General features: G+C 39.1%; 3 protein-coding genes across 3 annotated transcripts; 2 read left to right on the top strand and 1 right to left on the bottom strand.

Annotated features, from left to right (window-relative positions):
- Positions 1 to 15,901: 15,901 nt before the first annotated feature.
- Positions 15,902 to 19,707, bottom strand: LOC139720408 (uncharacterized). Its single transcript, XM_071631769.1, has 2 exons — positions 19,495 to 19,707; positions 15,902 to 17,158 (listed from the first exon to the last, which is right to left on the bottom strand). Exon 2 carries the CDS (start codon positions 17,120 to 17,122, stop codon positions 16,727 to 16,729), a length of 396 nt encoding a protein of 131 aa, XP_071487870.1. The 5' UTR covers positions 17,123 to 17,158; positions 19,495 to 19,707; the 3' UTR covers positions 15,902 to 16,726.
- Positions 19,708 to 41,214: 21,507 nt separating this feature from the next.
- Positions 41,215 to 72,022, top strand: LOC139720409 (integrin beta-1-binding protein 1-like). Its single transcript, XM_071631770.1, has 6 exons — positions 41,215 to 41,419; positions 57,948 to 58,065; positions 62,984 to 63,114; positions 66,731 to 66,865; positions 67,515 to 67,658; positions 71,908 to 72,022. The coding sequence occupies exons 1-6, from the start codon at positions 41,249 to 41,251 to the stop codon at positions 71,977 to 71,979; spliced, it is 771 nt and encodes a 256-aa protein (XP_071487871.1). The 5' UTR covers positions 41,215 to 41,248; the 3' UTR covers positions 71,980 to 72,022.
- A 7,478-nt stretch (positions 72,023 to 79,500) lies between these two features.
- On the top strand, positions 79,501 to 114,200 carry LOC139720481 (uncharacterized). Its single transcript, XM_071631835.1, has 22 exons — positions 79,501 to 79,726; positions 80,911 to 81,291; positions 89,337 to 89,657; positions 93,848 to 94,047; positions 94,726 to 94,876; positions 97,827 to 97,988; positions 98,839 to 98,948; positions 99,790 to 99,912; positions 100,886 to 100,977; positions 101,514 to 101,640; positions 102,607 to 102,684; positions 103,846 to 103,985; positions 104,451 to 104,626; positions 105,795 to 105,878; positions 106,572 to 106,699; positions 108,384 to 108,499; positions 109,311 to 109,512; positions 110,472 to 110,715; positions 111,529 to 111,679; positions 112,491 to 112,553; positions 113,068 to 113,249; positions 114,196 to 114,200. The coding sequence occupies exons 1-22, from the start codon at positions 79,501 to 79,503 to the stop codon at positions 114,198 to 114,200; spliced, it is 3,462 nt and encodes a 1,153-aa protein (XP_071487936.1).
- The last annotated feature ends 3,107 nt before the right edge of the window (positions 114,201 to 117,307 follow it).

Consider the following 117,307-nt stretch of genomic DNA (forward strand, 5'->3'; position numbering starts at 1 on the left):
AAATACTGCACAGTTTATAGCATGGTTAGTGATAAGGTTAGAGTAAATATCAGGGTTAGGGTTAGATTTTGTTTAGTGTAAGGGTTAGGTTCAGGACTAGGGTTAGGGTCAGGGGAAAGGTGTGGGGTAACTGTCCAGGGGGTAATTACTCTAGAACCTAAAGGTGAATATGCAACTTCTCCTGTAGAGTTAACTAACAAATTCAAGTTTGTCAGCATTTCCATCCATTTTTAATTCATTTGAAATTATCACATAAGTTGCCCAATTCGCATTATGATGGCGACCAACCTCATTTGCGTGCAAATTTTTGTCTGATTAATAAGATTATAGAAACTTGTAACATTTCATTATTTTGTTTTGAATTTAGTTGTGAGACAACTTGTTACATGGAATTGAATTGCGCTTTGATTAAAATTGGCGATTAATTTGACCAAACCATGGATATAACGGGCGATTTTTATCAAGTCGCTTTCTCGTCTTGGGTCAGGCGCCTCGACGAGAGTTGTAGCTAAGGACGTCACCTTTTCGTTGATTCGTCCTATACACATTGCAACAAGTTGCCTTTCCTCATCACTCAAGTCGAAGGGTTAGAATAGTAGCAGCATTCATCTCGTGATTCCAAGCACCACTAAGATATAATCATGGACCTACAAACTTCCTCGCTCTTAACAATTTTAACCTATACTTTGTTCATGCCTATACATAAAAATTCATACACAGACGACACGAGCCCACACACACTACACACATTCAAGAACAAACTTTAAATGCAGGGCATGCCCTCTTACATGTATTAACTATCATGAAGGATTATATGAAATGATATGTTATATAATATATTAATATATTACATGTTATATATATCATATATATTGTATATCATATAATAATTATGATATTGTATTATATATCATACATTGTATATCTTATATCGTATATTGTACCTGACACAATTTCCTTTCGTGGTTTTTGACATAATGGTGTTTATTGTCATTATCGTACAGATATGCTACTTTTTGCTTATGGCTGTCTGTCGTAATAGTACCCTGTAGACTATGTTAGAATTCGACTGGTGAAATTGTGAATCATACCAAGAACCCGTAGCATCAACTCATACAATATGCCTATACGGGAACCTGGTATAACATGTTCCAAAATGTAGGCAAGAGTGTCTGCCACTCGTGGCCTTCGTGGATTTGGGATTAATTTAACGCGATGCTCTTACCTCAGTATGAGAGTTGTTAAATGTGCAAGAGACGGAGAGATGTAAGACCATATCTCGTTGGAGCAAAGAGTGACGTAACCTTTCGCAGATGAGACTGAATCGCCCCATCCGCTGAGTTGAGTAAGTGTTGTCTCCCAGCATCCACAACGTGTAATCAAATGACAGGAGGACAGAGGGGATATGCGGCACACTCTGGCAGACTATAACCATAGAGCCGCTCTTCCCATCGTCTTTTTTATCATACCCTGCCATCAAGAAGATATGACAAACATCATTACTGCATGTAGTTACATTTTTACAGTAAATTTATTGTTGACAGTTTATTTCATTTCGTATCTTTCATTTCCAACAAACATTACATACGAATACACATAGAAACCCAACAATGTACTGAAGCAATCTGTGAACTGATGTTGAAAAGTTTTATTGGAAATACCGAAAGAAAGTTGTTGGAATGGATATGGAGGGGACTACTAAAAAGCATGGCTTGTAGTTTGCAGTCCCGTCATCATAAAAAGAAAGAATATAATTACAAAACTTACAATTAGGCAAATTGATTGGGGAACAAATAACTTTTCAGTTTGCACCAGGTGAAGGAATGCATAAATCAGACAGGAAGAGAATAAAACAGTGAATGTGCAATCCATCCTTTGGTCTTGTTTACCTTCGAGAGTCCATTCTCCATCTAGGGTAGATTCGCATATTTCCCGATCCCACGAGTCGATAGACTCTGCAATGATTCCAACATTTCAGGAACACAAAAAAAAATGATCTCGGGATTCACTACGTGTGGTATGGAAATTCCTCATTTTCCTTCACATTGGAACAAAAGACCATTCTCTTTTTCGTCAGTCGGTTTTCAGAGCGACATAATGCATAAGCTTTAAGTAACAATATGTGGGATTCATCAATCTTGTTGAAACAAAGAATAAACATGCGTAGACCAGATGATCAGAATGATACGTCAATTAACACTTGGAAAAGCATCAATTATATTATTTTGCATGAATGTATCGACAACCTTTTTTTTTTCTATTGACATTGCCAAATCCACTTTTGCTGACAGGTGGATGTGCTGGCAAGCACTCTTTAGAAGGATTACATGAATAATCATGGCATCACAGATACTTATCCCAGTGAATTTAAGTGCCAACATGCCAGTTGGTTGATGTCCTTTTTATTCTGCTTATGTACAAATCGGAACTGCGAACTGGCCAATTAATTGTATAGTATCTTGGGAAAGAATTGACACTGATCCAGAACACTTTTGTTTTCCATAAGGGCCGGGCGTATGATGATGAGTGATGTATCTAGAGCTTTCTTTAATTACTTTGTTAACTCTAAAAGAAAAACACAAAATATAATGTTTAAGCTATCATTGTCCGGTAAAAAGATAGTTTTGTACTTGCAAGGAGGTATCACACACCTATTAAAGTGCGTTATCGAAGCTGGAGGTTTCTAGTTACATCCTATCCAATGTACTAAGTAATCATTGCAGTACGCGCACATATACAATTTTATATTGAAGCACGCGGCAGCTCTATTCATGACATAATCTGTCGCAAATGATGGAAAACGCAATTCCAAAGATCTCTATATACTAAGAGTGCATGTAGTAATATCTCAAAGGAATGTTTCTTATTTTTGTTGTTGTGCGGGGTCCTTCCAGAACGGGCTTCCCAAATGCACTGACGTTTGTATATTACCCTTTAAGCATGTGCTATATCTATCGATAAAGAACATTAAAAAAGTTAAAGATTGATTTATGATCTCACCTACAACTTGAACTGGAGTAGCGTAAACTGAGAAATTCCCGTGTTCACCCATCATGATTTCTGTTTTCAGCTCAACAGAAAAGAGAGGCGATAGAAAACGTCCCGAGCCCCTGAAAGGTCGGTTTCCATTGGATTCGTATATGGCTTCCTTTACTCCGTTAGCATCATCATCGTTTTCAATTACGATTTCGGACTCTCCTGGATTGTCGCTGACTCGAATGAGCACTTGCCAATCCTTGGGCGCATTGATAAACCAAATGTACTCTGCGGAGTCCTGGTTGTTCCAAGAGCAGCTGATCGTTGAGGTGACTCCAAGGGTTAGGTTGATGGCTGAATGAAATATTGGAGAGTTAGTTGGTTTCCCTTGTCTTTGTAATTAATTACAGCCCCGTGCACATCACTTCACCGATATCTTGTTTGTACACAAGTTAAAAGCATCATAATGTTAATTTCTTTGCAAATTAATCATTATAACGATGATTACATTAACGTTAACCTATATGAAGTATTCAGATGTTTGCAAATATACAACATTCTGTACATTTCATATCTTTATCATATTGTTATATTCTCTCATCTATAATCATTAGTTACACCATAGCCCTTGCAAGCTAGTGCTATTTCAACTCAAAGTGATTTCATAAACATCAATAAAATATGTAATTTCTAATCATATATTCCTACATGTTTGTTAGGTGCAGCTATTAGACATTTTATACTATATTGCTTGTATCAAGACTAGTATGTGCTTTAAGACATTTCACCTTCGAGTACAGATCGTTAATGCTATACTTTGCAATAATTTTGTATTATGTTGATATGGAAATAAATGAAATGAAATGAAATGAAAAATAATACATGATATTATCTTACATCACTTTATTTTATTCCTGCCATTGTATTGTATCAATTGTGACCGTGCACCTCAAAACGAACATAAAGTCGCACACACTGATTTTGCGTGAGGACTGAAAATAAAGTGAAATGGGTCAACCTAGCAGAACTTGACTTTTTCATATTTTCTGAAAGAGCGGGTCTTCTTTTACATTATGCTAAAATGTTGTATCATAAAACGGGCAGGAAAGTGTGTGTTTTTAGTAGTTTATCTCGAACATTTTTGGTAGAATAGTGTGATTAGGTGTGTCTTTAGAATCCCTTTTTCATTTCTGAAAAACCTTGTCCACATTCTTCACTTTCCACTCTAATAACTTTTGAAAGGATAGCGCTTCTGCTTTGAAAGGTGGCATTAATTATGGACAGAATAAGTTGATGAGGCATGCTTAATTTCAGTTTAATCTAATAATCCCTTCATTATTGTTACTCTGGTGGTTTACTTCCTGTTCTTTGTCCCATTCATCGCACTGCCAGCACGGTTTGGTAAAGATTAAGCGCTTGAATATAATTATAGACACTGTACTTCAGAGCCTCTTTTCTCAGTTCACACTTTTCCTGAGTTTGTGCTTTCCTTCCAATATTTAGATAGGTTAGGAGAGTCCATTTGATTTGAGTTATACATCATTCTAAAGCTTCAAGTCTACTCTTTCAGAATGTGGTCTTAACTAAAAATTCATGTCTGGCGACTTTTTGTTTGTTTTCAGGTGCAGGGTCACATTTATTATCATATTGCATCATTTATTACGAATTTTATTGATGCGCCATCGGAATAACGAACTTGAACCATATACCAACCTTTTGCAAAGGCAGCTCGCAGTGGACTCGCACACAGCGACACTCGCCACTGCGCGCTGTGCACGTCCACAAATTATTGCGAGCTGCATTTGCAAAATGTTAACCCGTCAAATACACGGTGTACTAGTAACTGGCAATACTCACTTGGACTACAGTCGTCGGAGAGGTATATCACCTGAATCAGCTGATCATTCATAGTTTCATTGCAGCATATCTGATAGTTGCAAGCGGAACTGGAGACTTGATCTATGTAGAACGATTGAAGATGGACATACAGGTCTTAATGAGTGTCACATATAAAGTCGACCTTTTGTAATACTCAGTAACAAGCCCCAAGTTAACGCCTAGAAGGTGTAAAGAAAAGAGTCTGGCCTTCGTAATGTGCATGTGTGGTTGATTTTGGTTTCTACCAACACTTCTCACAACACAACTATTCTTATTTTTGTTTTTGTCTTTACATATATGTATATATACATATATATTATGTATATAATTTATGTAATTTATATATATTATTTATATATATGTAGTCATATATATATATAGCAACTCGTGCTAGAATGACAATTGTCACAGTAACGAAAAGAATCCAGCTTCCTGAATGGCTGCTGCTATCGTGAGTTGCCATTCCAGCAAGAGTCGCTATCCTAACATCGTTTATGAAATGGGACCCAGCAATATCGAATTACGATCATGTAATAAGTACATTGATCACCCCACACCCACGGACTCCTACAGAGAAACGCAACACACGCACACACACACACACACACACACACACACACATGCACTCACACTGATGAATCTGATTGTAATTTTGATAACAGTCTTGCTATAACCCTACGAACGATCTGAGTAAGATTTGTTGTTTTCGAACCAGGAATTTCTACTGTTAAGAAAAGAAAATTGCATAGGGGTTCCTCCAAGGAGTCCAATCAAACTCTCTAAATCTTATCTCAAACAAATGAATTAGAACATTATTTGAGATTTTCATGTATCGAGGTTTCCAACGAAGAACAACATGTCCATTTTCTTTATGTATCGTTCGATGACAATGATGATTAATTATGAATGTAAAGAATAATGATAGTATAGGTATACCATCCCAATTCAGTGGAGATATCCTCAGCGAGACTGCTCTTTGAGAAAATATGACAGGGACAGGGAAAAATATATAGGAGCTTATTATAGTTTGAAAACTGCTTGCATACAAACACTGATTTTACACTATAGATGTCGGACTACGGCTAGCATGCCGTTTCCTACAGACTGATGTAAACTTCATACGAGTGCAAACATTGTGTCTACATATTTGATTGTTGACATCAATTCATCCTATAGCTACATTCAGGCACTAGCTCCTTTCATTGGTATACTGTGTCAATAGATCCAATGTTGGATCACTCAAAAAGAGGGAGAGAGAGAGAGAAAAAAAAGGAATGTAATTTCATACATGTACTATACAAGTTTAGTGGTCCACATTCATTTTTATTCACCAACACTTGTGTAGATTCTTATTATATGGCTGAGGAAATGCTGGCAACATCAACTTTTTCCTGTCATTGGAATACAGCCAGACGGGTATCCCAGAGGGTTCAATGTCGCATTATAAGTTCTGCCTCTTTGAAGTATAGGACATGGGCGAGCACATGGGGTCATCACACTAGACCGACACCCACAAGTCATACAGTCCACGAGTTCGACATTCAGAAAATAGCTCCATGAGTAATACAGCTCACGAGCCATGCAGCCCACGAGTTCGACACTAGGCAAATAAAGCCCATGAGCTTGACACGAATAGGTAAAAACAGCCTCGAGTTCGACAGATACAACACGGGGCTTGGTGTGTTGGTCTCGTGGGCCTTGTTAGCTTGGTGTCAAACTAATGGGCCGCATGACTTGTTTGCAGCTGTATATTTTAAACTCACAACTACGTTTGACATCAGATTCAGCTAATTTATCCCTTCGCGACAACTGTTTCAAGAGGGTTTTTTTTTGTTTGTTTGTTTGTTTGTTTGTTTATCCTTGAACTTAATAGCGTCAACGCAGAAAAGACAATTCATATTTTTCGGCTAAATAATTACATCTGGAAGAGACCCTTCTGGGATATTACATACTCCTACCAGGGAACAATACCGATGGCTTACTTTTGGCCATATATCAATATCATAGGACCATAAAATCTGTTGTATATAGGAACTATCCAATGGCGGATCCAGAGGGATTCACACCGGGCGAGCGCCCCCTCTTTATTTTTGGTTAGAACAAAAGAAATAAAAAGAAAAAATGGGGGGGGGGGGCTGCGTGCGATCCCTTTAATTCTGCAAAGGCGCCTCCCCTTTACGGAATTCCTGGATCCGTCCCTGCCTACCCATTCATTAAATAAGGTGATCACTTGTTTATTGTTTTTAACAGACGTACAATACATGTAAGTCATAGATGAGAAATAATACAGGCACCTGCTTTCCATCTGCGTTCATCTTTCAAGATTCAGCGATCGTGAAACAGGGGCGGATCCAGGAATTCCGTAAAGAGGGGGCGCGTTTACAAAAATTAAAGGGGGCGCACGCACCCCTCCCCCCATTTTTTCCTTTTATTGCTTTTGTTTCAACAAAAAATAAGGGGGGGGGGGCGTGCGCCGGTTGCGGTCCTCCCTGGATCCGCCCCTGGTGAAAAGCTACATGATGGGAGATAGCAAGATGACTACACCTGATCAGTTTTCTGCACTTTCGGATAAAAACACAATTTATTTTGCCGCTGATCAAACCAAATTTTAAACTTTTAATGACAAGATCTGTCGACAGAAGTGAGCGACTTCCCAAAGACTGCTTGGGCAAATTTGTATTAAGACTTCGTAATAATCCAAAACGATGAAAAGGATTTCACCATTTGAACCCGGAAATATGTAATAAAATTTAGCAGACTGACGCACAAGCATGGGGAAAAGGTACAAACATTCGCCTGGTCGCAATTCAATATTCTATGATGTGATATGATGTGTGTAGCGTCAAAATCCTCAGTTAAGAGTTTTGAGAAACGCGAAAAAACAAACACACACACATTTCATGGTCGTTGAAGAACTACATTGCAAGTCGAGTCTCCACGTTCCAATACCGTTTGATTACAACTTATTTTCATGTAACTACCTTTACAACTCTGCTCTTGGTAACTGCTCTTATAATTATGATAGGGTCTCTTATCTAAGGGTCCAGGCAATGAGTATTAGTTGATATCTTTATAAATACCGGGTGATATTCTAAACACACGTTTATCATACATTTCGATTTTCCCTCCCTAGGGTTTTCAATGACTACAATATTGAAAGTCTCCCGTAGAAGGTAGAGAATCATTAGTTTTCATGATTCCAGCGGGGAAAATCACCAAACTCATTTTGCGTGGTGATCTGCTTGCAGCAAATGGCATATCAACAATGGACATGTGTAAGAAAATTAGAGGTACTTCTTTGACAATGATAACCTCTTACCACTACATTGGTCAGCCTTTACGATGAACAGCAAACACATCAGCAAAAACTCCCCAACGCAAACGACCCACAGGGTGTACGGAAAAGGCATCGTGAAATCTGCCGATGCACGTCCACCTCAGAAGCCTGCACACCAGGTAACTTACCCCCTAAGCACTCTTATGTCTGTTCACCTGAGTGGGACAATCAATACAATCGCACTCGTTCAACTTCTGAAAAGGGTGAAAAAGAGATGCACAACAAACTTGTCGTGCGACAAAAATGTCCCCCTTTCTTGTGTAACTTCTTTGTGCGTTGAGGTCGTGTGCAGCCGACGGTATTAAGACAGTTGTATACCGGCCACTGTTATGAGCTCTGTGTACTTAACAAACCCTTCATACCTGCGACTTATTATGCCTCGTTTAAATGCGAAAGCGGAACTTCTACTGAAAAAAGATTCGATCTGTGGTTCAGGGCGCTCTGCGCACTGATATTTCATAGAATTGGATTTTAGAAAAGAAAAAAAAAACATCAATGTTAGTGTTATTGCAGGCAAAAGAACTGACGGCATAATTAGGGTAAGTTGAGTCAATGAAGCCATACAATTCCCAAGCGGAATGCTTGGTGCAAGGCCATATAGTTGCTTACCATGACAATCAATATGATCTTCACGTTTTGAATAATATCCCTTCTTCTAAATCTTCCACATACATGGCAAGTTAACATTGACTTGTTGTCTAAGTTTATCATGCCAAACGGACTGTGAAGAGGTTTTTATGGAGATAAGCTGAATGTATGTGATGACGAATGTCATGTTTGTTGTGAACGTTCAATTCAGGCCCTTTCTTGAATGATAGAAGTGAATTAAAGGCGTTTGATTTTGGAGAACCAAAACATGATATGCACGGACTTGCAGAAAAACAGCCAATGGCTGAGCAAGTTTCCTTTTATCACCATGTTGAAGTAAAATGAAAATGAAGTGAAATGAAATGAAGTGGTTGTGGTTGTGGTTGTGTGTGTGTGTGTGTGTGTGTGTGTGTGTGTGTGTGTATGTGTGTGTGTGTGTGTATGTGTTGCCATAAATGTCTGGTAGATATAAGATATATTTTATGGTTGTTTAAAATGTGTATACATGTATACAACTTGACCAGATTAGTGGAGAACCTTCTATTTGGTATAGCTACAGTACATGCATGTGAAAGGATAGCTCACCCAATCTAGAATGTTGTAGGAAGTGCCTGTAATACATATTACACTTTTGGTTGAGTGGTGCATTATCACACGCATTTTTCTTGTAGCCCAACATGATTGGTGATGTAATGGATGATGTAATGCAATCTATACGCTGTCCCTGTAGCCAGATGTGATCGGTAATTATTTTACATTTTTTTTTTCACTTTTCTATTAATTTTTCACTTAATCTGTTTGACGTGTTTTGAAATCTTACTTAGAGTTATTGATATTAACGACCACGCTTATAATGGAGAGTTAGTGTAGAAGTTCGATTTTGAATGCAAATTTTATCATCAAACTAGGAATGACGTTATGGTCAATAGTAAAGTATGTATCTTGATTTGAACAGTAACAGCATTGGCAGAGATTTATTTCTTAGGAATGATTATGAAATGTATCATTTTGCAGGTGCAAGTGGTGAATTAAGTATAATAGAGATGGGATTTTCCTTAAATGGGATTTAATCAAGAAACAGTAAAATTCATGAAATATTTTTTTTTGTAATATGATAAAAGCAGACATTAAGAATAGAACTGAATATACGGAAGATAACAAAATAAAATTCATGAAATAACGGAAGGAAACATTAAGAATAGCCCTATAACCTATGCACAGTAGAATAATGATACAAATCATGTTTACTTTAATCTTGGGAAGACATCTCAGCCAACTTGATGGGAGTAATGATATAAACATTTAATACATACTGTCAAAACATGTATATCATAAACACTCATTAGGAAAAAGACTGCGTGTACAACTCAATAGAAATGGATATCAAATTGATATTTCTTACTCTTTGGAAGTTTACTTTATGTCGATAGTAAGTTACATGCGTTTTCTTTGATGTAATGCACATTTATACGAAGGATAACTTTTTGGTTTTATGCAGGAGACAATCGATGTATAGATTTTGTCACTCGCATGCTGAGACCTGTTCACCTTTGTGTTTTGATAGTGGAAAAGTTAATCATCTGTTCAAGTTATGCAGTCAAGGTTTTCCTTAAGCCTCAGACCTGAATAATAAATTGGCATTTCATTCACGTGGGCATAATGCAGGAACCTGAAAGTTGGCAACTCATAACCACATGATGTCGCTAATCGGCGTTTACCAAACGACAATACTATAATTATTTTAAAAAAAGTATAAAGGGTTTTGCCAAATCAGAAAAACTTGAGGAAAGCGTCGACATTAAAACAGAATCCAAGGTCTGGTAAATCAAACAATTTCCTCAACTCTTACTGAGTACAATAAACATGATAGAATGAGAATGAAAATGCAAGATAATCCGATGATTCAACTTAAGTCGATATCTGTAAAAGCTGGGTTTTCAAAGGTCTGCGAAGTAGCGCCAACTACGTCGCATGTCGTGCTAGTGGACACTTCGGCATTCCCATCGCCAGGAGTAGTTCCGTCAGGGTTCTCGGGATCTTCCTTCCTTGCCCGCGGCGCGGTGGTACTCTCCCCGTTGTCCTGCTTTGAGGCGGGTTTCTTGCGTTGAATCCTGCCTCGATCTGAAGAGTCTGCATCGGGCTGGACCCCTTCCCCGTGAGCGCTGCTGACTGCAGACGATCCATCGTTGGTGTCTTGGTTGTGCTTCGCACCCCCGTCAATGCAGGACTCTCCTTTCGAACCGGTGTCGGCTCCACTCGACCCCTGCTCGTGGCGTTTTTTCTCTCCAGCTACTTTCTCCTTATCGTTCTGAGGGTCGATGCTCACCGTGTACAAGCTCTCCGCCATCGTACAGTTGATGTAGCATAAGATGATGACGATGATGAGTAGGACTCCAACCACGACCGAAGCGGCGATGACTGCCACTTCGATGTCGGAGAATCCCCCCGGAGAATCAAGAGGAGGAACCGTTGTCCATAACGTGGCTTCCTGCGCCATATTGATGACTCTGTATTCCTTTTAATACACGACTCTAAAATAAAGACAACAGATAAAGGCATATAAATGTTAAACAAGCCAAATTACGGTCACTTATCATGAGTTGTTGTTATCTGAGTGCTATATCGATGAGAGAATTAAAGACAGAAACTCAACTTAAACTCAAAACAAACAACGGATAGTCATTCATATCTTCTTTCTTGAACACTTTCGAACTACAGAAAATGATATGACAACAGCTATATAGGTCCAGACAACGAGGAACAGCAATGGAAGGTAGGACGCACACAGAAAGGAGCTTGAAAAAAAAAATGAAACCCTATTTATGAGCAATGATAAAAAAAGGTACGAAATATAGGATGTGATGACTACGCATAGGAAAAGAGGAATAGAATGTAGAACGGCTTCAATAACAAAACTGACATCATAATTAATACAAATGAAAGAAGGGAAAGAAAACATGCAAAGATTAAGAAAAAATATTGCGAAAGATGTTCCAAAAAAAAAAACCATATCTGGTAATACTTGAGTCTATCCATACAAAATCTTGTATTTGCTATACTTATTTCTGTTTAACATTTTTGCATGTCCATGCTGATTGTATAGTTGTCTTACACTTGCTGCACGAGAAATGGTTCCATTCTGTTAAAGCACTTAAATCAACGTCTTTAACATGATGATCTTTCATCATCGTATTATCATCGTCATAATCATGATACTTAGTGTTATTACAATGATTACAATTATAGTTATCATTACAATAATAACTGTAATGAACATCATAATTTTTATCACTATCATTATCTTTACTACATGCATATGATATAACATTATGCATGTAGTAATCTTTATAATTGAGTTTGATGAGATAAACTATATACGTATAGACTTACCTTCACAAGCTGGGAAAACAGTAATACTTTGGTGTTGAAAACGACATCGATTGATGCAGTACCCGGCGGACAGAGTGAAGAAAATTCTTCCTGCGGATAACTACGATAATCCTTTAGTCTTATCTGGATTCCATCCCTTTTTTGATGCGGTAAAAGGATAAAGTATTTTCACAATTCTTGTGAGCAAAGCAAAAATATTTCGGATGGCAGTCAACACGACGGAGACCTGACCTTCTATTACATGAATGCTTGTATTAGTATTTCCGAGTGAATTTTGAGCACTTGTGCTTCATGAACATGCAATGACTTGTTTGGAGACCGTTAGCATTTCTGCTCGTTTCTTATATCCGTCATAAACCATCGCGTACACAGCGTTAACTACACTTAAAAATCGAAATATTTAGAGGACGTCAGATTTATGGTATGTTTGTTTTTATTGTTAAGAGAAGTCAAAGTGCACATTTAATGTTCGGTGCAGGAACATGACGGTATACCAGGGATTTCTGATTATAATATGGTGAAATGAATATTGTAATCTGAGAGTTTAGACAAATGAACCATGGAATTAGGTGGCAAATATACCTTATGCATTATCATATTGGTACAGCATCAATGTCGGAAAGATGGTGCATTGTACTATCCGGTCTCTCCCGCTTCCCTCTCTCTCTCTCTCTCTTTCGCTATCTCTTTTCTTTCCCTGTGACTCCTTCTCTTCCTCATTCTCTAATCTCATCCATCCACCCTACGATTTATGGAATTTGTTTCGAAATTGAAGAAATCGCAGAACAGGTGCACCTTTCTATTTTTTTCCTTGATATTAATTTTTTTGTAGAATTTTGGCGATTTCCTTTTCTTTTTGAGACAACTAAACATTCAGCAGATGTCATGATTTAATTAGTTGGTGTTGCTGTCATCGTGACATGTGTATTAAAACAGATTCATGAACTTACACGAAGCCTCACCACTGCACAAAATGCCTCGCTTAATCGGGAATGTTTGAAATATTACTAATGTTTCGATAGGCATAATCGACTGGTTATTCAAACATTACTGTTTTTCGTTCACCATCAATAGGCCTATATACTGTACCTTGTACAACGGCTGCAAAAGTAGATTTGAAATTTAATACGCGTCTTTAAAACGGATAAAGATTGTGTCGAGTGTACAAATGTTTGAGAATCGTGGGTTTGATTGGAATCATTAAAAATGATAATAAATATTATAGGGGTGTAAGGAATGCACACGTTGAAACGAAAGTAGCATTTTGTATAATGACCCAACATCACTATATTGGTTGATACGTGTACAACGACCTCGTTAAGCAGTGTATGTATACGGTGAGCACTACGTGTACACGTGATAATAATGTTGCAGATGCGTCATTATGTAGTAAACTGTAAGAATGGCAATCTGACGATGAAAAATAATAGACCTACATTTCGGCATTGTTAATTTTCTAATTGATGCTATGGTTTTGATAAATAGAACGCAATCAAATAAGTCGGTATACCCAGGGCTGCTAACTCTCACTTATTGAGAGTGATACTAACTCATTTTGGTCCTTTCTCACTCTAAAACTTTATTGCATTTGCATGCATTTCTACTGATCTCACTCATTTTGACTCCTAAATTATAGCATTGGCCTATGGGAGTCTCACCTTCAACTAGTTTCCAATGTTGGCAGCCCTGCGGTACCACAGTTGAATCTTGTTGAGTTAGGGCGTTCAGTAATTATTAGTTACCCATGTCATAGTGTCTGTACTCACGCTTTTAGTAGAACATAGCAATCATTTTCAAGAAGTAGCCTGCAACAATGAAAATGGTACACGTCATATACCCCTTGGAAGAAAAAAAAAGTTTATTTTCACACCCGGCATTTCCGACTTTAAAAAAGAAGACACATTAATTTTTATACATAAACAAATTGCAGCAACATGCACATCTGTAAAAATTTATTTGACACGGGATACTTAAAATAAGTATACACGGAGAGACTTGCATTTCTCCTTTAGAGCGACAAAAATAAACTCACACACACACACAGATACACACACACTCACACTCACCATTTACCTTGAGTTTGCCCAGGCAAATATGATACTATCAGGGTGAGTGCATCAGTATTATATTCAATTCGTTCATTCATTCATTCAATTCATTTATTCTTCATTTGCATTTTTCTTCCAAAAAAAAAAAATAACACAGAATAAATCAGGAATCATATCAGATGGAAAGGGGCATATGGTTATAACTCACCATCCCAACTTTGAATCTATCTGTCTGTCTCTTTCTATTTCTCCCTTTCTCCCTCATTAAAGCACATACCAGTTAACTATCTTTGGCATAATACATTCGCTTTTGTTTTTCAATAATATTTTATTGATTTCATTCAAATCAATCATAAATCAACCCATTCTGGGTGTAACATGAACATAAAAACGGTATAAATGCCATTCAAAAGACAAATCCATTACCAACTTATATGTATACTGCCAATCATCTCCCTTCAACATAACAACTCGATTATAAATCAATCCTTGATCTACTCGATTATAAATCAATCACACACACGCGCGCACACACATACGCACACACACACAACACATACGCACACACACACACAACACACATAATGCAAAGTGCATCGACAGGTGCGTACTTTACGTTCTCTTTAGATGTTCATATAATCATTCACCTTGTAAGAATAAAAGGCGTATAATATTCTTTTATATCAATGATGCCTGTCGGATCAAATGAACTATAAACCTTTTGACAGCCAGCCCTTATAGTACTACGGATGTATTTCAGTTCTCTGTGGGAAAGAATGAAATAAATATTCCTTGAATTATGATGTAACCTGAATACGGATGTCACTAATATTAACGGAAAAAGGCATATATATTTTTTTTTTCAAAAGAACAGAGTAATATCTCTCTTCAGCCTGAAGCAGTGAATTCACAAAAATTTGAGAATAAATGTTTGAATTTGTCTCATCATCCAGTAAAGGAGACCTCCGGATGACTTTCAGATTTTTACATCTGAACAACGATAAATTACTTATACTTAGTACAGAGGTTCAGAATTTATGGTGATTGGGATGAGGGATAAGAATGTTTTCAAAATTCATAACATTTTGCAATGAACAATGATGATGACATGCAGCTCACCGTAAGAATGCATGAGTTGGGGCTTAAGGAAACAGAACAAAATAAGAAGGAATGCATACATTCTACACACCTGGTGAACTTGTCAATCAAGCAGTATTGTGATGGAATTACACGGCTACATTTCTGAAATAATTGTGTGAGGCTCCTATGTCATCAACACTGTTCAGTGTAATATGCTTAAGATTTTTTTTTTTTTTTTGAGGGGGGTGGGGGGTATTGGTTTCTGTGCTCAAAAACCAGGAACAATATATTCCAAATCCAAATATATACCTGGAGCTGTTGATTTATGTGCTACATGATGTGAAAATGTGAAAATTGTCTGGAATGCTCCTTTTATGGTTGGGACGTATAAAACATGAACGAAGGAGTGCAGGCAGACTATTAACCTCACTCTCTAGATTTTAGATTTAATCTAAAATCGAGAGGGTGAGGTTATTTGTGTTTGTGTGTCTTAAATTCTCTTTCCTCTGGGTGCATGATTTAAAATAACATGCATAACTTCAAATTGGTGATCTAGCAGCAGTGTAATTATACATGTATTTATTTTGTATCATGTATACTTTCTTATACTAGCCACTCTCTTGACGAACACATTTGATTTCATTCATTGTTTATAGCAAAGGATTCACGAATGACCTACATGCCACTGTATTAGTTCTCCTGTGTATTTTGGCCACAAATTTTGGGTGTTTGTAAAATTAATTAACTTGGTAAATCGGAAGAGATCAAGGTACAATGTATATAGCCACACATCATACTGCTTTTCCAAAGTATCGACTCGGGAGGAAACATTCTCCATACCATGCATACAATTTTTACCTCGCTCGACATCAGCTATCGCAGCATAATCGCAAGAAGACAATAGTCAAGAGTGGGATGTGTCGATGAGAAAAGCACGCCACCTATTGAGCATTGCAGTGCCATGGAACTAATCGATGCATTTTCGTTGATGTTGATAACATATTTCTTGTGATGGGATCGAATTGCATTGCATGTTTTTCTACCGCTCTTCTTTTGAGAAAAAAAAAGTGTAGATCGTGTAAGATGTCAGTCCATCTTTCACTTGAGGGAGCACTTTTATCACAAGCAAGAAATTGGAACAGACTTCATGTCTGTTCTATCAGCTTGTCTGTGATGTTTCCCCTTGATCAAATAACCCAAAATGCAGTTTCATGACACGCTGTTCTCAGGGTCTCTTCACAAATGAAGCTTTGTCGGATGGATGTTAAATTTTGATCAGTTGGCGCCACACCGAGAGAGGGCGTATATTCTCAACTTGCCCAGCGGAGCAAAATTCTGACATCCTTTGTTTTGGCAAAGCGCGTTGGAGTATAGTAATAGTGATGAGTTAAAAATGAAGATGAATAGAATGATCATTGCCTGCATGGTGTCACCCGACTGCAGTTTCCCTGTCTTTGGCGTCCATGCACATATTGCTTGCGCGTTCTGATCGTCCACTGCTTGGCTCGTGGGTGGATGGCAGATTCACTGCTCCCTGCGTAATCGCAAAGAGCTCGCCTCCCAGCACGTTGGAGGGATAATTCTGCGAATTCCCCTTCATCAGTCTCCGTCGATGGTTCTCCATCTCAAACCTCCTCCTCTCCCTCTCTTTCTCCAGCTCCTTGCGCAAACGCTCCGTATGTCTGTGCGACGACCGACGGATGTAGAACAATACGAGGCCGAGTACGACGAGGCAAACGACGGCGATCGACGTGAAGATGATGGCGATTTTGTCGTCTCTTGTGAGACCACCCGTAGGGTCGTCCGGAGCGGAAGGGGTGGTCATGATGCTATTGTGAAGAGCACCGTTTTATTGTTCCTCCTGGGAAATCAAGATAAGATAGCAAGAATGTGACGGAAAAGTGCGCTGATAAAAAAAAAAATAATAATAATAATCGCATTTAGATGTATTAATACTTATTCCTTGGTTGCTCAAGCGTCCTTGCATGGTATCTATTTTTTTTTGTAGCTTACATGGTGATAAATCATACTCCCTTTTGGAATTCTTTGCAATATTTATTTCAAAAATATTTGTTATGATTCTTTTGTCATGTCCCTGTGTAAATTCATAAATATTCATTCACCTCTACCTTGCATAACACTGGTTTTGCAGCACGAACTACAGTGCACTCCCGTTATAACGAGCACGGTTTTAACGGATTTTTGGATACAACGAAGTAGAATCCATGACCCGAAATTTTCAATTACATAATAATGAAGAGTTTGTTCGCAAAAACTGATAAGTCCACATTTGCCAAATGGAGATATTTGCGATTAAAGGTCAAGAAAAATAAAGAGAATAATAAGAAAATGTTCGCTTCTTTTGACCATAACTTCAAAAATGTACCTTTATAATTATGTAGTGACCAATATATCATTTAAAAGGTATTATTTCGTACTTTATGACAGAGACCATACTTCAAAATCTTTAAAAATGGACTTATCGGTTTTTGCGAACAAACTCTTCATTATGTTTTTACATTTTATTTGTTCGGATATAACGCAATTTCGATAGTATAACGAAAGAAAACCATCGGTCCTTAGGACTTCGTTATAACGCAAGTTTGCCTTTAACCTTTAAACGGCCATTGGGTGACGTTCGTAGAACAACGATATAAAGTGAATGATTGAATTATTAATGAAGTAAATCACCAATCACTCTGCTCCCAGGTCATCTCTCTTTTTGTTCTATCTCTCTCTCCCTCTTCTTCTTTTTCTCCTTCTCCTCCTGCAAGATCATTCCTTCTTCTTTTAGGGCACGGATATCTCCCATTCTCTCGTTGCTCCTATTATACATTTTCATGGCAATGATAGAAAGGCAGGCAAGCTGTTATTATTTGATATGAACGACTATCAATCTTACCCTCTCAATTTCTACCAATCTTACCTAAGTCAGGGAGATGTTTTCGTGTCACCTCCCTGCCTAAACTTACGTAATGTATACTTTTAATATTGCTATGTTCACCGAATCCACATATTTATTCGTGGTCATATCAAATACAAGATAATGATTGGAACAGGTCTAGCCTATTCCGTCTGCAATGCAGTCATTTGCTGTTGTATTACTCTGCCCTATAATCTTGCGTTTGTCTTGATAACGTATCCTTATCCAGTTGTAGATTTATATTGTGCTGATTCTTTTTTTTTTAACCAGCATTGACAGGTACCCATGACCTGGTCCAAAGGAGCATCATCGGGGACCAGGATGACTTCAGATTCGGTTGCAGGGTCTTTAGCTTAAAATCTAAATCGTTCAATTCTTCACAGTGACATTAAAAAAAAAACAAAAACAAAAACAAAACACGATGCTCCCACGCCATCATTTTGAATACGGCATACTGTAGCTTTTTGTTGTTAGCATTACCATTATCTTCCTCACAAGCTAAATGTTAGCGTACATGTTGTATCACTGGCGTTTTGTGTTCATTATCAGTATCAGCCTAAATTCTATGATTCATATCATCATCACCATCATCATCATGCATAGTCATCATCAGTATACACTCCGCATGGGAGACGATACGATCCTTCGAATACATTGTAACTACACTCTATAATACCACACCACTAGACTACATAACTCTCAACGCATTCTCAAGTTCAACCCCTCTCAAACCAACACTTTGTTGAACAAATCAAAATCAGAATCATTCACATAATTTAGGCCTAAAGAAGATTATAATTCATGTACTGTACAAACACTGTACAAACAAACATGCAGTAATCATGGTTATGATGATTAAAACAAAAACAACATCGATTGTCGTGTAACTTCAGGTCACTGTGCCTGTTGTGGTGTTTAAATTTGTATTGTGTAAACTGTGTTTGGCGTACAAAATGCATATTAAGCTACTTATACAGCGCTTTATAAGCATGAAAATAATGGATATAAGCTAGATTATACCACATACATTTCCCTGCTAACATTGTGTCTGCATCCAATAACAGTGTGACGCCATCAGCTGGTCTTATGCTTACTTCGACTGATAAAATATATAAGAGTCTCTTATGTATATAGGTCCCGATATAATGCGCCTTGCCATTGTACCCCATGGCTAAACGTACCAGGGAGGTGTACCTCCTGCAAGGACTATCTCTAGTATAGAACTCTTACCTCTTTGGTGCAATACTGATGCATGAACGTTGTTGTATACATACCTGTCATCTCACTTGTGTTCCGCGGCCTTGGCACGATGTGACACGTCGTCCACTTTTTATGTTCCTCTCATTCCAATGAACATTCGTATAAAGGAGAAATTAAGCATTGCCATTATCCCTGTGAGCAATCACATCCAGGATTTGCAAGTCTACCTCTATGGGTATTATCTCTCAGATCCATACCGCCATTTAGGGCCTACAGCATTGCACTTTAAACCCTGGCTCTATTTGTACGGCTGAGGTGTGTGTTAATGTGCAAAAGACATGCAGCATTCCGTGCGTTGCAGCTGTAGCGAGCTACTATTGTCTTCTATCTATTGTTGCGAGTTCGCTCAACCTTTGCACTCTCCTCAAATCTCATTCAGAAATAATAAGCTGGTGCAGTTAACACGAGGAGATTTAGTGTGTTGTTGGTTTAGGATACAGTATTATGCCACTGAAACCACAGAACTCTTGCAAGAGTTCTGTGACTGAAACAGGTGCTACAAAACAACATCCTTCTGACGACGAATGATTTCCCTATATTATTGGCGCGGCATTCTATACAATGGCCCCTCACGTTGACGACTATAATAATAATAATAATAATGATAATAATAATAATAATAATAATAATAATAATAATAATAATAATAATAATAATAATTATTATTATTATTATTATTATTATGATATATAATAATTCATCATTATCATTATTATTATTATTATCATCATCATCATCATCACCACCACCATCATTATCATCGTTATCATAAGAATATGACGAGTAGAAAAAGATACGCACTAAACACTCGGCTTTCAGCACTCCAAGTTCAAGTTGTCATCATGTATATATGCGTAATGTCAATCAAGTAAATAACTTGGTAGATAAATGAAAGAATTTGTAGAGGGAGACAGACTGAAGAATCTCACACCTAAAGTTGGTATACTTTGACAAAATCATGCACAATACTACTTTAAAATAAAATTTTGACCTGTTCAATAACACTGTCTTCCTTTGGAGTCGTTCTGAACACAACATCAATTCATAGTTATTTTCCTATTCTTAAAAAAAAAAAACCCACACAACATAGCAAGAGTTAGCAACGCACCAGTGAGAATTACAGCATAATACAATTGCTTTCAAATTCAAGTTTAAAGTGACCGGCCTATACCTCAGTTTGGAGCTAGAAATGCTTGTAAGTTTGCTTGTATGAAAGAATAAAGAGGAATATATGAGATCTATACGATCTCGGTATTATTCTGATTCTCCGGGTGAAGGGGGGGGGGGGATATGCCATCTTCTGTCACATGATACGCATTATTTTTTTTGTATTGTTTTTTTTTTCCTGTGCCCTATTAATGCAGGAGTGCAAAGCAGACCCCTGGAGCCCCTACCCTATGTAACTCCAATCATCCCCCTAAACAGCATTCCACAAAGCCTCAAAGAGTCCATCAATCGTTACAAGTCGAGTTTCAAACATTGCATACTCCCTCCCTTTTTTTCTTTACTTAAATTCCGACGTCTTTCTTCGTAATTCAGTCCAGTAAAATTCAAACTTCATTTTCACCTTTTTTAACAGTATGCTCAGAGAAATGTGAAATCTGACATGCATGGACTTCGAATGATACACAGGCAGCTCACAAAGAATAACAACTATGTGAGGAATACGGTATGTACAAGAAGAAGCATAATAATTAACATATCATATTACTTGTATAACATTCTGCCCTTCTAGCAGTCTATAGGCCTCTAATGATCACAAAATCGTGTCTAAAAAAGCCAGTAGGTAATCACCGAATTGATCAATAAGAGTTTAGAAATATCACTTTTGTAAGTAGACAATTTATTTGTCGATGAAAGGAATAGGTCTATTCCGTCACAATATCCATTGGTGCTTGCCTTTTCCTACTTATTATAGGCCTGAGCAATATACAGTCATCGTCATTATCGTCGTTTTTTCTTATTATGGCCATTATTATAATACTTGTTGCTATAGTATACTGTAATTTTCATCGATATAAGTATTTAGTTATAATCATGTTTAAACAGTCCCTTAGCTCTTCATAACAACATTTTTATGATCAATATCGGTACAAGAAGAAGCATGCTAATTATACAAACATTATATATATATATGAAGAGTTTGTTTGCAAAAACCGATAAGTTCATATTTGCCAAATGGAGATATTTGCGATTAAAGGTCAGGAAAAATAAAGAGAATAATAAGAAAATTTTTGCTTCTTTTGACCATAACTTAAAAAAATAATATACCTTTATATGTAGTGACCAATATATCATTTAAAAGGTATTATTTTGTACTTTATGACAGAGATCGTACTTCAAAATCTTCAAAAATGGACTTATCGGTTTTTGCAAACAAACCCTTCATATGAGTATATGAATATAAGAACGACCCAAGTCCAATTTTTGGCTAAATTTAGTTTGACATGGGAAATTGTAGCTTATGCATGGACTCATCTTGTGTGTAAATGATAAATCCTAGTTACCCCCGGAAGTGCCTGAAATGAATGAGTTAAATCTTATAATGTAAGAATGAAGGACTTGGGTCATTCGTACATTCATATAATAGCGCCCTCTCTCATCCTTCTCCCATCTCTATAGCAGAATATCATGTATAATTATGAATCAAAGAACGACCCAAGTCCACCACACAAAATGGCCTCTCCACAATTAATGTAAATGTTAATTGTCATAATAATATATGTTCTAATTTGTATATACAATGTTGCCTTCCCATCACAGTTAAATAGAATATTATTGGACAAATAAAAAAGATATGAAGTTTTTTTTTTTAGTTTACTCGAAATGATCTTCCATGGACTTGGGTCGTTCTTATATTCATATACTCATATCTTTCTGCCCTTCTAGGCGTCTAATACAATGTATCACAAAAATTAATCGAGTTTATAAAAGGCCGTTTATTAGGTAGGGCCTACCTATGACCGAAATGAGAGCTAGAAATCACTTTTGTGAGTAGACGAGTGTTCGATGAAAGGATTGGGCCTATTACTCCACAAATTCCATTCTTGCAGCGGCTGCCCTATCTCCAGCTTATCAGCAATACGCAGTCAGTCATTTTTTCTAATCATAGTAATTATTGTTACAATCAGTTGCTTCTGTTATTTTCATTGATATCATGTGAAGACCTTAGAAGGATTTAGGCCCAATTATATCACATACAGTCCCAACTCTTGATAATTGTCATCGTCGTCCTTGTCAGCTAATCAGATGCAAGGATTTCAGTAGCTTTTAACAGTTTGTCAAACAAAAACAAAAAATATCTGACAAAACACTTCATGATGCCCCCTGATCGTTCACGAAACCATCATTGAGGAGCCGTTGTGCAGCTGGTGAAGATTTAGTGATACTCTTTGGTGTGAAAAAAAAAATTTAAAAAAAAATGTATTTTGTACGTCTGGCTGGTTGTACCAAAAAGTGATGAGCTCACACCTGTAAATAAAATGCAATGTCCCAGATAACACTAATGAAGAAAAAAATAACTAAAAAACAATAATGCAACTTGGCATAAAACTGAATAGCTGCAGATATTGAGTATGAATTCCTCTACAAACTGCACTTTGGTTTGAAGATGAAAGCTTTTCTCATGGAATTTGAAGGGACTATATTTTCATGGGTGCATGTACAGAAAATAGGCGATTTTTTGAGTGAAAAGAACTCGTAGTCTGGCTTTGCGGACCCTTGGACTGAGTTTGAGTTGAAGAAGCAAACCGCCTTGGAAATTTGATGGATGACAGTGTACAGCTCACTTATCCAGGTTAGTGAAGATGAAACACCTCATTTCTCCCAGCTATTTTAGAGATTTTTTTTTTTTAAATTTTGAATTAGTTTAACACACGTCCCTGTGGGGAATTTCACCCGTGTGAGCCCCAATACCTGCGGCTCTGATGTGATCTGCATGCTGCCCTCTATCGATTTAGGCCGCGTAAATATATCACACAGCAAAACACACTCCACCTGCCTTTAGAAAAAGTTCTTCGAACTTCTGTGCGTACACCATTCCGAATACCGCTGTAAGTTACCATTGTTTTAATTAACCTTCGCATTCTCTATGTCCAGATACTTCACAGAATTCAGAGCGCCAAAGTTTATGAGTTGTTGATGTTAGCAATCCGAACAGTTGATTCCTAACTCCAAGATCCTATTACAGATTCTTCCACGTAGTGTACGTGTAGTGATACATGGTGTAGTATGGTAGTAAGCCTACACTACAGTATGAACGATAGGGCTGTGTATGTGTTAATTGTATTCTCATCGTCATACCCGTGTACTTTTACCGAAACCGCAATGCCAATGGCCTATAAAAATAGAATTCACTAAAAACCAAAGGACTTGTCACTTAGGAATGGTGGGGTTCGTGCGCTAACATACTTCCGCACGAAGCATCTGTAATATTGCGCCGACACCAACGGGACCGTTATACTTCAGCATATTCAGTACAGTGCAGTGGTCAGTGGCAGTGCCTGCCAGTCCATCACGAACTGCTAGGCACCTGCTACTTATTTGTACTACAACGTACAACTATGTCCTAACAGTAACACGGGTTACGTTACTCAGTTAGATTTAACACTGCAACACACAGTTAGGCCTAGGTCCTACTGGTATTAAAAAGTGCTACTGCTCTGTGTCGACACCTTGCAAAACTTGTATTTGGCCATATTGAGTTTTAGGGGTGTCAGCCCAATTAATTGCACAGTGCAAAAGGAAATTCAATTTTGTGGAACTTTATTCTCAACGTACCGGTAGAACTCTAACCTTGGAGTCTAGTGAATTTTATTTAAAATTATCATTATTAATATTATTATTATTTTTTTTTAAAGCCAAGGACGAGGAGTGTATTTTTCATTCATTCATTCCTTTTTTTTCCTGCATAAGGTAGGGTGCAGATTGATCTCGATCTGTAAGTTCAAATCTTATTGTACAGACAATGTTTAACTTTAAAGTTGTGTGTCCTGTCTGCAAACCTGTGGCTGTAACTGTAAAATGACAGATTGCTTTCATACAATCATAAGCCGATATTTTAGAGATTGTAATTTGGACCTTTCCTCTTGAATTATAAAATGGGGAGGGGGGGGGGGGTATATTTCCAGCAAATATTTGTTTAATGCTCACTAAGCAAACCTTCGTAACTTCCATGCTTTGCAGACTATACATTTTTCAAAAGTCCTTATAATTTGCTTGTTAAACCACCATTGTTATTTTTAAAGGTGAAATTTCTTCAAGCTATGTTTTTATCTTCATATTATGATACTGTAGAACTTATTGTGTTGTATACTCCAGTTTCCTAGAGTATTACAGTTTGCTAATTAAAATTTTGTTTGAATTTTCTAAGAACTTAAGTTTTACCTTGCTTATACCTGTATGTAACTAACTTTAAATTGTCACTAAGCACATCTTTCCAATTTCAAAATCGATCGCAGGGTGGTCCTATGTTGTTATTATGATGATGATGATGATGATGATGATGATTATTATCATCATTATTCATTCGACCAAGAGAAGAATTACGTATTGTAGTCTACATGTCTTAAGCATTATAAACATGAAACATGAAACAAAAAACAATAAACATTATATACAGTATCTGTCACAATAAAGTTTCACCTAACGTTTCACCTAACGTTGGTGTCGTGAAAATTGTCCTGGCTAACGTTAGCTAACGAAAGCTAACGTTAGCGATCGATACCTAACGTTAGCTATCGATACTGTAGCTAACGTTAGCTGCCAAGCTGGCAGCTAACGTTAGATGCCAGCTAACGTTAGCTAGCTGGCAGCTAACTCGTTTGTGTGTTGGCTCGATGGAAACTCGTGCACCGGACTCGAGTACTAACGTTAGAGTTTTCTCGGTTCCGAAAAGCGAATTCGCGATCGTGATTTTTTTCTTCTTTGCTTTCGGAACGGAAAACTCGGAAGCGCGGCGGCGGTGCCGCACGCTTCCACCACCTGCAGGTCGCGTCACAGAGGTAACTTCTTCCAGATACTGCACTAGATCTAGGTCTCGTAAAATCTCAGACCTACGTTGCATCATGCATAACTATAAGAAATACAATTAATCTTCGATAAGCTCACTCGATATCTCGGTCCTGAAGGCATCGGGAATTCGTAGTGCTCACTCGATTGAGCGTAACTTTGCTAGTGGACAGTTTATCATGTAAATTAACGCTCCTGTGGTGCATGGATCGAGCTGCGAGCATGATCGTGCCTCGTATCATTCCTAACGTTACAGGCAATACAGCGTACACTGTTACAGGCAGTCTGATTGATGCCTTCTCATTCACGTTCTTACTGTTACTATGTCACTGCATTCGACTGTGTAGCTGTAACTGTTAGTACATTCGGCCTTCCTAACATTAACGTTAGACTTCTTCGTTGGATAGCTGTGTACCGTGCGTTTTATATAGCGAGCTCGCGAGTTGAGTATGGACACAATACCACGCCACAGCACATTAATGTCTCTGCATACAATAACTGGTAGCGAACACGTGTTGATGTCGATCAGTCTGTGAGCTGAGATTTCATTGCGCAATTGAGTAGCACGCGGCGCATGGCACTGCTGGGCCCGCGTGGCAACCTGTAGTGCAGGTGTGTGTACCTTGACCCAGGGAGGTGAGAGCAATAGAGTAAAAAGATAAATAAAATAATAATTATAATAAATGAAAAAAATAGAAAGAATTAATGGATAAATAAAGAAAAGAAGACTCCGGACAGACGGATCTTTTTATTCCTATGATGCAATTATTTGGGCTGACGTTAGCTTTAGTCCTATTCAACTACAGCCTTACAAACGTTATTTGGTTTTTTTTTTTTTTAATATACATTACATATTTTAACCACGCTCAAACACACACACACACACACATACACACACACATCCATCCACAAATCTCATTTGGTGTGCATTGCAGAGAAATATCTTTCCTTTCTCCCGTCCCTACCTTTTGTCAGATAACAATGAATATTAAATTACTAGCTAACGGCAGAATTGAGGAGACAGTATTGAACAGGACAGACCAACCCTCTCTTTTCAGTCCAATAATTAGTGTCAGTAAACGCATAAGTGATGAAAGCTAGGCCTATATTCAGTCAAAAATATTTTTTTTTAATGAATTCGCAAAGAATTGTGTCTTGTGTAACTACAATGGAGCGTGAGTCGTAACGTTAGCTAACGTTAGCTATCGTTAGTCTGTATAATTCTTTACAGACACGCTCTCTCTCTCTCTCACATTATGTACAGCCACCTAAAGCTCATTAGATGTACACTCTGAGAAATTTCTATCCCTCTCCTGCATCTAACGTTAGCTAACGGAAGTTTGTTGGTTACCCTGTGTCAGATATCAGCGAGCTCGCAGAAACGTTTTTTTTTTTTTTTTTTTAATGAGTATATTGGACAGAGCACTTCTTTTTATCATTGTTCATTAAGTATTGTCAATAAAACGCTTTAGCGATGAAGACTAGGCCTATGTTTAGTCAAAAAAGGGGAACTTCTAATATGCATTCGCAAAGAAAAAAATAAGTAAAAAAAAAGGATTTTCCGATTTCACGTTGAATATTCAAGATCATGAATAATCGGAAAGAAAAAAAATCGGCAATATCTCGCTAAATCAGTTCACGATCCTCGGTGTTACACTATCATAAATACTGTAATTATAAATTCACAAACCTATAAATATAACCCTATTATTATGTAACATAATAATAGTAGCGTAGTACAATCACTCGGGTTAACGTTAGCTCAGACTAGTCCTCAGAATACGTTTGTGTATACAGTGGATCGTTAGCCCTAACAAAATACTTTGAACGAAGTTTTATCCAGCTTGATCTTTGTAGCGTTTGTGTTGTTGTCGGGAAGGTTCTTGGTACTTTGTTATGTGATTTGTTTGCTTCGGTGTGTTTCTCGAGTGATGATGGTGGTCGTGTTTCTGAATGAAAAAAGGCTAAGGATCGAAGTGATGGTGATGATTGTGATGCTGGTGTACAACATACGTGGCATACTTATTTCATTTCTCCCTCTTTTACTCTTCTTTCCCCTCCCATGAATGATTAAAAGAAAATACAAACAACCCAACAAAAAGAAGCACACAAACACAACACAAAGAACCAAAGAATAAGGGGAAAACGCAAAGAGATTGTATGCGGTCTCTTCAGATAGAAGAAACTTGACACCCCTCCCCCAACCCTTGTGAATTTTTTTTTTTTTTCACAAAAGCAGGTGCCGGACCATCAGGTGCCAGACGAAAGAATGCACGCACTGGAGTTCTGGTAATATACAGCGTGTAATTAGCCTGGAAATGTCGATCCAAGAATTAGCTAAGCGAGTTGAGTTAAAAGAATCATTGCAAAAATCACAATTTTAAGCAACATAATGATTTTACTTTTAGAGCCTTTCTTTTGGCTCATAGTCGAAATATCAGTCGATTATTATAGTGTACTTAATCGAGTATGCCATAACCGTGATCTGCCATAACCATGTTCGCTAAATGCCACGTTGTATTTATCGATCAGATTTATGGTAGACTTTCTGATTTCAGTGAGGTGGAGGGCGGGGGAGAGAACTGGAATACTTAAAGAAAACGATGTTTAAAATCCATGAAATTGAAAAATGAAACAGCCTGAAAATAACGCATGACTATAGCAAACAATTGAAAACAACCCCGCCCCAAAAAGTTTTGCATTCGCTTACACAAAAGCTCTCGTGAAAGATGAAAGCGTACTTTGGCATAAATTATGTCGTAATGTGTTTAGAGCATCTACGCCTTATACGTGGGTGAGTTTACTTAAAGTTTTGAAATGGTAAATATAAAGAAGATTGAAAGTAAGACAGTTAAAAGTAAGTTTCCGCGTCGACAGTAAACCTTTCTAACTTATACAGAATATACCTCAATGTACATGTTGTATACTTTTTTTAAGTGGAGACGTAGCAAATAATCAGATGGTGAATGGATATTTCGTATCTGTTAAATCACGCGAGCGTTGGTAAACGAATTGCAGTTACTTGAGCTAGTATAATTTCTGTCTCTTCATAATCCAGAAATGAGCTATCAAGTCATGTAACTCATGCCTTACTTTCGAAGCAAAATCTAGTTGTCAACGACCTGTGTGAGGATGTCTCTTTCAGTCCGACTTCTGCTGTCTTTTGTCTATGCTGGACCATTGTCCGATGTTGAAGCGATGCGTGAAAATTCTCCTTTGAAATCGGCAGACCTTTTTTGTGCAAGGGCTTTTGTTTTGTTTCTTTTAACGTCCGAACGTAATTAGCTGGCCCAGTTAATGCAGGTAGTTATGACTCTTTCGACTCTGAAATGTCTTTTTGGAGCGCAGAAAATTCTTTTTGTTCAGACAATAACTACTTTTGCGGATGTGCATCATCCGTCGTTCGTACGATGATTATTTTTTTTTCCACACGTTGCGCCTGTGTAATACTAGTAAACTCAACGAGAAGTGGCCTATAGGCGGAGGATGCAGCTATTATTTGCTGCTACGCTATGTACATCTAATACGGCGAGACTTATCTTTGCTGAGCCACACGTCTGATGCGGCGAGACTACGAAGTACGAACAGTGAAAGTGGATCAGGATGCTTCGCTCGCGTCTACTGTTCGTAGTCTCGCCGCATCAGAATTATTGCTCTGCAAAGACAGTCTCGCCACATCAGCTGGTCAGAGTTATAAACAGCATAGACAATATAGCAGAGGTGGCCATGTCTTTAAAATGTAAAACGTTATATTTTGGGGTAACGTGTAAACAATGTGGACGTGTGAGTGTGTGTGTGGGGGGGGGGGGTGGGTCAATAAATAACAGTGCAATCTTCTTTCTTCATCATGATAGGTATAACAAAAATATGCAGTGTAATGTACATTATGACTGTGATAACGCATTTCTTCGCTTCATCTCCGCAACGCTTGCAACAACACGAGATTGAACCATCAATGTTGTGCGTGTGATAAACGATGAAACTCTAAATCTTTTCGTGATATTCAAGGGGGGGGGGGGGACGACGCTTTTAGACATGTTCATCAGCGAGAATATAAGGCGCGCGGAATGTCAAAACAGGGAGGTAGTTTCTATATTAGTTTGGCAAAGTTGTATTGTCTTCATGTCTTTTCTTAAATTCATAAACATTTACATGTAGTTTGTCGTGATGTTCAATTACTTTTTAAATGAACAAGCACAGCAGAAATCAAACTTAAATGTACAATGTATTTCCGTATTGCCTTTCTTGTAATTCATTTAATTACTGCATGTAATGGCATGATTTGGCGAGATTCAAAGGTGTCTTTCCTTGTCAATCAACGCTGATATCGCGTACCAAGATCATCCAAAGTCAAAAATCTTAGTTGCGAGCCGTGATAAAGGCCTACCTCCTTAATTGGATTTCCATTAAAAGAAGACGCTAAATCTTGCACATTGATTAAAGGTCTGCCGATTTCAAAAGAGTCACATATAGCTGGTAACTCCCTGCATCAACTGGGCCAGCTAATTACGTTCGGACTTTAACAGAAACAAAACCAAAGTCCTTGTATACAAGAAACAAAAACAACAACAAAAGCCTGCCGGTTTCAAAGGAGAATTTTCTCGCATCGCCCGATCAACGATAATGGTTTAGCATTTTCGACAAAAACACACGACAAAAGACGGATTGAAAGCACATTCCTCACACAGGTCCTTGACAACTACTGTATACGAACTAGATTTTGCTTCGAAAGTACAATTGTATAGGTATGGGTTACAGGACTTGATACCTCATTTCTGGAAATGAACTATGGACAGACAGAAATTATACTCGTTGTAAATTGTAATCTGTTCGCTCACGCTCGCGTTATTCAACAGATAAAGATGAAAATCCATCTCCGTATATTTTATTAGGCCTACTGTTATCATTAATTCCCATGAAATATCTTAGACTAATCCAATCAAAATTCTACCTACAAACATTATATAACCCTAACCCAAGTCCAAATCATCATATCAAAATTAAATCTAAAGCCCTATAGTCTTAACATAATCCGGCGCAACTGTTGCAGGAGCAAATGTTGTGTCACCAACATCTAGAATAAGCTGAAAAGGTTTACGTGTCGATGCGCCAACTTACTTATGACTGTCTTAATACATTGTAACTTTCTCTTGGTTTTCTAAACTGAAGAGTATTCATATTAGACCACGCAAGATTAATTATGAATATATATATATAAAACATCCGAGTGAAAATATTTGCTCATTATATATATATATATATATCTAACCCTCTACTCCCGACCCAACACACCGCCCTGGGCTGGGGCTACCAGCGGCAGGGGATGGCTGGGCTCGCGCCCGGTCTGTAAGACGCGAGGGGATTTGGTTAGTGCACTCTTATAAATAGACACACCTGCCACATCATCAGCAATTCATTAAATTAACTTACGGACAAAAATTAAGAAAACGTTACATCTAATTCATAAAATTAATTGCCTTTTATTCAAGGGGAAAATCTCCTCTTGTTCAATCAATTTCTATCAATGATTACTTGACACTGGCGATTCAAACACTATTACACAATTTAACTGGGCATGCACATTACAATCTCATCTCGGTTATTGTACTTACATACAGCTTCGGGTGCAAGTGCAAAAAGGGGGGGGGGGGGGGTTAATTGGGAGGGGAAATTGTCCGTGGATTACTGCAGTCATTTACGGAAGTCCTTCCTTCGCTCAGTCCTTTTCGCTGGCGCTACATGTAACTCTGCTGATGGCTGCCTTCGTCGCCTTCGACCCGTACCGCTTCCGTCGCACCGGCGGCTCGTCGCAGCATCTCCCTGACGGCTGGTGTGCGGCTGCGTCGATCTGGCTGTCTGGGCTTCGCTTCACTTGCTCCTCGGCCTCATCGGGATATTAGTGGGCATCAGGGGTGGGGGTTGTGCACAATTCACAATCACTTTTTACACGGCAACTCGTCGGACAGTGGTACGGACAGGCGTTCCAATTCGAATCAGATTCCGATTGTTCCGCTAATTATATTGTCATTCGGAATTGCAAGCCGTTCCCCACATCAGAAATTAAAGTTCGGCCCACGGCACTACATCTTCTACGTTCAGAAAGAAATTATGCCAACGGGCTACATCTTCAAATCTGCTGCTCTGAGGACTTCATCTTTGCTAAACTTAAATATCTGACAGAGTTCTCTCTCGAGCCGGGCAAAAGTTCTCGCAAGAATTTGCTCGCAGAAGTCTCTCCCAAAATGTGTGCGGAAATCCGGGCGAAATTTCCCCCAAAAGTGGGTGCCGGAAATTGTCTTGAAATGTCTGCAGAAATCTATCTCGAAATGTGCAAAATTCTCCTGAAAATCTAAAATTCTTCTGAAATCTCCCTACAATGCATGCCCTTTTAAACTAACCCTTAAATCCCTCCTACAATTCCATTATCCAATCATTTTAATTAATTTCCCACACCTGAATTATTGACATCCCTCTTTCGACCAATCCGCTTACCTGTCCCCAACTTGACCCTCTCCTCTCACCTGCGTAACCTACCTGCGTTTCGAACCCAACCTGACACTCTCCCTTCCTCCTAATATTTATAAAACAAAACCTAGCTTCGCTACGAGCCCTTTAACTTACTCCTCCAGTAAAATTCCAAATTTAACTCGCACTACCACAATATTCTCGTTAAACACCTCAACTCCTCGTCAAACATCTACTCCTAACATCCTGCCGGTCCTATCTATTTCTTTATTCCCTTAAAAATCACCTGATGTCTATCAAATGTCCTTCTTCTTTATTCCCTTTGTCTGATTCCCTACACTGTCCTACCATGCCCTAAGCCCGCTGTCTGAACCTTATTCCCTTCCCTTTTATTCTCTTTACTCCTTCACCCTGTGCTTTGCCCTATCTTCTTCCTGACCTTCTAAATTTTTCTTATTCTCTTTATAATACCCATCCTATTCGGAAGCCCCCTATTTTCTGCTCGTTACATCTTCCCCCCTGTTCACAAAATGATGTCCTCATCATTTCCCTTCAGCCCGGTCTTGCTTTCCCTACCTTTTAACCAGGAATGCTTGTGGGGAACCTACACTGTCATGTCGCCAGCCACTGTCCGCGAAAATATTTACAACATATATGCATAACATCAAACCCTAACCACATGCCACATAAATTTCAACAACACAATGACTCCTAAACTGAACACTCATGACATTATACACTATTCAAACGGAGGCACAGCGTTCTGGCTAACGAAACCTCCCATAAAGAGGCAACCACATGCTTAACCAAAGCATTTTCCGAATTTCTTACTGCTACGACTATTTACATGCACTGGTTGATGCTCGCGAATACAATCAAATAAGCATATAATCATCGTAATATCATTCACAACATTAGATAACGTCAACCAAAACGAGGAATGGGTAGGCTAAATTCTGGCCCTCCTTCCTATATAATAACATCACATCAATTTTCCGAAGCACATCTCCTTAATTGTTGCTTCATTACAAAAAACTATCCTCCTTCACTACACCGTCAACTCGATGACCAATCGATTATGTGATATGGAACATTGGTGACCGCCCCTAAGGCACATATCCATTAACAAATTAACAATATTCCCTATGCGAACGTAAGGGCAGCAAACTGGTAGGCTAAAATTGGCCAATTTCCTATTCAGAATTGCCACATTGACTTGTCAGCACAAATCTCCTTAGTCCTTGCAAAGGTACAAAAAAATATATCCCTAATTCCAACTCCGTCAGCTTGATTACTAAATCGATTAAAAGAGATAGCACATCAACCGACCGCTCCGTAACACAAAACACAACATTATCCAAACATTACATTATAAAACACAAAGCATAAAACAGCAAAGCCAGCAGGCTGAATTTGGGCCATTCGCCTATTTTGAAATTACTGTATTGATTTATGAAAATCACAAATCTGCTTATTCTGAACTAGGGCGTCCCCTATGTGGAGACTCCGCATCTTCCTCCAATTGGAGCATAATGAAACGTAAACACTCTGCAATATAGCGCTTTGCAACTCTTCTCACATTATCATTACAAAGCAACACTAAAACCAATACAACAATACTTTCTGTTACAGATAAGAAAGCAAAAATACACTTCACTAGCAAGACTTTACACAAAACATGAACAATAGTGGACCTAATCAATGTCTCTACAGCTGGCTGTGCAATACCTCTCTTTAATTTGGAATATGCCAGCCTCTCGGGAGTGCGGGCGCACCTTTGTGATCTCCTTCAAAGGAGGATCTTCCTCTAACGAGGCGGCTTCTGGCTCGTCCCGAGGGGCAGGCACGTCCCCTGGGCTTCTACTTATTCCTCAACGTCTTCATTACACATTATATCTACTACCTCTTCATATTCCATAACGCACTCTTCCTTATCATCGCTATCTCCTTGGTATCTGCATCGTACCTCTTATTTTTTTCTTAAACCTACTGGTTGGTTTCCGACACCAGTGTTTGCGTAGCTTCAAGCCTCCTCTTGGGCGGGCAACATACTTATTGGAAAAAATCGCCTCCTCATATGAACCCATCCCCAATAATGCACCTAGGCCTACTGGTAATCTTGGGTGCTGCCCAAGCGTCATAAAAAAGGGGAAATACCCTATGGTGCCATGCTTAGCGCAGACATAAGCGTGAATGAAAATAATCCACCAATATTTGGCAATAAATTCTTTCCAAACTTCATTACCCATACTGCACAAGCGTCAGCCCACTCATCGTATCCCAAAATTCTTGATCATAACCCTACCTATATATGAATGCTGTGCCTCCTAACAATTTGCTTTCGCTATCCTAACCACTGTATATAAGCTGAAATTGAACAATCACTTCAACATCGCAATTCTCAACAATAAACAAATTGCAAACTACTATTAGACCAAGAGGAGATTTTTTTCTAATGCATCATTTTGCATTATTTATAATTAATTAAAATTAATTCAAAACATCGTGCTGATAACGCGAAGGTCGTGAGTTCTGTCTAACCCTCTACTCCCGACCCAACACACCGCCCTGGGCTGGGGCTACCAGCGGCAGGGGATGGCTGGGCTCGCGCCCGGTCTGTAAGACGCGAGGGGATTTGGTTAGTGCACTCTTATAAATAGACACACCTGCCACATCATCAGCAATTCATTAAATTAACTTACGGACAAAAATTAAGAAAACGTTACATCTAATTCATAAAATTAATTGCCTTTTATTCAAGGGGAAAATCTCCTCTTGTTCAATCAATTTCTATCAATGATTACTTGACACTGGCGATTCAAACACTATTACACAATTTAACTGGGCATGCACATTACAATCTCATCTCGGTTATTGTACTTACATACAGCTTCGGGTGCAAGTGCAAAAAGGGGGGGGGGGGGGTTAATTGGGAGGGGAAATTGTCCGTGGATTACTGCAGTCATTTACGGAAGTCCTTCCTTCGCTCAGTCCTTTTCGCTGGCGCTACATGTAACTCTGCTGATGGCTGCCTTCGTCGCCTTCGACCCGTACCGCTTCCGTCGCACCGGCGGCTCGTCGCAGCATCTCCCTGACGGCTGGTGTGCGGCTGCGTCGATCTGGCTGTCTGGGCTTCGCTTCACTTGCTCCTCGGCCTCATCGGGATATTAGTGGGCATCAGGGGTGGGGGTTGTGCACAATTCACAATCACTTTTTACACGGCAACTCGTCGGACAGTGGTACGGACAGGCGTTCCAATTCGAATCAGATTCCGATTGTTCCGCTAATTATATTGTCATTCGGAATTGCAAGCCGTTCCCCACATCAGAAATTAAAGTTCGGCCCACGGCACTACATCTTCTACGTTCAGAAAGAAATTATGCCAACGGGCTACATCTTCAAATCTGCTGCTCTGAGGACTTCATCTTTGCTAAACTTAAATATCTGACAGAGTTCTCTCTCGAGCCGGGCAAAAGTTCTCGCAAGAATTTGCTCGCAGAAGTCTCTCCCAAAATGTGTGCGGAAATCCGGGCGAAATTTCCCCCAAAAGTGGGTGCCGGAAATTGTCTTGAAATGTCTGCAGAAATCTATCTCGAAATGTGCAAAATTCTCCTGAAAATCTAAAATTCTTCTGAAATCTCCCTACAATGCATGCCCTTTTAAACTAACCCTTAAATCCCTCCTACAATTCCATTATCCAATCATTTTAATTAATTTCCCACACCTGAATTATTGACATCCCTCTTTCGACCAATCCGCTTACCTGTCCCCAACTTGACCCTCTCCTCTCACCTGCGTAACCTACCTGCGTTTCGAACCCAACCTGACACTCTCCCTTCCTCCTAATATTTATAAAACAAAACCTAGCTTCGCTACGAGCCCTTTAACTTACTCCTCCAGTAAAATTCCAAATTTAACTCGCACTACCACAATATTCTCGTTAAACACCTCAACTCCTCGTCAAACATCTACTCCTAACATCCTGCCGGTCCTATCTATTTCTTTATTCCCTTAAAAATCACCTGATGTCTATCAAATGTCCTTCTTCTTTATTCCCTTTGTCTGATTCCCTACACTGTCCTACCATGCCCTAAGCCCGCTGTCTGAACCTTATTCCCTTCCCTTTTATTCTCTTTACTCCTTCACCCTGTGCTTTGCCCTATCTTCTTCCTGACCTTCTAAATTTTTCTTATTCTCTTTATAATACCCATCCTATTCGGAAGCCCCCTATTTTCTGCTCGTTACATATATATATATATATATATATATATATATACTGTTATATATCAACATGACTGTAGTCTCAATGATGTCTATCATTACCGATTACCGATAAAAACGGTAACGTTTCATTCTCTCTATAATGTGTATCTCACTTTGCTATATACTATAAGCATATATACGTTCTAAAAACTTACATCCCATGTTCATCATCCCTGGATCGTAACAGGTGGCATCCATTGTCACACTCTCTTCCTGCCATTGAGAAGCTCTATAGCAAGTCATTAAGACAATCCTTTGTTCGTTGCCCCTCCCGCTTGCCGAGGTTTTTATTGTTCGTCAACAAACGATCGCCGCGATTCAAATTGTCTTCATCGTGCATCTCGAAGTGGCATCATCATTGCGTGATCGGAGACAATGAGGTCTTAATCTTTTACAGGCGGATGGTTTCAAGGGACGCCTTGAATTCTTTCGTGGATAGGAGATTGGTCCTGAATAGAACCTTCTCTATCTCAACGTTTCGGTAAGCATGTCCTTATTAACCTTCTTTTAAATTTGCCGAAACAACCTGTAACCGGGACAGACACTCAGTTCTGTCTCTCTACTTTAACGTTAGCTACAAACGTTATCTATTGTGGTTTTTGTTTTCCATACATGTCATTATGCTTAAGAAAAAAAAAAGGCGTAATGAAATGAAAGTGATGCTAATATATAATTCTGTTAGTGTGAATGAACTTTTGAACGTGTCTAAGTTGTTTTTTTTTTTATATGGTATATTCCAGACCAAAAATTCACAATGTTTACTCTTCATCTTCGTAACCAGCATGATACAGCGTATTCACGAGACCTCGCAAAAATTATAACGGCAACAGACCCCGTATTCTCTCATGTCATATCCCTATAACATTGAAGCGTGTCAACTTCTTCTGAGCATGCACAGTAACAAAATGATTTTTACAAGTATCATCGTTGGCATTTTGCGATTTTGTCTACTTTTATGCCTTAAACCAAAACCTCGTAAAGCGAATGTAATTGCAGAATAAAACCAATATAACAACAAGACTCGCTGTATACCCGGTACAGACAATGCAGTTCTGTCTCTTTAACGTTAGCTAACGTTAGCTAATGTTGTTTTTTTTTTATACATGCCATTAACTATAAAAGGCCAAAGGAAATGAAAGTGATGCTAAATGTGTGTTGGTTACATGTGCACACAAAAATCAGACCAAAGTTCACAATCTTTACGCTTCATCTCGTATTTAACACGATATTCACGAAATCTTGTTTTGTCTACTTTTATGCATGATACCAAAATCTTGTGAAGCGAATGTAGTTACAGAATACAGACCATTGATAACACAGAGAAAATTCGCTGGGTACCCGGTAGACGTGCATGCAGTTCTGTCTCACTAATCTAACGTTTATAGCTATAACGTTAGCTATTGTGGTTTTTGTTTATCATACGTTTTTCTATGTTTAGGAGAAAAGGCAATATGAAATTAAAAGGGATGCTGATTATGTGTGTACAAATATAAGACCAAAGTTCACAATCTTTACGCTTCATTTTCGTGTCCAACACGATATTCATGGAACCTCGCAAAAATAATGGCAACTCACCTCGTATACTCTCTACTCTCAAGCACTAACGTTAGCTAATGTTAATACTGATGCGTGTCAACTTGTTCTATAACAGCATGCATAAAAGTAAACAAAAATCGCAAAATGCCAATTTTGGTACTTGTAAAAATATTTCATTTTGCGTGCTCTCATAGAACAAGTTGGCACGATTCAGTATAACGTTAACATTAGCTAACGTTAGTGCTTGAGAGTAGAGAATACGGCTTGAGTTGCCATAATTTTTGCGAGGTTCCGTGAATATCGTGTTGGACACGAAGATGAAGCGTAAAGATTGTGAACTTTGGTCTTATATTAATTTTGTACACAAATATAAATTACTCACGTTCAAACGTTCATTAAGAGAATATTACGATCCCTTTAATTTCATTTTGTCTTTTCTCTTAAACATAGTTAATTGCATGTATGAAAAACAAAAACCACAATGGCTAACGTTAGTTAGCTAACGTCAGATTAGTGGGACCAGAACTGCACGTCTCTACCGGATACCCAGCGAATTTTCTCTTTGGTATCAATGGTCTGTATTCTGCAATTACATTTGCTTCAAAATGTTTTGGTATCATGCATAGAAGTAGACAAAATCGCAAAATGCGAATGTTGATACTTGTAAGAATATTTCATTATGTATATGCTCTAGAACGAATTGACATGCTTCAGTATCAAAATTAACGTTTGCTAACGTTAGTGCAGAACTGCCTGAGAGTAGAGAATAACGTTAGCTAACGTTAGCTAACGTTAGTTTTTGCTTTTCTTACATGGCATTGCCATTAACTGAGTTTAAGAGAAGAAGACAAAATGAAATTAAAGTGATGCTATAATGAATCATTATGTCGATGAAGGTTTGAACGTGTGGAGTTATAAGTAAGTACAAATATCAATCTAAGACCAATGTTCACAATCTTTGCACTTCATCCGCGTATCGAACGCGATGTGCACGGAACTTATAGAATCGAAAATAATGGCAACACAACCGTATTCTCCAGTCTCAAGCACGATGAAGCGTGTCAATTGCATGTAGCATGCATAATGAAATATTTTACAACTATCAACATTTGAATTTTGTTATTTTTCTACTTTAATGTCTGATACCAAAACCTCGTAGCGAATGCAATTGCAGAATAAAACCCACTGAATTCGGCCTACACAGAGAAAAACTCGCTGGCTACCCGGTAGACATGTAGTTTTGTCTCTCTAACGTTAGCTGATTTGGTTTTTGTATTTCATACATGCCGTTTACTGTTTAATAGAAAAAGGAAAATGAAAGTTTTTTTTTTTCTCGGTATAGGTATAAACATAACTATTTGCAATTAAAAGTGAGTCTTTATAATATTCAGTCATTCTACCGTAGCATATAAATAAACTGCAAGATTAACAGCGTATTGAACATGCTAGGCACGTTTACTGTCAAGTTACACCCGGTACCCGCGCGCATAAATAAATGTCATACTGTTATAATTATATTTCTTCGGAAAACCTGCAAATAATGTCCTGTAAATACTCAGTATAAACACTTTTAATAGCTTGGCGATCGTAAAGAGAGAAAAAAATAAAGTGTTGGTGCACATTGAGAGGTATAGAATTCATTTCAAAATTACGGGACCGACGCTCATCCACGCTTCGATATCTTCTCAGCAGAGAGAGAGAGAAAAAATGCCTTAGCTAAACATAAATACTTGCCGATCTCACAATGAAGATCGGAAACGACATCGAAATAAAAAAAAGACAGGGAAATGTCCAAAAAAAAAAATTAAATACTCGGATCACCTAATAAAATGGCGATACACTCGATCGGTCTGCCCGGCGAACCGCCGCTTTTCACCCCAAGTATCGGTTAGGCCTCACATTAGTTCTAACATTAGGCCTAACATTGTACTGTCATGCTGAAAGTACAGTTCGATTTGATTTTAACGAAAGTAAGTAAGCAGTGTATGATGTTTTCTTTCTCTGGTGCATTGTACATTCTTTACGAATGTACTGTTTCTGCTGAAAGTACAGCTTGGTTTGATTTCATTATAATTATGTCATGCTAAATCGTGGATTTTGTAATACATGTGATTTGATTTGTTGTGAAATTGTTTTGAATATGGAATCAATAACAGATTATGGGAAAAAATTAGTCATATACAAACGTTGATAATGTTTTTCAGTACACGGAACGCTACTTTATATCACGGAGGTCGCTGGGCTACCGAAATACATTGACATTGTATCAGTATTATTATCGTTGGGGATATTTTCCGTGGGCATCACTGGTACGTCTGGCTTCACGGAACCCCCTCCAAATTACATAATGATACAAACTGAAGGCTAAGTACATTGTACAACAGGTGGGATGCTCTAGCACGGAAACCGATTCGCCCGTAATCAGTTACTAGTTCAGAAGCGCCGCACGTGCGCGTGACTACACGACACACACATGCTGTTGGCAGAGCTAGTACTTGGTACAGGTAGGTGGAAGTATGTGGGAAGGGGATTTCCTGCACTCAACACGTTATACATTATGAACATTTCACTGTCAAGATAGATCGTTGAGTGTACGATTTATTGTACTGTATCTGTATGCATCGTGAGTTTGCAAACAGTGTCGACGAGCGCGAGCTGGTAGCTGTGTTTTCCATGAAAACTACACCCAAATCTTCGCTTTTTCGAACAGTCGATGAGCGTGACTGCCGATGTGTTTATGAGATAATACATACAATGTAATAAGATTAATTTTGCCGATCTATCACGTCCGTATAGTCAGTGTAGGGACAGTGGTGCATCCCGCTACGCAGCGTTGTAAATTATGTCGGCCTTCCGTGTGTCTCGATCTCCGGAGCTCGGAGGAGGACCGTAATATTGAACAGTAAAATAAAACTCCAAACAGACGAAATTCTCCGTCTAACGTTAGCCCTCACTACTCCTACATTATGAGCAAACGTTAGTTGATATCGATAGCTAACGTTAGCTATCGATAGCTAACGTTAGTCAGCTAACGTTAGTTATCGATAGCTAACGTTAGCTGACTTCCCGGCGGCTCCGTTAGCTAACGTTAGCTAACGATAATCTCCGTTAGCTAACGTTAGAAGTGAAACTTTATTGTGACGGATACTGTACAAGGGATACAGCATGTACTTTTCTGAAAACTGCAGATTCTCACATTTCATATTATGATATAAAAAAAAAAATACACCATGAAATATGTGTCAATAGGAAGATTTAGTCCTTGGAGTGAACACTGTTCTTGGCTCAGACCCTACACTGTACTGTACATGTATACACAAAATGAGTATTAATTAGAAAAAAAAAAATAAAAAAATGTTACATCCTTGTTTTTTATAGGTCACAACAGATGGTCCTTCCCTCGTGATATCAGCTGGTTTAACCCACCTCTCTTAGCCCACACATACATGTAACTGTGCTGAAAGCAGCACAGATCAACAGTGCCCCCATGTGTTCATGAGCTGCTGCGCTGGGTGCTCTATGTTCAAGAGGCGGCGCGACGGCGGCGTGACCAATCACCCGGTGGCGTCAGTAGACCAGAATGTGCTCCATCCCCGCCCTTCCTCGCTGCTCCAAGAGGATCCACATCTCAGCTACCCCAGCAGCAACAATTCAGCACAAGTGAGGGTGAGACTCGCCTCAACAAATAGTTTCCTTTTTTTTTCATAGACATCTTTTAGAACACTCGCACCTCTAATATCAGAATTGGTTTCTCTTTCTTACTGTAATCCACAAACTGCATCAATGGTTCAGACTGTGTTTCTTTGAAAGATATTGAACGAAAAGAAAAACAGGGGTTCATTTCAGTTGCTCCAAAACTACATTAGCTCGATGTTACAGTGTATGTTACAAGATTTCAGTTGCCTGTTTCTTGTACATTGCAGTTGCTCTAAGATTTCAAATACATGACAGACATAACTTATTTTACGGTGCACATGAAAAACAGATGGACACTAAACAAACATGCAAACAACCAAACAAAGTTTACAGTGTTTTCTCAGACATTAATGTGCATAATTTGTATTCAATTGATGACAAACATTACAATGTAGAACGTTAGAGCGTGTGACAAAATTGCAAACAAAAAAGAAACGAGAGAGAGAAAAATAAATACCAGAGAAAGCAAACAAAACATAAAATACTGAACATTTTTGTGACTGCTTCAATTTTACAATACATGTACAAAAATGGGTGTAGCAACAGATGCATGCAATGGGCAGTGGAGACTGCTATCTCATGTGTGATTCTCATTATCAATTCTGTATTATGACATGACAAAGCCATATTTTTGATTGCTTAAATTTGCGTCAAGTTTTCATAATCTGTCTCTGGAAGATATTGCATGGGAGCATCGACTCTTCGTATCTTGCTCAAGTCGATGAAAGCCCTTTCTTTATGTGAAGCATCCATGAAGTGATGCCTTTGGCTTTTCACCTACGGAGTGTATAATGGGAGAATACTGTACACGTGTAGTGTACTGGGAATACACATGTATGATAATAGATGAAATTGTTTTTGTTTCTATTGGGTCGTGAATTCTTCCCATCACAAAGCATGATAAAGATAATGGGATATTGCCTTTCTTTTAAAAGTATAGCATTATTTCATAATAGCATGAAGTCCTAAATTCATAACTTTTCATAATAGATGAATCTTTAATTTCATGTAATTCATTCACTACATTTATACATGATTACAGATGTACATTGCACATAACATATTGTGTATTGCCACATTTTTACTCCTCAAAGTGCATGCCAACTTTGTAATACACTTGGATGATGTCAACCTTGAAACCTGAGTAAAATATTTACACAGCATACCAGTTTGCATTGACACCTTTGTATTAAAGAAGAAGAAGAAGAAGAAGAAGAAGAAGAAGAAGAAGAAGAATGAAGAGAAAGATATACCCAACTGCATAGAGTACACTGTATATGTACGTAGATTGTACCTTAATACTATTTGTATACTTGGCCTGCATGAGGTCGAAACTCTAAAATTAATGTACTGTACCCTGTAGGTGCACATCAGTACACAGTACCATCAATTTTGATTTCTTAAAAGCTGCAATTAGCAGGCAAAACCTGTTGGGCTATTCAGAGAAACAAGCTAAAGAATGCATGGGTGCCTTTGAGTTTACAGACATGATAAAAGAAATCATTAGGGTGTGCAATGAAACTACGGTACATTTTCATGGTTTGATTGTGAGGTCATGTGTGTTATCTGATTATCATACATACAGCTTTGTACATGTAGTACAATATGTAACAAGAGTTTGAAGGGCCAGTCCTCTTTCCCACTATAACACATGAGATTATGTGTACACCGGTGTGAGACAAAACTCTTCTGTTTCAAGCATGTGTATTTCCTCTGAGTTTGAAATCAGAAGAAATCAGGGATCTGGGCTGCCTAAACTTCGATTCCGTCTGACCGGCCATTAATCCCCGCGGAAATGGACGGGAAATCCATCCCCCGAGCAATTCTTCTGACTTGCCAGCGCGCCTCTCTCGATCCATCCATTTCCTCCAGACGAGGCGCCTAATTGCCCGTGGTCAGTGAGATATCAGGGCCAGTGCTGATCTACTATATCTTGTTTCGCCATCCGGCCACATCTGAGTCTTGTTAGCAGGAATTGATTTACGATGGTGGTGTTGCTCAATTAGTCAGGTTTTTTTTTTTTTTTTTTTTTTTGTGGCGACCACAATTCGGTCATTCTTGAAGGTGAGCAGGAGTTCCGTTGCATTTCAGAAGAATTTGGATGACTCTAAGAGTTCCAACACTCATTTGTTAGCCTCGTATTCTACACACTGCCTACAGCTGTACACACGTATGTGTACATTTACCTGTCATTTCTTTACGTAAAATATGAAAATTTTCGTTGCCCTAGTAATGCAGAACATTTTGTACAGGAAGGATCTCCATTTTGATAGGCTACTCATACTACAGTGAAGAGATCTAAAGTGGTTATGTCTCTCAGCTATCAAAACCAAGCATTAATCTTTTTTTTTATGTTCCCCATTATACAAATTTTAGCTTTGTACTGCACATATTACAACTTGTATTTTAGTAAACATTTTTTGTCCGTGGACTTACTGTTATGCGCATGCATTGTAACAGTAAGTTCATGGACAAAAATGTTTTTTGTTTTGTTTTTGGTTGTACTTTGTTTGTTTTTCTTTTTTCCCCATCTGCAATAAAAGTCAAGTCAAATAAAATCTCATTGAATTATATCTTTCTTTTTTTTTTGGGGGGGGGGGGAGGGGGCTGGATGGACAGTTTGTACCTCAATTCTGATTCATTTAGCAAAAGCTGGCAGTGTGTTAAAAGTGATCTCAAAAGAATTATGGGAATTAGCTGAAGTAGCAAGATCTTGAAACAACAGGAGATACAGGTGTATGCATTGCATGATATCTTTACATTTTCCACAGTGCTTTTGTAACTTTGTAGTTCAATCATTGTTTTGGTTTTGTTTTTGTTGTCGTCGTCATTTTTTTTTTCCATTGCTTACCATAAGCTTGAATACCTGTAGGGATGTGCAGACTTATCAGGATATGATTTAGATTGCGCTGTAGCGCCCTCTTTTGCTCACTTGCTGGTATCACTGTGCATGCACTTTATTGATGTGACCCCTGATTCCTTGCCTGTCCTTTTGGCTACAGTACTAAACATTGTTGCTGGCATCGCATAATTTGTCTCAAGTAGTCTTAGAATTTCTCCAAGAGTGTGCCATGTCCAGAAGTTGTAAATAGAGTGATTATAGATTTTTTTTAAAACACACTTTGCAAGGACTATCACACACATTGAGGGTAATATTAAAAAGTTAAATTATCGTTGTAACAAACTCATTCTGATGTCTTTCTATACTTCTGTCTTCTGTATATATCAAACATTTTTTTTTCACAATATTTTGAATCAGTATTAAGTTAAGGGAAAACATTGAGGCTGTCCAAGTGAGCTATACATGTAGTTCATACAATCTTTGTAGTTCATATAAAATAGCTTTCCTAGTCCCATGATTATGAAATGACTCTCTCTGATAGTTCTTCCCCTTATTCCACTTATGATATTTTATCTGTGTCATAAATTCACTGTTACCTCTGCATCAATCCTGTAGTCTATTGAGTTCTCACACATCCTTCTAAGGCCAGGAAAGTTGTGGTAAAATAGTTTCAAATTTGTGACTAGTTTGAAGCAGTTACCAATCTGTTACATATGCTTAAAATCTAAGGGGTGAATGTCACTTCTGGTTCAAAATATTAGAGAAGTGTTTGGTAAAAAAAAAAAAAATAATAATACAAAATAACTGAATGAATGAATGAATGAATGAATAGATAGATAGATACATGTAGATAGATAAATAAATAAATAAATAGATAAATAAATAAATAAATAAATAAATAAATAAATAAATAAGTAAATGAATAAATAAATTAATAAATTAATTAAATGATAAAAAAAAGAAAGAAAGAAAGAAAGAATGAAGGAAATAAGTAACTAAATAAATTTGAAGTGAATAAATAAATAAAGAAATTGATTAGTTAGTAAATGAATAAATAAAAATGCAGCTCAACATCAACATCAGCCTTTTCAGTTTTAACTTTCCAGAAGGTCACTTTTTATCTTGTTTGCTTGAAGGTGTTTTGCAGGTTACATTTTTTTATTTTATTTATTTATTGATTGATTTTTATTGATTTTTTTTTTTTTTTTTTTGGGGGGGGGGGGGTATTAAACCCCTTCCCCACCCCTATAAAAAAACATCAACAACAAGAAATGAGCAATTACAAATACATGGGAGCTCAAGAAAATGCAGTCACATAAAAGATTAGGGGAATAGAGTCCCACTCTAAAAAGCAATATTCTGCAGTGCATTGGTTCTGATAAAAACCATTTGCACCAATCTTTACATTCTATCATATTTGCACTAATTGGTAAAGGAATTTGAGTGCCAATATTCAAACCTTATCTATTTATTTGCAAGTATTCATTTTTTATTTTTTGGAAGATCTATGCAGATTGTGTAGATGAAATTTTAGAACATATTTTAGAATGTTAGATCGAATACATTTTTATTTGTTTTCATACGTTCAGAATTGAGAATAGTCGTATTGATATTCATAGTATGGGTAGTACAATAAAGTAACATAGCCTATAGAAAATACATGTCTCAGGAAGAGATGGATATGAGAACAAATCTAATTTTCCCCTTCATATTTGTTTTACCCTCCCCCCGGTCAGCTTTATTCAAAGAGTCTGGAGCTAAGACTAATGGCACACTTCCCCCTTCCCTCCCCTCCCCTCCCCTCCCCCCCCCCCCCCCCCCCCCCCCTTGAGTACATCCACTGTAGCCATCCCGATCCATCCTAGCCGTCCCTCTGCAGTCTGAATTAGCATGTATGCGCGGAGCCGCATAGACACCTGTTCCCTTCAGCTTTGCCGGGAGGTGGAAATTCGAATCACTGTAGGGGAGTGCTAGGATTTCCTCCAGCCAACCCCTTGCGTTCCTTGGGGACCGGGGAGGCCTGGTTAGCTCTTGTCGCCCACCGTTGGATTGGCTAGGAGGCTGATAAGTGCGGTGACAAGATTTTTTAGCAGAGAGAAGAGAGAGATCAGAGAAGGGGGGAGGGGGGAGGGGATATTAACTGAGTTGATGAACTCTTATGCCAACACTGCCCCCTCGTGCTAGAGTCAAGAGTAGTTAGGGGTAAACGCTATGGGCACGCACATGATATGCACAGAGTTCTTCTTTGGTGCCCATGTACATGTACATGACCGTGTGTGTGTGTGTGTCCTAGTGGTCTGCCAAAATTTGAGAGCAAACTGCCAGCTGCAATGCTGCATTGGCTGTGATCAGTCAGCCTAGTCTACCATTCTAGCCTGGTCTTCCTACGACGTCAGATCCTACCATAGTCCAGGAGTGGAGTTCACGCTAGTACACCCTAGTCAATTGTCCAGGTGGTGTTAATTGTACAGTACGCCAGTTTAAAACCACCTCTGCTCTTTGGTTGCAAGACAAATGCAGCCACTGTTTTAAAATATGCATAGAAGTCTTGCATTGATCTGTGCACTGGTTATTGCTCTTTGTCATTTGATTGCGGACAACCAGAAATGATGCCTGTATCATTAGACTAACAAAGTCAAAGTGGATGCAGTTTTGGGGGAGAAAAAGGAATATTTTGGGACACCTGCCCTTGCGAGTCTCGGGGATCTAGAGAAGATAAAGTAAAGACTGGGATGAAATCTCGCGAAGTCACTGAACTCGAAGGAAAAGTGCAAGCAGCAAAGTCTCCTGCATCTTGTTTGTTTTTTTCCTTTGTTGAAGAAAAACCCAATTTCGATTTTTTTTTTCAAATTTAATTGTGACTTGTTTTATCAGAAAAAGGTGATGCTCATTTGCTGATCCTATTTTGCCATGGATGCACATTTTTCTGTGATATATCTGGAAAAGCGGCGTGACTCGGAATTTCCAGACGGATTAACCCCGGGCCACTGAGGCCGCACTTGGGGTTGTCAAGCTTCTTCCAGTGGCATCTGGCCACCCTTAACTGAGATACAAGCACTCTAGCACTGAGTTGCTGTGAGGGGGAGTGGGAGGGATAGAGTAAAGCCGCCGAGACTTGCAAGTCGTGTCGTCGAGCCAGCAGTGGCAGCAATCCCTATCACACAGTACATCAACCTCTCTTGTGCCTCCCGTGGCGGCGTTGTCGGGACCATCTGTGATGCGGACGTTGTGAAGGGGGACGATGTCTCAATCATGTGTCGTGGAGGTTGTTGCGTTCAACTTCAAGGCCCGTGGGGTCATCTTTGCGGTCCACCCAGGGGTAATTCATGACCAACTTTAGCATGCTTGCAGTATTTTGAACAGTTCTCAAGGAAACTACAATATTGAGGGAGACACTGTTCCACTGTTGTACCATCTGAGCCTTTTTTAAGATCTACTGTTTGTGTATTCAGTGATATAGAATTTGAGGAATTCGAAACAAAATTGATTTGTCCTTTTCTTTATCTGCTTTTTGTGCCTCCTTCATTTTAATACAAACGTTGATCTTTGCGTCAAATATAGCCATTTGTATACTGTCTCAATTTCTTGATTTTTATTCAGTTTTGCACATTTTATCCAGGGCTGCCAACTCTCACGCATTTTGGTCCTTTCTCACTCTAAAACTTTATTTCATTCGCATGCATTTCTATTGATCTCACTCATTTTGACTCCTAAATTATAGCATTGGCATATGGGAGTCTCACTCTCAACTAGTTTCCAGTGTTGGCAGCCCTGTTTTATCTCAATGCATTGTATCTTCAAGATCAGTATAAAAGCATGCACACATGTATTCTGAACTTGCACTCATTTGCTACTTAGCAAATGAGTGCAAGTTCAAAATGTGTGCATGCTTTATCCCGACAACCTAGCCCATATTTTTGCTCCACCTGCTTTTAGAGCAGTAACATTTTCTTGTCTCAAGCCACTAGAGGGCATGGTGCCAAAATATGATGTTGCTACAATTTGTAATTAAGTCAGACAAGGCTCTAGGAAGCTGCACAGTTGTCATGAATAACCTTTCTTGTAAAGAGTTCATGTACATACTCTGTAGAATCCGAATTCATTATCAAATGAGACTATTTACAGTGTAGACTTCTTCGCTGTGAATTAAGTGTACACACTCTGATGATTAATGATCATAAATACATGTTTGTGCATTGCTGATGTCCAGTCGCTGTATCAACAGTGAGAGGAGAATTAAAGGGAAGATAAACCCCAAGAGCAATGTGGATTGAGTGAAAGCAGCAACATTAGTAGAACACATCAGTGAAAGTTTGAGGAAAATCGGACAATCGATGCAAAAGTTATAAATTTTTAAAGTTTTGGTGTTGGAACCGCTGGATGAGGAGACTACTAGAGGATATGACGTATGAGTGGACAACGATACAAAGAAAATATAAAGGAAATTCAACAAAAATTCACTTTTCTAGAATTATGAAAGAGCAATGGACCAACCGCTTTCAGAAAGCAGGGGGAATAATTGCTACCCTTAACATATGTCAATATCAAGTTGGTGGAATTTGTAATTTTCATGAAAAATTGATTTTTGTAGTATTTTCTTTATATTTTCTTTGTATTGTTGTCCACTCATACGTCATAACCTCTAGTAGTCTCCTCATCCAGCGGTTCCAACACCAGAACTTTAAAAATTCATAACTTTTGCATCGATTGTCCGATTTTCTTCAAACTTTCAATGATGTGTTCTACTAATGTTGCTGCTTTCACTCAATCCACATTGCTCTTGGGGTTTATCTTCCCTTTAAGTGATAATGAGGTTTTGAATATTGACTGACAGCTGCATTTTTTTGTGTGTGTTTACACACACTGTATAGCAAGATCGTTTATCTTTTTTTTTTTGGGGGGGGGGAGGGGTGATTATTTGTTAAATGATGGAGTGGCATTCAACTTATACTGTTGCTTTATACATCTTCAAGCAAAGTTTTGCAGCAAAACAAGCATGCAGGTACACATGTTCGTTGGAAAAGGTAAATTAGATTTAGAAGTGCCAAAAGTACCCACAATTATGAGGCAGAAAAAGCACAAAAGTTGATGGCAGTATTAGCTGAAATCTGTTGATGGAAATAATTTTCAACTCTGTATGATACTAACAAAATCTAAATTTATGTCCCAGAATGCAGACACTGATTGTGTATCTAGTTTTGGGAACCTGGTTCACATGTACAAACTGTATGTATACTGGTGTACTAGGTTCCCTTGAGGAATGAGTTACAACATGCAAGACCAAGCAGTGTCCTACATGGATATTATGTGGTGTACATGCACAGTGTTATTACAAACTGTATACATAGTCATCTAGGGATTTATGTTCACAAACCACAGTCAGCCACAGGGACCTTGGATTTTATTCACAAGACTCTCAGCATGAAGAGTGAGAGAGCTATACAAAGTTCTGTACATGATACAGTATGTAGAAAGAGGAGAGAGAGGGGGAGAGAGAGGTGGAGATGGCAGGAAATTTGCCAAAATTAATGAGAAGTTCCAACAAGCCAGTAGAGCAGCGACTCATCCTGTGCCGCCGATTGAGATGCCCTTCGCTTTTGCCTGTAGCAGAAAGAAGGGGTATTGGAGTGTGTTTTTTGGCAAAACAGTTGTCTTGAGGATACCATTACAATGGCATCAACAATGATGTCAAAATATATTCTGGCATTCATATGGTCATAATATAGACTGCATTGTAGGCTTATTTGTAATTTCCTTTTCTTCTTGAACTTCTTCTTCTTCGTCTTCTTCAATGGTACAAGGTTTGTAATTATTTTCAACTGTTGCTTTGAATGATAAACAGTGCTTTACTCTTTTAGAGGGATACATTGTACTTCCCCTGGCAATTTCCTTTATATTATTCAGAGATGCCACACTGCAAAACTTCATTTGTCACAACTTTTGAAGGGATTGTAAAGTTTTAGTTACCTGAAACTTTTACTATAATATTTTACAGTTCTGTTTGTACTTTTAAATTGAATTTATGCGGATCTTTAGGTACAATTGTAATCTTCTCCTTGTAAAAGGAGCAGCCTCGCACCATTCATGTTATATATACAGTCATACCCTGACAGATTTACAATGAAACATGACTTGCCCAATTTTACTTCCAAAAATACCACAGTCATGATACAAAAGAGAGTTGGGGCCCACTTCATGAAAGTCTTTATGAGGAACTGTGAAATGGGTAATTCCATTAAAAAGGGTCCCACTAGTTAACGGGATAGTACAGTATTGGTGGACATGAGAATTGGGCTTTTAACTTTTTGCGAGATACAAAGAAAACATGTGTGAAATACAATCAGTACAGAGCATACCATTTTAAGAGGAATTCAAAGTTTATTTGATGAAAATCGGGTTTGGAATGACTGAATCATCCAAAAACAAAGTAAAACAAAACGATCACAATAAAGTGTGGGTCCCACTCTTTATTAGAGTCGCTCTTTTTTGGATATCTCAGCCATTTCAAAATCAATTTTCATCAAATAAACGTTGAATTCCTCATAGAATTACATGCTCTTTCATATTTCATAAGAGGCTACTCATTATCTCACAAAAAAATTTTAGAAACCTGAAATTAGGTCTCGACCAAAACTGTACGATCCTTTTAAATGCCCCTTCTATTTGCTTCATATTGTCATTGCTTAAAAATTACATACCCTAAATCAATTTTACTTCTGAATACTCTTATTCAGGTAAGTATCTTCCTTTTCATAGTAAGATAGAAATTGCTTCTTCAAAGTTCCACATGAATTTTGACAAAAAGTGCAAAATCACAACGTTTTTGGGCAAAATTGTGTGACATTTTACTGTAACACCAGTTAGACAGATTTACAGCTTGTTTGTGGATTAAACTCTCTTTTAAGGGGTCAAAAATGATAAAAGACGAGCAAACACTATAAATATAATTCATGCATCAATTGATACACATTTGCGCACGTAAATCTCAAGAAAGAAGTTTCACGTGTAAGTTTTGGTGTCCCCATAACTGCTTACACGAGAAACCTATAATTTATGAGTGTGGAATCCATATTAAGGACCAGTGTTGAACTGTTTGTTGTTATTTTGGTAGCAATCACATAATTTAAAAGATTTCAAGAGAAAATTGGGGTAATATAGATAAATTTGAAAAAAAAAAGACCAAATTATAATTTTCACTCACGTGGCTTTGGTGTCCCTCTAAATATTACGTCAGGGCACAGTGATAGCTAATTTTTTTGTGTCTTATCACAACAATAATTGCTCCTCATTGGCATATTTTACAATGTAGCTGTGGTTTCTTTGTAACAGGTATAAAAAATTGACCACACTATTAATTTGAAAAAAAAAAGCAAAAATGATATTTGGTGTCCCCCTTATACACAAGAAACATGGAAGAATCTTTCTCCTGGCAAAAAATAGGGGTTGTGTAATTTTTTCAATAGTATACTAGTAGTTAATTTCTTACTTCAAAATAATCACGTCTATTGAAACAAACATGGAACTAGTTTGAAATATGTGGTAAGATGCCAAAATAGATGGTTCACCGTGTAAGGACACCAATGGTGTCCCCTTTACATGGTGAACCAGTTTTTCCCCATACACTGCAATTTGGTATGCTGACTTCCTTCAATTTCAATTCAGAATGTTAATTTTCAGTCAGTTTTCAAGGGACTTACTCAATATGAATGTTTTTTAAAGTTATGTTGAACAAAAATCTGATTTTCTGATTTTATTGGCAAAATAGGCATGTCACAAAGTGGGTCCCTATTTTATGGAATTACCCAAATGGATTTTACTTCTCTCTGAAAGTCTCTTGTATGGTTACTACTATGAGTGACTTTGGCCATTCTGAGATTTACTAAATTCTGTCTGTGATGACTATCATGTGATGACTTCATGAAATGGACCCCTGGTCAACAGATTAAAGAGGAAATCCGCTCCTAAAATAAATAAACTTCAAAAGAAAGAGAAAAATGTTCCCTACAGAATGATACGAAAATGATGAAAATCAAATTTAAGAGACATAACAAGGAAGATGTGACATTGTGAAATTTCACATTTTTTTTTGAAAAACATTTCTTGACCAGTCCCTGTGAATATTCGAATTAGCAAGTTGATGATGTCATGCTCTCACAATTTCTTAAATTCATTTCATGTGTAGAAATGACAAAAATCTCACATTTCAGAGTTCTGTGTAGAAAACTTGTCTTAAAACCACCCAAAATTAAAAAACAAAAAACAAATGTTAACTCTGATATATCTTGGTACAAAGTATATGAGAACATGCTTTTACTTGTATTAGCTAAACTAAATAAAAGAAAAAAAAATCCAAATTTCATATAACATACATGAAAAATTGAGAGGGTATGACATCATCAACTTGCTAAGTAATATTTATCATATTTATTTGTACAGCTTGTATGTGTATTTTTTATGATTAATATCATACAATGTAATATATATATATTATAATTTATTTATTTTTTTTTTGGGGGGGGACATTTGCATCGATTTGTATAGGCAGCAATATAAAGTGGTTTTACTGGAGATGTGTTGTGGCATTTGGCCAGTATTACACAAGAGTGCTTGTCCTGTTTAAAAATTGGTGGACTTTGAGTCTAAGATGTATTAGCATTCCCCTTTCTGCTTCCTACAGTATTTGCCCCTTTGTTCACGAAAGCTCTTGGTGTATATAAAGACTTGAGAAGTCGGGATTGGGGCTCTTCAAACAGATCAAGTCTTGCATACTAAAAGAAAGAATGAAAGGAGGGGGGGAGGATGCTCTCTGTATACAGAGCGATGTGTCAGAAGGTCCTATCTTTCAATCGTAGAAAGACTTTCATAGTTCACTATCAGCCCAGCAGCATTGATGGAGGCACTTCCGTGGGACGACGAGAAATAACATGCAAAGCCCAAATGTCAAAGTAAGTGTGATATCAAACTGTCGTTGCGCTTTCGCCTTATGACTGATTGGACGAGTAAGACCCAGTGTGGAGTGATGGGTTTCCTCTCTGGCTTTTTAGGCCCCTTCTTGAGTTGGCAAGTTCCCCCCTTCTCTCTTGCTCTCTCTCGGCTTTACCAGAACCAAGGGTACATGTAGCTCAGAACCCCCTGTACATGGTCCGTTCGTCCGTGTGGAATTGGCCACCATGGCAGTGTTGACTCGCGATGAAAAGAGTCGCATAGAAAGGGGAAGCTGTGCCATGTAAGAACAGTGTTGCGGGACCTTGTAGCATGATTTTTATCGCGGCCAAAACTGAAACATGCACAGAATATGTGCTTTGCCCCCCCCCCCCCCCCCCCCCCCCCCCCCCCCATCTGCGTGTTTTCAGATCAGGGAAATGTGATTTATTTCAGGGCTAATGTGGCATTGCCCCATCTCTTGAACTATAATACATACACCTGATCTTTGTCTGAGATAAACTGTACCGCGGATTTCAACCCCGTCAAAGTTGTCAATATTAGATTCTCTTTATTACAAGCAGAATGCATACAAGTCATTTACGTGTTTACATTAAACTAGTTGATAGAAACTGCCAAGTGGCTTTTCCTTTTGTGACACATTCTGCGATGAAAGAAAGATAAAAAAGTTAGAAGCCTTATATAATGCTTTAAACTATAATTACTTACATGATTTTACTGTGAACCATCTGAAGTACATGAACACTGTGTATTTCAATGATACGGTTGTACCGCATTGTTACATATGAAGAGTTTGTTCGCAAAAACCGGTATGTCCATTTTTGAAGATTTTGAAGTACTGTACGGTCTCTGTCATAAAGTACAAAATAATACCTTTTAAATGATATACAGCTGTATTGGTCACTACATTATAAAGGTATATTTTTGAAGTTATGGTCAAAAGAAGCAAAAATGTTCTTATTATTCTCCTTATTTTTCTTGACCTTTAATCACAAATATCTCCATTTGGCAAATATGGACTCATCGGTTTTTGCGAACAAACTCTTCAATATACCCGGTAATGTTATTAATGTATATGATGTTCAGGATAAAATGCCTGTGAAGCCATTTGAAAAAAGTAATGTAAATGCAGGCTTTATGAATGAATGTGCCATACATTATGTGGTTGACAGTACAGGGAAGCACATACAATTGTACCTATTTTAGTCATGTGTTCATCTTCGTGCCAGTACTGATGAAGAGAACTTTCCAACTTTCCTACTTGGAGGGAGAATGAACCTTGTGGGTCGACAGCCCGACTGAAACTCTCACTCTCGTCTTCTCCACCACGACCCTCACTGACCCCGTAAGCAATTTGTACCCATCCTGTTATGATTCAATTCAAAACTGGAAGCTTGCGCCCCTCCAGGGGTGGATTTTCACCACCTTGGCGTTTCCGTGCTGGAAGAGGGGGGAAACGGAACACCAATCAAAGGGGACATACCAATGGAGGGGTGGGAATTATTTTTATCATAATTTCAGCTCTCTGAAGTTGTCTATGCTCTGTTTGTTTTGCCTTTTGTGGTTAATTCATCAGAGAGAACTTTGGGATACTGAATTAGGAAGTGTGAATATTTTTTCCTTCTTCTATTTAAAGAAGTACATTATGATCCACAGATGATTTCTCTATCCTGTGAGATAATGAAATAGAAAAAGAAACAGAAACTAGAATCTTTTCAGGGGTACAGTTAGCTGTAGTATTGAATCAATTCTTTTGTCGAATATCGTTAACGTACACACGTATACAATGTACAATTTGTACATGTCCTCTGAGACCAGGCAGTTTGTAATGATTTGAAGTATTTTTTCTCTCATGCATCAAATGAAACTATTACTTAACCTGAAAAAGTGCACAATCATACACTGTACAATATTTAAAGGGTTTGGGTGTTCAATTTGTAGCATTTTCCCCACAGGATTATTAAAGGCAGAAATCATCATTACTTGAATGACACTTCACATTACTGCATGTTTGTAACAATAGCATTGGAATTATAATACCCGTAATCCTCCTTGGTACATCGTATGAGAAATATGCAACAACTACATAATTGTATAAAGAGAGGGATACATGTTGTAGTTCCGCTACAGAGAGAGAAACAGAAAAAGGGATGGAGAGAGAGGGGGGGGGGGGATTACAACAATAAACATGTGGTAGATGGAATTGTAAATTCCTTTGTTGTTGTTGTTGTTGTTGTTGTTGTTCAGAACCTTATTATGTGAAAGCCATTGTCAGTTATCCAGTGATGTAAAATACAAATTGTACAGTAGTTATGACTTAATAGATGAATGTGCATGGGATCAAATGACAATACACGTATTAGTATGGTCATGTATTGGGTTCATTGTGTTTGGCAGTATCCATATGTAGCGCTTTTCCACCATGTTTTGGGTACAAAAAGCTCCCTTATTCAAAGATAAACAACACTTTACTTTGACCTTCCCTAAAGTAAAGTCCCACACAATATTGAGATGAATGAGAGTGCAATCACATGAATATGATAGTCCAAGTTTCACCAATTTTATATCGAAGACCTAGAAAGTTATGAAATTTAGTAATATCACTCAAATGTTTCGCGAATTGCATGAAAATTATGGAAGTTGGTGATGTCATCACCTTCAAATCTCCCTTAATAGTGGCTTTGTACACAAATATTAGATTCAAATCATGGTCTGGGGCACTGAGTCATCAAAATCCAACTTGTAGCAGCTTACAGCTCACTCACCATTACATACAAAGTCATCAGTGCTGGGTTTAATATTACAGTTGTACATGATCACAATACAAATTTGATCTATCCATACATGTGTGTCTTTCATACTATTTTCTTCATTTGAACCCGTTGAAGATGAGTCCCAAGTATACTCCCGCAGGTGTCAGATGGGAAATGCATGCTCTTACAGTAAAATTACAGTAGTCCATCCTCAACAGGTTAATAATTAAATGCCAAAAAAGGGACATTTCATAAGATTGGTGTACACTTCAGTGAAGTCAGAGGGCAAGGACTTTATCACCAAGTCTACCACTTGTTTGCGACTATTAGGTAAAATACTGGTGCTTTTTATCAGGTGCTACAACCTCACAACAGACAGGATAACTCACTTGATGTAGACTCTCAATAGGCCTTGTGAGACCCCCAAATAAGCCTTTTTCTTCAAAAATGTCAGACTTCTCACAAAAAATGCAAAATAATACGTTGTATATAAAACCTATTAAAGTAGTAATATTCTTTTCATCTCATTCTGCTCTTTAATATGTTAATAATGGCAGCTATGAAAAACATGATAATAATTGAGATTATAACACATCTTAATGTGCAAGCAGTTTTTCAAACTTCGTTCATCAACCGTAAAGAAGTATGAAGACGGTACCTTGTTATCTCAGGGCCTCACAAAGTGCCGAGCGACCCTTGATTGACCTGCACGTAGGTGGGATTATGGGAAGAGCTAAATTTGCAACTGCATTAGCATCACGATGAAGCGCAGTGTAATCTGAAAAATGTTGAATCTGATCTCGCTGGATGCTAAGGAAGTCATTGACAGAGCCAGGTGCGAGTCGATCGACTTCGATTTGTGGAATCAACAATGGCTAATTTTGGAGTCTCAGAAGACCTCCTCCATGTCAAATGATTAGTTGTTGTTTTTTTGTTCTGTTTTGTTTAGAGATGAAAAATTTCTTAAGCTTGTGCTTGTTGTAGTTCACAGATTTGATTAAAGAAGACAAGATGTGATTTTTAAAAAAGAGAGAAAAAAATGGATTATGATGACGTGTTTGTTTGATGCAGATTCCTTGTAAGAATAATGTTTCTTGTTAATTAGAAAAAGGAAATCATAAATTTGGATGGAACCTTCACCTTCAAAGCACACCATGTATAGTTAAACACAGTGACAAAAGTAGCAGAACATTTTTTTTTTTTTTTTGGGGGGGGGCGGGGGATCTCAAGGCTAAAGCTGTGCCAAATTTTTTGTTACATTGTATGTGTACATTTTGTACATATTGGGTAAGAATTATTTTCCATTTCGGTGTTTATTTTATATTTCAAACCTGAAATGATTTCGCTTTTTATACGCTGTATGTTACCAAATGCTGATGATGTATGTGAAATGCTCATTATTCCAGCTGTCACGATGCCAAGTTTTTGCATGGAGATAATAGCATTATTGCCTGTCTTTGTTCTTTAAATAGCAGCTTAACCTCAAATAGCCCAACCTAACAAGAATGGAATTTGCTAATTTTGTGGGGGAAATCACAATTTGCTGTAGTGTTCAGACACTCACTGTGGCGATAATCGAATGAGGGCGCTATTTCTCAAATAATCAAGATAATTTTTAAATAATCACAAGAAGCTGTTCTTAAACATAGTGAATAATACACGTACTAACAAATTTCATCACTTTTTTGAAGCACTCTTTGTCTTGTGGAGCTTGTTTTTCTCATTTCATTGCTTCGTATCTACGCAATATCTTTAATTATGGTAGTATTAACCTAGCAGCTCAGATTCCTCAAACTGGGAACATTGGTAATAGAATGCCTAGCATATTTATAGGAAGTAGCCTTTCAGATGTGTGTGCTAATCAATGTACAGTTGTACATAGTATCACTTATTCTACAAAGTATTCTACCATCTTAATGATTCCCTTTTCTCATGTCCTTGACCCTTTTGCCCCCTGCAGGTAGATCCTGGTTACGGGTATCCCCCGGCTGCCGCGCCCCTGCGGCCAAACCAGCACTCTGCGCTGAGGACGGGCTACAAAGAGACAGGAGGCATGGTAGCGGAGCGAAAGCCCCCCTGTGAGTAGCCTTAGATACCCCATGTAGACAGGAGAGTTCCATGTGTGTGTGTGTATTATCCCAACAAACGAAACTAAAGCCCCAGTCACATAGACATCCCAGATCACCCTGGACCACCCCGGATCTGATCCGGGATGATCTGGGGAGAGATTCGTGTTGATGCCTTGGACATCTGTGTATGTCCGTGTAGATCCGCGGACATCTGGGAGGCCAGCACAGCAACTTTTGCTGTCAAAAACATCCGGCGTCATCCGGGGATTGCCGTGTTGGCAAAGCAATCCGGGGTGGTCCGTGTGGCTGCCGTGTAGCTGCCGTGTTGATCCGTGTACAAATGTAGATGCCGTGTTTGTCTGTGTAGATGCCGTGGTCTTTCTGCCCTATCCGTGTAGCTGCCGTGTTGATACCGTGTGCACAGTCATACCAACGCTCGTCGACACTCCATCGAGGTCGAAACTATCCCGGATCTCCCCGGATCTCCCCGGACTTCAGCGGATCTCCCCGGATCACTGTGTACAAACTGTAGATCCTTGAGCATCCGTGTTTATATGTGACTGGGACTTAAAGATTTAAACTTGATCCTGGAAGGTCAGCTATAACTGTTCACAACAGCACTGAGTATACGAAACTCATAGTAACTAAATTGGATTGGATTGGATTGGATTGGATTGGATTGGATTGGATTGGATAGGATAGGATAGGATAGGATAGGATAGGATAGGATTGGATTGGATTGGATTGGATTGGATTGGATTGGATTGGATTGGATTGGATTGGATTGGATTGGATTGGATTGGATTGGATTGGATTGGATTGGATTGGATTGGATTGGATTGGATTGGATTGGATTGGATTAGATTGGATTAGATTGGATTGGGTTCAATTGGATTCAATCACGTTTGATCGGAAAGGATCAGATAGTATTGAATGGGATTGAATTGAATTGCTTTGAATAGAATTGGATTGGATTCTGTTAATTGGACAGAATACATTCAATGTAATACGCTCAGTCAGTGTAATAAAACTGTAGGTAGTATGCTTATACAGAAATTCACATAGTCAGGAGATTGAATAAAGCTGTTGGTTTGTTTTGAAATTGTTGTCTTTTTATCTAACAAGTGGAGTAGAGGATATCTATTTAAAGACAACCCACTCAGAATGTAGCAATTCACAGTTTCATGCCCTGCAAAAATGAGTGGAACTCAGGCACACCATAACAGTCAAATTTTCATAGTCTAGGCAATTAATGTATAAGCCCAGCCTATGGCTGCTTTGGCATAGAGTGTACCAGCTGAATAATGTACACATCTTGCATGATGCCAGGCTTTGATCTACAATGTATTCATCGTGATGTGTAGCATGGATGTGTGTGTATGCATGTATGTTTGCATGTACACTATTATCCATCCTACAGGTAGATATAAGTTTTCAGAGCAGGTTCTTGTACAAGTAAGTTGCCTTCTTCTTCATCCCCTTCCTTTTGTAGGTTGCCAACAAAGTATTATTGAGTCAGAGTTTGAGTCTCATGGCAGTTCTGAGGACAGAGTTGTAGAGAGCTGTCTTTTCAGCATGTACTTGTACCCAGAAAATTCTGTTCCCAGAGCTTTAACCCATTGAGGACAGGTTGATTTTTCTACTACGTACACACGTACCCATAGACACTTGCCCGAGTATACCCGGGACTCGCCCTCAACGGGTAAAACAAAAACCTACACAATGTAGCTTTAGTGCTTCAAAATAGCTCTGAAATGCGAGTTAATGATATAAACAACCAATGTACAACTCTTAATCTGTACAATCAATGTTTAAGTAAATTGTTAGATATACAAAATGTGAACAATACTGTGATAAAATTGTATCTAGAATAAACCACCAACATCTTACGGTTTATTGAGAAAAAATAGTAATATCTCCTGTATTTTAGGCTCTATTGTGAAATTTTTATGCAGTAGGTTGTTTTGTGATACGGGGTGTACAACTGACTTTCACATTATGCATCAAATGTGTTAAGTCAAACATTTTTTAAATCACTGCTTCCAATTGTAAATAGTTCCTTTAAACACCCTGCAACTCGTCATTGTGATATCAGTGGGATTAATATACCTACAAGTGTTTTTCATGCCACCTGCAAAACTGCTCTGAAAACGAACGAATCTTGAAATGTCTCTAAAATATGTCTGGCTGAAGGTTTGTCCACGCAGATCCAGCCGAGTGGGCCCTGTTTAGAGGAACCCATGGACTGTCGAGTGCACTCTTCAGTCGTAGGAGTAACAGCAGCGCAATCGGCAATCAGCCGAGGAGACACTGATCTCTCCCTCGCGTCGAGAGCCTAATAAGAGAAAGGGATCGGAGGAGGGGCGAATGCCTACCCCAATTTCCTCCAACAAGCCACCATCGCTCTCTCATTCTCTCTCGGCAGAGCCGAGGCGTCGAAACGCAGCCAGGAGAAACGACAAGAAGAACACAAAAATCTCAGGAAACCAAAACTTTTCAAAAGTACACTTTCAGAATCTTGTCCCATACAAGGGAGATGTGCAGCTGCTGTCGGAGTCGACCGTTGGGATTTCATGGCGAGCCGAGATTCTGCTGGGGACGATTTATATCTCCTGCGGTTATGCGGTCATTTGTGGTCCTTTTTTGTCTCGGCTGTCTGTTTCTGTTTTGAGTCTTCGTAGTTGCCGTTTTTTGTCCCCCTCCTCGTCCCAAGAATTGTTTGAATTATAATGGACCACGTATATTTCCAAGCTGTCCAAGAAACACCTGTTTCATCATACTTGTAGGACTGCAGCTCGATGGTGGCATTTTCAGACATTCCCAGTTGTTCTGATTTACAGACTTATCCTTACCATAATCTCATTAATTTAATACAACTGTATTATAAGTCACAGTTTTCATGATCTCAAATTTGTTTGAACTAGTATTTTAATCTTATATGAATCTGGTTGTTTTGCAGAACAAAGCAAATTTGTTCAGTGTCTCTGCTTTACTTCAATGCCTTGCACTTTTATCTTCGTTAGAATACTTTTTCTCTCCTTTTTTTTTTCAAAAACCAAAATAGCAACCACAAACCAACTTGAATTACAGTACCTTGCACAAACACAACTGGCTATCTTGCAGAAAACTCTCTCAAGGTTATGTACATGTATGGTCATGCTCCCAAATAGGGACAACACAGATTTAAAGATCTTTGGTATACAATTTTGTACACAGATGTGTATGTTTCAGTGCCTGATTGCTTTTACCGAGTCTTCATGTCTGTGTTTACTTCCAAGAGTATAGGAAACAATGGAGATACATTGAATTGTAATCCCAGTTGAAATATGAATTTCCTTGTCTTCAAATATTGTACCACCAAATGTCAATCAAGAGTCTTTCAAATACCAAACTGAAATTCAGGCCCATTGTCCATACTTTCCCTTTTTTACTAGTAGCATGATATCATAATACTTTTGTGGGTTATGTCATTAGGCACTGTGGTTGTGCTCTTATGCAGGAAGCTGTAAGGCATGGGTTTGAGTCTCACAGGGTGCCCCCCCCCCCCCCAGCTTGGTGCTCTGAATGAACAGTAGATGCATCTCAATTTGACTGTGTCCAGCTCATCCTCACCTATCACGCCGAAACATGCACAACATGTGGACACACTTTAATACACGTACGTGACACACTTTTTAGACACACACGTGTAAGGCACACACACGCATACACAGAGACACACATGCACCGAGGGGGAAAAAAAAAAGAGAGAAAGAAAAAGGCACGGATCCATATATATACCGGGATGTTTCATCCATCACTTTATTAACCTTCTAATAGGAGTGGATAATTGCGTTCAGCCCAGACCCACCCCCTTCCTGTTACACTCCTAATCTCATTTGTACCTCATCCCCTGTGGAGAGGGAGGGAGGGGGGCAGGGATCTACCTCCAGTTTTACCCAGATCCAGAAGAATCTGAGCCAGAGAGAGTCGAACGGCGTCTCGGCTGGAACATGTGTGCCTCCGTCACGAGCTCAGATATATCTTGATTTGCACTTGTCGCCGCGGAGAGCTAACGATAAGGAACGCTTCGCTCATCAGTAATTCAATCAGCATAATCATCATTTTTCTTCTCTTTTTTTCGGGGAAGAAATGTGAGTGACTTCGGAGCTGATTGATGTTGAGGCAAGTGGATCGATGGGGCGGGTGGGGATTTGAAATTGATACAAGCCTCTGAAGTCAGTTATAGCTTGATAGTATCAGTCAGCAAAGACGTGTGGATTAACTCACTGTGAGACACAAACTCCAAATGTCATAGGAGCTTGTGCTGCGTGTATGGATAGCTGAAAAGGGGCAAAAAAAAAAAAAGAGAGAAATATTCACCCACATGATTTTTTTCATTTCTATGATTCCTCTTCATATTTCCTGACCACCCAAGCTTTATATGAGCAATGAAGAAATGGTTGAGATGTTGAGGATTTTAATGCATGGCTGCTTTTGTGAATGTGACTTGTACAGATATGCTTTTAATTTGCAGATATACTGTGTACAAAGTATTGTTTCTCCTTTTTTTAAAAAAACTTGACAGGTCATGTGCAGTCTATACAGGGATGTCAGCATCTTGGAGGGAATATGACAAGATATGATTAGTCTTTGGAAGATTTCAATAGAGTACCTGTGCTAGCCTTTTTATGAACAGAAATTATGAAGTGCTCTTCCTTTTCCACAATGTTTCAGGGATTATTTGTGATATAAAGATTAAAAAGAAAAGAGTCTGATTCACAATCTTTAGCACATTGTACAAGCTACTCAGTTTTAATAGTCATTTTGCAAACTACAGAGACACTACAATGTAATCCCATGTTACATTTCGATTCATCTTTTTTTTTCTTTTATGGAATAACACCCACTTTAGTTTCATAGATTTTTTTCCACTTATTCTTTGCAGTTGTTCGGGACCCGCTGACTCTCTCTGTAGATTTCCTGGTGAGGTATGTTGGGATGATTGCCACTGCCCAGGGGCTTCAGCACTCACAAGAAGACCACCTAGACCTGATCCAGGCCCTAGACCAGGCACAGGTTTGGACCAATAAAAACTTTCTGCTATTCCAGTTTCAGGGCCTGCTCTGAATAGACCTGCGTGTACAAGTACAACATACTGTAAAAGTGGTTTCTTTTGCGTACAGATACTTTCGCGGTTTCCATCAGTGCCGACTTTTTCGCGTGTGTTTAAATTCGCGGTCGGCAAAATCTGTGAATTCACAGTCAGCAAAAACTGTTTTATTTTGCACATGAAAACTCAAACTATAATCCAATTATTCTTTTATTTATTAAATAGAAATTAAAAATAAATGCAGGCTTACCTGAAATCCTGTCTCTCAAGTACTTTATAACATGCTTGTACCTACATTGCGCGGTATCGCTGTGTGTGTGTTGACCATCAACACTCTCAATGCGCGAAATCTTTGTGTGTGCATGTGCGCAATAGCGTTGTAACAAGCGGCGAGTTCAAAACATTTTCGCGTGATGTTTAAATTCGCGGTTCAACCTCAAAGCGCGAAAAGCGCGAAAATAAAACCACCACGAAAGAATCCACTTTTACACTAGTGAAGAATTGCTGTAGTCCTTTACTTTGTTCTATTCTTTTCAAACAAATTCCAGGCCATAGACCAGGCCAAACTGGACCGAATCTAGTGTTTCCTACCAAATTCCATAAATTCAGAGTAGCCTAAAGGCCCCGTTTACACCAAAGCTTTGCCATGGCCCAAGCTTGGCGTAAACAGTAATGTGAGTCCGAGCCGCGGCCCAATTTTAGCTACGTACAGCCCCTTTTCTCTGATATATTTTACTGTAAGTGCACAACATTGCGGGCAAGTGGACCAGGCATTTGGTGTGAATTGGGCCTAAAAGGCATGCAGTGAAATATTTATGGAGGTCTTTCACCTTCTAGCTGTGGAGCCATGTCAGCATTGAAATGTGATGGCCAAGCCTGAACCGGTAAGATCTGAGTCTACGAGCCAAATATTATGTGAGGGATTACACTGTACAACTGTACTCGCACCATGTGGTTTTCGTCAGTTTATTTGTCACATGGCCTCACTAACTCCTCACACTCTTCAAAAGATTTGGCACCGATCTCCTGTTATGCCATTGTTGGCGAAATCCTCCATGGAGCGGTGCCATGAAGGAAGATTTTATATAAGAAAAAGAATCCCTCTTCAAGTATTTCCGTATCAAATCAAAAAGGAATTTTGCTGCATTAAAGTCACTATCTTGTCATCAGTGCATTGGCAGGCACCTCTAAATTTTTTTTAGCATTTGAATTGAGATTCAGCAAATGTGACCGATTTTAAATGGAAGAACACATCCTTTAATAATCAATTGATGTAGAACAATGCATTGCTATACAAATGATGCACAGGATAGAGTGTGTTAGTGTAGGCGTGGTGCACTCGAGGGTATTTACAATTGTGAAACATGCACGAGGCGAAGCCGAGTGCATGTTGCACTACATTGTAAATACCCGAGAGTGAGCTATACGCCTCCACTAACGCCACGAAATAATCCTGTGCATCATTTGTTTTATAAAATGGGTCGAAAATTCGAAAACTAACAGCATTTTTCAGCGTTTTTCACGTACCTTTGTGGGTCAAGACGTCCGAAGATGTTCGTCCCAAACATTTACTGTTGTACGCACATCGCACTCGGAACTCCCGCACATAAGTATGATGGGGGGTTGGGTTTCCGGACACTTAAGTTCCCGCATGAAAACTTACTTATTTTACATAGAATATGCACCCTTTACCTTAAAGACTTGATATAGACTCCTCATATAGGCCTACTAGACAACATACTCTGAAAACGGCATGAGAATTAACCTGCTAAATCGTTGGATTTGCCCTTCAAAGTGACTCCATGTACGCGTCCGGTCCCACAACGCTTGGTCTACTGTACACTGTACGTATGATACGTACGCCACACATGCACAAGGGAAGAAAGGCCGGCTGGCCGGCAGCCCGAACTAGAAGTTGTTAACAGGATTGACAGCGCGTATGCATGCAATTCAAAGGAGCTGCCGCGCGCACAGACGATCGGCAATAGGATTTAACACGCAGTGCAATGGGACTGAGTAACCAAAGCACGTGTGACTCATTTCAGCGCTTCCTATTGGCTACATTCTTGAACCCATTTTATAATGCATGATAACATATTTCTTCCAATAAAGAACATGTACTGGAAAACACGATATTTTCGTGGCATGAAATTTTCACAAATTCGAGCCAACGGCCTTTGACATTTTTGCATGTTGCCTCTGACATTCTATGCATATAGTGTAGACAAGAACTTTTGCGTGCATTTTAATTTCGCAAATCTTGGCTCTCGCGAAATTCGCAAAATTAAATTGCACGCGAATATTCCTCATTTTACAATACATTACTTACAAGTTTTGTAGAATGAGCTAACACCCTCAGGTTCCTAAAAAAAGGCTCCTCAAAAATTCTGCGGTCGAAGTGAACAGAGGAACAGAATGCTCAAATCAAAGAGGATTTTTACTCTACCTGACACACTAGGAAATGTAGGATACAATAATGGCAATGTACAGTCCATTGTTTGTGATTGATACGTACAACTGTATAAAGTGAGTATGATGTTATGGGGCAGTGCTCTTTTATCACAGTTTGGAGTGGTGGAATAGAGACATAAAGATCAGAGAGGACATAATGAGACTTAGGCCTCATGGGGCAGATACATGGGACTTCATGGGACAAGGACAGACAATTGTACATTGTGCAAGTTGACACAGCAGCAAGTGAAGTTGTGTTCAGAAGTGCTCACACCACACATTGGTCATGTAATTTGATAGGAGAGCTATTAATTGGGGAGCTGTCATAATATAAAGCAGGAAGTAACAGGAGAGGCCCCCCTTTGAGGCCCCCTCCCCTTTTTAGGAGCGAAGGGGTTGCCAGTAATTATAGTGACATACATACAGGGTAGCATCCTAGGAGCTTCAGTGGTTCACTGGATGGTCCGTCTGCATTAGATGGAGCAGGTTCTTGGTTTAATTCGTAGGAGGAGTCAGACCCATTAGAAGTCTTCTCCATTTTCATTTCATTTGATTGATTATCTTTAAAGCAACAACCTGGGTTTTCTAGGGGGTCAACATTTGCTTTTGTACTTATCTTTTAAAAATCATGAGAGTGCAGTGTGTAAAAACAATTTGCTACTCGCTATGCAACTAGGGTGTATAAATCTTTGTAATTTACTATGCAAAGAATAGGAAATACAAGAATAAAATAAGTGTTTGTTGATTATCGTACTTGAAAATTAAAAGTCTTGTAAATTATCATGCAATTTATTATGTTCCTTAAAAAGAATGTGGAGAAAAGTTGAGGAGGTTGAATATACGTACATTGTACATGTAGCCTGTAGGATAATGCATCAAAATTCATAAAAGACAACTGTACATGTATGAAGAGAAACACAAGAAAGGAAAAAACAATTTACATTAATCTTTAATCTGCTTGAATATCACTGCTAAAATAAAGAGTCCATGTGGATGTACAAGATGTAGATTTTACTCAGTAGATGACAAGCTTTGCTTTATCATCCATCCTTGCTGTAACTGTAACTCTCCCTTTCTTTGAGGTGAATGTCACTTTGAATATTAAAAGGTGTTAATCTGCACCCTCAACAGATGGATGGTCAGTTCAAGTTTGCGGAGAATGACCAGGACTTTGTCACGCTCAACCTCTCCAAGTACGGCATGAAGATAGTGGAGAAACTTCCGCAGGACCGGTATCAGGTTCCACCTGGCATGAGACCGCCACAGGTAGGTTGGACAAGATACCCCCCCCCCCCTTCCCCTTTTTGGTTCCACGACATTTGCTCCTGCGACAATTGCTTCCATGAAATATTTAAACGCTAAGCCAAACATAAATTCTACCCACAAACATTTTGTAAACCTAGCCCTAATCCTAATCCCTACACCAGACTAAACCTAAAGCCCTATTACAATCCTAGCCGTAAACCCGAAGTCGTTGGAGAAAATATTAAAGACCAAAGCAATAGTTGCAAGAGCAAATGCTGTGTCACCCACTTTTATCCTGTCTATTAAACCATTAGTAATTGAACTGCCAGAAACCTCCCGTCAAGATTACTCGCTAAAACGCCTGAAACGTGTCTGCTTTTTTTATGCTTTACTATTTTCATTGTCTTCATATAGAATATATGTTAAAATTACATAGTGTAAAGCGGAATTATAAATACTGATATTGATGATGCAAATATAGTCTTTCAATTCTATTCTTATCACCCCTCAGGGGTGACAGTAGAGTTTGACATTAGCGTCACCTCTCCTCTTTATTTCTTTCATTATACCCTTCCCCAATGCCACACTTCCGTATCCCTCCCCCCAAAAAAAAACAAAACAAAAACAAAACAAAACAAAACTATCATAATGATGATGAACACGAATACAGGTAGTACGTTGGAGACATGGTCTGGTAGAAATCATCCGCGCCGTCCACTACGAGGACAGCTTGGGCCGGCAGTTGATGGCGGTCAAGCTTGGTCAAGAGGGGGAGGAGGTCTACGACTGTCTACTGTTTGAATGTACTCACCAGGTAAGCGATGTGTGAGGGTTCAATTTCTCTTGTGTGACACGGTGGTCCCACCTGGCCTTATAATACTGGTCCTTACTAGTGTCATTTGAATTTAATGAGGTTAGTATACAAATAATGCTCAAGTGAGATTGTGTTTAATTAGTGGAGATGCAGCACATTCAAGAGCATGTACAATGGTGCAACATTTTGCATGATATTGTGATACCTTGAAGTGTGCTGCATTTCCCGTATTACATCACAAACTTAAACCTGTGCATTATTTGATTTATAAAGTGGGTTTGTGGACTATGATATTGGCTGGTAAAACGTATTTCAGTACAATGGGGCCACTCGTCGATTTGGTTGTGCCTACCACTGTGTGAATCAAAGCGATTGCTAACCCACTGAGGATAGGCTGATTTTACTACAACACACATTTCCCATAGACACCGGCCCGAGTATACTCCGGACTTGTCCTCAACGGCTTTACAAGGTTCGTGCTGCATGCACAGGTCACAGCTACACTGTACATGTATCTGCCGTAAAATACGACACAGTGCTGTTATGCTTTCTTGCACCCTTTTTGCACTCCAGTGCATTAGTGAACAAATGCAGAAAGCACAAGCGACTCCTTTCAGCAGTATTGAACCCGTTTTGTAATATTGTTCACCTTTACAGTTTGTGTGTATGTGGGTATTAAAGTGTTCACACTGCTCCTTTAAGATATATAAACTGGATTATCGCCTTCCTTTGTTCGAAAAGTTGGAGTCCCATCTGCAGCAGAATTAGAGGCATGCCCACCCATGGGTCCCGTGCGTGAAGATCTGGTTTGTGCCACCAAGTGTTTGGCCACGTTGCCAAGGGGTAGGTGTGCTCACGCCCCGATCATGGCGAGGATCCTTCTTGGGAAGTCCTGCGCACGTGAAGCGGCGCGGAGATATCGAATCCTTCTGTGGTCAAAACCGTTCCCAGGAATTTTATTGGTGATTCGTCCGTCTCAGCCTCCAGATGTATTCCTCCTAATGCACTGCAGAGTCAAACATGCCCATGAGTCAGTTTTTACATTCAACTTCTGGGCGTAGACACCGAATATTCTCAGTGTACTGTGAGACGACATTGAGCCATTTAAAGACAAAGAGCATGCTGACTTTCTATTTGTGTGTGTGTGTGTGTGTGTGTGTGTGTGTGTGTTTGTGCATTTTCTCCTGTTTTCATCACATCGACAGGTGTTTGTCCCATGCTCTCTGTCTCTCTCTCTCTGTTCTCTGTACAAAACAGAGCCAAAAAGTAGCGATAAAGATATTTGTTAAACTAATGATGATGATTGTAATTGTCATGACACTTGTATAAATGCATTATTATGATATCAACATTAATATTGTAAATATTGTATAGTCATCATTGTTACCATCATTATGAAATAATAATGGTAGTATTAGGAAATAGTAATGGTGTCTACAACACCTGACTGTAAAGAGGGGGAATATGCCCTATTAAACACACATTTGCAATCAGGAATTGAATCACCAAATCTCAAGATCTGATTGAAGACCGTGTCTTTGAGTATTATTTTCATTGAGAACTGAAAGAAAGAGCATGATACTGCCGTAGAGGTTAATTCAAGGGTAAGGAAATAAATTAATAAAAAAATCATTGACTCCTTAGTTGGAATATGTGTGGATACTCTGATTTTTTAACTTGAATTTTATTTTTTTCTAAACTGATCACCTGAGGGCTTAGAACTGTTTTGAATTAAGAGGACAAAAATATAAAATACACTGTACTAAATCTAGATGTTTGACAAACAGCATGGTGGAAGAGAGATGTAGGTTTAAGAGGGATTAAGGTGTAGGACTGATAAATTCATGCCTGAATTCAAAAGGTTCTTTTTCCATTTAATTCTTAAGCACCCAAGTCCGCACTTTCCCCCCTCGGGAGGCGGAGAGTAGGGCTCCAGTGCCGAAATCTGGGGTTCGAAACATAACATCCCTGTCCCATCTCCATGCATTAAAATATCCTGCAGCGGTGATCGCTATCACTCGTTGATACGTCGAGCTGACTCAGCCGCCCAGCGTACCCACTCTCCCAATTTCTCTCCGCGCTTCGCGGGCTTTTACTGTCTTTCTCCGAGCCTTCCCATCGTTTCGCTTTCCTGCGTCTTTTATGTTTCCTGTCAGGGAGTTGAGACAAATTTCCCCCTCTCCCCCCCCCCCCCCCCCACCCCAACAGTGTGTGCCAAGTTTTGAAAATGTTTGTTTAATTACCAACCCTCTTACCAAGTTCCATGATAAGTGATAGTATCTTTATGTCTTCCTGGCAGTATGATCGGAAGTTATGTGTGCATGTCTCTTCTATAGTTGTCATATGTCTTTCCACAAATTTCCATCTTTTTAAAGTCATTGCTCTATTTTCTTTCTTTTTTAAACATTGCTTTCCATCATTCATCGCAATATTTCATGGAAAAAGATAATTACCATGACTCCAGTTTTCCCTCACATGTCAAATATGTGACCACCCAGAATTAAAGGCACTGTTTACCATCGGGAGCAGTGATTTGAAATTTTTGTGGAATTATCACATTTGATGCATATATATGTACTGTATGTAGTTCACTTGTAAACTCAAAACATCCTAACATTAAAAATTTGGCAGTAACATCGCAAATATAAGGAGATATCACTATTTTTTTTTCAATAAACCATAACTGTATATGGTTTAATCTAGAAACAATTTTAAGAAAAGTTTTTAAGAAAAAATTTCAACCGTCCTATTGAGGCTGCATAATAATCAGAAATTGAACTTGATGGGAAAATTAGAATTTCTCATTCCACAGTACAAAGCAATGGGGGAAGGGGAAGAGCTTACATATTATGATGTCAGGAAATTGCCAATTTGTGTCCGATAATCACAACTTCCAAAAAGTCATTGCTTTCTTTAAGAATTGGCTCAAACTTTTTTGCAGTCCTGCTCTTCCTATTTTTCTGCTTATATTCACACAAACTAATTTGCAGGGCGAGCTTTCCCTTTGACCCATAGCCTGCACGGAACAATTTTGTGGATTCTGTGTGGTGCAGTCACAGATCACCAATACGAAAGTAACCCCAAGTCAGTTCTTTCTTTTTACCATGTCTGAAAAATTGGACTCCTAGCTTTACAATGATACGCATTTTTAAGTTTATCAATGTTGGTTTTTTCCTGACCTTCATGATGCAACGTAGATATATTGTAGCTCATTGAGGACAAGCTGATTTTGCTATAACACACATTTCCTGTAGACATCTGCTTAAGTATACTCGATACTTGTCTTAAACGAGTTAATAAGGAATGTTGACTTTTTTAATAATGATTTGAATGCACATTAACACTTTGTGCCATGTCTGCATGCCCAGCTCAGTCGATGGGTTTGCCAATTTCACATATTTTGCTCATATGCATAACCACACAGGGACCAAATTGTTTTTAACCCATCGAGGACGAGCTGATTTTGCTACAACACGCATTTCCCCGAGACTCCTGCCCAAGTATACTCGGGATTCATTTTCAGTGGGTTGAACACTGGCCATTGCAAGTAAAGTAACCATAGCTTTGTCATAAACTGTACATCACAGCAAAGCGTGCAATTTACTCTGCAGCTTTGCTGTACTGTATTTTGAGCATAAATGCTTCCGCAAAAAGTTACATGGAAGGCTTTGAAACAAGAATGTTTTCGAAAAGTGCCCATGCTTAGTGGTAACAGAATAATGGTGCACACAGGAGATATACACCATGGCACCCAAATGGTTAAAAGTCTGTCAGTCTACAAATTTGTACAAGGATTTTTATTGATGATGTGCACTGGAGGTGATTGAGTTGTTGAACAGAGCTAGTGATAAGTGATGACTTTCACTAAATATCACTAATTACTTGGTGGTGCAATATTGAGTAAACTCTTCAGCAGATCATGATTTGCCCAATGTGCATATTTGATTACGACTTACGTGTACACTAATAGCACTGTTTGCAAAACAGTGTTACAGTTTTAAGTTTAGTTGTATTTTCCTTTGATCAAGTTTGATGAAACTGTCATTGAAATATTTTTTTCCCCTCTATGTTTTGAAATCAACTTGGACATGGAGTGTTTCACTTTAGATTGCTTTGATATTCTCTATGTTCTGTACTCAATATGATATGCATGTCTCCCCACAAGTCACCAACATCAGTCGTGAAGGATTTTGCGTCCTTTAGCTTCACTGCACATTTTTTTTCTGGGTTTTTCTCCTTTTATCTTCAGCCCCAGGCGACGCAGATCTGCAAATGTCTGGAGCTGCTCTTCAACGCGGTGTGCCAGTTCACACCCCTCTGAGTTAACGAAGGTGTACAGTCAGCCCCGACTTTGTGCTAACTCCCGACCCCTCCTCCTGGCATGGGCAGAGTTCCGCTTTTCCCCCCGTCGTGAGTGGGATCTCAGAACCAGCACAGTGCAGCATTGGAGGACAAGATCAAGCCCTATGCCTCAGCGAGGCTCCAAACGCGAAGCTTAGTCACATCGTGTTTTCTCTACTATGATACCCAGAAGAACGGATCCAGTTGTAGTGTCACAGAAAAACTGTGAAAGATATTGTGGTATTGTTGTTGTTATTGATGATGATGGTGTTGTTGTTGTTGTTGTGGTCAACCCCTACAATTGTATATGGAGTCCATTTTTTTTTTCATTGTGATATAGAGAACCTGGGAAACTTTATTTTCAATATTAGATCTCCGGCAGTCCAGATAAATTCAAAAGACTGTGGTCCGTATCATAGGCGTTAAGATGGTACTGTAATAACACTTGCCTGTACTACTTAAAGTATACATGATATGACATTTGTTTTGTAGAAATTCTATAGTTTCCCTTCTTGTTTTGCTTGCTGTTGTTTTTTTTTTTCCCTATGACATCAGCAGTGATTTTTCTTCTCTTGATTTCAAGCATGAATCCACACATGGATCAACTGGAGATACTTTTACAGAGATGCCAGCTGTTACATTTTTTTTTTTCGTTTATTATTACATGCAGTATTTTGTACTGCTTGTTACCAAAAATAATGCAAGTTTCTAGTTTCAGTAGTCGTTGGCTTATTCGTGAACAAGGATGCCTCCTTTTTTTTTTACTATGTATTTTGTGCCAAAAGCTGACAGCTAGCAAGATGAGAACAATGTTATTCTCGACTGTACTGCGTTTCTGCGGTGGATGGGATCATGCAGTGCTTTCAATTTTATTTTTTAAGTGTGAACAGGCCAGGCACTGTGAGGCCTTGCATTTGCTGCTCCCAGACTACCCAAAGAGGAGGCTATACTAGCAACGTAAACTAGAAACATTGGATGGCTGGTATTTCCAAGTTCCTGAAACGTAGGGTTGCATATTATTAAAAAAAGATTGCAAAGATTTTGTTTTTTTATCCCCCCCCCCCTAAGAAAAAATAAGTAGATAAAATTTATTAATAACTCTTGCATTGTCAATTACTGCACTTTGCATACTTGATCAGGTTTTTAGTTTTCTCCTGTGGGTATCCCAGGTTCTAGGGTAGGCAGCAGGCAGTTATAAATGGTTTTGAAGGTAAGATAAAAAAATATAGAAAAAAAATTCCTAGAACTTGCCAGTAACTTACCTAACATTGCAATCACTCGAGTTCATACAGATTAAAGTTGAGCAATATGTACTTAAAACAATCAGTTACGTATATTGGTTTTGTAAACAGCACTATTTTTGACAAAAGAATTGTCCCCGAATTGAAATAGATGTTGAGACACTAGTCATATTGTTGTGGAAAAATCTGAGAGTGATGGAAATGACAATGGATTATATAGTGTTTCCTTTCTTGATGTTTTCGCTGCCATGGAACAGAGTAAAACCAAATATGTCGAGGGACTGTCTTTCAATCATAACAACCCGGCCCCCTTTCTAAATAACAGAAGAGCAAGAAGGATGTACAGAATGATTTTGGAAGTTTAGAGAAGAATGTCCGAAATATTTGGTGATGTCAGCTGTGGGTTTAGCCATAAGGAATGAGAGAATTCTTAAAATTTTCCTTCCACTTTCTCGCGTCTTCCATTCGCCTTTAAAAATGAGATAGTCTCATTATAGATGTTTGTGTGGCAAGGTTTTTCTATGTATTGAAATTCTTGGATTATTTATCTATGTGCTTCCCACGATTTAGTGTTACATCCATTGAGTGTATGCTGCTTGAAGAGTCCTTCACAACCATTTGCCATTGAGGGATGACTGCATGTTGAACATTGAATAGAATCTTCTAGAACTGGTCTTTTGTCTGACTTTGCCCATTGAAGATCTCACAATGAATTACTACTGCACTGACACACACATCGGCCTCTTAGAGAAAGTAGCTTTTTCACTGTGAGAACTTTGAGAACCGAATAGAAAATTATATTTCCATGTGATAATTCCGGAGTTGCTTCCTATCAAAAATCACCTCACAATACAAATCAGAAGAGCTTGACATGAGTAAAATGGTTTGCTGAATGCCTGAAAATGAAATTGATCTCAGCAGCGTAAATAGAGAGTGCCATTGTTGGAATTTTTCGCCTGCGTCCTCTGAGATGCCTTGAAATTTTAGGGGTTGTTGAGTTCATTTGTGTCAAAGTGTGATGAGTATGTTTACTGATGATATTATGAGGAAAGTAGAATCTGATGATTGCGTCCATGAAGAATTTAATGAGAAACACAGCAGTGCTGCGGTGAGCGATTTTGTCCAAGTGTCGCTGATGATTGTGAAAACATTTTGATATTTTTGGGTATGTGACTGTGTGTTTGTGTGTAAACGTGGAGGGTGTGATGATGAGTGTGTTTCTAATCTTCTTGTGTGCTTTCTTTCTCTGCAAGCACACTTCAGTCTGTGCTTTGTCAGAAACCTATGTGTCCTGTGAGATCCTTGTAAATAGAAACAAACGTGAGAAGTACTGTCCAACTTAACTTTTTTTGAAGGAAATATGATGGAAATGCATTGCCTTGCTCATTTGTTAATCTGTGTAAATACTTACTGAGTTTTATTCATGCACTGATGTACTTAAAAAAAACAAAAAAACAAAAGCAGAAATGACAGAGAATAGTTCTTAGTTAGGAAAATATCTGAAATCATATGCCTGAGTAGGCAAAGAATCAACAAGGTTGTCATTGGTATAAAGAGTTTGGCCAAATAGGCAGAGCTGAAGATGTATGCTGTTTACTGGTACAATGAATATCATCTAAACTGGAATGTTGACTCACACTTATCGAAGATGCGTGACTAGAGTGACTCTGTACTTATGTGTTAGTGTCAAGTCTAGCTTTAGGAAGATGTGGTATGATAGAGATATATTTATGAATATGATACCTATGTATTTTGTATTGTACTCATATGAGAGCTCTAGCAGACTAGTATTTTTATGTCAGAAGTCTTCCATGATAGGTTTAGTTTAAGGAGAAGTCAGAGAATCGGGGAAAACGGAAACACACACACACACCCACAAAAGAAATAGAATAAAAATCATGTTTATGGCCAATTATTTAGCAACTTCACCCCTTTCCCTCGGAGTTATCATTGCTTTGTGATGGGAACACGACAACACTTTGATATTGATTACTATTTCCCTCATATACTCGTATATGCAATGCTTGCATTATTAGTTTTAAAACTTAATATATACATGCATTACCTAATGGAGATTCTCTGGGAAATTTCCAGCCAGAAGGTCAAAGGTCAAAGGCCAGGTTTCAATGCCCCCCACAGAATCTATTTTGTACTGTAATTACACTCTTTCTTCATACCTTGGAAATTACTCAATGCATAAACTTGTAAAAGGGTCGGTCAGAAGTCAAGTAAAAATTCTCAATTCCCCAAATATGTGTACCTGCACTCTTAGACAATTATAGCGAACCCATTTTCAAGGAAAGTGAACATTCAAGATATTTCTGACAAAGCTGTCATTTCAGTATTTTGCCAGTTATGTGAAACTGTCATCACACATTGTGAAGACATTGTACTATACACCTATTGGGAGAATCATGCATTGTGGCGGAGGCATCAGTCGCCATTGCGACATTTGTAGTTTTTTTAATTTCATGTCAATACTGAAAAATATTATGAAGACATGTGCACACATCAGTTTGATACCGAACTTGCAAAGTGATTATATCAACACCCCATCTTATTTACATAAAATGGAGTTGCTACGCTGTACCAGCATCTTTGTTTTGCGACAACTTGTGGAAGTTTAAAACTTGAATTTGATGAACTTGATAAGCCCTGCCCCATCCTGTTAGTTTGATTTTAAGCAATTTGCTAAAGTAAAAAAAACACACACACACACTTGAATTTGGCATCAAATGGTTCTTTTAGTAGTTTCCCATAAAGTGCAGTGTACATATCTAATAATTACTCAGTACAAAAAAAAAAAAAAATACAGTAAGCATTTGTGGATTTGTATGGTACGTTTTATGCGGAAATGATAGGCCTTTTGAGTAGAAGAGAGGATGCACATAGTTACAAACCTTGATGGTGATTGTCTTCCACCGTAGGGAATTGTTCTGTCTGTGTTGGCCATATTTTGTGTTGTTTTTATCACCATTTTGTGTCTTCCAAAGCTCAGAGTGATGTGTGTAGGTTCCCTTCAGTCAGCCATGTGTGTAACATTTTGTACTCCACAAAGTTTTGAACCTCACAAAGTTTTCACCCTGAAGATGCTGTGTAACATTTCTTGTGGCCCAATTGCGACATTGACAGCAAACAAACACACAAACAAACAAACAAACAAATTAAACCTGTTCTCATACATTGTTACCAAGTTAGGTGATGTTCAATGAATAAGAGAACACTCAAGTATACCAATGCTTTGAAAATCATTCTGTTGCTATCTACATAATTATAGACAAACATATTTCTAAATACATATATAGCAGGAGATTGTTTCGAAGTGTCAAATTCTAAAACTTCATACTGTATCTATGACTAGTTTTGTGGTGAATTTTCTCTTGTATTTTGCTGATTTTTCTGTCCATTGAGCATTTGCCATTCATATCCAACAGAACATTCTTCATATTAAACTTCATATTTAAACAACATCAGAGATACAGGTAATGAGCAGGATTGTGCAGTTGTGATTGTTGTTTGCTTGTTTTGTTTTGTTTTGTTTTGGTTTTTTTTTTACTGGAAACAATGGATTCATTAACTTTGAGACTTTGTACATGTGAGTGCACAATGCTTTAATACTATACTTAATATTTATTCAGACCTGTGAAGAATAGTGTGCCAATATAAAGACAATGTACATGCGTCAGTGTCGCTATTTGATGCTTTCTGTGTGATGGTACATAGATGCTCAGTGGTTTTCAAGTTTGATTATCTCAGTGTAAGCAGGAATGACAATGCCAAACTTGAAAACAGTCGACATTTGAAATAGCGTGTTGAACTCAAAACTGTGACACGTGTATTTCTAGTAACACTTAGGGGCCCGATGTTGAACAACGTCTGCTGAATCGGGCTTCTCGTGTTTCATATCCACTTACGTGCCTTTTCCTCTTTGGCTTACACCAGCCTTTAGGGATTATTAAGTTTGACATTTCAAGTTCAATGTTAGTGTTAAAACAGTGCTGTTTGTATGAGACGCACCCACATCCCAATTGAAATTACTCACGTTGACTGGTAGGCGTATAGCGTCCTCTTTTTTAACGCGCACGGACCGTCCACGAATACACTGGTCACAGCCGCATTGATTTGTTCGTGATGGGAGCAAAATAATGATTTGTGTATTTCAAGCTGTTCAGAAATTAGTGGCATGTTCAATCTTTTTTCTTGGCCCTACCATCTGACCATCTGTGTCGGAGCTGGATTACATGCCGTTTACGACACCAACCCCCAGCACTAGCACTGAATTCGAAAATAACTCAGTGTACTTGTCTTGTTCCAGTATAGTTGGTAGTTGGGCTCTCACCTCAATAAAAACAGATCCTCCTTTACCATTGGTCTTCCAGCTAGGTGTTGATGTCATGTATACGAAGATATTAACCCGTTCTCTAGGTGGACTCTGCAATGTCTGTAGACATTTTATACAGGGCTTACCAGGTTTCCATCGGCAGGGGGTTAATTTCTATTGTCTTCGTCAGAATAATATGTCAAAGTTAATGTTTTGCTACTCAGTACATTAAATAGATCTATGCTTACTTAGGATTGCAGTATTGCTTCTGTAATATGGCCTGTTATTTCTTGAGTCACACGAGACCAGGACTGTGAAATAAAAATGTCCGATTCTTTTTACTGCACCTCTTTGTTTATTGTGTCGTGTCATTGTGATGTCATAATGACTTTGCAGTGTGAGCAAGTAGTGTTCGAGTAGTAGTAGTAGTAGTAGTAGTAGTAGTAGTAGCAGAAGTAGAAGTAGTAGAAGTAGTAGTAGTAGCAGTAATAATAGTAGTATTACAGTGCATGAGTGGTTGTGGTGGTGGTTATACAAGTAGTGGTGGTGGTGGCGTTGGTAGCTGTAGTAGGGGTGGTGGTAGCAGTAGAAGTAGCAGTAGTAGTACAGTGTAGTAGTAGTAGTGGTAGTGGTAGTGGTAGTAGCAGTAGAAGTAGTACATGTAGTAATAGTAGTGGTAGTGGTGGTGATAGTATAGGAGATGAGTTGGAGAGTGAGAAAGGGTTGTAGTGGAGTACCTCGATATTACGAACAGAGATACGACGAGTAGATGCCAAACGTTCCGATGAAATTTCTGCTATCCCGATTTTTCTTCCAGTTTGCTCTGGGTAAAATACAAATACAAAAGTGTACTCTACTCATGGTACAATTATGTCAACGAAAACAACCCATCCAAATATAGTCTTGCGAAATGTTCTATTCAATACTGCTATGGGGGGGGGGGGTCGATCACGCACAAATATGTTCACATCGGAAAAACTGATATCAATCGAGCTTTGCCGCATTATGTGAAATCGACAAGGCATAAAACCAAACCATTTGTGATTTCTGTAGAGCATTATGTGTGTGCATACACCATGGACAGGTATAAAGGGCTTTGTTTTGGGACTGCATGAAGAATATTCATTACATGTGAGCTATGGGAATTTACCTGCGGTATAGTCGTCGAGTTGCTAAAATTATATTTTCACCCCAGTAATGTGTATCTACTACACTGACGGACAAATAAAATGCACTGAGTGTTGGTAGAGTTGTATGCGGTTCAAAATCTTGAAAAAAAGAAGAAAAAAAGCGAACCAGTGGTAAACAACGGACCGAAATGTTGCCCGCTCTGCCAGCTAAAGCCTGTCTTGCCACCATGGTGCTATACCTGTGTGCTACGGTCAAAGGTAATGTACTGTATAGATTGTGTCTTGCCAGAGTGCCTTCAGTTATGCAGCAAATAACTTCAATATGTCAGTTTTTATTCGCCATTTCAGTTGCTGCGTATTCCATTGCAATTATTTGTAGAAAAGAAAAGAGAAATGTAGGAGAGTGGACGTAATAACTACTAGTAGACGAATAATGTCGCCGGATTTACAGCAACCCAAACAACACCGTGCAATTGCGGAAGTAGATGGAAAAAACAAAAACATTTTGACAATTTCAACAGCATGCCTTGCTGATTAAAATAACAAAATCCTATATTACACTTTATATATTAAAGATAATTATGCTAGCATTATAGAATAATGTAATTTGCTGTTTATTTGTATGTTTGTTTGTTTGTTATCTATACATGCGCGCAGGATTCACTTATATCGGTTGCTTCAGGGATAGCGTCCCGAATCGTTTACTGCCAGATCTGATCCACTGTGATCCCGCGCGATCTCCCTTGTATCGAGTCTGCCAGAGCCAGGGATGCGAACAAGATCAGATAAACTACTGCCAGTCCGTTGCCATGACAACGGAGATGTGTGGGAACATGTGTGCACATCAGAACATGAGATACTTCGGGCTGGAGGCGGGAAAGCAGTGCTTCTGCGGGGGAGATTTTGCTCCTGTCGAGGCAGCCGTGGCCACTGCATCACCGATATCTGACGTCGAGTTTTGCTCCACACCATGTCTGGGAAATTCCAGCCAGATTTGTGGAAGCGACTTGTACATCAGTGTTTATGAACTCATTCGTAAGTGGTATACATCTCTCGGCTTTCTGATCATTAAAACTGTTTTCACCCAACTACCCCCTCCCTGCGCCTCCACCCGTCCCTAAAATGCCGTATCTCTGTCCATTGATTACGCTACCGCTGCAGCCATTACAGAACTTATCCGCTGGTGACATACATTACCAAAAACTAACGACTTATTCATTTCGGCAACTGCTATAGCCAATCTATCTGCGTCATATAAAATCAACGCAGTATTTTCCATGAGTTTACACATAATGAAGACAAGAGGAAAATCAGACTTCTGAATTCTCGCACTAGGCTATCATGACCATTGTCGTTGTTTGCTTTCTGTGTTCTGCACTCGGCAAGAATTTACATGTTTATAATTAAACACTAACAGCTTTTTGGTGCGCATTCCGCTTATTGGTTCAAAATCAATCTTGGAAACAAGGTGAAGATCGCGAGAAAATATCTTCGCCACTATGACATTATTTTTACCTTTCGGGTTTTTTTTTTCTAATTTAGCTCTAACCGCACTTTTGACGATAATGGACCAATTATGCTTCTACGTAACTTCATTTGAAAAACCAAGAATAGGTACAACCATTATATCATGCACGAAGTTACCAATCTTGTGCAGTTTGGAAAATAATATATGATTATTTCCCCCCTGGAGGAAAACATAATTATGTTTTAGAACATAAATGGTGTCTAAATTTATGACGACTGCCTTGGGGATCTGGGATTACTTTTGCATTTCATCCTCACTGTTGAGCATCGGGTCATATAACTTGTGGCAAGCGTGTTTGTGTGTATTATGAAGAGTTTTATCTAAAGAGTTTTAGCAGAACGAGCTATCTCCATTCTTGCTAATTTGAGATATATGTGATTAAAGCTGCTAAAAAAAGAAAAGATGAAATAATATAATATTTTTAACCATAACTTCTATAATATTTTTTGCTATGTTTTACAGATGAGGTCTCATTGGAACGATTTTATTTTGCTCTCTCTGACGATGGACACACTTCAAAATCTTGAAAGTGGCGCTTAACCCATTTTTTTTAAAATGAAACTCGTCATTTTTTAGTTCATTCGAAATCAACATGACAAGGTGAAAAAGAAAACAGCAACAACAGCAACAACAAAATACAGATGAAAACGAAGAAACTGCACATCCTAAATAAAGCCTCTTCTGTCTGCAGGTCCAGCCAGTACCGATTGCTTCAACCCGGGGTACGTTCCACACGGCGGACTGACCGAGCTGACTGGGTTCTACAATGTCACAGACATTGTCGATTTCTCCTCCGTCTGTCTCCCCCCGAGTATCAGGCAAGGTTCGCCAACCATTGTCTGCACACCGGCTGGCAATTGGACGGACCCACCGCCGACTTGCTCCGTGCGCTGCCCCAGACCCGAACCGCCGTCGGGGTCGTCGTTCAGTTCGAACGAGACCATTGCAGACACGTACGGCGAAAGCGAGACCGTGCTCTACGACTGCCTCCACGACTCGAACAAGACGGACCAAGTGCTTAGATGCGGTTACTATGGCAACTGGCGCGCATCAGTTTACTGTCCTGAAGCCGGTATGATATCTAGGGGCCTACTTTGTTTTTTGTTTTTTTTTTTTGCAATGACAAGTTAATATTCATATCACTCCGACAGAATCATAATTATTGTTGGTCTACAACGCTAGTCAGTGATTGGTGATGAAAAAGTGACTAATGCAGCAAGGATCCAAATCGTTATATTACGTGTATAGTGACATCACGTCAGGTGATATAATATCCCAGAATTTGACCGCCAACCGACAGGGCCAGAATGAAATAATGTGTATTCATGTAGACCATTGAACGTTACATTACTTTGACTATCGTTGTATATAGACTTGACAAAACTATTGTCCCTCGAGACAATATTTTCCCAGAGCGCTGCACGCTACGGGAGTGTACAGCTCACACTGGGGCATTAAGCATGGGCGTCACCAGGGGGGGTGCGTTGGGTGCGAACGCACCCCCCTTCAGATCCTAAAAAAAAAAAAAAAAAAAAAAAAAAAAAAAAAAAAAAAAAAACAGTCTGCGAGCGACCTCAACGCCGGACGCTAAATAATTATTCTTTTCTATTTTTTTTTTATATTTTGCACCAGGGACACAAACACACACACACACACACACACAAGAAAATCGTCGGCAAAAACAATTCGCACCCCTGGTTCTGGCAGCACTGATTTTATACATATCTATTAGTATTCTACAGTGTTTACTATTTATCGACCGTACTGTACATCGGTACGATACGGACCACTTCACGTTTGCATGTACGTGTGCTACTTACAAATATGTAGGGTCTATGTACGTTACTTCTGACCAATCCATATTGCCAGCCCAAGAGCGAACCTTAGCCTCATTTAAAAAAAAAGAAAAAAATGGAGGGGCAAGCATATTTTAGTTCCCCCCCCCCCATAATTAATAATTCCCGAAATGAGAAGATTTTCTCGCTTTTGAAAGAACACAAAAATGTTGCCCTCATAAAAATATTGGAAGGCAAGCGCACCATTTGCTCCACCCCACATAATCATAATTCCCGCGATGAAAGGATTTTCTTACTTTTTTGTTAGAATTCAAGAAATCTGTCCAATTATTTCACCCAAAAGCAGTGGCGTAACTACGGGGGGGGGGGGGGGGGGGGTGCGCCCCACTCCCAATCCGCTGGTTAAAAAAAAATAAAAAAAAAGATTTACCGAAATAGTAGTTCAAGTGTTAGTAAACTGCTTTTGAATGAAAGGGTGATCCAGAAATAAGATATTTTTCTATGATTTCTTTTAACCATGATTAAGTAGGTATATAGTGTGAAACATTGTTCAAAAAGCCCGGACCCGACAAAAGATTGTGATTCCTGGATGGCATTCTGCATATACAAGCAGGATGTGCGCAGTGTACTCAGTACATCCGAACGAAGAGTCGCTACAATGTTGCGCAATGTGATGTAGAGTGTACACCTTTGCACCTTACGCTTCGTTATATCAAAGCTAGATCATTGCATTTTGCAGTGTTTCTTTACGTACTAGTCTATATAAAGATGTCTTGCATTGCCAATAAAAAGACTTGACCTGGGCTAATTCCTAACTTTTCCTTGTATATGATACACACACACAAACAAACACGCACAATTAGTTTAGGGGATGCTCTAAAGTGCAGATTTTGGACATCCTTTCCCCGCTTGGTCACTTCGACGCCACCTCGCTGGTCATACCTCCCCCAGTCATGAACATAAACCCACACCCTGGACTACCAGTGGCGGATCCAGGGGGAGGGGCGCACCGGGCGCCCCCCCCCCCCCCCATTTGATTTCCAAAGCGAAAAAAAATAATAAAATAGCTGCAAACGGCAGTTTTGGGACAGTAAAATGTCAATTTTTTCAAGCTCGCTCACTCCTCTCGCTCGCATTTAGTCGTAATGCCATTCTCCTGAAGTTGCTGCCAGTAATTGCCGGCAGTTGCGCTTGGTGCGCCCCCCTTAATTTCCAAAGCGAAAAAATATAGCTATACAAACGGCAGTTTGGGGACTGTAAAATGTCAAAATTTTCAAGCTCGCTCGCTCCGTTCGCTCGCATTTAATCTTTATGCCATTCTTCTGATGTTGCTGCCAGTAATTGCCTGCAGTTGCGCCCGGTGCGCCCCCCTAAATTTCCAAAGCGAAAAAATATGGCTAAGAACGGCAGTTTTTTGACTGTAAAATGTAAAATTTTCAAGCTCGCTCTCTTCGCTAGCTCGCATTAGTTGTTATGCAATTCACCTGATGTTGCTGCCAGTAATTGCCAGCAGTTCCTTCCGGTGCCCCTCCCCCTTAATTTCCAAAGCGAAAAAATGTGGCTAAGAACGGCAGTTTTTGGACTGCAAAATGTAAAATTTTCAAGCTCGCTCGTTCCGCTCGCTCGAATGCAATCATTATGCTCTCCTGATATTGCTGCCAGTATTTGCCAGCAGTTGCGCCCGATGCGCCCCGCTAGATTCTAAAGCGAAGAAATATAGCTATACAAACGGCAGTTTGTTTGTTTTTTACTGTAAAATGTCAAAATTTTCAAGCTCGCTCGCTCGCTCGCTCGCATTTCATTGTTATGCCGTTCACCTGATGTTGCTGCCAGTCATTGCCAGCAGTTGCGCCCGATACGCCCCCACCCCCCTCCTTCCTCCTTTATTTCCAAAGCGAAAAAACATGGCTCCAAATGGCAGTTTTTGGACTGTAAAATGTCAAAATTTTCAAGCTCGCTCTCTTCGCTCGCTCGCATTTAATTGTTATGCCATTCACCTGATGTTGCTGCCAGTAAGTGCCAGCAGTTGCGCCCGGTGCGCCCCCTTAATTTCCAAAGCAAAAAAAATATGGCTACAAATGGCAGTTTTTGGACTGTAAAATGTCAAAATTTTCAAGCTCGCTCGCTCGTTCGCTCGAATGTAATCATTATGCTCTCCTGATATTGCTGCCAGTATTTGCCAGCAGTTGCGCCCGATGCGCCCCCTTAGATTCTAAAGCGAAGAAATATAGCTATACAAACGGCAGTTTGTTTGTTTTTTACTGTAAAATGTCAAAATTTTCAAACTCGCTCGCTCGCTCGCTCGCATTTAATTGTTATGCAATTCTCCTGATGTTGCTGCTAGTAATTACCGGCAGTTGCGCCCGTTGCGCCCCCCACCCCTCCTTTATTTCCAAAGCGAAAAAATATGGCACCAAATGGCAGTTTTTGGACTGTAAAATGTCAAAATTTTCAAGCTCGCTCTCTTCGCTTACTCGCATTTATACATATAATTGCTATGCCATTCACCTGATGTTGCTGCCAGTAATTCCCAGCAGTTGGGCCCGGTGTGCCCCCCTTAATTTCCAAAGCAAATAAATATGGCTACAAACGGCAGTTTTTGGACTGTAAAATGTCAAAATTTTCAAGCTCGCTCGCTCGCTCGCTCGCTCGCATTCAGTTGTTATGCAATTCTCCTGATGTTGCTACCAGTAATTACCGGCAGTTGCGCCCGTTGCGCCCCCACCCCTCCTTTATTTCCAAAGCGAAAAAGTATGACTCCAAAGGGCATTTTAGGGACTGTAAGATGTCAAATTTTTCAAGCTCGCTCACTTCGCTCGCTCGCATGTAATTATTATGCCATTCACCTGATGTTGCTGCCAGTAACTGCCAGCAGTTGCGCCCGGTGCCCCCCTCCCTTAATTTACAAAGCACTAAAATATGGCTATATAACGGCAGTTTTTGGACTGTAAAATGTCAAAATTTTCAAGCTCGCTCTCATTTAATTGTTATGCAATTCTCCTGATGTTGCTACCAGTAATTACCGGCAGTTGCGCCCGTTGCGCCCCCCACCCCTCCTTTATTTCCAAAGCGAAAAAGTATGGCTCCAAATGGCATTTTGGGGACTGTAAAATGTAAAATGTTTCAAGCTCGCTCTCTTCGCTCGCTCGCATTTAATTATTATGCCATTCACCTGATGTTGCTGCCAGTAATTGCCAGCAGTTGCGCCCGGTGCGCCCCCCCCCCCTTAATTTACAAAGCACTAAAATATGGCTATATAACGGCAGTTTTTGGACTGTAAAATGTCAAAATTTTCAAGCTCGCTCGCATGTAGTCGTTATGCCATTCTCCTGATATCGCTGCCAGTAATTTGGTCGTTTCACACCGTCATTCCATAATCCATTTATAGGGGGTACAACCCCCTCCGGCACTTCCACACGCTCCCCCCACCCTTGCTCGCTCCCTCGCATACTAACCCCCCCCCCCCCCCCAAAAAAAAAAAAAAAAAAAAAAAAGAATGAAATCCTAGCTACGCCGGTGCCCCTTCCCCGCTTGGTTTCCCTCAAAAAACAGTAAAAGTCTAGGGATTGAGAGCTTCCTATATTCCAAATGTCTGTCAAAAAAATCTCGTAAACATTTAGTGTCAAAACGCACCCCCCTTGAAAAAAAGCTGGTGACGCCCCTGGCTACGAATGAAGAGGGAGATTAATGTGCGAACAAAACAGAACAAGGACAATAATCTATATCACTAATTTAGCAGCTACATCCTTTTCCCTCTCAACAGTCGTCGCTGTTAGGTTTTGAGAACATTAAAGAATAGATGCGGAGGATGCAGTTTCTTTCCTTTTGACTTCATGTCAAAAGAGGAAGATCTAATCGAAGACAGCAACGTCCATGATAGTGCGAGACTTGTCAAGCAGACGTCATGATCTCTTCCATTCATTTGCACATTATGGAGTTGTTATACTGATATTACTGCTTTAATAGTAAAAGTTTTGTGAAAGTTCAAACTTTCAATACTTTCTTATTTCAGATCAGAATTTGAAGACTCATCCTACCATTCTGTTTGTTTGATGTAGCTCTATTATTGATTCTAACATAGGCGCCGGAAGTGGGGGGGCAGGGGGGGCGGCCGCCCCCCCAATCCAAAAAGTGGGGGGGCAAAACGCATTTTTGCCCCCCCAAAAAGCCCCCCCCCCCAAAAAAAAAAAAAAAATAATAATAGTAATAATGATAATAAAGATAAATGAATAAACAAAGAAAATAAAATAAATAATGTATATATATATGAATAAAAGGGAAAAAATATGGCTACAAACGGCAGCTTTTGGACTGTAAAATGTCAAAATTTTCAAGCTCGCTCGCTTCGCTCGCTCGCATCCAGCAGTTGAGTCCGGTGCGCCTCCCCTTAATTTCTAAAGCGAAAAGCATAGCTACGACGGCAGTTGTTGGACTCTAGAATGTCAAAATTTTCAAGCTCGCTCGCTTTGAATCGTTATGCCATTCTCCTAATGTTGCTGACAGTAATAGCCAGTAGTTGCGCCCGATGCCCCCACCCCTTAATTTCCAAAGCGAAAGATAAATATAGCTATAAACGGGAGTTTGGGGACTGTAAAATGTCAAAATTTTCAAGGTCGCTCGCTTCGCTCGCTCGCATTGAATCGTTATGCCGCTCTCCTAATGTTGCTGCCAGTAACTGCCAGCAGTTGCGTCCGATGCCCCCCCCCCTTAATTTCCAAAGCGAAAGATATAGCTACAAACTGGAGTTTTTGGACTGTATAAAATGTCAAAATTCTCAAGCTCGCTCGCTTTACTCGCTCGCATTGAATCGTTATGCCATTCTCCTAATGTTGCTGCCAGTAATTGCCAGCAGTTGCGCCCGATGCGCCGCCCCATTAATTTCCAAAGTGAAAGATAAAGCTACAAACCCCAGTTTTGGGACTGTAGAATGTCAAAATCTTCAAGCTTGCTCGCTTCGCTCGCTCGCATTGAATCGTTCTGCCATTCTCCTAATGTTGCTGCCAATAATTGCCAGCAGTTGCGCCCGATGCGCCCCCATTTATTTCAAAGCGAAATATGTAGCTAAAATTAAAACTCCAGTTTTGGAACTGTAGAATATCAAAATTTTCAAGCTCGCTCGCTTCGCTCGCTCGCATTTTATTGTTATGCCATTCACCTTATGTTGCTTACAGTATATAATTTGTCAATCGTTTCACACCGTCATTCCATAATCCATGTAAGGAAAACTTACAATATACCTCAATGACTGCGTTGTTGAATGTATCACATTCCGTAATGTATTGTAGTCTCATTATTGCTCACGCACACACGCACAAGCATACAGACCGTCAAAATTACTTTATGGTTCCCCCCATGTTTCGACCCACCGTACGCCACTTTACATATATCTATATCTATATCTATATCTATATCTATATATATATATTATATATATATATATATATATATATATATTATATATATATATATATATATAATATATATGTTATATATATATATATATATATATATATATAATTATATTATATATATATGAATAATAGATGTGTGTGCGTGAGTGTGTGTGTGCGTGTGTATGTGTATATTGTGTAACATATGCATGGTCTAATCTTGAGCCCCCTCCAATGTTTGCCCCCCCAATCCAAAACTGCTTCCGGCGCGCCTGGATTCTAACGTAAAGATAACATTGAATTGCTCTGTAACTTTAATGGCGAAAATTCGATCGAGTCACAAACTGTTTCATAACAGGTGAGGAGTGAGATTAGTGCCTGGTAAAGTCGTTTGACCGTATAATACCCAACTTCTGCTTTCTGTCCCAAACAGCCTGCTGCACATCAGCAAAATCATGAGAGAGAGAGAGAGAGAGAGAGAGAGAGAGAGAGAGAGAGAGCTCTTGTCTCAGGATTTATGTTTATCGAACACTTTATTTAACAATCACTTCTCTCAAGTGGCTCATTTTCTCGTCCTTAAATAACTCCCCTCACATGTCCAGTCTTTGTACAGTTACATAATGACCCCCGTCCCCCTCCCCCCCCCCCCCCTTTTCAAGCACCTTTAACATTGAGGGTACAATTGTCATGTCGTTTGTAGCTCCATGATGAGACTGAAGACCTTGCTACTTCGTGGTAGAGCAATTATTATATCAGGCGCATTTGTCTGCGGTCACATTCGCATTGAATGTTGTTATGGCGACAAATCTGCTACGCTTGGGTGCTCCCGGTAGTCTGCTGTATTACGGCTGTACCATCGACTTATGTATCGAAAAACACAGACTCCCTGGCCTGTGTTCTGTAATAGCGGGCTCATGTGCGTGCGTGCGTGTGTTCGGTGAGGAATTAACATTCAGACGTTCAGTTTATGCAGTGCGTTTAATATCATTGTTTTAGCTGGTGCCTTATGCCACTGAAAATAGAATTTTTCATCAGAAAGATGTATTACAGAGAAAATGGGACAGTGTTTAATTGTGATCAATACGGATTTGGCAGCATTTGTATGTGAGAAGAATACGTCAAACAGCACACCACGGGAGTCTGACAAGTTTATATCTTTGGCAGGATATTCGAAAATGATTATGTGTTGGTGATTATTCGCTAACAAAGACAAAGGAAAACATTGGCCTCGACGCAAGTTGGTTATCCAATCAATGGAGTAGCTGAGCACATCAAAGTCAGGCACGGGTCAACGACTTCGCTTTTGTTTCATCGCAGCTTCAGTGTTTGTTCAGGGGCGATGGAGTTGTCACTAACTCTTTTACGCTAGCTCTCCAATGTTTACCATCATTCTGTGCTCACTACAGACAAACAAGCTTTAGATGGGCGATAGTGCGGAATATCATATCCTTTCCGTTGTAATGTCCTCATCATTTGGGATGTGCAGGTGGTAAGTGCATATACAGCCTTGTCTCATTTTTGTGCATAGATTTGTTCAAATTATACTTGATTGAAGAGTCAATTCTACGACATGAACAAGGAGACTGAAAAGCTAGGATAATGCAAATATGTTTACATAGTAAAAGTAAACATACTAGTAGCACATGATAATATAATTGTATAATTAACAGCTCCTTGCTTGCTCCTTGCTTGTTTGCTTCTAATTACTTGTCGTCAAAGATATGCGAACGTTTAAATCCATAACTAATAGGCCCTACTTCTTGTCCGATTTTGACGAAACTCTAGGCCTATATACCATTCTGTCAGTCCTATTTTTTGTCTCATGAAAGCTATCTTCAGCATGAAGAGGAATTGCGCTTTAAGTTGGCATATTGATATATTTTTTAATTGACTGATCTCTCTTTCCATTGAACTCTATTATATCTGTCCAGACGGAAGAAATGAAGGAGCGATCGAGCATCGCCTAAAAATAGCGAGTTTCGCCGCCATGAGCTTCCAAAAGGAAAGCAAGAAGACGAGGAAGCGGACTGGCAAGTTTGGAAAAGCGGGTAAGGTTTCCCCGCTCAACACGACCGCGGAACAAAATATGGAAACGAAGCCCTCGAGTGGCAACGGCAACGGGACGGACGTTGACGTCGAGAATGGTTTCACGAACTTATTGACGGAGGACCCGTCGCGGGCGAGCAGTGATGGCGGCGACAAATTCAAGGACGTGAAACGAAACAAGCGACTGTCTACCGCAGGAGGAACAGGTGATTATGCGAGTGTCGTGCAAGCTCTTTTTTTTTTTTTTAGATTGTTGGCTCCTGGTTTGAGTATAATACCCGGGATCTTTTTTTTTTTTTTTTTTTTTTTTTTTTTTTTTTTTTTTTTTTTTTTTGACGCTGTTTCGAGATTTGGTAGCTACCGAGACGTAAAATGTAGTACTTTAACTCCCTAGCAACGATACGTTTACTTTGCCCAATACTCGCCAAAATTCAAACTTTCCATCACGTACAATAACAAACATCAGATAAGCACTACTCAGGGAACTTCAAAAAACAGACAGACAGACAAACAAACAAACAAACAAACAAACAACAGAATAAATCGGATTAAGAAAATGGGACTTCTCAAGTGGTTTTCGGCACAATTTGTTTTCCTTGAGAGCACGTAAATACTAAGGGCAGCGGAGTACTACCTGTACATAGGCTTGTCCGTTCATCGCATTGATGCCATGGGAGTAAGGAAACACCCTGGTCGGAGGGTATCCGATGGGGGTACAAAATTCTCCACATTAACTTTAGTCAGGAAAGGCTGGGACGATGATCCGCTTGCTAAAACACAAATCTCCCCTATTGGACCTAATAGCCACGCCAACAAAATGGGTAGCACACGTGTCTGTCAACTACAATGTATATTGTGATTACCAAAACCGATCTAAGAATCGATCTTGTTATTGTCTTCTTTGTATGAGACCACCGCATACAATTCTCGCTATCGCCAATGACGTAAAAAGTACCCGGATGTGGCTTTCTCGTCAAGATTTAGTTCACTTGGTAGCAAGGGCACTTCCGGCGCGGGGCATAATTTGCACAACGCTAGCGTGCGCGTACGTGTACCTTACCTATAGCGCAGCGCCGACCACGGATACTAGTACATGTACTAGTACAGCAGGCCGCTGTACTGCCCGAGCCAGCGAGTGGCCAGGCCTGTCATACTCGTACACTGTAGTCCCCGCCGCCGGCGGCCGGCCTTTCTTGCTATAGCTAGCATGCATGCACCACTCACTGCACGCAGCGCATAAGCTAACACATACCGGTACGGCGTACATCACAGATCAGTCATCTCTGCATACGCTGAAAATATGCTGGAAAATATTCACCCACCTGGATATACAGTATATCGTCATGGAATGCCCATCTTTTTTCTTTATTTGTTCTCTGTCGAAATGTCGCGAACACAATCGGGAACGAACAGTTATCTCGAACTTATCCTGTCTCCAAAGCAATTTCTTCCAAGTAAGTACGTACAATGCACGTACGTAGGCACTGTGCTAGGCCTACTACCTAATGCTACTACCACTACTAGTAAGTCGCGCGTGCACGTACTGCGCTGTGGAGTCACCCGCAAACTTCACCCACGCTGCCACGTCACGTCTCGCATGCCAGTAAGGGTCCTATTTCTGCAGATTTTTTTCATTTATTGTCGTGCGAACAACACATGGCAGCTTCGCAGCAACAACCAATAGTTGTAGTAACAGCAATTTCTTAAGAATGGAGAAATTTCAAATCATATTAAAGCTGTAATTCAAGTCGAGAAAACCGGAAGTACACGTAGAATACAGTCGGTTGTGTGTGTAAATCGCATTAGTCACGTATCACGCGCGTACGAACGGAAGTGACTTTGCTACCGGACTATCCCATAATGCACCGTAAATGACGCTTAAATCAACATCCGGGTACTTTTTACGTCATTGGCGATAGCGAGAATTGATCTTTGTGACAGTCTGAACAATATTATTTGAACGCCTATGCGGTCTGCTTCTTTTTCCTCCCTTCCTCTAATTGTTGGCAGTTCAAGCCCCTGTCACACTTTGCTGGATAGGTCAGCCGTAAAAGAAAGATTTTGCTCATCCGTTGTTCAAATCGTCAATCCGGTGGACAAAGTGTAAATTTTCCTTTTTAGAGGAGCGTACATACACGGTCTAGCCGCCGAACAAAACACACCTTGGGCGATTGTGCACAGGACAGTGGAACGCGTGCAAATGCATGAGAAACGAATAAGAGCCGCATGCTCACAGGACAGAACGCACGAGGAACAAAAAATGGGTGACGCATGAACCGTGCGTACGCGTTTAATGTGCTGTACATAGCCGTTCCATCCGTCCCATTTCTTGCGGCAACGGACTCTACAGGAGGCCTAGCGGATGGAAACGCGTGGAAAACGACAGAATACGGTACCAGATACAGGAGAAAACGTACAACTATCGGACAAGGGTCAGATCGCGCTATCCGTTTTTGGCGAGAGAGAGAGAAAAAAAAAACATTTGCCTGTGCATGCACAAAGTTTTCTGGCCGCTTTGACGGAAATCAGCGGAAGATAAACCTACCTCCAAAGAATAAAAAGGAAATGAAACGCATTTTAACGGATATCAACGTATGCCAAAAATTTACATTCGTTTGAATGCGTTTGCCATATCCGGCAAAGTGTGACAGGGGCATTAGCAATCGGTTACCATTAGAGGACTGTTCATTAGTACAAGATCATACTTTAATGAGACCATTGAAGGGGCATTCCAGACGATTTTCATAATTACACATCCCATAGTACATAAATCATTGGCTCCATAGATTTTTGGAATTCATTGTGGCCCTTGAGCGGAGAAATTGATACTCTGAAAACCACATGCAAATTACACTGAACAAAGATGATGACATAGGAGCCTGACGTAATATTTTATAATTTGTAGTAATGCAATTCTATTCCATTATCACTTGCTTAACAAGTTCACCTGCGTATAGAACCATGGAGGTACAATGTTTGTTTGTACCTCCATATAGAACTTGCTTTCTCCTTTTATTGTGCTTCCATGAGCCCCTACTCATGCATTATTGTTGTGAGGCTGCCATGTCGTCATCCTTGTTCATTGTAATTTGATGAATACATTTTAAAGACACTCATATTCCTCATCCCAATCACCACAAATTCTGAAACTCGGCACTTAGTGTAACCAATTTATAGTTGTTCATGATATGAAAACTCTGGAAATCATCCGGAAGTCTCTTTTTATTTAAAGGAGCTTTCCGTGAGAAATATTTTAAACCGTCATTGATATCTCAAATGCTCCACTCCTGACTGTCCACTGATATACATTGTATGAGGTCGCGTAGCGGCATGTCAGAATTTTCCAAGCGACAAACCCCTTTGTCCCAACTTTTTCTGTATCCGCCTGCAATGTCACGCAAATATGCTAGTGAATACGACATCTCGGACTTGTTTACTTGCCTACTTGTGTATGATAATGTGCCTGCTTTTGCTTCACCGAACACAGTGACTGATTGAAACATGTCTGTTAAAACCCGTTGAAGACTAAATAATAGTCCCAAGTATACTCGGGCAGCACGGTGTCTATGGATGGCAAATGCGTATTGTAGCAAAATCAGCCCGTCCTCGACGGGTTGATATTTTTTATTTAGATATGAACCTTGCCAAGGTATGATCAATTAAATCTCTGTTGCACTTTCCCCTCCCCCTTCATCCCCCTCCCCCTCCCCCGACATCACCCTGCCCACTTCTTCAATCATTTCCGTCCTCGTATTATAGGCCTATACCTTCTTTTGTCCTGCCGTTAACATAATCTTTCTGAAATAATGTTTATTTTATTTGCGGCATACAGTTTCAACAGTTGAAAATAGAGAACCATTTAACATGACAAACCAAACAGACAATAAGAAAAAGAAAAAGAATATGCTCCAAAGTAAGAAAGAAAAGAAAAAGAAAAAGAATATCCTCCAAACAGACGAATAAAAAACAACAATTTACTCAGAACTCGGTGGGCGTGCCGTTTTTGTAGTCATGTGCTTCTAAAGAGTTAAAAATTGAAACAGCATACTTGAATTGCACTTATGAATGTTGGAGCTATAACTCTTTAAGGCAAACTGTGGGCCTGCTTATCTATTTTTGTTTGATTTTTTTTTTTTTGGTGTGTGTTTCACACAATGTACTATTATTTGATATCTCCTAGGATGAATCAGAACTTTGTTCATTGATTTCATAAGACAGTACTATGCCTTTTCCATATATTTGATATTTCGGGAAGCAATAAACGAACGTTTCACGCTCATGAATATACGTAATCCTGTCTCACCTCGTCTTCTTTAACCTCTTTATACCTGACATTTTAGTTCATGCTTTGTTTTCTAATCTACATGGGAAAAAATCACACATTATTTTAATTCAGATGTCGGCATCGATGCGAACATTATCTCTGGGCCAAAAAACCCGAACGTTGCCAACGCCGAACTCATCGGCTACTTCGGTCATCTGGCGATATCGGCTGACCCCAACATCGCCATCGACTTGGAGTACCTGGAGCTGATCCTTCGGCGGGGAGCCGACATCAATTGCACGGACAGCTACGGCCAGACGGTACTTCACGAGGTGAGTTGAAAATTCACTTTGAATACTCTGAATTACAGTGGTCCTATATGCTGTAATGGATTGGTATAAAGAGGATAGTGTGTCGAATGTTTATGTGGCATTTGTTTTCTTGTGCCATAGTCCCCTAAAGAAAACAGTGACAATAAAGGAGGCCATACCGTGCGAAATAGTCATGATGTTGTATGCCAAATTTCACATATAGATTTTAAGAGTTAATAGTAGAATCATAAAGTGAATTTCTCATGACCGGCCTGAAAGAAAACAGGCAGAAACTCACTGAAAAAAGCAGAGAGAAACAAACTGTAAATCGGAAATATTCATCGCAATCCAAGCATTTTTTTTTCCAACCGAGACATAGAAAAAACGAGTTGGTCCTTCATTGACGAAATAGAAAGGGGGAGAGGGAGAGAAGGAAAACACGGTAAGAAAATTTCTGAAATTAAAAGCCAGTATCATGTTGAAAGTTTTAATGACATGTGCCATAATGTTATCATCCTTGTTGCTACTGCGCAGTGGTTTTGTTATGTTTTGTTTTGTTTCTCGTTTTTGCCATTGTCACAGAGAAACCGCAAAGTAGACAACAATTTTGAATTAAGTATATAACTTAACGAATTGTCATGACTTTAGGGAAAAAAAGTAAACCGTGATATAAATATTCATGCTGCTGTGGTATAACAGGTTGCACGTACATGGGACCCGGATGTTGCAGTGTTTCTCATTGATCGGGGCAGCCGGGTGGACCAGGCCGACTCCTACGGCAGGACTCCGCTACACGTCGCCGCTACCGTCAACTTTCCAGGGATGGTTGAAGTCCTTCTCGATCGTGGAGGTATATATCCGTCTAAGATACATGAATTATTTCTTGGGAAATCTAAAGAAAGATCTTAATAATTCAAATTCATGAAATATACTTTCGTCGACATATTTTCATTGCAACTCATTTACAAATTGCCCTACATCGACGTAAATAAGCACTGAATTGATTAGTGTTTTATTATATAGTAGCCATGATAAAAAATCATGTGCGTACATACTCGAGCAGAATTCGATCTACGATCACCTGATCACCGGACAGGCGTCATGTCCACTAGACCACCGAGCTTTCGCCCAACTACAAATGTTGGTTCTAATCCTTATAGCACGAAAAGCATTTCATGAATTTGAATAATCACACAGTATCCGCTGCATGCTAAGGATTAGAACCAAAGCTTGCTGTCGAGCGAAAGCTCGGTGGTCAAGTGGAGATGACGCCTGTACGGTGATTAGGAGGTCGTAGGTTAGAATCCTGCTCGAATATGTACGTCCATGATTTTTTATCATGGCTAAGACTAAAACACTGATGAATTCAGTGCTTATTTACGTCGATGTTGGGCAATCTGTCAATCAGTTGCAGATCTTTTGAAAATTTTGACAGTTTACAGTCCCCAAACTGCCGTTTGTAGCCATATTTTTTTTTCTTTTTTTTTTTTGCTTTGGAAATTAAAGGGGGGGGGGGGGGGCGCACCGGGTGCAAATGCTGGCAATTACTGGCAGCAACATCAGGTGAATGACATAACGATTAAATGCGAGTAAGCGAAGAGAGCGAGCTTGAAAATTTTGACATTTTACAGTAAAAAAAAAATACCATTTGGAGCTATATTTTTTTCGCTCTGGAAATAAAGGGGGAGGGCGCGACGGGCGCAATTACCAGCAATTACTGGCAGCAACATCAGGAGAAAGGCATAACAATTAAATGCGAGCGAGCGGAGCGAGCGAGCTTGAATATTTTGACATTTTACAGTAAAAAAAACAACCTGCCGTTTGTTCGTATATTTTTTCGCTTTGGAATTTAAGGGGGGCGCATCGGCGCAACTCCTAGCAATTACTGGCAGCAATATCAGGAGAGCATAACGATTACATGCGAGCGAGCGGAGCGAGCGAGCTTGAAAGTTTTACATTTTACAGTCCAAAAGCTGCCGTTCTTAGCCGTATTTTTTCGCTTTGGAAATCAAGGGAGGGGGCGCACCGGGCGGAACTGCTGGCAATTACTGGCAACAACGTCAGGTGAATTGCATAACGATTAAATGCGAGCGAGCAAAGAGAGGGAGCTTGAAAATTTTACATTTTAAAGTCCCAAAACTGCCGTTCTTAGCCATATTTTTTTCGCTTTGGAAATTAAGGGAGGGGGGCGCACCGGGCGGAACTGCTGGCAATTACTGGCAGCAACATCAGGTGAATTACATAACGATTAAATGCGAGCGAGCGAAGAGAGGGAGCTTGAAAATTTTAAAGTCCCAAAACTGCCGTTCTTAGCCATATTTTTTCGCTTTGGAAATTAAGGGAGGGGGGCGCACCGGGCGGAACTGCTGGCAATTACTGGCAGCAACATCAGGTGAATTGCATAACGATTAAATGCGAGCGAGCTTGAAAATTTTACATTTTACAGTCCAAAAACTGCCGTTCTCAGCCATATTTTTTTCGCTTTGGAAATTAAGGGGGGGGGGGGGGGGGTGGAGCGCATGCCACCGGGCGCAACAGCTGGCAATTACTGGCAGCAACATCAGGTGAATTGCATAACGATTCAATGCGAGCGAGCGAAGAGAGCGAGCTTGAAAATTTGGACATTTTACAGTAGAAAAACTGCCGTTTGTAGCTATATGTTTTTTTTCGCTTTGGAAATTAAGGGGGGGGGGGGGCACCGGGCGCAACTGCAGACAATTACTGGCAGTAACATCAGGGGAATTGCATAAGAATTAAATGCGAGCGAGCTTGAAAATTTTGACATTTTACAGTCCAAAAACTGCCGTTTGAAGCTATATCTTTTTTGCTTTCAAAATTAATGGGGGCGCACCGGGCGCAACTGCTGGCAATTACTGGCAGCAATTTTAGGAGAATTTAAATGCGAGCGAACGGAGCGAGCGAGCTTAAAAATTGTGACATTTTACAGTCCAAAAACTGCCGTTTGTAGCTATTATATATATATATATATATATATATATATATACATACATATATATATATATATATATATTTTTTTTTTTTTTTTTTTGCAGTAAGGGGGGGGGGGGGGCGCACCGGGTGCAATGGAGCTGCCAGCAATTACTGGCAGCAACTTCAGGAGAATGGCATTACGACTAAATGCCAGCGAGCGGAGCGAGCGGAGCGAGCGAGCTTGAAAATGTTGACATTTTACAGTCCCAAAACTGCCGTTTGTAGCTATACTTTTTCGCTTTGGAAATTAAGAGATGGCGGGGGGTGGGGGGACGCCCGGTGCGCCCCTCCCCCCGGATCTGCTACTGGTAGTCAAGGGTGTCGGTTTATGTTCATGACTGGGGGAGGTATGACCAGCGAGGTGGCGTCGAAGTGACCAAGCATGGGAAGGATGTCCAAAATCTATCTAAATAGTAAACACTGTATAGAATACACGTGTACTAGTAAATATGTATAAAATCAGTGCTGCCAGAACCAGGGGTGCGAATTGTTTTTGCCCTCGATTTTTTTTTTTTTTTTTGTCCCCGATGCCCCCCCCCCCCCCCCCAAAAAAAAAAAAAAAAAAAAAAAAAAAAAAAAAAATTACAAAAAAGTATTATTATTTAGGGTCCGGCGTTGAGGTCGCTCTTAGACTGAAGTTTTTTTTTTTTTTTTTTTTTTTTTTTTTTTTTTTTTTTAAGGGTCTGAAGGGGGGTGCGTTCGCACCCAACGCACCCCCCCCCCCCTGGTGACGCCCATGCTATCTATCTATCAATTTATCTATCTACCTTATCTCTCCCTCCTGTCCACCGTATATGTGGACTTCGCAGCGGACATAGAGTACGCAACAAAGGGCGAAAATCAAACTCCTCTTCACTACGCAGCGCGGAACGACGCCTGTAAGACACTTCGAGCTTTGGTCAAGAGAGGCGCCTCCCTGCAGGCGAGAGACTACAAGGGAAGGACGCCGCTACAGGTCGCCGCAGAATACGGTCTGGATACATTCCGTTGTTCTCATCTTTCATTGATATTTGAAGAGTTTGTTTGCAAAAACCGATAAGTCCATTTTTGAAGATTTTGAAGTACGGTCTCTGTCATAAAGTACAAAATAATACCTTTTAAATGATATATTGGTCACTACATAAAGGTACATTTTTGAAGTTATGGTCAAAAGCAGCAAAAATTTTCTTATTATTCTCTTTATTTTTCTTGAACTTTAATCGCAAATATCTCCATTTGGCAAATATGGACTTATCGGTTTTTGCAAACAAACTCTTCATTTCTTAAAGTATCATCGTCTTGTTATTATCATGTTTTGCATATTTTTATTCGCTGACAAAGTATTGTATCCCACTGTTGTGTACATCTAGGCAGACATGATTTCTAAGAAATTTGTCCAATAAATCATTTATGGAGATTCTTACAGGTAACTTAAAGGGCCTGTATCCTTTTATATTTCTCATTTTCTATCCTTAATTGCATGTACCTGGTACCACTGAAATTAACGTTTTCGGACGTATTTCCATTATCTTTACCGGTATCTCTCAATAAAAAGAAACCAACAAAAACAATTCAAAACAGCAACAGCAGCAACAACAACAAAAACATGAAAAACAACCAACCAACCAACCAAATAAACAAACAAACAAACAAACAAACAAACAAACAAGACCAATCAAAATAAGAGAAGAAATAGTCTATATTATATCCTTGTATAATATTCTGGTAAGACTTTAATACGAAATGGCTATAATGACACTGCCCTTTTGGAGAACATTGTGAACATTGAATACGTAGGCTAAAGACGCTTACTTACTGTTAGTTTATTACTCGTCCGTCCAGATCGCAGCGAGACAGCCAGACTGCTGCTCGAATCGGGAGGGACGGCGTCAGACACGGACGACTCCGGCCACTCAGCCATGCAGTTTATGGTCACGAAGATGCCCCACGTGGTATGTTTTCACTTATCAAAATTGCCTTACAAAATATTATCATACAGATCCGTTGAGGCTCTGTCGAATTAAGAATCTCAACGGGGACTGGTTATGACAAGGACAAGAGCTACAGATTGCAATAAAGTAATGTAATAACAGCATGCATTTATAATAATAAAGCAACTTAGTGAAAAGACGTCTGTGCTGTGTTTATCAAAGATATACTAAAAACAAACAAATAAAACAAACAAAACGAACAAAACCAAAACACACACACACAATGGAAATGTTGATATGATCCTGCCTTCGGAATTGTACATAATTTATACGCACCCAATTGCATGATCATAATAGTATGAAAAGGTATTCTAATCTACCTTTGCCTTTCGTTACCATTCATAATCTATAAGAAACCCTAAAGACAAAGATCGAAATGTTAAGGTTACTATAACTAAGAATTATTAAACATCCCTCTTCCGAACTGCTGCGGTTAGTGACTTTACACCACTTGTTAAATAAAAACGCGTAAAGTATATTCCAAAGACAAAAAAAAAAATGATATTGACAAGGAGTATCCAGAATGTTTTTGTCCCAAAGGACGCGAAAATAGTTGGGGAAAAGTCATAGCATTCATCAACAATTCATGCCGGCGCACTTTGGCGTCGCAAGGACCCACTCAGTAGCATGACGAGCGAGTTCTGAATTTGGACCTCGCACTATCAGTCTATTAATAGGTGGCTACCCCCTCCTAATCCGCCTCGTTGTAACATAGTTGTCCTGTATTGCAAGGTTGGGCACTCTAACAATCACCAAAGAAAGAGGTTATCATATATCTATCTCGCTACTATTTTCCTTATAGGCAATGACAGCGTTGAATCAATTTTACAACTGTGACCGCCCAAGCCGGAAGCAGTACTTTGACCTGCATCTACTGGAACCACTGAAAAAGAAATCGAACAGGAACGTTTATGCGCGGACAGTGGTAAGAACTGTGATCTCCCTTCTCCTGTACTATAGCTAAGGATGCTGGTATTGTGGAATGCGATCCCAGACATTCATGATCAGTTGTTGAATCATTCACGTCATTACAAGATTATATTATATATGTTAAGGAGCCCATCATCACTTTTGTTTGGTTGTATTATTGCTTGGTTTTATTATTGTTCTTTATTCCCCAATGCTCTCGTCGATCGTTCGCATAGGCCTACTATAGTTTCCCATAGAAAATTTGACCCTGTATAGTACTTCCGACTTAGTTATCCATTCGCATTCAAGTTAGACATAAGTTTACACTATCTTGTCATTTACAGAAAGCAGCGATCTGCAGTGTAAAGATCGAGAGATACAGTATATCTAGTAAGTTACCCCCTCCCAAAAGAAAAAAAACAACAACAACACAACCAACAAGCAAAAGCAAAAACTAGCAACAAACGAACGAAAATGCTGGGGCCCCGCGCAAACTGTTATATCTGTAAAGAGTTCCTTTATGACCTTTAAACCATTATTGCCTTATTTCATTAAAAGACAGGGAAAATAATATATCAAACGTTTTCATCACGTCCTTTTCCCTACAACTTTTTCTCGGTACGTGTATATTCATTGAAAATAGCTGCTATCTTATGTTTTTTTCAAAATATATTTAGAGATTATACCAAACTGTGACTTCAGTGGTTATTTCTCTATTCAGTTTAGATAAGTCATACTTTTTATCATAATTACTCCTGCTTTGTTCATGTTACGCTTTCTATACTTAACTTACCAATATTATTGATTTCATATATTTTCTTTATGCTTTTCATGACTTAATTATGAAAGATCTGTAGGTCTATTTACCATTACTATAGTCTTTGTTCACATTAGCATGATGTAAGCAGAGTCACCTCAGCAATTTTGATACCAATGTATTTTTAGCATCATTATAACACCGGTATACCTTACATTCGTTCGATCTGCAGCTTCAGTCCATTGTAGACTTCAACCAGCTGGAGTTGATTGTGCATCCCGTGATCAGAAAGCTCGTGGAAGTGAAGTGGACGCGGTTTGGCAGGTAATGCATGCAGTCTTCACTTTACACTTTTTGCGTCACTTTACAAGCGATTACATTATGCACCCCCCCCCCCCCCCCCCCACATACACACACAAAGAATTAAAAACGAAACCACTAAAAAAAATCAACATCAACAAAATACAAGACTACAATGATTGAACTAATTACGATGCTTATTTCGATGAAAATTAGAATGATATTGTGGTAATTAAGATTTATGAACGTTTTTTTTTCATTCTCAGCTGTCCTTTGCCTGTCATACGCGTGGGCGAGGATTGTCTTATAGAAGGAATAATGGTATGATGGGCGGGCAAATCGGAATTATTTCCTTTGCAAGGACAATGGTCAAGATCAATAAAATGAATGGGTAATCATTACTGTAGTTTGTCTCGATGTCTAATTTGATACAGGTCAAATGTCAAGGGGATTTTTTTTTTCTTTCTATAGAACACATGGTTATCAGCTACAGAAAAAACACGAAAACGTATATACAATTATTTATTTTTGCTCCATTTACTTCCAATTGTGTCTCGCAGGTTTGGTGCCTACAAACAGCTGGCCTTTAATTTGCTTTTCATTCTGATGTGGACAGTTCTGGCTTTAAGTCTGGACACGCCTTTCCGGTTTGTTCTACCCGCTGACATATGGCGTCTTGTCTTGGAGGTGAGGGAGGGTTCCCTCTACAAATCATTTACCAAGGGTTTTTTTTTAATGGAAATGATAATTTTGAATATAATGATAAAAAACCCGGCAAAGAATAAAGAACGCATGATAATCATGAGTATAGTTATATAAGGATAATCCAGCAAGGAATCAAGAACATTCGACTTTGTGAAAATAAGATGAGCGCTCGAGGGAAGTTATGAAATTCATTTTAAAAAAAATGAGGACAGCTCTTCATAATGTTTTAACGATTACATTTCTTGGGTATTTTTCTTTTTAACTTTCCGTGTGATTGATGTATAATCTCCATTCATGAGGATAAGATATAATATAGTTGTGGTATGCAGAAATATATTCTCCTTGATATATTATTGTGTTATTGGGAAAACTGAAAACAAATGAATCAAAAAGCAATTATACCAAATGAGACTTTGCGCAAGAAATGGATAGGTATAGTCATCTTCATCCAGTGACCACGAATGATAATGATAATGAAAACAATAATAATAATAATAATAATAATAATAATGATAATAATGATAATAATAATGATAATATCAATATTATATCATAATAATAATTATTATCATAATAACAATAGAATTATTAATACAAGCAATAATAATAATGATAATCAAGATAATAATGATAATGACAATGATAATGATAATGATAAAGAGTAATAACAATAACGACAACGATCAACGTGACGCTACCGCCAAGAAACTCTTCATTCCTTGTTAAATTCTGTTTACATTTTTATTGACTAATCTAATCCAAAAAACGCTCTCAGGAAATAATTCCAAATGAAAGTTCTGGTTTCTATAAGTTGAATTTCTTTGACTATAGCGCTTACCATCGGTGTGTTCATGAGTTTCGAGTTGTCTCTTTATAGGAATCTGGAGAATAACATTATAACAGTAATGATGTGCACTCGCCTTTCTTCATAATGTTGTTACTTTGCAGATCTCCGGAGTTCTATTAACTCTATTCCAGATTTTCCAAGAGCTGAAGGAATTCTTTGATTCAAAGGCAATCTTCTTGGTAAGACTTGTATATACCTACTTTGCCGTGACCTGCACATAAAGAACATTCCAGTGTATAGACAAACTAACAAAACACAAATAAGATTAAAAGTATACAGAGTGTGCAGAAACACTCATAAGATATTATGCAGTGAGTGGTATCAATTCATTGATGTTTCATGGTCTTCGTCGCAAGAAATTATTATCATTATTTGCTCAAATCCACCTGTACGATGTTCTTGGTAAGATGTTTAGTACAAAGCTAATGTAAAACAGTCCATCATAATAATGGTGAGGCACATTCTTGTCATCTCTATCGTTTGTGATCTGATATATCGATAAATACACACACACACACACACACAAACACACACACACACACAAACGCGCGAATGATTTTAGCGTTTGAGCATTGGATGATGATCGGGATGTAATGATCATGAGATATAGTTTTGTAGTAATATGACATTGAGACATATAATAGTTTTCTGAACAGACTATAATTTTTTTCACCGAAGAGAAAATCTTATTGGCATTTAAACATCTAGGTACAAATAGTAAGAGTCATTCTCTTTTGTTTATCCTTACTTTGGTCTTAATTGTACCCGTGCTCCTCATCCTGTTCCCCTCACTAGGCTTTTGTTGGAACCTACACTCAACAAGCTTTGCTTTTTAGTAGGTTCCATCGTATTTCTCTTCGCATCCTTTACTTTGATTGAAAATGACACATCGACCGTTATGTGTTACTTTTGTATTCCTATTTCTTCATGTATATATCCAAGCTGGACATTCTGTATTATATTTTGTTATATACCATGTACTTTCCATCGAGAAATACGAAAATAAATTGAAAAAATTGAAATGAAAATAATTCTACATGATACACATCGTATAAAATACACGTTTTGGCAGACAGCTACAAAAAGCTACTAGTCTACATAAAATGTGAATTGCCTAGATTTCAGCTTTGAATATATAGGCCATTATCGGGATAGAAGAAAAATCTGGTTTTTGCTGACGTGTATAATGTCAATTATTTTCTTTGCTTTACTTTATATGACAATATGAGACATTTTAATGATGTGTTTTGCGCAGAAAATTATCAGGATATAATTCTTTGAATACAAGAATCCCCCTTACTTCATATTCGAAAACTGATCTCACATAATTATGAGAACAGAAATGGAAGAAATGGCGGATGAGTGACATTAAACGTGACTACGAGTACGCCCATCCGAGATGGCCACAAGAAAAGCAATACCTGGACCAAGAGATTGCAGCCATCAAGGACAAGTCGCCATCCTACTTCGCCGATGCATGGTAAGTGACTCTTTAGGCGTGTCTTCATCAGCCCGAAGTTTCAAAATAGCGCGCTATCTTGCGGTCACCAAACTAGTCCGATGTCAAAATAGCGCGCTATCTGTGTAGTGAAGACGCAGATAGCGCGCTATTTGATCGGGAAAATTTCCCCCAAAATCTTGGTCTTTTCAGAACAGATACCACAGAAGATGGACCAACAGCAAAGTAAAACGGCCCTGAACAGGGTAAGAAAATGAAGATTAGCAGGGCGGATCAAGGAATTCCGTAAAGGGGGGGGGGGGGGGGTGCGCCTTTACAACATTAAAAGTGACGCATGGCTCTGTGTATTAGTACAAATCAATGCATGACAATATTGACCAATCAAATCGCAGAGATTCTAAAGCCTATTTTCTGATACATGATATTTGTATCATGTCTGTGATGTCTCACTTTCTCTGATACCATCGTATCTTCCGATGCTGGCAGGAATGGATTCGACTGGTTCGTCTACATCTCCCTGCTCTGCGTCAGCATCCTTCACGTGGTCGACATCTTCATCGACTTGGACAGACTGAGCCAAGCCACCTTCGAGCTCTTCTCGATCGTCATCATTCTCGTCTGGATCAGACTGATGAAGAGCGTGCGAGCTTTCCGCTCACTCGGTAAACTCCTCACTCCGCATCCTCACGATTTGATTCGATCCGATTCGATTTGATTTGATTTAATATGATTTAATTTAATTTGATTTAATTCGATTCGATTTGATTTGATTTTATTTGATCGGACGTATGTTTCTGTACCCTTATAAAATGTACATTATTTAATAAGACACAAACGGCCTCCCATATCCGCCGCTGTGATCACCAGGTCTTTTAAGGGGTTTAGATTCGACACTTTTGACAAATGTCGTGTTTGCTGACTTTGATTAATTCACTGCACTGGAGTGGGTAGTGCCTTGATTGGTTGCGGATGGACTGCAACTCAAAATCTGCGCATATTTCATAAAGACACACACTGATATACAAATTGCCCTCCATCGACGTAAATAAGCACTGAATTGATCAGTGTTTTAGTAGAAGCCATGATAAAAAATCATGGGCGTTCAAACTCGAGCAGGATTCAAATGTACGCCCATAATTTTTTATCATGGCTACTACTAAAACACTGATCAATTCAGTGCTTATTTACGTCGATGGAGGGCAATAGTTTTGTCAATCAGTTGCAATGAAAATACCTCGACGCAAGAATTTCATGAATTTGAAAACACACACATTGTATAGTAACTTGGTACAACTATACTTACGTTTCTATTTCATATGAATAAGTTACAGTTGGTATAGGGACTTTCTGCTATTAAACCTGCATCAAATCACTTACCTAGAAATGTTACTCGCATGACTTTTCGCAAGGCTGAGGAAGGACGGAAAGTATTGTAACATACAAGATTTCTGCTCTGTCTGTACCTTGTTGACAACAAGCCCGAAATACAATCTCTTGGCAAATGTAATAAGAGTCATACACTACTTACATCAGTATAAGTTTGATCGCAAAGCGAGATAAGTGTAAGTCTTAAAAATCTTAAAGTTTTAAAGTTCATCATTAAGTATAACAAAATAAACCTTTCCACTCTCACCCTATTTGTTGAGTAACAAAGAATATTATGAAGTTATGACATCAATTACTTAATCTTTTTTAGGTTTTGTTTTTGTTGTAGCTGCTATCGCAAATATCTCACATTATTAAAAAAAAGAATGGCGTTAACACTTTTTGCGATTAAACTTTTCAATTATTCTTGTGATTTTTCTTTCTTTTTCTTCCTATATCTTACAGGGCCTTTCATTGTCATGCTTGGTTTGGTGCTCAATGACTTCGGCGTCTTCATATTCCTTTACGCCAACTTCTACATCCCCTACGGTGAGATTTGACGTAGATCTTGAAAATGGAAATGGTAATATTTACAACTTCGTGTACACTCAAACTCGTGTTTGATGTTTTCCCGATAAATAAAGCCTGGGTCATGAATTATAACTCTTTGTACACCAGTTGAGTGCTACTGCATAAATATCTTATAGGCCTAAGATCATTCTTTGTTAGTAATCCCTCATAAAAAGACACAACAATCAACCAAACATAGGGTACAAATAAGTCAAAGAAAGGAAGTGAAATAGAAGCAGTTGTATGCCTCAACATTGTCCCCACACATTTAACCTGTATCCCTATACGTCATCCCACCCGCATCACTACCCACATTCAGCAAACTTACTTAAATTTGAGACACAGATTAGGCCTATATCGTCTACTCGTTAATAAATAGCTACAATAGTGACCGTGATACAATCTTGTTCCATACATCAACACTATGATGCCATAATCTTGCTGTTCTGCTTGATTTCAACTGCATATCACAGTAAGCAAACTTTGATCGGATACAATAAATCTATTACGTGAAATATGATTTTATTGAAATTGACATCAATATTGTATAATAAACACACAAAGACTGTATCAAAGAGATCCTCGCCTCTATAAGTACATTCTAGATTGTACCGTTTGGGGAAAAAAATAATTATGTTGTTTAATCATTGATTGTGCTTGTTTTGACGACAGCCTGTGCCTTCTGGATGAATTTTGGTGGGGTGCGCGTTGCTAACGGAACCATTGCCAGCATGGCAACCGTAGACCAGATGATGTACAGTCTATTCCGGATCACACTGGTCGATGAATACGAATTTGATGTAAGTTTCTTTCTCCACAGTTTTAGCCCATCAATCATTCATATGAATAATAATGTATCTCTCTTGTTTTTGCATAGCCATTCAGAATCAAGAACTCTATTTATGTAGATTCATTTCATAGCTGTGGCGGCTAAAGTGGGCATCTTATCTAGTGTACGGAATAAAAGTTGTACTATTCTTTGTGTTGGTTTTGCAGTAGGCCTAGTAACTACACTGGACAGCAAAAGAAAGTACCCACTTCTGTCAAAAGCTGTACACAAAAAATCACCCCCTAGAAATAAACAATTTTTGTACACAGGTGTGCTACAATGGCCCTTACTAATCACATGCACATAGGCAAGTGAATGTCTTAATAACAAAGAAAAATTTGACATGCACAGCATGTTGGTCATTGAATCAAAAGTCCCACACAAAAGCACTTTCCACCATGCAAAAATGGCCACTGAATGGACAACATTTTTAAACAACCAACATTGATCCAAGGTCTGCAGGAGGAATGGACAGAACTTCCCCAGGACTACGCCAGATAGCTTGTCCAGAGCATGCGTCAGAGATGCCTGGAATGTGTCCAGGCATGAGGAGGACATACACATTATTGAAAATTGATGTTTGTGACTGTTTTTTTTCTTCGTCCTGTGACACTGAGTTTTGTGTAAAACTTGTAAGGCTCATTCTGTTACATTTTGTGACTTTTGATTCAGTGACCAAGATGTTGTATGTACATGTCATTTTTTTCTTTGTAAAAGATAATCACTTGCTATTGGGTATGTGATTACTAATGGATATTGCAGCATACCTGTGTACAAAAATTGTTTATTTCTAGGGGGGGGGGGGGATTTTGTGTGCGGTCTTTAACATAAGTGGGTACTTTCTATTGCTGTGAAGTGTTTTTCAGTTTAGTATAATCATATTCATGTGTATTAACTTATAAAAAGGAAAAGAGATCAATAGTGTCATTTTTTTTTTCATCGTAATGTTACCAGTATCATTAACATTAGTAGCATAATTTCATATACAATGTATGTGCATTATAAGCAGTAGTAGAAGCAGCAGTAGCTGCAATAGCAGTAGTAGTAATACTAATAGTAGTAGTAGTAGGTAGTAGTAGTAGTAGTAGTAGTAGTAGTAGTAGTAGTAGTAGTAGTAGTAGTAGTAGATAGCAGTATAGTAGTAGAAGTAATCGTCGTGCTAGTGGTAGTGGTAGTGGTAGTGGTAGTGGTAGTGGTGCATGACGGTAGGAGGAACCAGCAATTCATTCCTGCATCATTATTGACATCCTCTATTAAAAATATTTGAAACTGATGAGAAAATAGGAATAATAATGATGATGATAATAATATTAATTATAATAATAATAATGATAGTAATAATAATGATAATGATAATGATCATAATAATAATAAAAATGATAATACATGTAATAATAATAATAAAAAATAATAATGATATTAATAATGATAATAACAATAATGATAATTATATCAATTTATAAAACACAAAACCTATACACATATATTCTTCTGCGCTGCAAAAGTTTCTGATAATACTCAAACCCAAATCAGTATAGGGCCTACACTGCCAGTAATCTTCCAGTTTATGTTTACTGGCCCTGACCTCTGCATACGTCTTTCCGCATTTTTTTAAATCTTTTCTTCCTATCAAATTGTTTTTCTCCTCCGTCTAGTTGATGCGCGAAGAGAACGCGATCATGGCGTACATCCTGCTCGTGTCATTCCTAACGATCTCCGCCGTCCTCTGCCTTAATGTGCTCATTGCCATGCTCTCTAACACATTCCAAAGGTATGGTAGTGGAGTTGGTAGACAGTGTACGTCGTGGAGTAGTAACACATTTTCTGCAACCTCCACCCCCCCCCCCCCCCTTCATCCTGCTATAATTAATAAGGTCTTCTTTATCCAGGGGAGCCTCTTCAATCCTGCCACTGCTGTACCAGGGGTTCCTGTCACTGTTATTACCTTAGTGTTGCTAGGTATTCATTTATACACCTGGGTCGAGAGGGACGTGGTGGGTAATAAGCATCTTCTCCAAGGACGTATGCGCACTGGGCGGGAAGAGAACTCGACGGGTCCTCAGATTGGGTGTCCGGAGTCTTATCCACCATGTCCACTATGCCATAGCGCCCCATTATGTAACGCACACACGCCATCAGCAGTAATTTACTCCCACCCACACCACATAAACACACGCTATCATAAGTCACTTTTTTGACATTCAATACAGATCGTCAGTGCTATTGATAAATGTGCTATACCACACCTGCTATCAAACTCCCATCAATAGTTCATAGTTTGCTGTCATTAATTTTCATGAAGTCTTGTCGATTTGTAATCCGGCGACACATTCATTACACTAATATTATTATTGTTTCAGGAGTTGATCATAATAAAAGCCTATAGTAAACTGTGCCTATCTGTTTATTAAAAGCAGATTACAAGGAAAGGAAAGGGAAGAAGAAGAAGAAGAAGAAGAAGAAGAAGAAGAAGAAGAAGAAGAAATAAAAAGAAGCAGGAGAGAGGAGGAGGGAAAACTAGTCACAAATCACTAATAGGCATATGAATATTGTTCATCGTGTTTACTGCCCTCTGCCGTCAGGATCTACGACAACGCGACAGCCATTGCCCTCATCCAGCAGGCAAAGATCACGCTAGCCATCGAGGACGGACTTTTCGAGAGGACGAGGAAAAAATACGACAAGTACATCCGGGAACACTGCAGCCCGCTCAGCGTCTACTACGACGACGATGTCGTGACTGAAGAAGGAGAGGATTTAAAGAAGGCTACTTTCCATATCCAGGTTAACCTTGTAGCACTTTATTCGGGTTTCTCGAAATTCTTCTTTTGGAAGGGTGCAGTATTTAGACTTAAAGGGATCGTACAGTTTTCATTGAGACCTAATTTCATGTTGCTAACATTTTTGGTGAGATAATGAGAAACCTCTTATGAAATATGAAAGATCATGTAATTGTATGAGGAATTCAACGTTTATTTGATGAAAATTGGTTTTGAAATGGCTGAGATATCCAAAAAGAGTGATTCTAATAAAGTGTGGCACCCACACTTTATTACGATCGCTTTGTTTTACTTTGTTTTTTGATGTGTCAGTCATTTCAAACCCGATTTCCATCAAATAAACTTTGAATTCCTCTTAAAATGGTATGCTCTGTACTATATGATAAGTGTTTTCTTGGTACTTGTATCTCGCAAAAAGTTAAAAGACCAATTCTCATTTCCACCAATATTGTACGTCCGGATAATTTTCAGAATTTTGCATTTGAACAACTTTTAAACGGTTTTACTGAGCCAAGTTTCAAAATTTCATATTAGGCGTTTTCACATCAGCCCGATGTTTCGAAATAGCGCGCTATTTTGCTGACTATTTTCTGCGAAAAATATCTCGAGCTTGGATTTTTATCGGGCTGATGTGAAAACGCCTAATTATTGGGATGAGGAGTAACAATGCTTTCAAAATTCATACTAAATTACAGTAAACAAGGATTGTGACACGCAGCTTGACATAAGCACATTACTATTTCTGTATATTAAATGGGTTAGTCAAATACCGGTTAGTGATTGGCTATATAGACACAGTCACGTGATGGAGGTACATTCTTGTAATGTATGTTATGTATGGTATGTTCCCAATGTCCCCCCCCCCCCCCCACCACACACACACACACACACACACACACTCTCTTGAAACTTAATTTAACGGAATTTATATTCCGAATGCTCTCTGCCTTTATTATCGTACAGAATTCTTTGATGGAACTGGAAGAATTTCTGCAGGATCAGAAGAATCCAGCCCAGATGCAAGGCATCGCGCGTCTGAATAGGAAAGTCGACATACTCACCGAGAGGAATAATGTCATGTTTGCGAAGATGCAGGCTGACATGGAGACCATGCAAGAACATTTGAAGAACCTCGTCGAACAACAGCAACAGGTGGCACAGGGGAGAGGGAACGATGATGATAGTGATGATGGGAAAGGAGAACAGAGTGATGGAGAGGACAGAGGAGGAGGAGGAGATGGAGGGGGAGGAAGAGGAAGAGGAAGAGGAGGATTAAATGATGGTAGTTATGACAACGGCGGAGGAGATGACAGAAAGAGAGGACAAAAAGGAGGAGGAGGAGAGCGAGGTGGCACGAGAAGAGGGAGGAGGAGACAAGATAGACGGAGGGATGATGATGATGATGATGACGGCAGTGACGTCAGAAGGAGAGGGAGACAAAGGAGGAAGACAAAGGATCACGAAGAGCTGAGTAGGAGCAACTACACTGACAGAGCCGAACAACAATCAGACACGAGAAGTACATGTAGTAAGTATAACATAATAGCCTGAAAGATATTACAGTCACTAGACATGCTAGAGGTGTGTGTGTAGTGTTTGTGTGTGTGTTTGTTTTCAGAATGATAAACTGTATGTGTGTGTTTTCTCGCGTACATACAGCTGTTATAATTATGTAAGTGTCTTTGCGTCGAGTGTGGCTTATGATCGTCCGTTGTGTGTTGTGTGTGGATGCCTGACTCCACTATCATTCGGAGGCAAAATGTCATCGAAAATTGTATGATACACGCTTCAAACTCCGACACAACTTGGACGGAACAGAGTTCAAAAAGGTAGCAAAGTCCCTCAATAAGATCTAATATAGTTTTAAAAGCCATCACAAAATTCTGTATTCCAATTGAATGCATTTCATGACATGGCCTATTATAAACTGCTCTGAAATACCACATTAGGAGTAAGAGCACATATTGGATGCAGATTATCCACTTTATGATTTTAATTTCTTTTTTTTTACCGATGCCAGGAACTTTGCATCTGTCAAAGAATTCAACCTGGGACATCGAAATCGACGATGATAACGATCCTACGGTGACCTCGCCAAGGTTTCTGCCTAAGCATACAACAGGAAGAAGAAGTTCTCTCTTTGATAATGCAATGGAATTTCAGCGTCTAGGGTAAGATATCCAATTTTGACTAAGAACATTATGAGGGATACAAGGGTAAGATAATATGTCTAAATGAAATGCGAACTGTTAACAGTTAATCTGTAAATTACGTAATGATTCCGATTCCGTTCGTGATTCGTTTATAGACATTTTTCTTTTTCGGGTCCTTTTTCGGATTAAAGAACCTTGTAATAACGAGCGTGTATCCTTTTCGGATTAAAGAACCTTCGGAATAACGAGCGTGTATCCTTTTCGGATTAAAGAACCTTAGCTATAGGAATCAAGAACCTTTACTCTATTTTTCATATCAGCGAGCCTTCGGAGTAACAAACCCTATTTCATTTTCGGAATAACAAACCTTCGGAATAACGCCACAAATGTTTGGATTACGAACATCTACGTACAGGTGTGGAGAGAATTTGTGTGCGTCGGAATAATAAACATCGTAGTCCTCCATAGTTACGCATTTGGTCTCGCAGGATTTACTTCGAATTGTGTTACAGTGAGTCAAAAAAAAATGAAACAGGGAATATCACAATGAACATTATGTTCAATGCTGCTTTTTGATATGCTATGGCGACCTCGACGGTGGTGCTTGAGTCCTGCACACACCCGTGCAATACATTATCTTTAAATACAGCCTTCTGATCTGATCGTTTTGTCATGGATTCGTCATTATAATTCTAACGTAATTCCCAGGGCTATGGTGCCTGTTTCGAGTTAAAGGACAGGGCAAAATAGGGTCACCTCCTATTGTTGTCCGTAATAGCATACTGGAGGTATACTCACTTCAATAATATGCTATCTACGTTTGACGCAGGCCCGGCTCATTGCTTCCGCCAATAACGGCAACGATGGAGGGTGGCGGAGACGCTGCACAAAGGTACGATATGGGATTCCGCTATACAGCAATCGTTAAGAGGATGCATTGCCTGAAAATTGGCTTTTGAAATCAAGAAAACGCATAAAACAATATCATTATCAAAGACAATTCTTTCAGTGACCGGACATCAAGATTAAACACAAGTTGTGGGCGATGCCCAGCTGCGTTTGATCTGAAGTTTTATCTGATCACAAAACCATTTTCTAGCTCTTATCACGATGTTTCAAGTCTGAGAAGTTTATTTCAAGGAGAGATTCAAGCCAATGGCGACCACTTCTTCAGTTCACGAGTTCCAATGCACTTGGTGCGGTGGTCGCGCATCACACATACAAGTCACCTTTTGACATCAGTGGCCGCAGCGTATAATAAAGCAATTGACATTAAACACAATTTACGATGGTTTACGAGTTTACAGTATTTTGAAAAATAATGATCACATCACTAATCTTCATCAGCTCAAAAAGCGTTCTTTTACACTAGTTCACAAACAATAGCTATTTTGTTCTCAATGCAGAGCGAGACTGCTTCGAAGCGACAGTAAGATGGAGCGGAAACTCCGGAGACAGCGTGAGGAGTACCTCCAGCAAAAGCTGAACAGTTCGCTCAATGCCACCGAAACGAGCTTCGTCGACGTGCCGCGCCCGAAGGACGAACCCTTGGCGGACATCATTCGGATGAGGCAGTCGGCATTACGTGGTGGGTTTCTTTATTGCCACACATTTGCAATTGCAACACATTATGTCACAAATTTGCAATTACAACTCCGCTTTGGATGACAAGTTTGTCGAACATTTGGAATTGCAACACCTCTTGGGTTGACGATCTTGTTTCTGAGGAGCCGGTGTCAAAATCGATCATTGGAACTTAGGGTAGTTGCCCTAGCTGAACTTACCTGCAGATTTCTGAAGACATGTTGCATTAGCATTCATTGCTCTAACATTCATCCTGAATTTGACAATAGATAACGATTCTAATTGGTTAAAAATGTCTGACGTAATTTTGATCAATGAGGGTCTACCACAAAGAGAGAGGAAACGAGATCTATATTCAGGTGGATAGAGTATGAATAAGTGTGAAACTGACCGAAAAGAATTAAAAACGCTGGAATTTCACTAACGTCATAATTTTGTATACGACAATAAGATCTATAGAAACGGCAAAGGCCCCGACACTTTCATGAGCGTAATTTATGTTATGCGCTGGGTGTGGCGTAAAGGTAACTATCCGGAGGAGTATTCTCGGATAATCAATTTTCCTATCATGAAAGCACATTATTGTGATTAACAACTTTGTTCCACCGTGGTTAGATCGTTACCTTGGACTAACCGACACGTCATTGATATGTTGGGGCTTTCTTCCGAAATTTGCTGTCACGTAATCCCATATGTTTCAATTGAGTTTACGCCATCCGTTATTCTCTTTTGTTCCCCTCCTATTTTCTTTCCATTACGTGTGTTCCCCTTTTCTCTTCTTTTTCTACCTCCTTTCTCCCCGACTTCAAATTGTCCTCCTCCTTTCCTTTTATACGTAATCTCATTCCTCCTGCTTTCACTATTTACTTGTTCTTCTTCCCCTTCACTCCTTCTCCTAACTCCTTCCCATTATCTGTCGTATTTCTTTTTGCTCTATCTTAATTCAACAGATTGATGCAAATAAAATGAGAATGCGGAAGGATTCCAGACACGCCTCCAACAGTTGTCCAAGACGATCGAGGACAAGGCCGTCATGAGGAAGACATTTCAACAATGTTTCGATGAATAACGATGGTCATCGCAATCATTCATCATCATCATCATCACCATCACTATCACCATCTCGCCATCGCCATCACCATCATCATCACCATCACCACCACCATCATCATCATAAGGTCTCATTTTGTCCAGGGTAGCCTCTACCAGTGGGCCCTGCAACGTACCACCCATTCATACACCTGGGTCGGGGAGGGACATGCTGGTTAAAAAACATCTTATCCAAGGGCGAAAGCACTGGACTCGAGTTTCACTGGCGTTCCGCCGATTGATAGTCAGGAGTCTTTAAATATCCACTATACATGCCACATGGAAGCAATGTTCTATCACAGGGTTGGGCTTTGCCCCCTGACCCCATAATGAGTACAAGCTAGGTTTGGATAATTTATGCGTACATAAGTATCAGTTCAGGCCGTCAAAAACAAAAGGGAAAATATTACAGAGTGCTTGCAGCAACTCTCGGCGATGGAGTTACATGTTGTATTAAAACTTTTCCGTGCTCCCAATGAAACTTTGTCTTACAAGTTTTACTTTTTTGGGTAAAGGGAAACGGAATTTACCACATCAGCGGGGATTGATGTAAATCCTGCAAATTATCTTAATCGAAATGTGTCATAAATGGTGCGTTATCAGTACATAATAGGATTATGTATCGCAGGACTCTTACACAATGTGACTATAAAGGAGTGATGCTACTATCTCTATAATGTCCATCTTTTGTATTATATGTATGATGTAATACAGTGTTCTATTCATGTGTGTGTTTGTACTATAAATTGTTTTATTCAAATGGACCATAAACTGTTTCAGAATAGGGTTACTCCGTTGTGCTTTTGTGTCCCGCATGTGCATATTGAGTGTGTGTGTGTGCGAGGTATGAGAGGCAAAGTGTTGACCATTAATATCCAAATTCAAATAATTCTATTTCCATCCATGTGTATATATATATATATATATACATATTTATATAATCTGCATATGTGTGTGTGTGTGTGTGTGTGTGTGTGTGTGTGTCAGCTTGTGGACATCACATAAATGTATAATAATTGTGGGTGATGTTAACAGGCATGTTTCACTGTGCCCTTACAGCATTTCTACATGTACAGGTACACCGAAAGATCTCTTTACATCCTTATGAAATGTGACAAATGCAATGCCAACAGAGACTTGCATACAAGAGAAACAATGAGCCAGACACTGTTGAAGCCACTTTGATGAAAAAATAATTATATTAACATGATTATGAACCATGAAACTCCTTCAAACTGAAGAAAACTGACGTAACATGTTCATCTCTTTTCCTATTCCAATCTCCCTGGCAGTCATATATCATGGCAAGTGAAATTTTGTGAATACGCATATTACATAAACAAGATAAACATGGACAAGTTTGATGTCTAACAAAACTGTAAGTCCTTGGGCAGGTACTCATCACAAGGGACAGGTTGATAATATTCTCCATACCACAACAGAGTTGTAAATACATATGTATGCACAAACCAGGCAACTTCCGTTAAAAAAAGTCCTGGAGACCGTCAGTTTCCTTTTGTTACAATGAAATGTTGTTATGACCAAATAAATGAAGCATATAAAGATAATTATAAAGATAATGATACTGGGATCTGATTTTTCTACTTCGTTGTAATCTATAACCGAGTCCGTTATAACGGGAATCCTCTGCACATACAAAGGAACAAATTTTCTTTATACAGTGTAAAATCTTCATACAGGTAACAAAAGGTGACAGCTTTGTACCACTAACTCTATAAATACAGAACACTCAGAATGAGAACAAAAATGAAACCTGATGGAACAAGTAATTATCAACTTCTTTGATGGGTATCAAACTCAAAACTAGTTTATATTACTCATCAAAATATTCATGCCTGTGTTTCGGATTGTGTAGCATATGACATACAGTGAACTACCGTTATAACAAAGTTCTCGGGATCAGCAGTTTTCTTTCGTTATACATGTGTATCAAAATTTTGTTGAAACCGAACAAGTAAGCGATAGAAATACATAGAGTGGATATTACAGCGGCCAGAATTTTAACTTTGTTGTAACTGGAATTTCGTTATAACCGTGTTTGTTATAACAGGGGTGCACTGTACTTAACATTGTGAGTACAAGTGGTTGCCTTTAACTTTCAACCCCTTCTGATGGTAATCCCTAGATATTATGCCTTTGAACAGGTATTTAAACCCATTGGCTATGGCAATCTACTGGCACCTGTACAAAGTTTATGGGAATTTTAGAATCTTGTTAGAAATAGGTATAGATGTGGTATTTTGATCATCAACTAAAGACAGACCAAATCTCTGCTTGTAATGTCTTGACTCTCTTGCTGCCCCATGAAGATTGTTACAGATTGATGAATTATTTTTGCTATTGCTTGCGAAATGAGAATGGAAATGCTACAAACATTGGCATATGGCAAGTTTAATGGTGGCATTTTTTTCAGTCTTCAAGAAAAGATACATAGAATTAACAAAATAAAATGGTATGCCCGTAAGCGAACACATAACTTTCATAGCTTCAACACCCTGAAAAAAATCCTTTCAAACTGTGGGTTCGCTGTACTACTACAATGCAAATGGAAGGCAGAGACCAAAATTCAAACACTGACAGAAAGATATGGCAGCCATCTCTTTAACTTTGTTTTTGTCGTTTTAAATTGAGCAATGACACGCATTATTGTACATGGGCAGCATTCCCCACATCTCACTTATGCATGTTCCTGCAAATCTGTCTGAAATGAATAACATTCATCAAATAGAAAATAAAAAGAAGACAGGACCACTGATGCAGTCAGATTCTTGCGAAAGACGCTTAGTCCGATTCATCTGAGGATCACACAACAAAATGATTCAATAAGATTGTCATGTCCCAGGAAGAGATACCAACACAAGTGCCTGTGACGTTGATATCTGTGGAGATTTTGCAGGAAAAAAAAAATTCAGTTTTCATCACTCTATAATCATCAGCAACAAAGTTTCATAT

The sequence above is a fragment of the Diadema antillarum genome, unplaced genomic scaffold, assembly GCF_040938485.1.
Source record: "Diadema antillarum isolate AM-2024a unplaced genomic scaffold, OU_Dant_1.0 scf00000128, whole genome shotgun sequence".
Lineage (NCBI taxonomy): Eukaryota > Metazoa > Echinodermata > Echinoidea > Diadematoida > Diadematidae > Diadema > Diadema antillarum.

Excerpts from the sequence above, each read along its gene's own strand:
- LOC139720408 (XM_071631769.1), bottom strand. The coding sequence starts at position 17,122 with ATGACCACCCCTTCCGCTCCGGACGACCCTACGGGTGGTCTCACAAGA.
- LOC139720481 (XM_071631835.1), top strand. The coding sequence starts at position 79,501 with ATGACAACGGAGATGTGTGGGAACATGTGTGCACATCAGAACATGAGA. Across the intron at positions 105,879-106,571 it reads CAACTTCTACATCCCCTACG|CCTGTGCCTTCTGGATGAAT; the intron begins GTGAGATTTGAC and ends TTTTGACGACAG. Across the intron at positions 106,700-108,383 it reads TCGATGAATACGAATTTGAT|TTGATGCGCGAAGAGAACGC; the intron begins GTAAGTTTCTTT and ends TCCTCCGTCTAG.
- LOC139720409 (XM_071631770.1), top strand. The coding sequence starts at position 41,249 with ATGAGCTGCTGCGCTGGGTGCTCTATGTTCAAGAGGCGGCGCGACGGC. Across the intron at positions 58,066-62,983 it reads AGCGGAGCGAAAGCCCCCCT|TTGTTCGGGACCCGCTGACT; the intron begins GTGAGTAGCCTT and ends TATTCTTTGCAG. Across the intron at positions 67,659-71,907 it reads TGTTTGAATGTACTCACCAG|CCCCAGGCGACGCAGATCTG; the intron begins GTAAGCGATGTG and ends TTTTATCTTCAG.